At 37.7% G+C, this 144,179-nt stretch overlaps 1 long non-coding RNA gene and 1 pseudogene across 1 annotated transcript; both read right to left on the reverse strand.

The window, feature by feature from the left end:
* Window positions 1-60,445: 60,445 nt before the first annotated feature.
* On the reverse strand, window positions 60,446-111,661 carry LOC131912463 (uncharacterized). Its single transcript, XR_009379639.1, has 3 exons — window positions 111,594-111,661; window positions 92,208-92,282; window positions 60,446-60,730 (listed from the first exon to the last, which is right to left on the reverse strand). It is a non-coding gene; the product is annotated as an uncharacterized LOC131912463 (long non-coding RNA).
* Window positions 88,125-88,450, reverse strand: LOC131912462 (cytochrome c-like; annotated as a pseudogene).
* Window positions 111,662-144,179: the final 32,518 nt, after the last annotated feature.

Here is a 144,179-nt window from a genome sequence, read left to right on the forward strand (position 1 = left end):
TATGATGAGAACATACAGGTCAACTCTAACTGAACCAGACACATGCGTAGCTAGAGTTTTCCTGCCTGGCCCACAGTCAGGACAAATCTCTCTCACTTGCCAGTCCCACAGCCGTCAGACCCAACCAAGTAAACACAGAGACTTATATTGGTTACAAAATGTATGGCTGTGGCAGGCTTCTTGCTAACTGTTCTTACAGCTTAAATTAATCCATTTCTATAAATCTATACCTTGCCACGTAGCTCATGGCTTACCGGCATCTTCACATGCTGTTTCTCATCTTGGCGGCTGGCAGTGGCTCTCTGACTCAGCCTTCTACTTCCCAGCTTTATTCTCCTCCTCGTCCTGCCTACACTTCCTGCCTAGCCAATGGCCAATCAGTGTTTTATTTATTGACTAATCAGCAACACATTTGCCATACAGAACATCCCACAGCACACATGCGTTTCTCTAAAGTCACCCTTGCCTCTCACTATGCAGTATATATCCTTCAGATGAATGCTTAATGCTGCCCGCAGAATATTAAAAGATTGTCCTTGAAGGTAGAGCTTTGAGATAGAATATTGGTAATTTATAAATGTACTAAGACAATTTGTTTTCCTCTCTTTTGATGATGAGCATTCAACCTAGGACCCTCATTGTCTAGTTACATTCTCTATAACATTTTGACATGTAACCTCTCTCCCCTGTGAACTCAATAGCTGTGAAGACCATGAGATCCTAGCAGAGGAGATACTGTCTTGCCTTGGATTGGGCTCTGACAGCTTGATTCACTGATTTTACACCATTGGTGCAAACTATAAATCATGGGGAAAACAGAAAAAAATCTTAGTGTTGTTTCAGATTAGATCTAAAGAGCCTTAAGGACCATACTGTAATAACTCTTTAGTCATTCTGTATAGTAACAGAAAATTCAGGTTGCTCTTATCTGGTGTTGAGAGAGAAGAAATCTTGTTTCTGGAACTCTGCTCTGGGAAGTAAAAATGTCCCCCTGGCAGGCCTAGATTTGTAAGAAGACAAGAATGTTAACTTCAATGCGCTCACGGAAAGTGCATGTGAACCATACTCCACTTATTTTTGATAACTACATTTTCTATCAAAACAAGGTTACAAATGATTCTGACACCTGGATAAGGTCAGTATATAACACTTGAAAAATGACAGAAAATTCTCCTGAAAAAGATGTTTATCATCTGGGATCTTCCATGTGCAATGAATGTGAATTTGTACAGGTTACTTGTCACCAGAGTTCAGTCTCTTAGTAATCACACAACTTGCCCCAGTGGTTGTCAAGGGGATTAAAAACTGTTATATGTAAGAAGGCTAGCATATCATAAGCTCTCATTTGCTATGGATATTGCTTTGTATGCTGTGAATGTGTTGCTCAGATAGGTTAATAAATAAAGTGCTGATTGGCCAGTAGCCAAGCAGGAAGTACAGGCAGGACAAGAGAGTGGAAAATTCTGGGAACAGGAAGGCTGAGTCAGGAGTCACCAGCCAGACACAGAGGAAGCAAGATGTGAAGGCAGAACTAAGAAAAGGTACCAAGCCATGTATCTAAACATAAATAAGAATATGGCTTAGTTTAAATGTAAGAGCTAGTCAGTGGTAGACCTGAGCTAATGGCCGAACAGTTTTAATTAATATAAGCTTCTGAGTGATTATTTTATGAGTGGCTGTGGGATCTGTGGTGCTAGGCAGGACCAGAGAAAACTTTAGCTACAAGTGGCATCCAACTTTCAGCTACACTCATTATTAGTGGTTACTGGTCTCATCTTCACCATGATGATTTAGTTTGCTTGGAATTTGCTTGGCCAATGGTGTGATTTTAGCTGGCATGGTAGCTGCATAAGGAAAGGCTAATGAAGTATTTGAAGAAGCTGATGTATTATTTACTCAAGTTGAACATGGATATTTAAAAGAGAATGATAGGAAGTAAAAACAGAAGACTTTAATCAACTTTGAAAGTTGGCACCATTGAGAAGAGTGATGAATTCATACTTTTTTGAGTCAAAAAAGTCTGGAGAGTCAACACTGCCATTTTTTAATTGTATTTGGCACCTACTTAAGTTTGTTTTATTAGGGGAACTTTGATATTTGTTTACAATTATTGTTTACAGTTAATTGGATGCAAGAGTTTGATATAAGGTTCTTTTGTGTTATTACACCAACATTGTTTTTTGATCACTTAGACAATGTGTTAGATTGTATAAAAGTGGAATAGACTTTTGGTCATGATGGTGTATGACCATAATGAGAACCCTTAGGAGGCAGAGTCAGGAAGATCTTTGTTTTTAGGCTACCCTGGGCTACCTATCAAAAAAGCCTGTCTTGGAAAAAAAATAGAATCATAATTTGCTTTTTCTTCTGTGTAATTGTAAAATTGTAGTTACTAACTCCTAGTCTCTTATCTGAGCCCTGATAACCAAGTAAGCAAAGTGTAAAATTGCAAATGCATTACTAGGAAGACACCATAAAAATTACAATAAAATGTAGCCATTTACTTATATGTAATCACTCTTACTGGGTGAAAAATAACAAGAAAAGTAAAATAATAGTACCCATCCAGTTGACAATAACAATTCCACATCCCTCCCTTCCTAAACCATGCCTCTCATGTAGGGACAGTAGAAAGGATCAGGGACTCTTCCATTTTTTTCTAACCATAAGACATCCCACAACATAATTCTGTCTCCTAATTTGTTTATCTTCAGCAGTCATATTCAATTATAATTTGTAGGCCATCAATATAAGTCAGTATTGGAATATTTGCATACAAGACCCTGAGGTCAATCCCTAGAACTGGAAAAATGGAGCATGTGGATCTATAAGAGTGATGGTTTGGATGAGAATGGCTCCCCACAGGATCATGTGTTTGAATACTTAGTCCACAGTTAGTGGAACTGTTTGGGAAGGATTAGAAAGTGTGGCTTCTTGGAGGTGATGTGTTACTGGGGATAAGCCTTGAGATTTCAAAAGACTTTTGCCCCATTCCCAGTGTTCTCTCTGCCCCTTACTTGAGCTCAAAATAGGAGTTCTCAGCTGCCACTCAGTTACTTGCCAACTATTACATTCATTCCACCATCATACTCTCACCCTCTGAAACCAAAATCCCTAAATAAACTTTCATTTATATGAGTTGCATTGATCATGGTATTTTATCACAGCAGTAGAAGAGTAACTAAGATAATAAGTGTGTATGACAGAAAACAGTCTTTTTTTTTTCTGTTAAAATACAGTGGTGGGAAAAATACCTTCCTTGTGATTATATGACCAAGTTTTCTTTACTAGTTTGCAGCAAGAATACTTCCCAAGAGGCCCTATGTGTGGCAGAACAAAGCTGTTTGAAGAATGTGTTTGATGAAAGCAAAGACTGAGGGATAACAAGGAGAAACAGGTGGGTTGTCAACAGCAAAGTTTGGCATCTGCAGGTTGCTCTGTAGATCCAGAATCAGATTGACTCACTCCTGTAGAAACCTCATGGGATGCAACGTTGCCTAAACCCACATGCTCACTTGAAATGTTCCAAAGAGCTTAAATTTAGGTAGCAGAAGGAAAAATACACCAGGTCATACAAAACTTAAGGAAGGACTTAACTCCCTTCAAATATATGTGTTTACAGTCTTTACCATAATGTACATATTAACATTTGCTTTAACATAATATTAAAATATGGAGTACTGCATATTGAATAATAACAATAATGATAATAGTAATAATAATAATAATAATAATAATAATAATAATGTCATCAAAGTTGCCAAATGTGCTTGGACCATCTATTGCCTTTTAATGCTCATAAATAAACATTTTTCTTAGCTATAGACCACTCTGCCCCTGTGGCATATTTTCCCTAAAAGTACACAAAAATATAATGAATTTAAAGAGACAGAATGCTTAATCTGCAGCTGCTTTCATAGCTCACCAGGATGGCATGGTGAGATATGCTTCTCTGGCTGTAGCTCTCCAGGTTATTTGCAGGGCAATTGCTTCTGCAATGCTTTCCTTCATCTCTTGTGGTGAGTAATTCCTCCCCCTAGCATCTAGTTACACAATCTCTCCATCATCTATATTGAGTCTTTTCTGGACAGCTGGCACTCCTTAGTCCTGGATGCAAGAACCACTCTGGTAAATAAATACCTACAAAGGAACGGGAGTTGTGCTGTTAAATCATGTCTACAATTTCATCCAAAGTATCTAAAACAGAAGAAAAAGCCACTGCGAAATCTTTGCTTTCGATGTTTTAAGAATCAACTCTTAAAGAATCATTTACTGGAAAGTTGGGGAGAATACTTTGGCAAAATGGATTCAAGAGTGGAACCAAAAGACAAAGCAGTAAGTATGAATGCAAACTGTTCTTTCCATAATCAAAATAGGCAGCTGAAAGTTGCACTAGCTTTCCCTTCTGAGTTGTAATTTGTGGAGTTGCAGCACATTTAGTGGCCTTATTGGCTCTCTATATAAAAATTTGGCTGAAAGAGACCTACCAAATGACTAGGATGAGTTCATACACCTTCTAATGACCGTGATTGTTTAATTGTGCCTGCCATAGCTGAGAATAACCACATTAAATCTCAAAGCACATCCAAAATTGAATGGGCCGATTGCTTATTTACCCATACTCTATGCAAGATCCAAGCCAGTTCTTCTACACACAGAATCTATGTCTCCTAGGATTTCATCTGAGTCTCCATTTGGAGTTTAAAAATAGTGATTCTCGAATTTTTAATAAAATGAAACAAAATTTCACAATACAGAGTGTGTCAGTGTGTTCTTTTCAGCACCTTACTTAAAGGCAGATGAAAACCACTTGGCTAGTTTTGGCCACTGGGCTATTGGGTGCCACCACTGTGGTTACTCTAAAGAGCTGTATGTTGAGGTTGTACACTCAGTGAAGCCAGCTACCCAGCACATATCAGACTTCAGTGGGGAGAAACCAGCCTTATGTGAAAGATCTGAGCATTTGTTTTTGTGGAGCAAAAATCAAGAATTTGAATTAAAATGTGAGGTAACCAGAGATTTTTAATTAAAACTTTTAATCTCATTGTTACTTATTTAATTTGGAATTTATAATACATTCCTGAGGTTCTTGCATACTTGAACCCTGACTGTCTGCTTCCTCTCCCTGGGGATTGCCTCTACTCATACAGCTTCAGGGCCATACTATTTGTTTAGAAAAAAAACAAACCAAACCAACAACAACAACCAAAACTTCTGTATTATTTAAATACAAATGGAAACATATTGTACCTCACTTTTTGCCTTTTGATTTAGGGGAGCCCATTTCATATTAGAATGATTTATCTTCTGTCAGTGATGGGTGTCACTTATCATTTTTTTCATTCTGTTATTTATATTTATCTTTTTGTTCTTGGTTGTAAGGGTCCAGGTAGGGTGTCTCCAGGTTCTCAGCCTCTTACTCAAAGAACTGAAATAAAATCCCACACAGATTTGCAACTGGAGCAAAGAAACTTATTTGATAGTCTTTATGTGGAAGAGATATCTTGTGGGCTTGCATGTAGCCTAACTGAGATAAGTATTCAAGCTTGATATGTGTGTTGCTCAGAGTTGGAAGTATGTGCATAACATCTGCAGGTAAAGAAACCAGACTGTTCAGTGCATTGTTAGAAAAATTGAGGTGTGTTTAACTAAAACCAAGTATAATTCCAGGTTACCAATCTATCTCCTATGCGTGTTTGTCTCATTTTGCCATGTACTTTTCTAATGGGAGGGTATTTATTTTATTTCAATTCACTTATCAAACTCTGAAGAACTCTCTGGGATGCTATTTCAAAATTCTCGCCTGGTTTTTTTCCTTTACTATTTCCTGTCATTTCATTTAAAATATTGGTATGCTTGAAGGAAGGTTTAAAGTATAGGTCAGCTGTAGTCAGTTCCAGACAATGATTTAGTTGTTTCAATTCTATTAAATACTTTTATCTTTGATTTGAAATGCAACTGCTACCATGCATACTTTTCCATATGTTCTTGGATCCGTTTCTAGACTCAATATTCTGTTATACTGATCTGCCTTCCTGTTAGTGTGCCAGCATTTTCCTCTTCAGTTCACATCAATAGGTCTTTGCTCTTCATCACTTTGAGCTTTGAGGAAATTTCCCTTGTCTGCACTTGTCTGTGATTATGGACACTGGTTCTAATTCATATTTAATTCACTGTGAGTGTTATGGCCATGTCTGGAGGGTGAAGAAAAGTGGATGGTAGGCAGAGGGATGGAAAAGGAAAGCCTCTTGGAGTCTCAACATTCTATAAAAACAAGCCATGACTGTGGTCTGAGTTAGTCATTTCTTCGCTTGTACCAGTATGGAAACTAGGCTTTCAAGGTCAGTGAGCACAACTCTACTTTTGCCCCTTCCTTGTATCTATTTTAAATAATCTGTTAGTTAATCTGAGAGTTACCTGCTGATATCTTTTAACTCTCTTAAGTTTAGAGTCAGAGATATTCAATTTTTTTCACAGAATGACTAATTTTTATTTGAAGTAATACTTATTTGGGAATATTTCAGACAGATCAGACAAATGTATATACTTTAATTTTCCAAAGTTCTTGGAGTCAAAAGAGGCAAAGTGAAAATATAGACTTATACGTCCATAAGTTTGGTGTTTCACAGTTATCCATCATTGGTTTGGATATATAAATAGTGAGACTCTTTGAGAGGACTAGATAAATCTGGATAAGATCATAAACAAGTTAAACAATATTTTCAGAATAAAACATAATATCTACAAAGTAAGCTCTATTTGTAAACACTATTGTTTCTTTATAGTTTTCCATAAGAATTTAACAGTTGTTTTAGGAAATTGCATTCAAAGGCTTGAGTGCTGTATTTTATGCTTATAAAGGTAAAATTATTTTCTGGGCTGGAGTGATGGCTCAGTCAGAAAGTGCTTGTTCAGCAAGGAAAACGACCTGATTCAGATCCTCGGTACCCATGTTGGGTATGAAAATGCATATCTGAGGGTGGGTAAAAAATGCATGTCTGAGAATCCAAGGCTGCGGACACAGAGACAGGCAGGCAGGTTCTTTGAGTGCTCTGGTAGTGTTGTCTAGCCAAATTGATAAGCTACAGCTTCAGCAAGACACCTTGTCTCAAAAAAAAAAAAAAAAGTGGAGAAATACTGAAGAAGATACCAAACACTGACATCTGGGTTTCCACATGTATGTTTATATAACCCCATAAAATACACATTCACACTTCCACAATGTAATTATTTTGAATCATCTATGAGGGCAAACACTAATCCAATCATCCATCTCTTATCCTGAGATTCATGCTCAGTTTTTATTTGTTACATATTTTGGTATAACTGAAATACAGCAGAAAAGTTTTCTAGTGGATAAGTGGTTAGCATTTTTTCTTTGCTCAAGTTACAAATGGCAGTATTCATCAATCGTCCTGTGCTTCTCTTGTTAAATAGCATATTAGGTGCCTCCTTCCATGAGAGTGCCTTACAAAATATCAGCTCTAATATGAGGAATTTAATGTAAGGACTTACCTCACCACAATTGGTCAGAGATTTTGGTTGGCGTCAGGTATTCTTCTGACCTTCTTAGTGGTCTATGTATAGTCATGAGGCAGACTAGCTGTCAGCTAGAACAATACAGGTACCAAGACCAAGTATCCCCATCACTTTGCATAGTTTTATACACTATTAAAAAAAGAATGAGAACAAGGACAGTTAGGACATGACTCTGCTTGCACCTCACTGTGCAAAGCTTCAGCATTGCAAATCAATCACGTCTGAACCTCTGTTATCGTGGGGGTGAGATAGTAAGTTGTATAACAGAGATCATACTTGTAGACAGAATCAAAGAACTGTGGATCAGCAAGATGACTCTCTGTGTAAAATCACTTGCTTCTTAACCTATGTTTGATCACCATGACCCATATGGAGAAGAGAATAAACTCCTGCAAATTGTCCTCTGGCTTCATTATGCATAGCACACACATATTCACACACATTTAATAAACACATGTAATGAAAAACATAGAAAGTAAATTAAGAACTACAATCAATCATGAAGAATGACAATTATAAGGTGCTTATTAATGGTTAATCAAAATTAATAAATGAAGAAATCCTATAGGAGTAGGAGAGAAATAAAACCTTATGGACTAGAAATGGCAGATTGTTTTTTCCTTTGGTGTTAGGAAGGAGCGCAGATGAGAAAGAAACCTGTAAGGAAAGTGAGATGAAAACAAAGACCACTTTAATGGGTGTTTCTAAAGACTTTTTTATTTGCAGAGACTTTAATGTCATCCAAGAGGTCATAGGATGAAATTCCTCTTTAATCACTTTTGGCTCTGGAGTTGTGATTTGTGTGGGTCACAGTTCCATGACTAAACTGCCTTGATCTCTAAATTCATACAGTTTACTCCAGACGCTAGCTTCCATGCCCACAGCCATATCCCCTTGGCACTTTTTAAACAGAGATATTGTTTAGGACTTTACTGCCAGGTCATTGAGAAAGCTGAGAGCTTGTTACCTAATAGTAACAGTTATTGAAAATGCCATCAAGCTCCAAACTTGTTTGTCTATACTTTGCATTGTGATGTTGAGCTGGCATTCTGAGATCTAGTTTTCTCACCATCTGATTTCATTGGTTTCTAACAACAGGGAGTATAAACAGTCTTGGGTCTTGGGTAAGAAGAAAGGACTTTTTTTTTTTCTACACTAATGCAAGAACAAGATTTACCATGCTGATGCAAATGCATCAACAATAATTGGTGGAATGTGTCTTTACAACAGTACCAGCTCTATTCAACCTTGCTTCTGTGAGCTCTTGCGGCACTATGCACATCAGTAAAGTTTTGAGTTGGGTCTTAACTAATACGACATCAAAAACACTGTATTTTATCTCTTGTCATTAAGTACAAAGAGTCCATGATTGTATCACTTCTAGTTAGTATTATTAGGTCACTTTCTCTAGGCAAGGTACCTACCTCCTCCATACACCAAGGTACCTACCTCCTCCATACACGCAACTTGCTGAAAAGTGAAACAACATGATGTGTTCTATTTTATGATCATTTCTTTACATATATTCCTCCACATGACTGGTATATTAGGCTTCTTGCATCCCCAAAATTATCAGGTTACTAATAAGAGGAATTCTTTGATAGAAGTTAGACATAAAAAATGGGATGACCAATAAATGGGGAACAAAGAACATTTGTCTGTGGTGGAGAGATCTTTTTGGTGTGAGTGTATGTAGGATATCAAAGAGAATAGTTGTCTAGAAAGCAAATTTTGATGAACACAGAAGTCATTCCTTAAAATGGCGAATAAGTCCTTTCTGTTTCTGTCTCAGGAGGCTTCCAAGAGTTTCATTTTAACTCTGGAACATTTTTTTTTTTTTTTTTTTTTTTTTTTTTTTTTTTTTTTTTTTAGAATTGAATTTCCCTGGTTAACTGTAAACCTCTTTTTATTGATTGTTTTCCTTCTGTATAAGCCCTCTGAGAAAACCTGGACTTAGAATTGCTAGTATTTACAGTAATGTATCTCGGTGGTATATGATCCTGAGGAAAGTTGCTACTGCTGAATTTGGTATTTAAAAAAAACCATGAATTGTTTCCCTGTGCTCATTGGTAGTCTCTTTCCCCAGCAATTAACATAAATTTCTGGCAAAGAAAAGATCTTATGGAAGTGGGATAAGAAAAATGCACTTTTGCTGGCCTTTCCGCAGTGGCATGGGGGATGTCGAGTGGAAGGAATGCAGCTTTGCTTTTTCTCTGACTTAGGAATCATTCTGCGCTGTCTGTGCGTCTGGAGACTTTAATAGCTGACACATTTTCATAAGGCAAATAGCACGGTTTTTATGACATTGCTGCTGTGAATCTCATAGCCTATCCGCTCTGTTTTCATTAGGGAATTGCCATAGAAATTTCATTTAAAAAAAAAAAAACAGAGAGAGTTTGCCACATTAGTTTGAAAATACTGAAAAGCAAACAATATATTCTCACGTCACATTTTTAAGATTAGAAAAAGTTGATGGGTTAGTAGCCTAGTGTTTTGTTTTGTTTTGTTTTTCCTTTGTGGTTCATGAACACCATTTTTGAAAGAATGCAAGGAATGTCAAGAAAAGTTATAATTAAGATTCTAGAATTTTCTATGGCTTGCTTTGTGAGTCCTGTGAAATTTATTTGAAATGTTCTGAGTGTAGAAAATTAATTTGAATGATTTTCACTCTCATAGTTAATAGTTCTTAACTTTAGAAGATAGAATGAAATGTCACTGATAGACTTGCATTCAGCAAATGCAAAAAATTCTTTAAATGTTAGTAAAATACTATTGATAAATTCTCTTTTTCTCAGAAAATAGATGGCTCTTCTATTCTTCTGCAGTTAACAACTCCACAGATTACTCAATATCTTTGCCTTCATGGACCTTAGAGCTATCTGTACTGCTTCAATTATTACCAAGCTCAGGTTGCACATTTTGGCAAGGATACCAAAGTGACTTCCTATGTCTTAATGAGTTGCTATCTTCATTAAATAGCAGGAAATTTGTTTTTCTTAATTAATCCGTTATTTAGCATACTAGCATTTTGACAATTTGGTTAAACTTGTTTCTCCTCAGAAAATTTGGTAACCTTCACTCATAATTAATACACACACACACACACACACACACACACACACACACACACACATGCACAGTGTAGAACTGCGGGAAGACTAGTAAGGCTTAATGCCTTCATCAACTTTTCCCTCACTGGTTTCAATGCACATCAATATTACTCATCAAAACAAAATCTATTGTGATTATTGCTCACTGGAATTATTATGTTTTAGCCCATATGATCATAATAAGAATAACAGCTTAAATTTATGCACAAAGAAAAGAATATAGTAAGAAAACTTAGAATAGGAAAAAATATTAAAACTTGACTGTGTTCAAAGAAAGCAATGGAAAACATGTATTAGAGAATACAAGACAGACAGAGAAAGAAGCAGGAGAGGAGGGGAAGGGAAGGGGAGGGGTAGAAAGGAGAGGGTGTGAGGAAGGGAGTGGAGTGGAGGGGAGGGAGGGAAAGGAAGGGAAACCTGCCTTTGGTTTTAGCATGCGACATTGTCTCTGTCTTCCAAAGCTGCTTGCTGCACAAACATCCTCAACAGCACAGTGAATTGTGGATGAGCTAAGTGCCTCACTTCCACTCTCAAAATGAGAGGAAACACGAGTGACTCCTGGAGACTCCCCCTCGAATGGGAACTATACACAACCATGTGAAAAGAACCAGAGGGAATTCTCCAGCCAAAGAAGAAGGAATCCAGGAGTCAGAACAAAAATACAGAGGTATTCCTCAAGTTTCTTAGGACTCAAACTCTACTCTTCTAAATCAAATGCAAGTCAAAGAGAAAGTGACAGAAGCAGATTAAAAAATAGTCACAACTGGTGGATACAGCTGCAGAAATACTTAGAGGAAAATGACAGCGTGCAGAGCATGTATTAATACAGAAGTATTGAAACCAGCCACCTAAACTTCATTCTTAAGGTCCAGCAAAACCACAGCAAGTTAGAGCAAAAATCCCGAGGAAAGAGGTCATAAGGACAGAACCAACTAAAAATACTCCCACTACTAATAGTAAAAGCTAACCCAACAAACCAAAGCCTTGTTGAAGAGATAAATAATATTGATGTACATACAGAAAGCAAATGAATTAGCAATATAAGCAATAGAGCGTGACATCACTAGATAAATAATATTGATGTACATACAGAAAGCAAATGAATTAGCAATATAAGCAATAGAGCGTGACATCACTATAGACCAGAGGTTGAAAGAAGGTAAGTAAATGCCACGAATTTCACATTAAACCTGTCTTAGGAAATGCAGCCTTTGGAAGCAGACAGAAGACAAAACAAAAGAAACATCTCAGTCCTCTGTCATGCACTAAATAAATTGAATCCATGATTAAGACAGCTCACATAATGCCACATGATTTCCTTCATAAAATAATATGAATAACTCTTACAGGCACAAAGAGAAGCCAAATACACATCATTGAAATATAAACAGCCCCTAATAAACTAAATTAAATTTAGCTTGTGTATGGAGCAAACAGCAACTTAACTTCAGAATATGTTATGGTTTTGTTATAAACAACTGGGTCTCAACCTACCAAGCTTCATCTAATCAGAGGGTACCAGTTGATCAGACCAAGCCTAGATAAGATAAATGCTGAGCTGCAACCAATCAAGATACCTTCTTCCAACATTTCCATCTCTTTCTATCTATAAATATTGTTTGCCTATTGTGGGAGCTGGGAAGATTTATTCATTCATGGTAATCTCCAATTTATGAGTTAAAATTTGTTTCAATGTTATTTTTAATTTGTCTTGAGTTTTCTTGTAGTATGCTATTGATGTCAATTCCAAAACAGGACACACTAGTCCAGGCTCTTAGTGTGTAGTCACTTCTGTGAATGCTGTGATGTCAGATGGAAACAAGGAAGCATGAAGAGGAGTCAGCCATATTCTCTATCATGGTCTCTATTGCAGGACAATATGGATAATCTTGTTAAGATTCTTCATATTATATCTCTATAATATATATCTTTCCTAACTATAAGCTACTTTTCAATAAATAGTAAAGTCAGATGACAAGTACAGAAGCTTCTGGAGTCAAAGTGATGCTTTCTTTTTAATTCCATGTCTGAAATTGCCTGAGCATTATTGTGCCTTCCCCTTTCTTCCTTCACATCGGTACTTCATTTGTCTTCTGAATTATAAAATAGATATTCATTGTGAAAGCCTGTGTTACATTGCATTGCATCAGCAAGGAATTATAGAGGAAGCTGCATTTAGTATGTAGGCCTCTAAATTCACTAGCTGACTTCAAGGAGGCCAAAGTGAGAGTTTATCACGACACAGAGTAGGGTATTGTGAGCTGGAAAAGGGGCAGACCTAATTAAAAGATTCAGTACTGTGGGAAACAAGCCATATTAGGGCTTGCACAGCCTAACATGAGAACACACTCAAGAAATGTTACAGTTTTACCCATAAGAATCTGTCTATAGTCTAGGGATTTGTGATAAAAATAGATATGTTGGCTCCTCATCTGCGAGATTTCTAATAAAATTCCCTAAAGATCATTATATTAGGGAAAAACAGTTTATCCATTTTTTTTCCTTAAACCTTAATTTTTTTTTAAACATGATCTCACTCTATAGCTCAAACTGCCCTGTAATCCTCGGTAATCCTCCTGCCTCGGTCTCCTCATTTAAGTGATTACAAGCATGTGCCATGGTTTTTAGGTAATCGCGTATCTGACTATGTGGGACAAGACACTATGTCCTTTCCCTCCTGCTGTGTCCCCTAATGGTTGGGCCACTGTATGTACTTGAAGGTCTAGAACTCACGTGCATGCCAAATGAAGAGACTGAGGCATGTGAGCGGCTGATCTCTGCTGAGCCTTACAGCCATTTATCTCATTTTTCTAAATGATCCATTGTGCACGAGAAGTTACATTTGAACTAAAGATTACTTCAGAATTACGCATTTTTGAAAGGAAATACAATTGGCACATAAACCCCAGAGTCCAGTACTAACCAGAGGAGAGCTGGTTGAGTTTAGATTGGAGGTTTATTTCTATTAATTTACTGTGTTATCAACAACTTTAATCTCTCTATGGAAGGTTTAGAAACAGTGATTCACGAGTTAGTGTTTGTAGATCTCAAAAGACATCAAACAAAACAATCCCGAAAGGCTACACAAGGCAGAGCTACAGAACGGTCTGTAACTGCGTGGATCACTGAGCTCCATTATCAGAAAGTCCCACCTCAATTGTTAATTCTTCCTCCCACTGAGGTTTATTCAAACATTTTTGTTAGTACATATGCTGGGAATTAAAACATGTCACCCTGTTAAGTTTTAATTCATATATCACTGCCTTCTCTAATGTTATTAATCAGGAAAACAAGGTGTAAGTATGTGTGTGTACACATGTGTGCCTGAATGTGCATGTATGTGTGTATTCATGTATGTGTGACTGTACATGCATGTGTGTGAGAATGTGTATATGTGTGTGTGTGTTTGTGAATGTGTCTGTGAGTATGCATGCACTTGTACATGTGTACTTGTACATGTGCGTGTGTGTGTGTGTGTGTGTATGTGTGTGTGTGTGTGTCTGTGTCTATAAGCATGCGAGTGTGGAAGTTTCACTTAGATCATGCTCAGTAAATAGGTTAAGGATCAAAAGAGACGGAAATCAGAGCAAAGGTCAGGGAACAATATAAGATGTTGTGGTATGTGGGAGACAAAAATTGACACTTTTGCAGAACAGGCATCCTCGGTAGAGACACCTTGTGAAGATGTAGACCTTGACAACTTATGCAAGTGAAAGTAACCTTCAATTAGCATTAGCTGGACAAAACATTTATGTTGGGATGGTCACATGTTTTTCACTCATATAATTTTGCATAGATGACCTGTATTTACATTGCAAATAAAAATAAGGCAAAAACTATAAATAGGAACTTAAATACAAACAACTGAGAAGTGAAGTAATTGCTACAGGGTTGTTTTTGAAGTAAAGTAGACGGATCAGGTTTCTAAAACATTTGCTTTGATGAGAGATGTTAATGTTTCCAGTGGAAAGTTGTTTAAATTTTACTGCCCAGGATCATGAGTGCTTTCTGTTGCAGGCATAATAGGACTGAGTGATTAAACAAAAAGAAAAAAAAAATACCGTGGATGGCTGCATTTCTTTTTCTTTGCTTCTAAAAAGGTAATTGTGTACCTCTTGGGGTTTCTCCGTGTTCAATTGAAACTGATATCCACCCTCAAAATAATTTCCCATTGGACTCTTTATGACTTACTTGATTTCAGAATTCAACCTACTAAGTCAAGTCCTATTATCTTAGAGATCCCTGCCCCCTAAAAAGGTATTATAGCATTTTTTATTTAGGTGTTTCTCAAGTTGGTTGTTTGATGCGGAGTAGTGTTTTGAGTCAATTAAAAAGTTCAAAGAGCTAAGGAATCTACAATACCCCAAACATTTCAGATTCAACCTTCAGAAAGTAATTTCCTCGCAGGGAAGTACTTGGAAAAATCCCCCATGTGCTACTGAGTGCTTTTCTTTGGAACTCAGAAGGGCTTTTGTTCTAAGAAGCCAGTGGCTTTTTTGCCAGGTGAGTATTTCAGAGCTTCCACAGACTTGCTGGGAGGCAGTTTATGAGCAGTATTTATATGAGAGACGTTATGAGAAAGTCAGAGAGGGGCTCTCTGAGACATGCATAATGCTAGATTTAATCATACAATCCACTGGAAACAATTGGTTTTTCAGCTGTGAAGTGAGCAGATTTTGAGGAGGGATGATGACAGATGACAAGCTTGCCGATTTAAAAAAAATAAATAAATCTGACTGCCTAGTACTGGAAAAATATTTTTTCATTTCAATGAACACTGTTTACTAGAGGAAAACAGAATTTTAGTAACACTTACACTCTCAGGATTTGAAGAGATCTTCCTTTATCAGCTCACCCCACAACTCTACCTACAACTGCAACCAGATTCACCATCCACTCTTGCTAGATGTCTTCTTTTTTGTGCTTGCTTGCCACCTTCTAAAAATCCCCAGTGATACAGAGTTCATTTGTTATACTCAGTTTGTAATCTTCCACGTGCGGAAAAGTCAGGATTCACTGTCTGATGGGTTCACTAATGTCTAGCATGTGCAGGAGGGTATCCGGCTCACAATGGATGCTCAGATTAGTCTTGTTGAAATCAAAGCACATTGTTAACACTCATTAAGCCATTCCTATGTGCCAGGCACAGCATATCTCCAATGTGTTAGGCATTTTCCCTTGTGTAAAGAAAAACCTGAGACAATCAAGATAGAAAGGGGAAACATTATATTTTGGCTCCTTGTTTCAGAGGTTTTATTTCATGTACTATGCCTTTGGAAAGGTGACAAGACAGCATATTGCCGGGGGAACATGAGGCAGAACAAAGTTTTTCATCTTGAGGCAGCCTACTTGATCCTCCAACTAAGCACCACCACTTGAAGGTCTTCCACCTCTCGGTGGAGCCATTTGCTTGTTATCCAGCCTTCAACACATGGACTTCAAGGAAGAATATGATTTAAACCACAGGAGCTAAGGAAATACTAATGACTTTCTTTAGTTCCATGTTCTCATTCAAACTTACGGATAACCTCGTGAGGCTCAGGGAGGTTGGAGAAATATCAAATGACCATTAGGAGACAGAATCAAGAACTGAACAGAAGCATGCCCAACTTCAGAAAGTATTTCCTTGTATAATACATAGTTTTTCCAAATGCTTGATCTTCCATTTTAAAATTATAATACAATTACACCATTCCCCCCTTCCCTTTCCTTCCTCCAAACCTTCCCATATAGCCACCTTGTGTTTTTTTTTCAAGTTCATGGCCTTTTAATTATTATAATTGGACTTGAAGGACTTCCAAATCTTAAGGAGCTACCTTTACAGTGGTTGACAATTTTGTCTACAGATTATCAGCATTCCATGGAAACTGAATTGTTCTTTGGCTTGTGTTGGCTAGTTTTCTGAACATAGAACTTTGACAATTCTGCTTAGTGAACATACAGCCTAAATGATTTAGTAGACTTGGCTAGTACTAATGTCTCTAAACATACAGCTCCAATAGGGACAAACCCAGAGTTAATACTGTAGCCACTGTCCTTGTCCCACAGTATATACCTGAGTCTCCTTGTGTGGCTCACCTTTCTCTCTGTTAGCCACTGTTAGGCTCAGAATGGAATTTCTTTTTGTAGTGTCATAATAATACTGAAAGGTGTAAAAAGAAAGCCAAGGTTTAAGCAGTCAACTTTGGGATCTAAAGAAAGCTTCTTATAACCATATCTACTTAGTTGTAGGAAGGGTCATCCCTTAGGGCAAACAAAATTTGGAGGAAATAATTCTTAGTTCCAGTGTTTATTTCCCTAGCGAATGTAACTGAGTCCTAATTCCATGAGTCTTCACATTGAATATATTAATTAATTATTAGTTTGCTCAATATCAAGATCATTAATAAAGGAGTTAAGCATTCACAATGCCATTCAAAGGATTTAAGGGGGATTTTGAGTCTTCTTTAGCATGGTCAGGCTTAGATGCTGATCTTGATTAGCTGAAATAACTTAGAGATTCTTTCATTTCTGTTGTCGGCTTTACCTTTTTTATTTTACATTCCAACTTAGTGGATAGTAATTGTGTGTGTGTGTGAGAGAGAGGTGGGGGAGGGAGAAGAAGAGACTGGTTGGATGAAAAGAAATGCTGACTATGTAATTGTAAAACAATTATATCTATGCAATTTATATTATAGACTTTAGATGAGAATGCTTTAGTAATTTCAGAAGAAACCTCACACACATTTACTATGATACCAGTGTAATAACTTAAACAGGCTGGTGGCTGGTGACAGTTTCTGTACTTTGAGTTCCTAATGAAACAGACTTTAGAAGTATAGCAGCTTACCTTTAAGTGCAAACAAAACAAAACCTAATTCAGTAGATATTTCTCATCACGAGCTTCTGGGTTTAACTAATCAAAAACAACTGTGCTTCAGCCAGTCCCTGGCAGCCAGTGCATTAGACTGTTCTCAAACAAGGCAAATGTTTTGCCATGCATATTCAAATAAAGTAAGCTGCCTAGCTGTAACCATTACAATGAGATGATTCCTCCATGTAACTTCTCTATCCCACCTATTAAAATCTGCCACTCATACTGCTGGTGGAACCTTCTGAACTGCTTCTGCTCCAGAGTGCTGTCAATCTACGCATTGCTCCTTGCTCATATGGACTCTGTCACATTTAATTTTCCTGAGACTTTTCCCATAACAAAAACTATTCTTCAAGAAAGTATTTTTGGAGAGACCACAACGTTATTAGGGATGACTAATAACTCCTTTCAAATGATCAGGGATTTAAAACATCCCTTAACATCACAGCTAGTGTCTAAGACAAAATTCTCTCCTGTATGAGAAAGATTCATTGTATTTATAATGAAGAAAGGCAATAATGGGTAATATATCTAAATTATTTTAGAATAAAACATTTGAATATGTTTTAGCAGGGAAGGGATATTCATGCAGATCTTATTTTCTTAGTTTATAGTACTGACATTTTATCTTTCACTTCTAGATTTGTGTGTGTGTGTGTGTGTGTGTGTGTGTGTGTGTGTGTGTGCTATATATATTTAATTTTGAAAAACCTCTTAAATAACACTGTGAGCTAGCTGGAAATATTTTTTATCTCATTATAATTGAAGAGGAATGAGTTGAGGCTTCTCAGAAGAATGTCCAGTAGTACCTACAATGATTGTAGTGCAAATTTTGACACTACATGCCGACAATTAAGTGTAAGTTGCAGAAGTATATGTATATTCGCATTGAATAGCAATACTAGATATTTAAATATATGTGAAAACCAATTCTTTATGTTTTAAACTAAACCAAAATTTCTTTCAAATGCAGTGTGAATAATGTGAAGTGATGAAAAACTAAATTTTATGAAAACTAGATTTTATGAAACAAAGTGTTGTTTCCTGAATATTCACAAAGGTTAAACATTCAGTTGATTCATATTGTCCACTCTATGAAATGGAATCATGTGTACATGTGTGCATAGATGCATTAGCCATTCACAGACTCACATGTATATTTATTTGCCTGATGACTGCTATTTGGTGTAATTTACAAAGACTTGTGACTATTCATTAAATCCATAAAATAGCATCACTCCCCATAATAAGTGAGAGAACATGTGATCTGCACTCTATATAACATTTTCGCCTGCCACCTAAGAAATATCCATAAACTGCTCTTTAAGAATTTGCAGACAGCTTGACATCTTTTCTTAGAAAGATTACAAGGTTTCTTTAAAGCTATGTGAAGACGTCCTGGCAGTAGCTGTGGTTTCCCACACCCAATTTTATCCTTTATCATTTGAGGATATGTCCTAGTTGACTCTTAAAAGGTTACAATCAGTTGCTAAAGGACATTCTGCTTTTTCATATACCATGCACATGGCCAAATATTTTTATGGATAATCTGGGAGGAACAGTACCACAGCATTCCTCCTGGCACATTGACAGTGATGTAGGAAATGAATTTTTATAGAACTGTGAAGCTGCATCCAGAGCTTTGAAGTCACATGACATCAAGATCCAGTCTTAATTCAAACTTACTCAAGGAGCAAAGTCTGAAGTTTTGCGTGATCTGAAGTGATTTTCCAACAGATTCAAAGGAGAAATGTGTGAGATAATTTGATTTTTGTTCCTGCCAGTATCAACTCTCTTTCTGTCTCTCTCTGTCTGTCTCTCTCTCTCTCTCTCTGTCTCTCTCTCTCTCTCTCTCTCTCTCTCTCGTTCTCTCTGTCTCTCTCTCTTTGTGTATGTGTGTATAGGAAGGGGGAACAGGGAAAGAAAGATGGGTTAAGAGATGTATATTTGAACGCAACTGTTAGTATACCAGAAAGATTGGTTTTCAAGAAAAATGAAAAAAGTTGCCAGCATGTGAAATTTTTAGAGTACTAAAAATTATTAGCAATCTGTTAATTCAGTTAAGAAATACAAGTATCTAACCTTCTGAAATGTTTCAGATACTCAGACTATGTCATTTTATACTAAGTATCTAATTCGACATTCCAATTCTGTGCAATGGCAGCATATCCTTTTCTAAGGTTCTAGACTTGAACTGTCTTGTTTACTCACATGCCCCATCCACATGGTCAATGTATAAATTTATTGATGTAGTTGTGCTATGAAAAGAGGGCATGAATTTGAATGAGAGCAGAGAGGGGTGTAGGACAGATTGGGAGGGAGAATTATTATAATTAAATTCCAATCTCAAAAATAAACAAACAACCACAACAATAACAATAAAAATACCTTACCCAAGATTCTAATCTATTCAGTAATAGATTTAGGGTCATGTAGGAAAAAACTAAGATATGTTTACTTGATGTCAATATTCTTTTGTCCTTTTTTTTCTTTTATTGGAAATAGATTTTCTTTTCATTTAATATATCATGATTATGATATCTCCATCATCAACTACTCCCAATTCCTTCCCACCTCCCCTCCCATCCATATCTACCCCTTTCTGTCTCTTATTAGAAAACAAACAGGCTTTTAAGAGATAATAATAAAATATGATAAGATAAAACTAACACATTGGAATAGCACACACGGAAAAAAAAAAGAAAAAAAAAAAAGAAAGAAAAAGTGCCTAAGAAAATTTCAAGAAACAGATATAGACACAGAGATCCACTTTTCATAAACTTAGGAACTCCATTAAAAACACAAAACTGGAAGCCATAATATATACACAAAGTACTTGTAGAGTTAAAAAACATAGAAAAATTAAAACAATAATATTAAAAAAAAAGAAAAAGACTCAACATGTTATTATGAGACAAGGAATCTCCAAAGATGCCATCATGTCCGTTTTCTTTTGGACATCTGCAGCTGGGCATCCAGCCTGACCTTAAGAATAGTTTATTTCCCCAGTGAGACAGGCTCCCTCAGAGGAACTAAATTTTCATTTGCAAGTGGTTATCAATTGGAGATAGCTTCTGGGTTAGACACAGGGGCATGTGTCCATTTGTCCTTTCAGCTCTAGGACCCCACTTGGTGCAGAGCAATGCAGGCCCTACGTATGCTGCCTCAGTATCTGTGAGTTCATATGTGTGTCAGTCCCGTTCTGTTTAGGTCTTGTATTCTTGGTATCCTCCAACCCCTCTGACTCTTATGTTCTTTCCATCTCCTCTTCCACAGGGTTTCCTGAGCCCTGAGTGATGAGATTTGATGCAGACATCCCATTCATGACTGAGTGTTCCAAGGTTTCTCATTCTCTGCATTTTATTGTGCTGTGGGTCTCTGTATCTTTTCACATATTCTGCAGGAGGAAGCTTCTCTAATGATGGCTGAGCAGGGCACTGATCTATGAGTATAGTGAAATGTCATGAGCAGTCATTTCATGGCTGTGCTCCTCTAGTAGAACAATAGTATTTGATTTTACCCTAGATCCCTGGGCTATCTAGTCTCAGGTTCTGTTAAGATTCCTTGACAGGAATTTATTGTCTTTAGAGACTCAAAGAGGCTGTGGGAGTGGCTTTATGTAATGTAACTCTAACTTTTTTCTAAACACTGTAAGTAATGAAAAGCTGTTTTTCAGGGGTTTCAGTGGAGGCTGAGTAGTTCTGAGGAAAAATATGTGCCCCCTAATGTTGCTGTTGTTGTTTATTGACTTATTTGAATGGTGACAAGGGTCTCCATTTACTAAGAATGATTTTGCTTGTAACGATTTTTCAAGAGCTTTTGGGTTACTACTAGATGTAACTACTGACCACAGCTCAGACTGGAAGTTTGTGCATGTATAATTCTTTGCTGTTTCACTTCTCAATGCTTATTAATATAGATATTTTAACACAAAATAGCTAGAAAAATGCTGGCTCAGCTGCAAATGGTATTAACAATTGGAAAGCTGGAAAAGTCAAAAGAGTTGGGTATTTTGGAACATAAATCATTGTTAGAGATTGTATTTCTGGAGGTCATCAAACTGGAGACACTTAAAAAAACTAGGATTGAATCGGGAGGCTCTCATTGGACAGGGTCACAAGAAGGACAAGAAATGCAAAGAGTATGAGATAAATGCCAGAGTAGTTTCTAGAATTCTTTTGTCATTCTTTTTTACCACACTAACACATGCATGCATGCCCCCCCCACACACGTGCACACACACATACACACACTCATATATGTAACACACATACACACACACATATATATAGTCTATAATATACATATATATATATTCTATAATACAGTGTTATAATGCAGTTTCTATGGTGTCATTACCCAAAGGCACCTGTCTCGAAAATATGAGGTGCTTATTAAAAACAAGCTGCTTGTCATTTCTAACCACTGTTCCTGGAAGTTGATATTGGAAATCTGCTTTTATCAGACTTCTGATGCCATTGTGAGGATGAGAAGTGTATCGAAGCTCTGTGGAGATAAAGTTATGAAGTATAGTCAAAATTTATTGTGTCTTGAATCAAAGTGCAGCTGGTCCTTCAAAATCATGGTTCAGTCACTTCTTCACTATGTCCTGTAGAAATGGCCCTAGATTTCCTCTCTCACAGGGACAACTAACTCCCAAAAGAACCCTCAGGATATTATGTATTTCACTTCTCAGAACGCTTCTTAGCCCTATCTTCTCACAGGAAATGTTGCTACAGATACAGCTCAGCCTGCTCCATACCATAATAGCCAAGGTTATATAGAGACAAAGGATCTAAGAAAATAAATTTTCCTGACTGGTTCTCAAGTAGTCCTTTCAGAAGACAAACATGATGCACCTCAGTGAAGAACACGTCACTGAGATTAATGGTTTTTGCATCCAGTATCTCAGAGTTATACTGTGGACCAAAAAGAAATGCAGCATTTGATTCTCTATCAGTTGATGAGACATTGGTAACAGGACATCTTCACTGAAGTGATGGCACATTGAATTAATGAATGCCTGTGATTCAGCCTCAAATTGTCTGTAGAAAATACATAGCTTTCTCTGGGATAAGGGCTGGCGTTGAGGGCAATGCAACTGCATGCTAATGAATTAAAAATCAGGAGCAAAGAAATTCCATCAGAAGTCCTACCAATGTGTTGCCGACTGTGTGTGTTGTGGGCTGGGGAAGAGAATAAAGATCAGGGGCAGAACTTTCAGAGCAATGTCTGTGGAAAGAATGCATGTTGGGGGGAAATGATCTTAACTTATGAGGTATATTCCTTCCAAAGTTTCTCTAGAACTTAAATCTCTGTTTTGGAAAAACATTTATACTTGAGGATCCACTGCAATTAATCTGGCTATGGTTTGACTTCATTATTATTACACTGTATGGTCTGTAGCTACTCTACTAGTTGCTGATTCCATTCTTGGCTATAATTCGTTTGGGGTCTGCTTTTAAATATGTCAGTCTGAGGGGGGGTGCTTGCCAGATGTTTAATAATGGTGAACAAAGTCATTTACATTAGATTATTACTATAGCAAACTAGGAAATGGAAAGTCAGTGGAACAAAAATAACTATAAGGAGTGCCAAACTTAAATGAGAGGATTTTCAGACAAGAAAAATAGCATATGATAAAACATTATTATATGGGATGTAATGTCTATAAGGCAGTTGACACAAAATGTATTAATGAGAACTGTCTCCACTAAATCGTGCATATAACTGAATCTGCCTCTGAAGTTCATTGCATTTAGAAAAGCAGCTCTACTTCTTCCTTCTTTCCTTTCTTTGTGTCCAAGATCTCCTGTATAGGACTCTGCTATACAATTTAGGTGACATCAAATACTATTCCAGAAATTGGGGGACCTAATGTTACCTGGAAAAATGTATCTAGATGGCTGTAGTGTCATAATTCAATCCCTTCACTTTGGGGTTGATCTATTCTTGACTACAGGAAGATTTCAATCATTCCGTTTCACGAAAGTAAACAAGAACTTGCTGAGTTTTTGCAAATCTGGAGATACAGACTTGCTTCTGGGAAGTGTCTGCTCCTGGGCAGCTGTAAACCTGACAATAAATGTCACTCATGTGGTTTTTGGAGATGCATCTTTTGGAAATGATTCAATGGATACAAGCATTTTTATATCATATCCATAGAAAACAGGTCATCTTTCTGAAATTGCTAGGTGACAGATGTCAGTATGGCATATCTTTAGGTTTGGGGGGTGTGAACTAGTATCCCTGCTAACTCCCTTTGCCTATTACTGGAAAAATATAGAACTCAGCCTCTTTCACAGGATAGAGGGACCAAGGATAATCTGGCTATTTAAGGCTGGATTTTGGCTCTGACAAGTACTTTGTGAATCAAATGGACAGGCATTTCGAATTCAGAGTTGTCTCTAAAATGAGAAGAAAACTCTTCTGATACATAGAGTTCTACTATATGCTATTATAGGTGTGATCATTTAGACAGATACACTTAAGATAGAGCACAGTATATTATAAAATCAATATGAAACATATTACTTGATGTAAGTATTAAAAGTCACTTGTGTGACCTGAGGCCTGAGTGTTTGGTGAGAGTTTACTATGCCACAATAATATAAAACATTGGCTGTTAATCACCATTGCTTGAAAAGAGCATATCTGTTTCTCTGTTGTCAGTATTTTTTATTAAAATGCTTGTGATTGAAATAAAATTATGACACTTTCCCCTTTCCCTTTCCTCCCTCCAGCCATTCCCAGGTAACATACATTCCTCAAATCCCTCCCATACCCTATAACTTAAGTTGATAGCATTTTGTCTGTGATTATTATTGTTAAGTGTGTGTGTGTGTGTGTGTGTGTGTGTGTGTGTGTGTGTGTGTGAGAGAGAGAGAGAGAGAGAGAGAGAGAGAGAGAGAGAGAGAGAGATATTGATTGATTGATTGAACAAGATTCTGAGCCTATTTTTGTTGTTTGTGTGTATATGGTTTCAAGGCAGACCATTCTGTGCTGGGCAACCAATAAAAGGGTATAAAAGGCAAAAAGTTCTTGCACATACAGATAAGCATTGGAGAAACCAGGAAAGTTAAACACACAGGCACTCTTCAAAGAAAAGATGTTTAACCTGTCTTAATCCCTGAATGCTGAGTATGGATATAATTCACAACCCAGAGAGCTTTTGCAGTCCCATGAGCCAAGGCTCCACCCATATCTCCCAGAATTTTATGTTTGTTTGTCCTAGACTCCCCACCCCAAAACCTTGATTACTTGCAGGCCATAAAACTCATCCTTTTGAGTGATGTTACCTGTGCTTTCCAACAGCCTAAGTGACTTCTGTGTTATCTTAGGGCCAGGCCAATCCTGACACCCACAGGCATCATGCTTACCTCAGTCATTCTCCCTCATGGGGCAGAAAATACTGGCAGCTACTGATAATTATATAAATTATATAAATTTAAAAAATCTATAGTTTTACCATGATAATTAAACTGCTTCATTTGTGATATTTTAGACTTGTGACGGGAAGTGGAAGTTGCCCTTGTATTACAAAATGACTAGCATGTGGCTATATGTTAGAATATTTTTGCCTTGATAGCAAGAAAGCAACACTGTCTTACTGTGCTGATATTATTTTCCTGGAATAAGTGAATTCCAAAGTCGATAGAGAAAACCCTTTAGGAAATGAATCTTAGATATCTTAAATGGAGAGTGTGCTTTTATCTCTGTACATATATTTTCCTTCAGCACAATTTTAGAAACTGCTCTTCCTTTGCATTTTGCATTAAATATGTAGTCAAAGCACCTTTTTGATGCTTTAAGAAAATATTCTCCTTTCCTGGCCATGAGTTTCTTTTCCTGGCTGTCTCTAATAAGCAACTCAAGCAATTTCATTTTGGCTAATGGCTTCTCACGTGAGTGATGACAGCATCGCCTCTGCTTGGGGACCAGAATGTCAAGCCTTGACGGGAAATCACGGGCTGTCCACTGTCATTCCCAATATGAAATGGAAAGTTCATTCTCAAAAAATACACATGGTGAAAGAAAACATTCTTTTATTTTTAACATGAGAATAAATCACAAAAGGAATGTATCGCTACAAGTGGGAAGTCTGCTGAAATCGGTGAATAAGCAAAAAAATAAATATGCAAATTTGCATATGAAACAAGTACATGTTGCTAGAAGAAAGTGTGCTGAGAAAAGCCAAGTCGATTGCCTTGTTGTAAAATGCTACCTTAGTTCCATTATTGCAGCTTGAGTCATTTCTGCAAGAAAAGCAACAAATGCACTTTGACTTGTATTTCTTATGATCTAGCTGAGAAGTGTTAGAAAGACTAAGGTGTATTTGTCTTGTTAGAAAGACTAAGATGTGTATTTGTTGTCTTGAATCCGTGGGAACTCGTCTAGTACAACTGCTGCTGGCAGTAGGAAGCTATCCTTGGAGGAGACTATATTCAGAGGGTTAGATTGGGATACAGGGACTGTGATCTAGTACTTACAAGAAAACTGAGCCTTTGTTCCATGTGCCTCAACTTGAGTCTGTGAAGCACCTGATTTTCTTTCTAATGTATCAGGATGATAAAATGTTAACGACTGCCCACAGACACAGGATTAGAATATATTGGGTGAGTAATTAGCCCACTGTGAGGTGGGGCTTTCAGTTGGGAAATTCATAATCTGGTAAAAAACATCTGTCTAAGGTTGTTTGGATAGAAATGACCTCTGAGACCTCCTCACCCACTGGCTCATAAATTTGAATGCTTAGTCATTAAAGAGTGGTACTACTTGACAGGGATTAGGAGGTGTGGCCTTATTGGAGGAAATGTGTCACTGGGAGTGTCCTTTGGGGTTTCAAATGCTCAAGCCAGGTCCAGATACAGAACTCTCAGCTTCTTCTCTAGCACCATTGTTTGCCTGCACTGCCTTGCTTCAAACTATGACTAAAATGAACTAAACCTCTGAACCTGTAAGCCAGACCCAATTAAATGTTTTCCTTTATAAGAGTTTTCATGTTAATCAACTGTCCCACTTATCCAGAGGGCCTGGTCCAGTTCCATGGGGGCTCCTTAGCCACTGGCTCACAGTTCATGCGCTTCCACTAGTTTGGCTATTTGTCCCTGTGTTTTTTCCAATCGTGGTCTCAATATCTCTCGCTCATACAGTCCCTCCCCTCTCTCGCCAATTGGGCTCCCAGAGCTCCACCTGGGGCTCAGCCATTGATCTCTGCATCTGCTTCCATCAGACACTGGATGACTGTTTGGGAGGTCCCCAGGCAGTGGAGCCAGGACCTGTCCTTGGTGCATGGGCTGGCTTTTTGGAGGCTGGGGCCTATGCTGGGACACTATGCTCAGCCTTGGTGTAGGGAGGAGGGGACTGGACCTGCCTTGGCTGAGTCTACCAGGCTGGGCTGACTCCCCAGGGTAGACCTTACCTTGGAGGAGGTGGGAATGGGGGTGGATTGGGGGAGGGCTGGCAGGTGGGAGGAGGGAGGATGGGGGAATCTGTGGCTGATATGTGAAATCAAGTTAATTATAATATATATATATATATGAGTTTTCATGGTCACAGTGTCTCTTCAGAACAATAGAACAGTGACTAAGACACTGTCCATGTATTTTAGTGCACAGTTCTTGGGGTGTGCTTTAAGCCTGGCAGAAAGAGATCACTGAGATAAAAAAAAAATAATAGGTGTAAGGAACAGTGTTTAGTGGAGAAGGGTTTGAATTAAACACTTGGAAGTTAAGGAAAATCTGTCAATGAATGTGAATGTCATGTAAAAGCTATTCATTATTTTATATACACTTAAGTGGAGGGAAATCAGACAGTATGAAGAAATATAAAACACTATGTGAATGCCTCATAAACTGTTCTGATCCTTAGGAGTAATACTTTCATATTCTTCTTCTTATTTAACAAAAGCATAAAAATAGTTGCTAAATCTGCTGTTTAATGTAGAGGCATTGAAGCATTGTGCATAAAGGTTAAAAAATAACAATGAGAAGAAAAATCAGAAAGCCATGCTGATATAAAGAAGAGGAGCAGGCTGTGGGAAGAAAGGTCCTGATTGCTGCTGTTCACATCAATGGGTCAGGGAATAAAAACTGATGTTCAGGCTTAGATATAGAGGAAAAATCTATTACATGCCTTCATGGTTGTCAAAACTCAAAGCTGCTAAATAAAAGTACTTACAGACAGCTAAAGGAAAGTTTAGAGTGTAGAAGGCATCGAGACAAGGAAGATGAAGCCTGCAACAGGGACTTAGTTTCAATTCAATTCCAACAATCCAAGATGAAAACAAATAGTTCCTGGCCTATCCAGACAGCTGATTCAAGGCTGGATTATCTAATGGAGAAATCCTGGAAGTATAATTTTAGTGAATGTTTTAACTGGAAGAATAACTAAAAACATTGCAGTGCCCATCCATACAAATGATCATAGGGACCCAAGAGTTTAAAAATATGGAATAGAAAATAACCAAACTTTGTACTCATTCCAAAAACATTAAAAAGTGGTGTGTGTGTGGTGTGTGTGTGTGTGTGTGTGTGTGTGTGTGTGTGTGTGTAGTGATCAGTAGTCAAAGAACTCCTGAGCAATGGAGAGTGATGACAAGTTCCAAGTTAGCCTCATAATGCTAAGCCATAACTGGGTACTAAAGAAAATGTAGATATTTTCCTCTCATGCCTATGATGGAAGACAGTCATGGATGTTGAAACTTCCACTGAAAAGCTGTGGCAAAGGGACTTCCCTTGGGCAACATAGAGACACGAAGTAGGTGTTATGGCTCATAGGGTTTCTTCAAATTCTAGTTTGGGAGTAGTAATTAGGACAAGATTTAGAAATAGGTCCAGACACATCATTGGGTAATAGGGCTAAATCTGGCCATGAAAGGGAACACAGGACAAAAGCAGCATGTGCAATGGGCCCTGGATTAGATGAAGTTGCACCTCAAGATTCCACATAGAGACCTGGAACTATGCCTAGTATGAGGCTCTGAAGTTAGCATACCTCTTTATATACCGCTACCCTGTGTATTAATTCAGTAAGAGATTTGGCAAAGACTCAGGAGGAAATGGAGCAAGAGTATATGCTGTAGTCAAAGGTAAGTGTGGTTTTACTGTGTGTGTGTCTCCTCTGTCTGTCTCTGTCTCTGTCTCTGTCTCTGTCTCTCTCTCTCTCTCTTTCTCTCTCTCCCTCCTGTGTGTGTGTGTGTGTGTGTCTGTCTGTCTGTCTGTCTCTCTCTCTCTCTCTCTGTGTGTGTGTGTGTGTGTGTGTGTGTGTGTGTGTGTGTGTGTGTGTGTGCCCTGTCTGTTTTTGTCTCAAAATACATTATTAAACTGTATTCACCTTAGTGGCAAAACAATGTTGTTGGTTGACTGTGGTTATCTTTAGAACAAAACTGTGAGTTGTGGAAAACAGAGTCTACTATAAATTAAGGAAAAAGATAATTTATCTGCCAACCAAGTATAGTCCTAGTTAATCTTTTGTTTATAAAAAGCCTGTTTACACACTTAATATTACTTTTAAGTTACTCCCCTCTCTGTGTGTGTGCCTGCATGTGTGTGTTTGTGTCTGACACATGTGTGCAGGTTCCCCTGGGGGCCAGAAGAGAACACTGGATCACATAAAGGTAGAGTTACAGGCAGTTGTGAGAGCGTGCTGGAAACTAAACTCAGATCTTCTGCTACAGAAGCTGGCACTATAAGCACTGAGCCATGTCACCAGTTCCCATATTTAATATTATTGATAAACTAGTGTGTTCCATCTTTTCTGCATTGAAATCCCATTCCCATGACTCCTTATCAATTCCCTGACCTCTATGTATATTCCAAAAAACACACATAATTGAAGATTCAACTCTAACATCTGTGGATGAGAGAAAACATGTGATATTTGTTCTTCAGCATCTGGGTTACCTTACTCAGAATGATTGTTTCCGGCTCTATCCATTTGCACATGAATTTTGTTTTTCTTAGTAACTGAGTAATATTCTACTCTGTAAATATACCACATTTTTAATATCCATTCATCAGTTGCTGGACATCTAAGCTATTTTTATTCATGTATATTGTGAGTAGAGCAGCAGTGAATGTCCTATTCTTAGAATAGAATGTGGAGCCCATTGGGAATCTGTCCCCACTGCTTTTCATAGTGACTGTACTACTTTACATTCTTGCTATCAGTGAAGAAAGGTTACCCTTCCTCCATATCCACACCAAGAAGGGAAAATAGAAGATGAAGAAACAAACTAGGGTGGTGGAACAGAGGGTAGAGGAGAGGAGAGAGGATTGGGAGTGAAGAATAACATTAAAGACTTTTGGAAAAGAAATGTAAAAATCTGCTAAAGTAGAAACTTCCTAAAATATACACACATATAAAAACATTTACCTAGTAGACACTAGAAACTAACTAGTAAAAAGTCAAGTGCCAGAAATGAATTGTTTTTTTAGGAATCATTGGCCTATGAGGTCCCATAGACCCCTAAACAGTACAAGATATTGCAGTGCTTTGCAAGCTCTTAGGGGAGAAAAGTAATCATCAATCATACCCAGCTATGAACCCTGTGAGATACAACAATGAAGAGCCTGGCTAGACCCACTGATGCAATAATGGCACCAACTTCATGTGAGTAACCAGTCATTTTATGATTGAATTAAAGTCCTAATCCATGAGATGAAACAAATACATAGCACCATTATCAGGCTAAGAACCTATGGTTAGACAAGTCAGAGGCCTGGGCCGAAGAGATGGTTCAGCCATTAAAGACTAGACTCAGGATGAAAAATACAAGTCATAGGCCCTAGGAGAAACCTACTAATATTTTGTTAAATGGACATAGTATTAACCTAACTCTTAATGACTTATTATTAAGCCCATAGAGAAATGCATCTCCCAACCCTCATTAGAAAACCTTCTATTTACAGTACATGGTGATTAACACAGAGACTCACAACTGGACAAGGTGCAGAAAATAAGAGTCTGTGGGATGATCAGCCCTAAATGGAACATACACACTGTATTTACTCCTTTTAAAGTACAGGGATCTCTGGGGAAGATAAGGTAGAGCTAGTGGAGGTGGATAACTACATTGTCTTCTGAACATGCCAGGACATCTGACCATATGAATTCACAACAGTTGGAACGGCATGCATAAAACCTGTGCAAGCTCAAGCTGGACCAAATCCCAAGGGGTAGGGTATACAATACCATCCCTAACGGATGAGCTATTGGCAAGTGTTGGCTGCGGGACAGAGAAAGACAGTTTTCTCTAAGAGTGTAGCTGTGGTAAGTTGAGTATTCTTGAGTGAAAAATCACACATCCAAGAATATATGGGAAACAAAAATTGGTCATGAAGGATTAAAAAAAATGGGGGGAACATAAAGTTGAGTGGGTATGGAAGGAAAGGTGGATCTGAAAAGAATTTGGGGAGGGGGTATGACAAAAAAGTTAAAAATATTTTTAATCTAGTTATTCCTTAAAATATTTTTGATTTAGTTATTATTATTAATCATTTAGTTACTGTTGACTATAAAATTCATAATACCTTTAAACTGCAGAGATATTGGGACAGAAGGAAAAATACGTTCAGAACAGGTCGACAAACATATATTACTAGGTGCCCTTAACCCACTTTTCTTCAAAATTCTATAGATTAACAAATAAAAAGTTACTTAAGAGAGTTTCATTGAGTTTGGCAACATTTTCTTTCCTCAATGGGATTCTAATCTTTCCAGGTCTGAAGTTTATTGCTTCAGCCCCATTTGATTTATAAAAGCAAGAAGAAAAATCTTAACGGTATTTTTTATAACTGGAGAAACATATTTATTCCATTTTCACATAACTCACAAATAGCTAGACAGATTTTGCTTAAGCCTTCAGAAGAAATTCCATTTTAGACTAGACACTAATGTGGAAAACTTGAGGCCAAATGACTTAACTTTTTTAAAGTCTTATATCTAGGAAGGAGAAGAAAGAGGAGGAGAAAGGAGATAGAGAGAAGGAAAAAGAGAAGGGGAGAAAAGGGAGGAGAGGGAAAGAGTAAAAAGCAGAGGTTAGTGGCAGACAGAAAGAAGTAAATTAATTTATGAACAAATTGGCATATTTTTCAAAATCATTACAAACATACATACACACAACACACACACACACGCACAGCACACACACACACACACACACATACACACACACACACACACACACACAAAACCACTTTCACATTTTACTCTCTACTTGCATACTGGAAGTTAATGTGCAAACTCCATGCTTTAATTTTAGTTGAATTGTTGCTGTGTCCAGAGAAGCATGCAGGCTAATATTTGGTCTAAATTATACTATTAAAACCAATCTCTCTGTGACAACGTGAGGAAACGCAGAAGCGGAAGCACAAGTATGTATTAGTTCAACTCCTCCACTTAGGAAATGTGGGAGCAAAGCAGAAGGCAAAGATCCGAGTGACCAGACACCCCTGCCCTGCAGGAGAACTCCCATGGACTTCAAAGGCTTTCCTACACAAAACCCAGACTTGAGATACAGAGGAAGGAATGAAAACCTGCCAGCAATTGCCAGTCGCAGGGTTGCAGCCAATTTTTACGAACTTGGAGGTTGTCTTTTCTGATTTTTATCAGAGAAAACTGTCTGGAATGACTGGAGTCACTTCTGAAGTTCTCATTTCTTTAGGACAGACTCGCGTAAGTCGGAAAATTTTTGGTTTTCATTAAGGTATCCCAATTATAGTACCTAAAGTGTTAATACCAATAATTTCTTCAGGGGCAAGTAAAAGTTCACTTTTATTTCTACATATTTATGAGAACTGTAGTATTTGAGGTGTGGGCAGACTGCCAAATAAAGTAGGGAGCTAGAGTTTCAGCAAGTGCCATCCAGTGTGATTCTGCAGTTTCCAGTCTTGTCTGTCTTCTGCTTTGGGTATGACACACTTCCCAATGCTAGTCTGCTTTTCATGGGTGAAATGGGGTCATCTCCCCACATCTTCCAACTCCTTCCTTTGATTTGTTATTTATTTGATCAAATTATGAAAAGAAAGGGGAAATAGTCCTTGAGGAACAAAGGATCTCAGTAGAAACTGCCAGCAAAGAACTACAGGTTGAATAGGTCAGTGTACTCTTTTGCTCTTTGGGATATAAATGCATATAAAATACATTGCAAATATGAGACAGAGTCAAACATTTCCCTGTAGACAGCAACAGTAAAAGCCACCATTTCACATCATTGTCTGGCCATTTACTGTTAAGTTTGCTAATGAAACTTGCTGAAGCAAAGTTTCGGTTTTCAGAGGATTCTGGCAGCAGAGCAGCCAAGTGTAATGGTGTCCCATTGTTTCCTGTGGAGAAGCGATGCAGCATGTGTGCCCTAGCACGCACAAGTGTTCTAGTATACCATCTAGAATAATTTAACACTATGCTGGTGCAGGTGGCTTTGGCAGAGACTCCTCATCCTTGTGTACCTTAATCTGAAATACAGCATCAGGAAAGCCATTGAGTAGATGTGAGAAGATGCATTCCTTTATTTTTAAAATGGAAAGGCAGTAGCTCTTCATCTACACAGTCCACACGTTTCAGTAAAGACAGTCTGCTTCATCCTTAGGATTTCTCTTTTAAACTTGTGTTCATTTCTTACACACACGGCTTTGGGAGACCCCTTCTGTTAAAGTCTGACAGGTTCAGTCAGTGCACTCTGCCACAAGGATGTCAATCAGTACACATTCGTCTGTCAAAACTACCGGTGTAAATGAATCATCTTGAGTATCCAGGGCTCACTTGGCTGCTAATAAGTGATCAGGGCTCAAACTACACAAGAGCTGAGTGCATCAATTTGGAACCTTCTTAATACTCTGCGTTTCTGTCTTCATGGCTTTCTGAGGCTCAGCAACCGTCTGCAAAACGAAACACGCAATCTATTAACTAATTATCCGATTATGTGACTAGGAATGCTGAAACTTTTCTACTGTGTCATCTTTGTATCAACAAAAAAAAATTATTAGAAAGATTGTGCATGGTCCCTACTTGAAATATAATACAAATTAAATTTAAAATAAGTATAAAAGTTGGCAATATATTATATGCAATACACAGAATAATACAGTACATGAAATACAAAAATAATAATTTATATTGAGTTTATCATTATATTCTATTTATATATAGTGGTTCTATGTATATAATTGCTATAGTATTATTTGTAAATATCTCCTTTCTTCCCCCTCTCCCTCCCTCTCTCTATTTCTCTTTAGAAAACACACAAGCAAATGAAAAAACCAAACGGAGCAGGATTTTTAAAAAGAAAGAGAAAGCACAAGAAACACACGCATGCACATGCACATGCACACACACACACAGCATATACAAAACCCATACAAACACAAAATTGGAAGCCATAATATACAAGCAAAAAACAGCAAGGTAAATAATGCTTAAACAAAGCATTTGAGACAAAACAAACAAACAAACAACAAACAAAAAACAAAACAACTTCCCAAATACCATTCAGTTAATTTGGTGTTGGCTTTCTACAACTGGGCATGGGGCCTGCCCTAGTGTAGTTTAGATACCCAGTGAGACTTCATTGAAGAAAATTGTTTTTTCCTTCCCAGGCAGTTGTCAGTGAAAGACAGCTTTTTGGTTAAGGATGGGAGATGATGTCCGCTTCTATCTCACATTGTTAGTAGTACCCCACTGGGATTGATCCTGTGCAGGCGCTGCACATGCTGGCACAGTCTCTGGGTTTTTATATGTGTGTCATTTCTGTTGTGTCTACAGGACACTGCTGTCTTGTTGCCATCTATTCCCTCTAGCTCTTACAATTTTTCCACCTCCTCTTCCCCACAGTTCCTTTAGTCCTGAGGTCAGGAATTTGATGAAGACCTCCCATTTAGGACTGAGTGTTCCAAGTTCTCTCACTCTTGGCACATTGTCCAGTTGTGGGTTTCTGTATCAGTGTCCACCTTCTGCAGGAGAAAGCTGCTCTGATGAGACCTGAGCAAGACATTGAAGTATGGGTATAGCAGAATGTTGTTAGGAGTAATTTTATTGTTATTTTCCCTTAGTAAAATAGTATTTGCTTTTCACAAAGGTCTATGACCTATCTACAAAAAAAAATAGTTCTTTTGAGTAATGTGAAAATGTTTGACTGTTTCATATGACAATTAAACATGTTAAAACACACATGCACACCTGTGATTTATAAGTAGATTTTGGTCAATCTCATTAGACTGACCACAGGAGGAATTTTATAGGGAAGGAAATGGTTATTTATGTAGAAGAAATACAAAAGTGAAAGGAATGAGGGATAGGGGAGAAGATAGTGGAGGTAATTCTACAATTTGGCTAGCATAATATTTCCACTGTTCACTGTTCTTTGTCTACTATCATCCTAAGCAACCATTAGCTTACAATAAAGTTACTATGAGTAGAAATTCCCCGCAGTATATTCTTTGTTGTAGTTCCATCATCATTTATGCAACCTACATTTGACTCATGTGCAGAGAGGACAGAAATTTACTGCAGGAAGATGCCAGGCTTGGCTTGTACAAATTTTAAAGAATGGAGCATTTAAGTCTACATAAAAGTAATATTTGTGGGCTTTCACTTAGAAATATACACAGAAATACACGCCAGAACTGTTCAAAGTTGCCTTGTGTTTCTTCTATATGCCTTTATTTCCTTTATCTTACTCCAATTGCTTGGCTAACCTGGTGACCTTTAGGCGGTTGATGTCTGACCTACTGCAGCGGCCCTCTGATTGGTTTTCGACCTCAATTCCCCACCAGACTACAATCAACAGGTGTGATCAGAAAACAAGAATCAGCAAGTATTATTTTCTTATAGCTTCAAATCCTGTTAAACTTTGATCTCATCCACAGGCTCTTTTTAACCACGGAGTCCAAAGTTGCACATAATCTCCTTTTCCAGCCTTCTCTAAATCTTCTTTGTTTTGCTGCACAACTGTTAACATAATTATTTTTAGAAGATGCATCATTTCAATTTGATATTATAAAAAAATACCTTCATATAGCAGATGATGAAAGAGATAAAGGACTGTTGTGAGGAATAAAATACTAGCATTTTAATTTTTATGTTATAGAGAAAAACATTATGGATTTTTAATTATTTATGAGAAAAAAATTTCCGAAAGCAGTTCAGAAGCAAAGAACTTTGAGGTGTGAGGTCACAATACCCTGACTGGAGGTAAGCAGTCTGACTGAAGACAAGATTTCTGAAAAGGCAAACTCATATCCCACTTCAGAAAAGATACTTTATCTGCAGTCACATTTATATGCATGCTGAGGAACCTTTGGGGTCTTGTTATACTGATCTAAGAATTGTCAGACAAGTTAGCCATGACATCATCCGGAGTCCAATGGCAGTTAGGAGATTTGGTATGTGTGTGTAATGATTTGCCACATATGCATGGAATTAAATGTCCCAGGCATCTCTGATGTTCCATGTAAGATCTGTCCTTTTGATTAGTACAAGATTGTAAAAAATTTCTGAGTTAAGGTATTTTTCAGAACATCTAAAAACAAACTTAATGACTTCTAGTAGATGAAAAGAAAACATATACTTATGAAGCCATTGATAAATATGTAAACGAGCACCAGACTAAGCATCAGAAAAACTGGATTTACTTCTGAATGACATGTATACTTTTCTCCCCTGCTGGGAGCCTAAGATGTCGCATTTTAAAAATGAAAAAAAAAAAAAGTCTTATGTTGTGGAATAGAATATTTGTTTAACTATGTAAAGATGTGCTGCCTTTGTCTATTCTGTATTTGTTTAACTATGTAAAGATGTCTTGCTGGTTCACCTTGACTGCCTAAGGCACCTAATTGGTCTAATAAAAAACTGAATGGTCAATAGCTAGGCAGAAGAGGGATAGGCAGGGCTGGCAAGTGGAGAAAAAGGGGGAGCCAGCCAGTGAGCCAAGAGCCAGCCAGCCAGTCACAGAGGAAACAGGTAAGCAGTATGAGCAGCATGTAGATGAGGTAAATGAGCCTTGGGGTAGCACATAGATTCATTGAAATGGATTATTATAAGTTAAAAAGAGCTAGCTAGAAACAAGCCTAAGCTAAGAATTAATAATTAATAATTAATGTCTCCATGTCATTATTTGGGAACTGGTTGGTAGCCCAAAGAAATGCCAACTCTAGTCTTATTGAAGTGAAAGATGTTTTAAAAATTAAAAATATACAAAATAAAACAATTAGGGAGTTCAAACTTTTTAATGTGGATAAAATGAGTGTTCATTACAGATACTAAAGAAGTAGAGTTAAGGAAATACCAAAATCCAAAGTCAGGCAAAGTTAAATAATAAAATTACCGTTCTACAAAATTATATGTGCCGAAAGCATTTTGATCATGAATTACAAGTTGAATCAAGCTGCAACACAAGGCTGGCTAGTTCAACATAATTCAAGCTAGTCCAGAGCAGTGATTTCACAATTTTATTTTATTCCTTTTTTCTCTTTCTCTTCTTTTCCTTTTATTGAAAACAGATTTCCCTCCTCACATAACACATCTGACTACAGTTTCCTGTCCCTCTACTGTCCTAGTTCCTTTCCACTTGACCTCCCAAAGAGCTCCACCCCTTGCCTCTCATTACAAAATGAACAGACTTCTAAGGGATAATAGTGAAAGATAATAAAATAACATGTAAGATAAAAGAAACCTAACACGTAAGAATAGACCAAAAGAAACAAGTAGAATGAAAAAACCCAAGAAAAGACAGAATAAACAGATAAAGATACAGAGACTCACTTATTCCCATACTCAGCAATCCCTTAAAAACACTAAATTGGAACCCATAATATATACACAAAGGATCTGTCTGATAAAGAGAGAGAGAATATATACATACACACATGCTCCCTATATACATATATATTATATTTATATATTTTAAATTATCACATATGTGTTATAAATTACATATGTGTAATATACCAGATATATGTGATATATAAATTATATATTTGTGATATATAATGTATATACATATTGTATATATATATCACATTGTGTATATACCACATATTGTATGTATCACTTATATATGGTAATTTTTATGTATCTGATATATCACATATTATATATATATGTCTTATATCACAAATATTATTTTTTTAAAGGAAAGATTCTGACACAATATTGTGAGACTAGATTTTACCATCATCATTTGCTGAAGAGGCTGTCTTTTTTTCCAGTGTGTATTTCCAGTTTCTTTAAAAAAAAAATCCGGCTCTTCAATTTGATTCCACTGACCCAGGTATCTCCTTTTGTACCAATACTGTGATGTTAATACTACTATATCTCTGTAGTACAACTTGAGATCAGGTATGGCGATGCCTTCAGAAGATCTTTTATTATTTGGATTGTTTTAGCTCTCCTGTATGTCTCAGTCACTGTTCTATTGTTGTGAAGAGACAGACCTTTGTACCAGGAGTTGGGTATTTGCAATGACAGGTGTGACCAAGTTGTTTGTTGGAAGAATATGGAAGACTTTAAGATTTTGGATTAGAAAAGTAGGTGGACACTTTGAGTGATGCTTAATGGGCCATTCTTGTAGAAGCATGGAACACAGTGCTGAGGATGATTTGAACTGTGGGTGCCCAGCTCAAGAAGTTTCAGAGGGTAAAAATATTAGTAAGTGGCCTAGAGACCACACTTGGTATATTTTGTCAAAGAATGTGTTTTGTTTTTTTTTTGACCTTAGACTAAAAATTCTGCCTGTAGCAAAGTTTAAGTATCTGGCAAAAACCCCATCAATCCAATTACTTTGGAATAATGGCATTTGCCAAGGACATTTTTTTTTTACCTTTTTAGAGCTTTATTGGGAGAGAGAGAGAGGGAGTGAGGGAGAGAGGGAGGAAGGGAGAGAGGGAGGGAGGGAGGGAGAGAGAGAGAGAGAGAGAGAGAGAGAGAGAGAGAGAGAGAGAGAGAGGGAAAGTGAGAAGAAACAGAGAAACATGCCAAGGACATTTTAAGACAGCCTAGCATTCATTGTGTCATGTGGTTATTAGCAATCACTCTTATGCAGACCTGCAAAGAAAAGGAGCAGGTGACTAAGCAGTTTTTATTACTATTGCTCCGTAGTACAGTAGAACAAATCTAAGTCAGGCATGGTAAGACCCCAGCAGTTCTTTTATTGTTTAGGATTGTTTTAGCTATTCTTGGATTTCTAAAATATGTCCTTACTATTCTCTGGATTTCTTCAGTGACTCTTGTTATGTTCCCTTTTTCCTCTCTAATTTTGATGATTTGGTTATTCTCTTTCTGCCTTTCAGTTAATTTGGATGAGGGTTTGTTAATCTTATTTATTTTCTAAAAGAACTAACTGTTTGTTTCATTGACTCTTTGTCCTTTGTCCCCCCATTTTTTTTAACTGATTTCAGCCCCAGGTTTGATTATTTCTTGCCTTCTACTCTTTTTTGGTGTGATATACTCTTTTCTTCTAGACATTTCAGGTTTGTTTTTATTAGTATGAAATCTCTCCAGGTTTTTTGTTTGTTTGTTTTGTCTTGTTTACATAGGCACTTAGTGCTTTGAACTTCATTCTTATGAACTTGCCTTCTTATGTCCCATAAGTTTGGGTTTCATTCAATTCCACAAAGTCTTTAATATCTTTCTTAATTTCTGTCTTGACCTATTTTTCATTCAGTAAAGAGTTACTTAGTTCCCATAAATTTGTAAGCTTTCTGTTGTTGTTGATATCCAGATTTAATCTGTGATGGTCAGATGTGACTTACAGTATTATTATAATGTTCTTTAATCTGTTGAGTATTGTGTCCCAGCATTGCAATGTCCTCTTGCTGGATTTTTTCTTTTAGGAGTATATAGTGTCCATCCCTTTCTCTTCTGATTAGTCATGGATTGATTGGGGGGGGGGGTGCCAAATACTAAAATGGCTATAGCAGCTTGTTTCTTAGATTCATTTGCTTGGAGTATCTTTTTCCATCCTTTTATTACAAGATGATGTTATACTCGATGTGAAGGTGACTCTCTTAGATGCAGTAGAAGGATGGGTTCTGTTTTCTCATCCAGTCTCTTACTCTGTGTCTTTTTATTGGGGGAATTAAGATCATTACTACTGAGTTATCAGTGAGCAGTGTTTGTTGAATCTTGTTATCTTGTTGTGGTCCCCCCTCCCTTTTGTTGATTTTCAGCTCTAGGATTATTTATTCCTTGTGTTTTCTTGAGTGCGGTTAACCTCTTTAGGTGGGAGTCTTCCTTCTATTACCTTCTGTAGGGCTGGATTTTTACATAGATATTGTTTAAATTAGTTTTATCATGGAAGTATTTTTATCCCTATCTACTCTTATTGAAAGTTTTTCTGAGCATAGTAGTCTGTTCGGGCATATGTTACCTCTTAATAGTCTTTAGGACATCTATCCAGGCCCTTTTAGCTTTTGGAGCCTCCATACAGAAGCCAGGTGTTATTTTAATATATCTGCCTTTATATGCTAATTGGTCTTTTTTCCTTGCCACTTTTAATGTTCTTCTTTGTTCTGTATGTTTAATGTTTTGATTATTATGTACCTAGGAGACTTTCTTCTCTGTTCCACTCTATTTGGTATTCTGTATGCTTCTTGTACTTTAGTAGGCATTTCCTTCATTAAGTTAGGGAAATTTTCTTCTGTGAATTTGTTGAAAATACTTTCTGTGCCTTTAACTTGAGATTCTTCTCCTTCCACCATTCCTATTATTTTTAGATTAGGTCTTTTCAAAGTGTCACAAGTTTCCTTGATGTTTTGTGCCTAGATTTTTTTTTTTTAAGATTTAACATTTTCTTTGACCAAATGATCCATTTCTTCTTTCATGTCTTCAATGCCTGAGAGCTGCTCTTCCACCTCTTGTATTTTGATTGGTGAGTCTTGCCTCTGAAATTCCTGTTTGAGTTTCTAAGTTTTTTATTTCCAGATTTCCTTCCATTTGTGTTTTCTTTTTTGATTATATATCCACTTTCAGATCAGAATGAACTGTTGTATTCCATTCCTTCCACTGTTTGTTTGTTTGCATAGTTTTCTTTAAGGGATTTATACATTTCCTCTTGAAAGATCTGTATTATATTTATAAAGGTTATTTTAAGGGTTTTTTTTTTTTTTTGCTTCAGGTATGTTGCAGTTCTTAGGGTCTACTGTGCTATGATTTCTAGTGGAGACACATTGTCCTGGTTGTTATTGACTTTTTTTATGCTGGTATCTAGGAATCTGCATTTGGAAAAATTGTAATTCTGGGTGCTGGTATCTGGTCTTGTTTTTGTTGGGTGAGTGTTTTATTCATTGGTTTCTGTTGCCCTTTTTGGTTCTTAGGAGGGTGTGAGGGTGGTATGTTGCCTGGTAGGGAATACTTTGGAGATACTGCTAGGTGTGTCCACTGGAAGTTCTGGACACAATGTGTTTCTATGTATTGAGAGTTGTCACTTAGGAATTGGCTGGGCTAGCATGGGGGAGTGCTGAAGAAATCCACAAGCAACAGAAAAGCATTTTGTTCCACTAGGATGTGCTTACTTCTGTTGGCAGAGTTTTCCTGTCCTGCCAGCAGCTCTCAAATAAATACACTGAGACTTAATATTAATTATAAATGCTTGGCCAGTAGCTCAGGCTTGTTACTAGCTAACTCTTACATTTAAATTAACCTATATTTCTTTCTTTTTTTTTTTTTTGGTTTTTCAAGTCAGGGTTTCTCTGTGTAGCTTTGCACCTTTCCTGGATCTCGCTCTGTAGACCAGGCTGGCCTTGAACTCACAGAGATCCACCTGGCTCTGCCTCCCGAGTGCTGGGATTAAAGGTGTGCACCACCACCACCCGGCTAACCCATATTTCTTATCTATGCTTTGCCACATGGCTTGGTAGCTTTTCTCCAGACAGCATGCCCATCTTGCTTCTTTCTCTATATCTGCTGGTGACTCCAGACTCAGTCCTTCTTCCTCCCAGTGTTCTCAGTTTGGCTCTCCTGCCAAATCTCATTCTGTTCAGCTACTGACCAGTCAGCTTCTTTATTAATCAACGAGAACAATACATATTCACAGTGTACAGAAGGACTATTCCACAGAATGCTACAGAGCTGGGCATGAGATTAGCGCACTGGATATGGAGTAAAAGAGGGAAAGTAAAGATATGAAGCTTGCCTACATGCTTTGCTGGCATACTTGCTTCTTTGGCACGTTTGGCTATTGGATTACCAGGGAGTGCCTGCTGGAGTTGGGGCTGGCATAATAGGATGTGTGAGGAGGAAGGTTGGAGGAGAATCTCTGCATGATCTGCTGGAGATGGAGGCAGAGAGGACATGGAGGCCACATGACCTGGTCTGATACACAGCTGAGTGTAAGATTGGAGACTGGTTTTTAGAGGAGATGAGGAAAAGGATGAAAATTTGTAGGTAGGTTATCTGCCTCCCTGGCTGAAGTGGCCTTCAGGTTCTCAGAGAATGTCTACTGGATTTAGAGATTAGGATAAAGTGATAAATGGATGTTGAGAAGTTTGGAAATAAAGATCTGTGTGATCCACCTAAAATGGCTGCAGGGAAGGATGGGAGGTCCCAGGAGGTAGTCTGCTACAGAGCTTGGGATGAGATTGGGGAGTTGGATTTGGAGGAGAGAAAGAAGAGTGAAAATCTGGAGTTAGCCTACCTGCTTCCATAGCCATAGTGGACTCTGGGTTCCCAGGGAATGCCTGCTGGAGTTGTGGGCTTATGTAAAGTGACCAGTGGTAGAGGAAGAAGTTTGAAGGAGAAGATATGTTTTATCCACTGGAAGTAGAGGTAGAGAAAGGAGGCAAGCCACAGCTGGTGGTCTGCTATAGAGTTTGGAATGAAACTTGAGGACTGGATTTGGAGGAAAGGAAGGAGGAGTGAAGATCTGCCATTAGCCTACCTGCTTCCCTAGCTAGAGAGGTTTCACAATTTTAAAAGAAACACCCTGTACTGTATAGATGAGGGGTGGGATCTCAGCATTAGTACCCCAAAGATCAGTCTTTGAATGTGTTTTTGTATGCAAATTCTCTGTTGGAAGAGTTCTCTGAAGAATAGGAAAGGAAAAGTGATGCAAAAGACAAAAGGAAGAGGCCAAGCCAAGGCATTATCCTGTCAAGACCCACACTTCTGCGTAAATTAACTATCAAGACAATCCCCCAGATGTTGTCCAGTCCCATTGAGAGCTTGAGGTCTTGTAGGCAACATCTAAAATAGGAGGAAAATGACAGAAGAGCTCAAGGTTACCTGTGTGCAACAAGCCATCCCAGAGAATGGTGATCTACAGATCTGATTGACATGTTGAATTCAGACCTTACTATACCATGGATGAGAGACAAATGAACACTTTTGTATATTCATTCATGCAGTTATCTGCATATCCTCTTGATCTAGTTTGATTTCTGTTGATGTGATAACGCACTATGAATAAAAGCAATTTAGAGAGAAAAGGGTTTATTTCAGCTTACAGGTCACAGTGTATCACTGAAGGAAGTTAAGGCAGGAAGTCAAGCTGGAACTTGAAACAGAAACCATAAGAAACACTACTTGCTGGCTAACTTGCAAGCAACACAAGCTTGTGCTTAGAAAACTTTCTTACATATCCCAGGACTTCCTGTCTGGGAAATAACACCCCTACAGTGAGTTGGACACCTCTGCATAAATTAACAATCAAGACTCCCCCACAGACATGCTTACAGGTTAATCTCATTTGGACAACTCTCAACTGGGACTACTTTGTCAGTTGAATTTCTACTCTGTCAAGTTGACAAAGCTAACTAGGCACCAATGGAATATATAGATAGTACTCTGTGCAGCCTTCTAAGTGAGGCTTGAATAAGCACCCTGAAAGAGATTAGCATATGGTGGGGAAGGAAGACTCAGAGGCTGAATGCTGTGGTTCCCACAGGACCTTACTCAGTTTCTGCCCCAGAAAAGGCAAGAGAACAGAAGTCACCTTGACATTTTCTCAGGTTCTAGTTCCATGATCATTATTATCATTTTGTGGCCCTGATGAAATGATTTGGCTCCGTGTGTCACCATTCTTGCCTGTGATATAGAGATAATAATTCTCCTCATAAGTTTGCTTTCTGAAGATTAAATGAAGCAGTCAATTAAGAGATTAAAGCCCTTGAGAAGACTATTAGGAATTGTACGTCTGTTGAAGGTTTAATTCACATCAGTAGTCTCCATTTTTCAAATTCTTTTCAAGTATCAATAAGAAGAAGAAGAATAGTTTTGGGTACAATATCCATCAGTGGAGGGAAATACTGACAGATGTCCATGGCTGTCTTGATATTTTGTCACTTCCATTTTACCCTGAAATATTAACTTCACCTTTATAGATTGATAGAAAAATAACAGTCCTGTGTAGCAGTGGGACAAATACTGGTTGTTAGAATCTCAACTTCTCATTGAATACTTAGTATGTTTGAGTATTGGGGATTTTCAGCACATCCAGAGGCTTGTTGGAAAATGAAAGGTGGTAGAACTTTAAGAGAAGAAATAAAATCATTGAGGATTTGTTCTTGAAAGGGATACTAGGACTCTGTTCCTTTCTAATTTGTCTTTTTGCTTCCTGATTAGAAAGAAGCCATGAAGTAGGTAGCTCCCCAGTCACACATTCCTGCTGCACTCTCCCTAGCCACAAGCACAGAGGAATGGGGTAACAATGTCATAGCCTGAACTTCTGTGTCGGACAAAGTAAGCCTGATGGCCTCAGGTATTTTGCTGTGGTTTACAATAACTAGTAAAATACTTTTTGTCTGAAGGCTCTTCCCTTTCTGGAAGTAGTATACATGTAGATTGAGCATTTTTTTTAAATTTTTATTCCATTTTATTTATTTATTGGTATTTCAAGATATGGTTTCTCTGTGTAGTTTTGGTGCCTGTCCTGGATCTCACTCTGTAGACCAGGCTGGCCTTGAACTCATAGAGATCTGCCTGGCTCTGCCTCCCAAATGCTGGGATTAAAGGTGTGCATCACTACCAACCGGCCTGAATATTTAGAAATTAGTGGAGAGTTCTAATTTGGTTAAAACACCCAGCAAACATTAAACTCCTTAAGGCAAATTACTGGGAAGGACGGCCCTTTACCTGCTTTCCATATTCCTGTCTGAGTTTTGTGGCTAATGAGCAAACAGCAGTTGATCCTAGAGAGCTGACAACAATAGCAGTTATCTAACCACATGTGCTAAGGGCGCAGGAAGAGCACAGCACACCATGCATGGGATGAGGGGCTGAGCAGAGTGAGCACCCAGATGTGCAGAAAGCAGGCCTCATGATAACAGCGGTTTAGGGTACTTCCTCCTGTGGACGGATGCGATTAGCTTTTTTGAATAATTCCACTGACAGGGAATTGGAGTAACAGGACCTGTGGCTTATATCAGACCTACATAAATTGGGTATGATTCAATCCAACTGTTTCAAGGATGCAGTCAGGAAATGGGGCCCAGACAAAGCAAAGAGATATCTAGGACATCCGTGGCAGCCCGCTCCTTAGAGTCTAGCTCAGAATAACATTTTCTATACATTAGACTCCTAGCTAGAGAGTTCAGAAAGGATCTTACTTGGAAGTCTTATGTTAGCAACAGCATATAACCCCTTCTGTGTGTGTGTATGTTTTGTGTGTGTTATGTGAAAGCTTGGCTAGTTACTGTGTGTGCTTCTCACCTATTTTTCCCCAACATAATAAATAACTATTTGAGAATTTCAGTGATCACACTTGCTTCCCATTCATCCCTGGTCCACCCCACCTTCCTTGTGCCCCCCTCCAAGACAAACAAACACCAACTCCAATTTGTGTTGCCCATATACTCATTAATTTTCTCATTCAACTTAGAGAGTATTTTTAAAATGGAGTTCATATGTTCTTATTCTTACATGATTACATTCCAAAATGACCCATGGTGACATCAATGTAAGCCTCAAGAAGAAAGGAAATAAATATATTTGGAGATAGATTATTTGGTGGATTTTAGAGTACAAAGTTTGAAATCCAAAGGGCTAATGCTGTTGGAAACTGGATATTTTTTAGAGTGTACATTTTTAGGATGCTATGATGAAAGGTAAGTGGCCACACACTGAAACAAATTAGTTTCTTTACCTTACTAAAATTTGGGTTTTGTTGTTTCTAGGTAGCAACAGTCAAAACTTACACAGGTTATCTTCCTCTTCTTAACAATGTTTGGCAGTATGTTTGTAACGGAAAGCAAAAATGAAATGTAACTATAATTTTTCATATGAGAGAGCAACACACACACACACACACACACACACACACACACACACACACACACACACACAGTGCTCCCCATGTAAATAACTTCTTGTATTTGAATGGCCCAAAGTCATTTGTAGTGAGTGTTCATTCAAATGGTTGATATGACCATAAAACATGGGCTTCTGCCCTAGTCAGGAGGATTCTTGAGTCTTCAACCTTGGGGTCTGCATATTTCTATCTGAGGTCACCAGAAGACTGTGTCACAGCCACCACATCCCTCTGTGTTTCCTTTTCTTTTCCATTCCTGTTCTTTTCTCTTCCTTCTCTCCCTTCTGCTCTCTCTTTCAGTGATGGCTTAAAGGAAACTCCCCTAAATCCTTGCATACTGAAACAGTTCAGGAGTAGTTGCCATTGAATTCAGGCAGCCCTAGGAATGACTGAGATTTCTGCATCTGGTTCAAGGTATGCCCAAATAAGCAAGAGGTGGGCACTACTATCTGATTTCCTGGTGTGTTACATAGCAATGACTGCAGTTTCTTTACACCCATGGATGGAATATTTTATTACACTAATTATTCTATGAAGAAGCTTCAGAGGAATTTTAATCATGCATCTTGTGGAATAAAACAATTTTTTTGTCATTTTATTGCCTTCAAAATGATTTAAGTAACTCCAGTTTAAAAGTTTCAATCATATATGCATTATTAATCCATCACCCACTAATCATGTTAATTTAAATTTCTTAAATGTACATTTTAATTTTGTGATGGTCATATTTAGGTTTCCTTTGAGAAACTTATACACACTTTCCTTCTTCTAACAGCCTTTTCCTGCTCATTTGATTTATTTATTTTGGCTAAATATATTTGTTAATTTTAATTGTTTGATTTAAGATTTTGTTAAAGTGTTAAAACTGCCAGCTGAAGACATTTCAAATACACATTTACTACTAGTATGAAGTTTTCTAAGGATCTCAAAATAGAAAGCAAGTAATTTGAATTTTTTCTGTTATTCTCTACACTTATAGCAAAGAGGGTAATGAAGAGTGAGAAAATGAAGGGGGAAAACCAGAAGCACTTGTCTGCACAGTGAAGAAAAGGACTTTTAATAATTCTTATGTCTGCAGCTAGAACACAACTTACGATTTAACAAAGTCATATGCTTATGAAGAAAAACACTGCTTTCAAATCAGTTACACAATTACCTTGCAAGCACTAAAAAAAAGCCAAAATATTAAACTATGGTTTCATTTGGTAGAATACACAAGCACATGCACACACATCTGTCACACAGGTGTGCACGTACTTGCACACACAAGTGAATGTGTGCATAAACACGTGGGGAGAGAGAGAGGGAGAGCAGCTAAATGCAGCTAAATAACAAAGGCCGAGTGAGTAGCTTTGGATTTCATTGTTCTCTGGAACAGTAGCTCCCTCTAAACAAAGAACCACAGGAGAATTATCGAAAGTTATTTCCATCCCCGAGACCAGACATCTGGAGGGCAGCCATAGTGAGTATAAAACGTGAAGCCAAGTGTTTTATTTCTTACTGAATTCTGGACTATTTCTGACTTTCATCATTGAGTGAGCCATGACATGGGGGTGTTCACATCTGCAGCACTAGATTGTGTGAGGCATTTGTCCAGGCAGCCCCTCAGCTTTCTTTCAAATACCAGGGAACATTCTTCTAGTCTCAGGCACAGCTGAGGCAGTGATGAAGCAGCCCAGGCTGAGGGTCTCTGGCTTTATTCCACATATCCAAGGGTATAAATTAGTTCCAGGTCAGAAACACAACTAAGAGAAGCCTGAATTTGGTGCCTTGGATTCGCCCAGCAGAACTGTGTACTGTCTGTCATTCCCGGAAGTTCCATGAGAAGCAAAGTGCATAGCACAGACTGGGTCTCAGCAACTGAAGGGCTCAGTCTCCTCTTACTAGGATGTTGGGAAAGGCATTTAAATTCTTCAGTGCAGTTTTCTTTTGGCAAGGGAGAGATAGAACATAAATCTTTGTTGCCAGGTTGGTGGACATTTCAAGGACAGCTGGACCTTATATGAAATCATGCAATTTAATTATTGTGTTAAAATTTAATTTTTAATTGTATAGGATTAAAAAAAACACAGGCATTGGATGAGATTCTAAAGAAAATGCCAAGAACTATTTCATATTTCCTCCCCTGGCCTTCACTGTTAAAATTCTCAATAAGTCTTTTCTGCTTTCAATCTTTCCCCCTCTTCTTTTCATCCCTTACTTACGTCGTTTATGCCAGTCAGGCTCTGTCTCGCCCCAAACAGACTCATACAACATTCTCTCAGGACCCCATATCACCAAGACTGACTTTCCTATATTGTACCCAGCTTCAAAGGATCATATGAAAATCTGAAGTAAGTATTTTTTTTTTCCTTAGGGGAGAGACACTTTTCATTAGAGGTCACTGAGGGTGGAAATCAAACACATTCTTGTGAGGGACTATCAGCTACTATGTGCTATCCCAACTAGTTTGTAAACTTCAAAAGAAATAATACTGTATTACTTCTTCATCATTACCTTCCAGGTGCCTAGTGTGGCTTCAGTTCAAAAAATTCAGGATATATAGCTTGAGGAAATTGGCAATTTTGAATATTTTGTTTTGGCACATCAGTATCTTATATTTAGAAATTGTCACCTTTCCTTTGTCTGTGGGAGATATGGAACATTTTGTGATGTATACTGAGATAACCTATCCTCTCTCCTCCCAGATCCTGGAATGTTGAATCCTTAAAGGCTAGTGTGCTCCTTACAGGAGATTCAATACCTTGATTGATGTCTATTTAATCAAATTGTCTTTAGAGGAGCTGGAGAAGTATGCATTTATTTTTCCTGAGGCAATGACCTTTAAGATAGTCACAATTGCTGTGTCTGCCACAAATATCACTCGTTGGGGAAAAGATCATGGAAGGGTGGGGACATTGTTTCCATCATCTGTGTTTCATAAGATTCTTGGATACCTCAGCTTCAATCTTCCTTAACTTTCATCTCTTTCCTCTGTGTCCCTTCATAGTTCGTTTCCAAATGATTTTCACTCTCCTTTTCACTTACTTATTGTGATGAAAGCTTTCATCTACATACCTCTGAGAAACTTACAAGCTCATGAAACTCCATTGTTCTCACGCTTTCTTCTCTGAGCTGACATGTGAGGGAGTTTCCAGACTGGGTTAACCGAGGTGTGGGCAGTACCATTCCATAGGCTAGCATCACACACTGAGTAAAATGAACTGCTCTGCAGTATTCACACTTCTCTTTCCTGACTAAGGATGCCATGTAGCTAGCTGCCCCCGGCTTCATCCACCATGTCTTCCTTTGATGTGCTGTGCACTCAAACTTAAGAGTTACCATTGTCAAGCATTTTGTCAGAGCAATGAGACTGGTAACTAATTAACACATGGCCTTTTGTTTAAGTTCAAGTGAAGGAAACACAAAATGTAACTAAGGTCCACTGTATTAGTAAGTGATGGTGTCCCAAAAGAGATGATATATGAAATGCTTTCTCAACTGATGATATTCTCACTTTATAATGAATGCATCTGGCTATAACACAATTGTAAGTCAAGGTTTAGACATGCTTATATAAACCTAAAATGTGCCAGCTTGTGTCACAAAAAAAGTTAGAGGAGCAGGAGCCTCCTATATTAATGGCCTCAGAACACCCACATTCTGGGCTATGTTGTGAAAGCTCTAGCAGTAATCTCCATGCCTCAGAGGAGGTAAGGAGAATTTGGATGCTCCTGCATTAGTGAAGGATGACAATAAAGCTATTTCTAGGGAAGCAGTGTCTCAGGGGAATTTACAGCCTTGATTTGCAGAGGCGATTTACAAGAATTCCAAGAACAGCAAAAAGCTTACAAATTTGCTGCTAATGAGTTTAATGTGACTTTCCCACAGGAAGTCACCATTCCTCCTACCTAATGAGGAAGGCATTGCTGCCTTGCGTGGCTATGACTATCCTAGAGTGGTCACCTTGGATTCTGCTATATCCTGTTGCATCTAGATGGACAACCAGAACCAGTGTTTGTAAAATAAACAGCATGAGGACAAGAGTTGCCTGTCTTTGTTGATTTCTATATATAGGAACATGGATTTGGTGTGTCAGAATACAGTCTGTGAATACTAGAATTAGATTGACTTGACTTATATACATGCTCATGCCCCTTGCTAGAAGGTATGCTAACTGTTTGCATGATTTGATGATTACAATATGGACACAGTGAGAACCAATGCTAAATCAATCTAATGTGAACAAAATGCCTTGTCTATTCTAGACTAGAGGTTATTAAATTATATCCTTGGCCTCTAACTATGGTTAGTGGCCTATTCTTTTCTTCCTTTTGCTTTTTATAGGTCATGAGTGAATTTTTTTTAAATGACATAAATTTAAATGGTTATATAAAGATGCACATTATAACTTTTATTTTGGCTCTTGGCTTAAAAAATTTACTCCATTGTCCTATAATAAAATGTTTGCTGGAGCTGGAGAGATTGTTCAGTGGTTAAGAGCCCTTGCTGATTTCACAGATTTGGCTCCCAGCATACATATGTTGGCTCACAATTGTACGTAACTCCAGTCATAACAGATCAAGCATCCTCTTCTGACCTACACCAGAACCAACCAACTGCACATGTGATGCTCTTATATGCAAACACTCAGACAAGCAAACTAAAAATAAACATTTTTTTTAAAAAAGAAATTGTTTGCTGATCATTGATCCAGTCTCAGAAGGAAGAGACCACAAATTCAAGAGATAGGAATGAAAAGTTGGCCTTTATCTCTTGAATAAATCCCTGTGGAATCTTGTTTTCAAAATTCAAGAATAAATTTCTTCAGAAAAAAAATAGAACTGAGAGTATTTTTTTAAAAATATCAATTCTTGTAAAAATATTCACAGCGTGCATCTGTAATTTTGTTTATTGCTTTGTGTTTCACCACTGAGTTCTGTTGGACAATGTTTTATGAGAAGATGGAGCTTTCCCAGGGTATGGCTGGTAATAGCTGCTCCATCAGCTATGACTGAATGGGGCATGCAAATCATTGCTGTGTTTCTTTCTGAGAATGTACTGATATCTTAGAAACATTTCCCTGAAGGGCTGAAGAACTGTTACATTTCTGAAGAGCTATCACAGAGAAAGACTATAGTATTCAAGTATGATCTTTAGGATATCTCCCATGGTACTGGTCCAGATTCAAAGCAGTAACTAAACACAAGAACTAGAGACGGACACTACAGTGTTCCCAGTCTTCTGACCAGCATGATCTTGCCTCTACATAATTTTAAGAAAGTCAACCATAAAAGTCAGCCCTGGATGGAAGACACTAATAAGGATTTTAATAGTAACTATGTTTTATGTGTAAACTGGGTTTTTCAAGAAAGATTTTTCTTGTTCATGATTTAAGAATCTCATATATTTATGCAGATTATCTACCCGGAATTCTCCTCTTCAACTCACTTTGGATTCCTCCCTGAGGTCCACTTTCCAACTTCTTGTCCTCTTCTTCCAAAGTGAATTTTTCTCAACCCCAAAGGTGAGACACACTCAGAAGTCACAGCATTATTTAGGGACTTTTCCATTTTTCTAGAGTGACTCAAATGGCCTACCCTACTTTCCTCCGAATCTGAGCCAAATTAGTTAGCTGTAGTAGGGGGAAGGTCTTCCTTGCCCTCTCCTTTGTAGTGGGATAATGGAAAAATGTGAGGTCGGTCTCACCAGAGCTCCTGGCAGCTGCTGTGCTGGCAATAATTAGGGAAGATTTTGAGCTAAAAGTCTGGCTGCTGAAAGATTTTGGATTTGAGGTTTGATGTTATCAAAAAATTTCATCTGGTCCGATGCAGAAACATATTGCTTAATCTAGAAAGAATGTGAGCAGGTTGTCCCTCGGTGCACATGTTGGAGCACTCTGTCTTCTTTTGTGGTAAAGTCCACAGCAGTTGCTCTGGGTAATAGGAGCCAAGTCTGTCTGGGCACAGCGGAATCCACCACATTTCAGTTTAGTCTGTTTCAACCCTTAGGCTGACTCTAACAAAATGTCTCAAATGAATACAACAGTGGTTGAATCCCTTAGTTCCTTCTGCGAAGTTTGATTTGTTGTGGCAATCTTAAATTAATTCTCTCTCCTAATCAGATTTTGAATTCATAGTCCAGGAATCATTTTCAAACACGCACAGAAAAATGATATTAATATGCAGATCTATTTATTTGACTCAGGCAAAGTACTTTTATTGCTTGAAAAAATATTATTTCTAATAATAAACTATGTTTGAACCAAATTAACCAATTTCCTTATGTCTGTTCTACTATTTAATTATACCCTCTTAATTGTTGGTAAACATACCAGACTGAGGTCATCTTTCACTGCTTCATCTTTATAGGTTTAACATAGGATTATATTAAGTGAGGTGGTCAAATATCTCTTCTAAACCATGTAAGCAAAACAGCTTATTTTTATAATCCTAGTCAGAGAGAGAAATGATGCTAACTCTATCTGTAGGGGAATGTCTTCCCTAGATTAAATGTTGTCCTAGTCCATTCATGAGGCTGTCTATGAGTGGCTTGAATCACAAATAAAAGTTGAAGAGTCTGGGAAGTCCCAGGTCAAGGCTATGGCATATTTGGTATCTGGTCAAGGATTACTTTCTGGCTTGGTGTGTACTCACACAGTGGAAAGGATGACCAAGCTCCATGGCTGTCTCTTGTACAAGAAAGAGCACTAGTCCCAGTCATGAGGGCATCACCAAGTGAGTCCACCTCTTACGTCCAGCTGAGGGCTGGAGTTGCAGCTATCTGCAACTGCCAAGGGTCACATAAAGTACTGCTAACGCTAGTCACTAGTCTGGGAAGCTACCAACTTTCCATAGGACTTACCTACAAATACTATGCATGTGGAGTGAGGATTTTTAACTGCTGAATCTGTGAACTCTTTAAACTCATAAAAGACAACTCTGAACATGAGTTAGGAGTAGTATACTCACAAGACAGCTGACACTGGACTGAAATAATGTCTATACAAGACAAATAAGTTATTCCTTGATTGTTTGAATGGAGACTGTGCATCTACCTCATTGTTACCTAAATTATTCTATTTATTGTTTATATAGTAATGTCACCAGGATGCTTGTTTCCTTCTAATTCATGAGCATCTGATTCTGTTGAGTAGCACTAGCCTTCAGGAGTTTAAGTCTGTTTATTTTTGGTATTTAGGATACAGGACAGATAATATCTTTAAAGCTCATGAGGTAATTTAATTCTGGATCCTGAACTTTATTAATCTAATTTTTAAAAAAATTCTTTGTGAAAGCTTTTCCATCTTAGGTTTACCTATGCTACATTTTTTTTTCTGGATACTTGTATAATAAGGTAGTGGTTGATAAATTTAGGTGATTTATTCATGAAATGATCAGAGTTGGTATGTCCCTTGTGGGACTGTCTATGTTAGTTCATACTACTTAAACAGTGAGATCACAACCACTTGACAGTTCTTTGGTAAGTTAAATAATTTTCATATGATCAAAGATGTTTTAGATTTATTATTGCTGGGTCTTTACATCAACAGACAAATGAACATTTCAGGATGACCTGAGGATCCAATGGGGCTGTGTCTAAAACTTCTGCTTCCTACATAACACAGAGTTTAAAATTTGAGTAAAATTAATCATATCTAAGTCCTTGGCCTCCCTTGTGTGCTGGTACTGTGCCAAGACTACGTACACAAGTGAGTGATTGTTCCAAGTCTTTAGAACAATCTAGTGTCTGGAAACTTTCCAGAAATTGAAAGCCTGAAATGGGAGGCTCTAAGTCTTTTTATATACAGATGCGGCTCAACTTCTAATGAAGTTCCAGCTACACTAACAAAAAATGAAATTGCACCAATCTTCAGAGCATCTTCATTTAGCAATAGATTAAACCACCATTTTGTATCAGCTGTTTCCCCTGGAGCTAATGGCTGACAGGGAGCTGCAGCTAGCTACAACTGCCTAGGATCACATAAAGTGCTCCTAATAGTATCCTGGGAAAAACATAAAGGTTTGAACTTTGATGTAGGTGTCTACTGAATCTGTTTTGCTTTTGCACCATGATAAAATAAAAAGTCACGAAAGTCAAAGCCACCAGCAGTTGGAGACTAACTAGTACTGTCCTGAAAAAGGAAGTCTGCACATGGAAAACTAATTTTATGGCTCCATGATGTGGTGAGCTTATACAAATGAGAGTGAGACCTGAGACTTCCCACTGAATGTGGTCCTTTCGCTGCTGTCCTTCAGAGCCTTGGTGCTTCAGACAGGAGCAACTCTTAAATTTTATTCCAACCTTTAACTCTAACTACTTTTGCTAGGCACTTTCCTGGACCTACAATTAAATTCCTTCAAATTTTACATTTTAAGAGGTCTTTGGCACATGACCCATTTATAACCTGCTCCCCTAATCATTAAAATTGGTGTTTACACATATGTGTGATAAAAGTTTAATTTCCGTATAAGATTTCAGGTCTTAGAATTTCTGTACCTTTTAATCTAGCTCCCAACTATAGTGCTTAGTATAACACTTTAAGTGCTATGGATATGAAAATACCTAATTACTGTTTCACAATGCCCATCTGTTAAAAACAAAATTTCATGAATTACAATTGATTCATCTAGTTAACTCTACATTTTACTCTTCTTCAACTTTGATGATTTGCTACAATTAGTAAATCCCTTGGCCATTCCTGATGGTCCACACTTTTAACTGTGCTTGAAACTTTGCACACGAGAAGTGCAAAGTACTGGCACACCTAGTCTTCACCTAGGAAACACCTAGGAATGGTGGTTAGGAACAGGATTTCTGGCATCAAGTCACCAAAACTTAGTCTCTGCCTAGTTGCCAACATTTATATCCTTCCCTCTTGTTATAAGAGGAAAGTGATGTTCTCCACATTATAAATGTAGGTATATATTACAGTGCCAGCTTACACAATCAATGCATACATGGTAACGCTTCCTCTTCCTGCTTCTTCTCTTCTTGCATTTTCTTTATCTTAATAGGAAAGAAGGTTATGATCTGAACATGAGCTGTATCCTAGAGCTCATGTGTCCACTGTTTGGTGCCCACCTCATGGCACATTGAGGTCAGGGGTAGAAAGCTTAGGAGGTGAGGCAGTGGTGGTGTGAAAGAAAATGGTCCTCAAAAGGAATGACACTATTAGGAAGTGTGGCTTTGATGGAGTGGGTGAGGCCTTGTTGGAGGAAGTGTGTCACTGTGGAGGCAGACTTTGAGGTCTCATATATTCTCAAGATACTGCCCAGTATCCCAGACAACTTCCTGGGGCCTGTGAGTCAAGACGTAACAACTCTCAGCTCCTTTTCTAGCACCATATCCTCCGGCATGCTGCCTTGCTTCCTGCCATGATGATAATGGACTAAACCTTTGAACTGTAAAAGAGCCACCACAATTGAATGTTTTCTTTTATAAGAGTTGCTGTGGTCATGGTGTCTCTTCACTGCAATAGAAACCCTAACTTAGACAAAGGCCAAGCTGAAAATATATCTCTGAGGAAGTGGTTTTACTACCGCATCTGTTCCCCAGTCACTTCCTGTTCTACTGTGATGTGAGCAGCCTGCTCCTTTTCCAAGGACTCTCTCAGCATAGCATTGTTCTCACTGTGAACACATATATCTTGTAATCAGGGACTATGGAGTGGAAACAATGAAAATCAAATGACCCCTCTTCTGTTGTTTCTGTCAGGGATTTCAGTTACAGCAACACAAAAATAAACCAGATGGTTTCAAAACTGTGCATTAGCACCATGTCCTTAATAGTATTTTATCAGTTGGTCCACAGACAAAGACTGCCCCATCCTCAATTTCCAGTTTTAAGGCTTTATACTCAGTAAAAGTCACTCATGCCACTTGTTAAGGATGAGTGTTATACTTAGCTTCAGCTGTAAACTTGAAACAAATCTAGAGTCACCAGAGAAGAAGGAACATCCATTGGATTAGCCTGGGGAACACTTTCTTTGTTGATAATGAATGTAGGAGAGCCCAGTCCACTCTTGGTGGTATCACTGTAGTCTGGGTGTCCCTAAAAAGTATAAGAAAGGTATTTAAACATAGTCCTGGCAGCAAGCCAATAAGCTAAATTTCTCCATGTCTTCTGCTTCAGGTCCTGCCTCCTGGCTCCTGCCTTGAGTTTTTGGCTTTGCTTCATTCCATGGTGGACTGCACCCTGTAAGCCAAATAAACCTTCTCCTCTTTGAGTTGCTTTTGTTCGTGGTGTTTATCACAGCAACAGAAAAGCAACCTAGAACTACGAGCTTTAACAGAGAGATGTTTGTAGTTAGTGTGTGTGTGTGTGTGTGTGTGTGTGTGTGTGTGTGTGTGTGTGTGTGAGAGAGAGAGAGAGAGAGAGAGAGAGAGAGAGAGAGAGAGAGAGAGAGAGAAATATTGGAAATTGAGAGTTTCTATTTTCTATGTGCTGTAGAAGACTGAGGAAGTCTGAGAAGATGCTGAAGTGTCAGAGCTCATTTTTTTTTATAGTAGCAATGAGGCAAGATAGGTAATGTGAACTGGGCTAGCTCTGAAAAGGGGAACATGGTATAAGTAGAATCTGCAAGGCCCATGTTGCCACCACAGAGGAGTTGGAGATGGCAGTACCAGTCCATATATGGAATTCAAAGTAATAGAATAAAAGCAAAATAGGAATACATGTAAAACGTGGGTAATACATAACAACAGACTGCTGAAAGCTGTATTCTTTCTCCAGCTTTAGGAAAAAGTCCTGGAGGCTGACTACTAACGCCAATAGATCTATTGAAATGTCAGACAAAGAAGGAGTGTCGTTCACCATATTTGGTTTGAATCACCACTAGTTTCTCGACATTATACATAATTACAGTATGCATGCCACTGTCATGTGTGGTTGTGTTGATGTGGGACACTAGAGGAAAGGAATCTTCTTACAGTGCAAGGGTAGAAGGAAGGCATCCTGGAAGGCTTGGGCTCAGAGCCAGGTGTTAACATATGGCTCCAGTGACCCAGAAAGATGAAACCTTCAGCTTTGACAATGTGATGCGTAGGCACAGCTGTCATAGGAGGACCTTCAATAGAGCAGAGCTGGTTGTAAGCAGAGGAGACCACATGATGCCAGGAGTAAACTAGGCACTAAAGCTTTTTTTCTTCTTCATGATCCCTAATAAAAGAGGAGCTTAGACTTTTTGAGGTGGAAAAGTCTCAGGGTCACCAAGGAAATGAGTCATCTAAGGATATTCACATGGTTATTGATGTGATGTACCTCCTTTTAGCAAGATAGTCAGCTGAAAGTGTTTGTGGCTCCTTGACCAGTAACCATGGCCTTCCTCTGCTATCTGCTAAGTGATGAAGTTCATGAAGCAGTTTAGCACATGGTGGTGTGACTCATCAGAGCATGCAAGGGGGGATGGAGAGTAAAGAAGATGGTCCATGTTACTGAGTTTTATAACTAATCTCAAATGGAAATGCTCATAACCATGATGTGCTCAGATTCCTGAAGACAAATCAGCAGGCCTACTATAAACACACCAGGGGAAGACTCCCGGGATTTGAGGATCACCAGGTACCATTTAGAATCATCTTACCCCAGATATATTCCATAAATGCATCTACTAACAATTAGTTTGTGGAGTTCATGTTTATATAGTTGTTATTTATATCATTAGTCATTTTGTCTTGGATTGTGACAGTCAAGACAGATGGAATAGCTGTGAGTTGATTTTGTTCAGCTTTCTGAAGAACATTGTCATTTTTCCTAAGGAAGGAAAGTGAATTTTTTTTTTAATCAACAATAAAGGCATGTGGTGGCACATGCCTTTAATCCCAGCACTTGTGAGGCAGAGGCAGGTGAATCTCTGTGATTCAAGGCCAGCCTGGTCTACAGAGGGAGTTCCAGGATAGCTAGGGCTGTTACACAGAGAAATCCTGTCTTGAAAAACCAAAGAGAGAGAGAGAGAGAGAGAGAGAGAGAGAGAGAGAGAGAGAGAGAGAGAGAACATAGCTCAGAAAGACAGGTGCTTATCTACCAAATCATAACAAAGCAAGACCCAGCTAGGGGGAATAAAAGTTTTGGGGTGGGTAGTACATTTGTGACTATGCTTAGTTCCCAACAACAGGCTCCATTCTAAACAGAAAAAAAAAAATGGTTTCATTAGAGGCTGTTGCCAAGATGACCAGAGTTAGACTGCAAAGATATACAGACAGATTCAAAGACCAACTACAGCATAAAATATTCTCTTGTGAAAATACTACTGCTGTCGTGCACAAAAATTCCATCTAGATTGCTGAATATATCCCCATGGCCCGTAGGGAGGGTGACATCTCTATAAACATTAGTTGGAAGAACAGTTTCCCTTTGAATTGTTTTATTCTTGACTCAATCTGTCATTTTGGTAAATCTGCTCAGTAGGCCACAGGTCCTGAGTGACAAAGAAACCTGGGCATGCAAAGTTTCTGTTGATTCTTTGGCGAGGAGACACTGAAAGTTATACTTCATAGATGCTGTGTAGACTCCTATGAATATAATTCTTATCAACCTAAATAGTATGAGGTAAGAGTGCTTCACATTCACCTCTGTGGGCTATACCCATGTAAGTAAAAATGCTGTCTCCCTGGTGTCCTGTCATCTTCAAGAGGGCTGCCCACCCTCATTACTCATGCTAAACCTGCCTTGGCTAAAGTGAACGTCTCAACATGTACACTTTTCTCTATTCTCTACAAGGAGCTGCCATTCTCTGGAAGTTCCTGTCTGAAGCCTGATGAGTTTCCTTTTGGGAAGCAGCTCTGCTGAAATTAGATAAAAGCACCAGAGATGCCCTCACTCTCCATGCCAACACAGAAATGACATTTTGAATAAGGCAATACATTCCTAGAAAGGAAAATATGTAGTGTTATAGAATATTTCTACTCTAGCTGTGAGAAAGCATCAATACAATTCAAAACTTTATTGTACTGTCTTAGACTTAGAACTAAGTTCTTAAAGCTTGGGGAGATTTAGCCAGGTACCACTGTTGACAGAGGCATCAACGTTCAAAGTTCAGCTGCTAATAGAAAGTCAAGCCATCCCTTGGCAGGACTTTTCAGCCTTTTACACATACCAAATTCAAGATCTCTCTGTCCTGTTTTCTTTTCTTTATCCTTTACATGGGGAACAAGGCCTTTCAATAGTCACCAAGTGTCTTGAGTTACATAGCTTTTCCACGTGGACGTTAAATTCTTGGTTCAAGTACTTTTTGTTTTTTCACTGTTTCCCCTGTTCATTCTCATAGGGAGCCAGGAGGAAACCTGCTAATCATCTCTCACAGCCCCTAAATTTTCCAAAATAGCACTACAAATATATCATGTTCTAAGCAGACATTTTTTTCTAAGAAAGGAATGATTAAATCATAGAATAATTGTATTACATGAAAGATTTTACTATGTTCCTAATATAAGAAAAATGGTTCTCCCATGACTACAGAGTCCAAATATGGATAGGAATGCAGGGAAGAAGAGTCGTAATTCACTGAGATAGCACATTATCAGGTGTTCTCTTTGCAGTGGGATTTTCCAAGGTGGACTTTAGCTGACTCTGCAGTGACTCATAAAGGAGCAATAGAAGCAATTACATTGGAGGGCAAGCAGTTTAGGTTTAGATATTGAAGAGCGAGGAGATAAACTGTATGAGAATGTTAGAAATAATTTGTCATTGCAGACAAACTCTGCCCTAAGAGATAAAGCTTTGGTCAGTTGGCAACACATCCCACTCTTCCTCTGCACCCTTCAGCTCCATTTGGGATTTAAGTTCCCACCATAACTGATCTCTCAGAGTTCAGGGTTGCACTTAGGAGAAAAATAGACATGCTCTGTTTCTGTTTGACTCCATTTAAATGTTCTGAAATTGAGGAGGAGAAGCTGGTTCAGAAGTGGGAATCTTCATCAAGGAAAAAGTTGGTTCAGAAGTGGTGGTATTGCAATAATGTAATACATGGGCTATCAGTTATCTTTATTTTAGCTATTGGACAGACTATATGTGTATTCAATTACCTTTAAAATGTTTCCCAGAATGTACAAAGAGAATAGAAGCTACTTGCCTCTATACCTTACAATTTTAATTTTATTAACATTTGATGAGTTAAAAGTATTTGTTATGAAATTTATGAGTATAATTCTCCAAGGAATTTTGACTGAAAGTTCAAACAAAATGGGCTGTAGAAATTATTAGTCACATAAAGTGGCATGTAAAGAAACCTAAGCATTTTGATTTTTTATGCTAATAACCTTTTTTACTGATCCTGACTCTGTTCTATTATTTTAGTTTTGTGTTGACATTCTATTGTGAATAGTCAAAAGAAAAAGAGCTTTTTTATTTACCCAGCTTGCCATTGCCTCCTAATGCTCTTAATTGAACTGATTGCTTGCTTCATTTCCCAGGATGATTCTCAGACTATCTACTATTACAGTTGAGCAGAGAAACTTCAAAAGTTGGTGTAATTGTTAATGTTGGGAGAAGCTCCATAAACATTTTGCTTCACATGTGATATTCATTTTCAATTTGGATTATGTATTAAATATAACACTAATAACTCAAAAAATTCTATTCTCTTTAGTAATAAAATTTTCATTTAAAACTGTAATGTAAATTGTCTGATGTAAAAAAAATTACTTTGCTCTTATCTCAAGCTTAGAGATTCTCTAGTTAAATTCCCTTTGGAGCACTAGAACTGGGGGTATTTAAGCAAAGGCTTCATTCCTACTGAAAACCAGCTTTATTCAGACTCCTGAGTAGAATCAGAGAGTGACAGAAAAGCCCAGGAAAGCACAAATTGCTACTCTACACAAGGACTGACCCTTGGAAGGTGCCTTGTACATTTGAGGACATTCCAGACACTCTGCAATCAGAAAACCAACATCAGCCCAGACAGGATGCATGAGTCAAGGCTATCTGAAAGAGATGGAACACGTGGCATCCAGGCACTTGCAGCTTTTCTACTGCCAGGCTCTGCTTGCGGTCCATCCTGCTGGTTGGAGTATCCTGGAAAGGAAATGTAAACAGTTTAAATTGGGCAGCAGAGCTAACAACTGTCATGCGACTTTCAGAAAGGATGAATGAACTGCTCAGAGCCACCAGAATCCTGTCTGTTATAGCAGTGGACCAAAAAATAAATCTTTACCATTCTGAACATAGAGTATAGATGGACCAGAAAACATGCAAAATCCTGTGATCTTAAAAAGCATCCTACTCAGACAGCTGTGTGGAATTCCACCAAAGGCCAAAGTTATACCTTAAGCCAGTTTATCTGGTTTGGCTTTGAAGTGGCAATAAAAACGAGGAAGTCTCCTGACCTAGGTCATTTCTAAAAGCAGTTGCTTTTTTTTAGCTTTAATTATTTTAAAAACAGTTATATTTACAGGTATGTATGGGTAAGGGAGAGAAGAACCACATTTCTTACCACAGAAAATATGAAAGACATTCAGACTCCTTTATGATGTATTATAGATGTGGGCTTTGCACTCACAGAATAAACAACAGGCAAAATGGTAAAAAGCGACCACTAAACAGCCAGATACATGCACCAATGTCTTCAAGGACCTTGTCACATACAAATGATATCTGTGATTGGAAGTTCGATCCACATGGAAAGGAACTTAATCAGTGTTCTTGCTTTTTGAGGAGAGGGCTTACATTTTGAATGACAGCTTTCCTCTTTAGTTGAATTTTACCCCGGCTAATCCTTCTGGGGGTATTTAAAGGGCTGTGTTCATTTTCTGTTGAAGACTCAATGAATCCTGTTGTCTTTGAGGTGGTCTGAAGTTGGCTTTGAAAAGAGTTATTCAACAGTAGTAATGGAGCCACTAGTTGTTTTTGTGAGGATCTATGTTCCACTTCATATAGTTCATGAATTTTTTTTTTCTTTAGCTCATTTTATTTCTGCTGAAACTATCTTGGCCAGTCCAGTACTCATTATTGACTGTTAGTAAATGAACAAATGATATTAAAATGAAGGTAGTTTCAAGGTTTATTAGTTTTTTTAATAATCACAATGAAAATGATTAATGAATTCATCTTTGTATTTAATTAAGAAATTTGATGTTCAAGGATTCCCAGTGTTGGTCTCTACATGCTCTTGGTTGAGAGATTCTGTGTGGTTGCAGACCATTTCTTTGGGACTTCTTTAAACAACAATTGACAAATTATGCTATGCTTATCATTTTTGGTCAAATTTTCTTTTGAAATGTGAGCCTAGCTATCTGAGCACTTTCAATAATCTGCCACTTGAATGGAGCATATTTTATTCATTAGCTGAGCTCTGCACTGGGCCTTAACTCACTAGGCAGAGTTGATCCTATTCAGTAAATGAGAGTCCATTTTTCTTGGTTCCCTATTTTGCTGCTGTCATTGGACAAAGCTAATCCTATTCCTAGTCAGTAAAAGAGAGTCCATTGTTATTTATTCCTTCTGTTGTTGATGTCACTGCACACAGTTGATCCTATCCTGTACAGGAGAGCTCATTGTTATTGGCTCCTGTTGCTGGTGTCACAGGACACAGTTGATCCTGTCCTGTACAGGAGAGCCCATTGTTATTGGCTCCTTGTGGTGTTGGTGTCACTGTACACAGTTGATCCTGTCCTGTACAGGAGAGCCCATTGTTATTGGCTCCTTGTGGTGTTGGTGTCACTGTACACAGTTGATCCTGTCCTGTACAGGAGAGCCCACTGTTATTGGCGCCCTGTGTTATTGGCACCCTGTGTTGCTGGTGTCACAGGACACAGTTGATTCTATTCTGTAAAGAAGAGCCCATTGTGTTGGTTCCATGTCATGCTGGTGTGATGCTTTCCATCTTGTATCCTCACCTTATCAGCAATTGTTAATCATTCCATCTTCTACCTTCTTCCCAATCCTTATGTTAATTACAGAAAATGACAGAAGCATTTTCTTTTTGTGTTCTTAAGACAGAATATCCCTCAGTATCCCAGGATAAACTGTCACTCACTGTATACAATCCAAATTGGCCTCACTTTTGCAAGAATCCTCCTAATTCAGGCTGCCAACTCTGGGATTGCAGATATGAACTATCCTGTCTAGCTAAACTTTTGGGTTTTTTTTGTTGTTGTTGTTTGTTTTTGCATTTTCTTTCTGTGTAGACCTGGCTGTGCTGGAAGTTACTCTGTATACAAAGCTGGCCTCAAACTCACATAGACCTGCTTGCCTCTGCCTCCCAAGTGCTGGGATTAAAGGCATGTGCCACCATCACTCGGCCCTAAGCATTTCCTTATAAATATATTTTGGTATTTCCTCTAATATGCTTATTTGCCATAACATTTCATTTAAAAAGGATATTATAATAATCAGAACAATATACTAAGCTTATTTGAGTTTTTTACCTCAATAGGTTGGCTCTAATTTCTTCACAGTTTCTAGAAAAGAGTAATATACCATATCATGGCTTTGTGCAGATATGTTTAATGACAAACATATGATGGGACCTTGGATGTTCACCTTCTGTGTGTGTGTGTGTGTGTGTGTGTGTGTGTGTGTGTGTGTTTAGAGAATCTTGGCCAGCCTAGAGAAATAGTAGCTGCTACACATACAATTGAACCAACTCTTACATTCAATAGAGAATTTCCTTTTTTAAAAAAAAAGAAATTTGTAGTCAGAAGTTATTTACTCCTATAAAAATCAAAAGAACAGTAATTATTTTTTATAATCTAAGCTACCATTTCTTGCTCACCATTATATACTTCTCTTAATGTCATTATCAGAATGAAGTTTTCTTCCATGTAAGTACTGGACTTATTTTTGAAGCAAATTAGAATTCCTCATAGAAGGGAGCACTGTGGGAGTTTGGAGTATGATGTTTTGGCAAAGAGTGTATGAGAAACTTTCTCCATGGGTATTTCTGTTCCCACTGGAGAGAAATACCAGGAATGTCGTGCCTCAATCTGTTCTCAAAAGGCTTGAACTTGAAGTTCACACACCCACAGGGTTTAGATAAGAATCTACCAAAAGCCCTGCTCTGAGGATGCTTCTCACTGCCCTAAGCAGGAGATTTCTACCTTTTGATAGAGCTCCCTCTCAATCTATCTACTAATCAAGAGAAGAAAACAAGAATGTAAGAGGAAGTCACATCAAGCACAACCTGCTTTTTACTTTTTCAAAATGAACTCAAGTTTAAAAAAAAAAATCAATGTGTCCCTTAGATCTGTAATGTTTCCCTAAGGCCCCAGAGTCACCAGCATGCAGTGCTGTTGGGATATGCTGGAATCTATATGTTTGGCCTGGGGGCGGGGGGTCATCTTCCAATTACTAGAACAACTCCTAGAAGAGGATTATGGGACCTTCATCGATCCTTGTTGATGTCTTGCTTCCTGGCCTGAGGTGAGTACACGTTCTGCCACACACTCCCAACAGTTGCCCCAGCCAACTGAGAATTCCAAAGGCATAAATCAAAACAGGCTTTTTTTGCTTTTGCAAGATGGAAATCTCAGGTATCTGTTGTAGTAGCAACAATTACTAGCAAACTCAGCAGAAAACAGTCTTCTTTTCTCTTTCTCTAGACTAAATATAATTCTTTTTTTTTTTTTGGTGGAGAGAAGTATGGAGGTGGATTTAAGTCTCTATTTTTTCTTGATTGTCTTTTAGTTATCCTCTCTCTTTTCTTTTGCTTCACTGATTAAAGAAAAAGCCTCTATGATCTCTGTCTATTGCTGAGTGCTTCAAACAACAAAACCAACCAACCAACCAACCAACCAACCAACCAATCAACCAACCATCCAACCAACCAATCAAACAAAAGGAAACACTAACCATACTCTCACATTGTCTAGATGCTCTTATTAAGCTCCAAGGTATAAGAAGAGGCTTTTCAACAAAAATCTATTCAATTTTGAATTTTACTCAGAAATATTGAGTTCAGACAATTGGACAGGTTCCATGGTTAGAACTAATTCTTTAGAGAATCAATCATGTTAGATTGACAGATGTAAACACGAGGGAGATACATGTGTTGAACAAGAGTTATACATTCAACCCAATGCTAGCCACCAATAATATGAGAAGAATGGACATTTGTGCTATGATTGAGAAGATTAGCTCATGTTCTATGCTCAGTGATACTCACTACAAATGAGATGAAAGATGGGTGTCATTTTTTTTTTTTTTGAGTAGGAACATGGAAAAAATTTTCCCATGTCACACAGCTATAAGTGGCAGGGCTGGGATATAAATCTAGCACTGTAGCCAGGCGGTGATGGCACACGCCTTTAATCCCAGCAGTCAAGAGGCAGAACCAGGCGGATCTCTATGAGTTCGAGGCCAGCCTGGTCTACAGATCAAGATCAGGACAGGCACCAAAACTACACAGAAAAACCCTGTCTCAAACAAACAAACAAACAAAAATCTAGCACTCTAACTCGAAGAAATATGGCATATGTATATATGTGTGTTATATTTACAAGCCATTATCTGAGAAAGGATATCTATTTCTGTCCCTAAGATATTTTCTACTATTAAACATATTAGTTATCCTCTTGTTAAAATAAAAACACATGTTGAATATGACCAGAATTAAAAAGCATTTATCATCTAACATTATCTTTGAGCTGACAATACAAACATAGCTTCCCTATATTTCTGCCTTAGTTCTTCATTATTTTCAGTAAGAGCTGTGGCAGAGGCTGCTTATCTGAAAGTACAACCAAGGGCAGAATGCCTGAGCTCAATCCATGGTCTCTGGCAGCCTGGGGTTCTTACAACATTCTTGAAGACAATAGATATTTGCTGGATGTTCTCAGAAGTCACTTCCTTCTAATGTTTCATATGTGGACCTCCACAGAGGCACCTCAGGGCAGGTTTTCTGACATAGGATAAGCTTTATGGTGCCACAACCAAAGACATGTGGAACAATGAGACTATAGTGCTAAAACACGCTTAAAAATTATTTTGTGGACTTTACTGCTTTGAACAGAACTTGTGTGCTTTAAAGGCCCATGAAGTCAACAATGTAAGAGAATGAAGATATTAAAAGGTGGTATTTAATGACAACATGTGTTGAGAATGTCTTTTATTAGTCTTTGAATAGTGGAGACCATGCAACACATAAACAACCCTTGTTAACTAACTGAACTTCTCAGTCCAAACTGAGACCTAATATATTTCATAGAATAAGCAGATAATTCTCTAGGGATGAAGTGCATTTCTTTATTTGTTTGCATAAGCATGTAGGGTAAAAACATAGTGAAAATTCTTAGTTATGTCTGACTCTCTCAAACTCTGACGCTCTTTAACCTTTTTCTCATTGTACTCCAGGAGTCCCTTTATTTCTTTTTAATGAATGGATGGGTATGTCTTGTGTATGTATTAGAACAGTAAGGTCATTTATAAAATATTTTTCAGGGAGCATGGAACAAGTATTATGTAATGTGTAAAATAAATATATCCTGAGGAAAATGTTGTCCTTTTCATCTATTGATAATTCTCAAGGATTAGGATTTTGACTCGTCACTATGGAATAGTCAAAAGTGAATTCTATCTCTGAGAAAAAGCTACAACTTCGGGACAATGGAGTACTTTAATTTCTCTGGACTTCAGTTTTCTTATCCACACAATAAAATAATTTGAATACTTATTCAAAGGCTCATAGAAGACAAATGTTCTATAATATACGTGATTTTTTAAAGATGTGCAGTGCTGGCGTTCAAGTTAAGCAAGAGTAATAGCATTGAGCTCCACCCTCAGCCCTGTGTGATATTTCACGACCATGACTTTGACAAATCCATCCATTAACCTTTCGTCCTCACAGCCTGCTGTACTTGCCACCGTGCATTTAACGGGGAAGAGGAAGACTGATAAGTGAAGGAAAAGGCAGAGAATGGCAAAGGCCAGGCAAGGAATTGAAATAGGGTTTTAGAAAATGGCACACAATATTTGGGATTACTTAAAGGTAACAAAAATATTAGAACTTTGGCTCCCAAAATAGACTCTTGAAAAAATATAAAATGTTTATGTGAAGATAAAATTAAGACTATAATAATGGGAATAACTAAGAATATATTAAGGCTTTTAAAGTTGATTTTATTTTTTAAGGATAAAATTTCTATCCTGTGCAGAGTCTTCACATCATTAAATATCCTGGTCCTGCCTAGGCTGACTGAATAAAAAATTTAGTCTCCTAAATAATGCAAAAGGATTGAGGGTATTTATTAATGAAGTGATAAAAAATTATTAGCGAACACACAAAAAAAGCAAATATAATATTGCATTTACATAAAACTTTTGGTTTGAGAAAAAATATTTCTAAACCATACATCTGATAAGAAGCTAGTACCAAAAATACACGAGGAACCCAAACAACTCAATAGCAAAGAAAAATATCCCCAATTAAAAACAGACAAAGGACATAATCTACTTAAGCACACCTCACAAGAAGACAAGCAGGTAACCACAGATACATGAACAAAACCTCTTAACACTGTTCATCATAAGATATAACCCCAAAATAATATCATCTCATAGCTATGACAGATCAGTGCTGATGAGGATACAGAGCAAGAAGACTTTGCTCAACTGTTGCTGGCCATATAAGTGAGTGCAGCCATTATGGAAACCAGTGAATTAACCATATGATCAATAATCCCACTTTTGGGTATATATCTTTGTGAATTGAAGGGACTATCAACAGATGAATACATACTCATGTTCTTTATATTATTGTTCACAGTAGTCGGGACATAGAAGTAATCCCAGTATTTATGGACAGAACAAAGAGGAAAAGTGTGATCTGTGTACAGAATGAAATACCAACCAACTAGATCTGGGAGGCTAATCATACTATTTGCAGCAACATGCATGATCCTCAGAATACCTAAGTAAGTGCTAAGAAAGATGAGCCAGGCACAGAAGGGCAAATATTGCATGATTTTGTTAAAGGAAAAACCTTCAAAAAGTTGAAATCATGAAAGTGATGTGGATGGTCACCAGAATCTCAATGGGGATGTGCACGAGAAAGGGTCAATGGGAAAACATAGGATATTGATTGAAAGGTAGAAGAAAAATAAACTTCCATGACCTTTTCACAGAATGATGACAGTAATTAACAATAACACCTTGTATTTTTAGGTATATTTACCTTTGAGTTACAAATCACAATATAAATACAAATCACCATCTTATGCCATATCATAATGAATATAAACACAAGAAATAGGTTTTTGAACCTATGTCCTGCCTTACTACCTAGTCCAAGCTGATCTCAGATGTAAGATCCTCAAAAGCCCTGTCTCAGACATCCCACCCTTGGGAGTACAGGCATGTCCCACCGTGCCTAACTTGATATAAATTATTTGAATTCTAGCTTAAAGCCATGCCCAGCAATAAATTTCAGAGAATTTCAAAATCTTAGTTACAGTGTGAGAGACCTGAAAGATAATCTTTGAAGTGGGTGTTGAGGATTTCCTACATCAAATCCTCTACTCTGTTGCTATCACATCCTTGGGATGAAATAAGATAGTTGTCATAGAAATTTACAAAGCTGTACTTTTAGTTCATGAGTTCTCCCTATATGTTGATGGTGACATGATAAACAGGATGTGTGTTGATGCTGAGACATTGTCAACAGTGAGCTGCAACTTAAAGTTTAGAGTCATTTACGTCTAGGGACCTGAAACTTTTAAAGCAAGGTCTGTACTTAAGTGATGATAAGGGCAAGGATAACGACAAAAATAATCAATTTCACACATTCTGTATATTCTAGGCACTTTTTCAATAGCTTCATGTGTGATTTATAACTGAAATTTATCTCTAAGAACTAGCTAGTATCATCTTCACTTATTTTACATAGGAGGACACTAAACCACTGTAAGTTTTCACATTTGTGTTTACACTATACCTTTGATGAGCAGCATTCCAGACAGCCTTCTTCTGTGGTTAGAACATTTGATCTGCAAGAAATTCATGACCCAAGCACAGTTTCTCTGAGAAGGGCCCCAGATATTAGGTTATATGAGGAACAGATCTATTAAAAATTTTACGGATTTGAAGTCACCTTGCTCATGTGTCTTCTGTTGCTAAATAATCCTACGAATGAGCATAGTCTACAGTAACAAAAGAGAAAAATACTGTTTCAGTTTACCAACTAGTGTAATCATGCAGTAAAAAACTGTAATTTGTTTCCACCTAATATTGTATCTCTTCCCTCCATAAAACAGGAGATCAATTCATAGCAGAATCAGGCTGTCCTAGAAATGAGGCACTAGATTCTCCATTCTGGGGAGACTTAGATGATGTTGTAATTCATTTCTTTCCTATGAACCAGCCCACGTATTGCTCATGACTTCATAATATACAGCAATGGTTGCTGCCATGATCCTACCTAGTATAGCTCTAAGGAAAACACTGCTTACGGGTTTTCCTGATTATACTGTTGCACCACCTACTCTGGGCTTAATCTTTCCTGATAAAGGGCTAAGGCCCTAATCACTTACTTTACTCTATACTTTTGTTTATCTTTGTTCAAAATTTTTTACTTGAGACATTAAAATTAAAGTTGAAAATAACTGTATCACTAATTTTATTGGGATGAAATTCAATGCCAAAACAAGCCAACTGTAGTCTGTCTACACATATACACATGTGAGGCCCTCACATACCCATAGTCGAAAGCAAAAGGATAGAAAATTAATCCTATAAAAACATTAACAAAAAGACGAATACTACATTTATAGTAATATCAGACTCGTGAGAAATTAATGTTACAAGTATTTATAGACACGAAGGGTCACTTAAAACATCAAATGAGCAGTTCAAAAGGAAGCTGCCAGGGACTGGATATGATGAGCTAAGTTCAGATCACAGAATCCACACAACAACAAAATCCTGGCATGGCCAAGTGCACCTGTAACCCAAGAACTGTAGAGGTTGGACACAGAAGATTTCCTGGATTTGCTGGCTGCCAGCCTAGGTATAATTCCAGTAAGAGCTTTTGTTTCCAATAAGACATAGAGTTGCAGGTCAGGACACCTAATATCCTCCTCTGGCCTCCTTGCATAGATGTATGCAGCACAACTCACTTATACATATACCTCATTCTCATACACCACACAGATGTAAATTATAAACATACAAGCATGCACACATAGATACACGTAGAAAAAGTGAGCTACCAGCATTTTAAATTTGTGTGTATCAAGTAAAGTAGTTCAAAGGGAAAAAGAAAAAGACTGTTATTCAAAAGAACATGACTATGTAGAGAAAATCTAAACCTATATAAACTATTAGAATAAACAAATGGTCCCAGCACAGTCAATGGATATACTGCCGACATAAAAGAATTAACTGTACATGTATATGCAAATTAATAAAAATTTTAAAAAGAAACTGTCAAAATCTATCAGACATTCAGAAAGCATATATAACTTCTTCATAAAAAGCAATGAAATGTTACTAAGAAAACTAAGGAAGACCGTTAAAATGGAGCTATATAAATCTATTCATGGGTTAAAAACCAAAATGCTTAAATCTGTCAGTTCTTCCAAACCTGATCTATGGCCTCAATGCTATCCTGATGCACACATTTTATATTTGTGTTTGTCTGTCTGTCTACCTTTCTCACACTCTTGTGTGTGTGTGTGAGTGTGTGTGTGTGTGCATGTAAGCATCCATGAAAACTAATAGCTGATTGTGAAGTTTGTATGAAAAGATGAGCTTAAAGATCAAACCTCAGAGCATACACCAACACATTTTCCGTACTTTTCCTCTGCTTTATTGAAGTAAGGTTGACATAAAATTATACACATTAAGATGAGAAATTTGTCTGATATGCTTTTATATGATGGAAATTATCACCACAATAAAAAAAGTCTACTACAGCATCCATCACCCACACATTCAGCTTTCTTTGCAGATGTGGTGGGAACACTTGGGATCGATTCTCAGCAAATTTGTTGTATGTAAGTGAATATTAATCTGAAGTGGTGCTGTATAGTTACCCTTAGAACTTATTCATCCCATAGCTGAGAGCTTGTGTCTTTGTCCAATATCTCATTCCCTCTTCTTCCATCCACCAACGTGCACTCCCTGGAAGTCACCATTTGATTTCATTCTTCTAAATTTTCTTTCTTCCTTCCTTTCTTTCTTTCTTTCTTTCTTTCTTTCTTTCTTTCTTTCTTTCTTTCTCTCTCTCTTTCTATTCTACAGTTAAGTGAGAACTTACAATATTTTTGTAGAAATCAAGATTATCAAAATTGGAAAAATTTCAGCTTCAGGCATAAGTACAAGAAGATGATTTGGGAGTCATTTGACCAATGGGAGTCCATGTGATGTTAGGTGTCTTTGGTAAAAACACATAGCTAAACATTCTTGACTCACTAATAGTAGGAAGGAGTTGAAAACCAGAGTGGTAGACTCAACTCCTCCATCCACAACAATAGACAGTGTACTTTAATACGTTTTTCTCCTTTCGCCTTGGTTCATGGCTTTTTATCTGCCTAAGGGAGGAAAATTGAACAAATGTGAAGAGCACTGAACGATCCTTCAGAGATTTTAAAACAAAAGTGCAATTTACAGATGAACCTGATCACACTAACCGGCCTTAAATATCCTGTTGATCTCAAGCTTTCATACAATGGGGCTTTCATAGCTGCCGAGAGGTATGTGGAAATCGTCAGGAGTTATGCTGGCCGGTCACACAGGAATGTTTTTTCTTAGATAGATAAAGATCAGGTTAGTTTTCACGGTGCCAGAAATAAGATAAAATTTCACTTCAAAACTCGAGCTGTGTTGATCTTCCTCCCCTCGTTTCGTGTAGCCATTTATAGCAGTCAGGGTCAGCAAAATGATCTGCTCCAATTACCTCTTTGCTGTCCTGAGCACATGACTGTCCTGCAGCACCTTCAGATGAACTGGTCACGCAGACCAGGTCTAGCATAAATGTACCTATGTAGCATACTGTGTATTTTTAAAAGAAAATAAGGCCATTATGTGAGTTCTTTCACAAAGTCAGGCATTTTCAATAAATGGTATCTGACCTAAGGTGAGATTCCTGATTTGAAATATGGAACTGTTGTGTTTTTCCCTTTGACCTACCTCTATTTATTTTCTTGTAGAGTTCATGGCAAAACGTTGCATTTCAAACAGCAAAATCACACTCTCCTTCTGACCTCCAGCTTTTCTCTATGTTACTATAATAACAATGTCTCTGAGTTTTGAAAAGGACCATGTTTAGTCCTTGGCCTGCACTGACATTTGAAAAATTAAAATGAAAGCCACTCAGTTTGTGCATACACATAAACCTTAAGCCCCATTTTGTCAAACCTTGTGACAAGAAGATAGTTTTCTTAAGGAAAAAACTAATCATACCAGTACCCCTCAAATGACAAATTCAGCTTCTCCAAACCAGACAGCACAGAGCTTTTGGAAAAAGCTGTGCTGGCAAGTCCCCTCATGTCATTGTGATAAGAGAGGTCTTGCATTGCATGCTACTCTACAGTCTCACTAAACAGCCTTGAAACCTGAAGCCTGGGGCAGGTATGAACTTCTGGAAGACTTTGGCAAAGAGAGACCACACCTGTTCTACCTTTTAGAAAAATAAATCACTTGAAGACAGAACTGACCGTTAACAGAAAGAAAATATTCCTGAGGGCATTTTCTATCACTCAACATATGCATCAAGACACAGTTCCTATTTTTGTATCTTCACTCAAATTCAAGTTTGTTTTAGTTTTTCCCTCTGTTTTCCTGAAAGTTATTTTAAAAGTCTGACACATGATTAAATTCACTTACATGCCTTACTCTCTTAGAAGTACTAATATGTGCCTATAATATTCAGTATTTAGATGTCCCAAGAGAGAAGTGCTGTGTAAACCACCATGTGGGGCTCACGCTTTGCCAATCCAAACCTCTCACTCAAGTGTTCAAAATTCATTATGGCGAAAGTGAAGGGACAAAATGACAGAGTGATAAATAAATGAGCCCTTTTTTTTTATACTTCACTACTGCCACCTATTATTTTTGACAGTGATCAGTGGTGGGTTATGCAGCATGTTTCCCTCTGACATTTCTCTGTGAGCAGTACTAGTGGAAGACAGAAATAATTCACAAGTCACAGAACAGTTAATTTTACTTGAACCATTCTTAAGCTATGATGTTAAACATAATCATTCTCAAAATAAGTCATTTCTTTCTATTCAAGGGGCAAGCTAATGAAGGAAAAAGAAAGAAGGAAGAAAGGAAGGAAGGAAGGAAGGAAGGAAGGAAGGAAGGAAGGAAGGAAGGAAGAAAGAAAGAAAGAAAGAAAGAAGGAAAGAAGCTGAGGATGCAGTGTGAGCCTGCCCATAGTCTCAGGACTCAGCCTCAGGAGGAGGATCACTGCAAGTCTGAAGCAGCCTGGTTTGTACCTTGAGTTCCAGCTCAGTCAGGGCTACAGAGCTGGACCAGGCTGGAAGAAGATAAGGGAACAGAGTGGGAAGTAGGGATAGAGAAGAGAAAGGAAAAAGAAAAGAGGGAAGGGAAGGAAAAAGGAGGAAATTGGAGGTGAGGGCAGGGCAAGGGGAAAAGCAGGGGGGTGGAAAAGGAAAGGAGGAAGGGGGAAGAAGGAGGGTCATTTTGTTGGCCTAAACTAATTTGTCTCAGGAATGATTCAGGAGCGTTGCCTGAAACACATCCAAGTTAAAGGTATCTTACAAAAAAAGACCTTAAAAAGTTCATAGCCACTGTCTTGTTAGGGTTTTCATTGTTGTGAAGAGACATCATGACTACAGCAACTCTTGTAAAGTAAAACATTTCATTGAGGGGGCTCACTTACAGTTTCAGAGGTTCAGTTCATTATCATCATGGCAGGGACCATGATGGCATGTAGGTAAACATGATGCTGAAGTAGTAGATGAGAGAAGGCTACTGACTCACTGGGTGGTATCCTGAGCACAGGAAACCTCACAGCCCATCCCCACAGTGACATACTTTCTCCAACAAGGCCATACTCAATCCAACAAGCCACAGCTCCTAATAGAGCCACTCCCAATGAGATTAAGGAGGCCATTTATATTCAAACTACCACAGCCCCATGAATACATCCATGATTGAGCATTTATGTCTTTATCATAAAAATCATTCTTCTTATTATCATATATATATATAATATATATTTTATATATATATATATATTCTCCTTATCATGTATACTTAGGTATTAAATCACACAATATGGATGTCAACTGCTAAGGTTGTGAATAATAAAAACTAGAAAGTGAATGTGGTCAATTTATTGAGTCACAGCACCTGCAGTCATTAATAACTATACATGTAAGAGGACATACTATGATGTGGCAGATGTTTTAGGAGCTCCTCATCATGTAATTTATTTTCCCTTCTCTGACTCTCACTCTGTTTGTAATGTGTCCTATGTCAGTCAAAGGCCAGTGATAACACTTGGCCATTCTTTATCTCTTTGTAATAACCCATTGCACATATTACCACAGCCATTCTATTGGAGTTATGCAGCAGTATCATTGGTTATGAAAGAAATTCCATTGCAAAGGCAATACTCTTCACCCATCAGTGTATGTCTTGTACACCATACTGAGCTGTTCAATCAGGAGAACTTGGGTGCTGACATAAACTTTCTTTAGTCCACCTGGCTCAGACCAAAGACTACAGCTTTTTATATGATGTTTTCAGAAGGCTGAATCAAAGTCAGAGGGTTAATACACCTCTCATCAAAAGACCAGGTGTCTATAGTGTTTTCAGTTGCATGTTTGTTTTTTTTTTTTTAAATAAGGAAAATTTAGTGTGGATTTTGCTTGTTTAAAATTTATTTTACACGATTCAGTCATGGACAAAATTAACTATGTAAAATATAAAATCCTCAAAGCCCCAGTCAAGAAGAAAATAATAGACTCAACCCAAGTTTTCTCTATTCATTAACCCAGGCTCTGGCATCATTTAAATCCACATCTCTCATTCTTCCTGCTTACCTATTTGTTTAGGACAGAGAAGGAATCTAAAAACAAACAGAGAGAAAGCCAGGCAGTCTCAGGACCATGGAAACTCTTATAAAGTAAAACATTTAATTGGAGTGGCTCACTTACAGTTTCAGAGGTTCAATCCATTATCATCATGGCGGGGAGCATGGCAGGGGCCATGGCAGCATGCAGGCAGATATGGTGCTAGAGTAGTAGCTGAGAGTTCTACTACATCTTGAAGGCTACAAGAAGTCAACTGAGACACTGGGTGGTGTCTTTATCATAGAAAAGCCCACCTCCAAAGTGACACACTTTCTCCAACAAGGCCATACCCACTCCAACAAGGCTACACCCTGTAATAGTGCCACTTCCTATGAGATTACGGGATTCTATTACATTCAACTACCACATTCCATTCCCTGGCCCCCATAAGCAATATCATAATGCAAAATTTATTTAGTCCAACTTCAAAAGTCCCTATAGTCTATCACATCTCAACAATGTTTTAAAGTCCAAAGTTCAAATCTCTTCTGAGATTCATGCAATCTCTTAACTGTAATCACCTATAAAAATCAAAATCAGAAAGCAAATAACATATTTCCAACATATACTGATCTAGGATATACATTTCCATTCCAAAATGCAGAAAAGGAAGCACAGCAAGGAAATACTGGACCAAAGTAAAACCTAAAACCAGCTGGGCAAACTCCAAACTCTGAACCTCCATGTCTGATGTCAAAATGCTCTTCCAGCTCTTTTCAGCTTTGTTGTCTACAACAAACACACTTCTTTCTCTTGGTCGGTTTCCATGCCCTGTTAGCAGCTTTCCTTGGCAGGTATCCCACAACACTGGCATCTTTAACATCTTGGATTATCCAAGGCAATCCATTATAATCCTTTTCTTCTATTCTTAACTCTAAAGCCAGAACCACATGACTGAAGCTGCCAAGTTCTGCTGCTTACTGAGGCTGGAACATGGCCCCCTTGTTCAATTACGTCTTCACCAGCTTCCTGTCTTTTACTGCCTAAACTTGGCTGTCTTGAAACTTGCTCTGTAAACAAGGCTGGCATCAACCTCAGAGATCCACCAGCTTCTTTCTTCCCAGTGCTGGGATTAAAGATGTGCCCCACCACACCCTGCTCTAAGCTTTTCTTCAATTCCTTTTCACAGGTTGAAAATTTAGTTTGGTGGGATCTTGCCATGAGGTCACCACTCCCTTTATTCCATTTCTTAATCTGTTTATTTCCTTGAACACAGGACTTATCTCCATTCCACTTCCTGGTATTCTTTTTCTTCTCAGAATTTACATTTCCTCCAACAAGTCTATACCCACTCCAACAAAGCCACATCTCCTAATAGTGCCACTCCCTATGAGATTATGGAGGCCAATTACATTCAAACTACCACAATTACCTATAATTCCAGATATTAAACACTAATAATTTTTTTTTTAGATTAAAAAATACAAAGCTATAATATTCTAACTAGGAGTCCATGATCTCTGCTTGAATGATATTGGAGGACTGAGTTCAGGGAAACAATGCTTGAGGTGGAGAATGAGGACTAAGCTGACGATGCAGCAGTGAGTAGTGACACTGAATACTGGAAGGGTGACAGAAGGTTGGAGAAGAAGGCAAAACGAACAGGAAAAGAGATGCTGTTTCTGGAAAGTAACTCACGGAGAAGTCCTAGATTTGCTTTTCTACCGCCCTGATCCCACTGCTTCTGAGCACATGGGTCAAAACATATACTTTGTGAAGGGCTATGCTTCAATCACTGTAGCATAGTCAACTGGAAATGATTTCAAAGCTAGTATCTGTGTGCCATTTCAGTGTGTTGACAGATAAGCACCAACCCAGCTACAAACCCTTCAACCTACAATGGTGACCTGTCTGCATGATGCACTGGTGCCATCGTAGCATAAATTTGTGGGAGTAATCAACAAATATCTAATTGGATATAAAGCCTACTCCATGAGATGGAACCTATGCCTGATGTCTAAGGTAGCAAGAATCGGAGACTAGATAGGACATGGACCTGGGGGCGGGGGGAACAATACTGTTTTTCTGTTAAAGGGACATAGCAATAAAATGACTCTTAACAACACTCTGCTCTATTTATGGATCAATATCTCATTCAACCAGCATCAGAGTACCTTCCTCCTGCAGGAGATGGCAACTAACACAAAGACCCACAACGGAACAATGTGCTGAGTGAGAGACCTTGGAACACACATTTCTAAACAAGATGTCCTCATGAAAGCCCTCCCCTTAGGGAATTACGTGAAAACAGAGAGAGAAATAATTTTAACAACCAGTGTGATGGAAGACAACAAAAAGACAGCTTCCAGACACAAGAGAATTGATGTACATATGATCTCATAGAGCTGTCATAGCATGCACAGAGACTGCACAGTTCCAAGCCAGATGGGGGCCCAGCACTGAGAGGGGAAGTTAATATGAACCCCCATCCCTGAAAAGTTAACTCCAATTGAAGACCCTTACAACAGAAAAAAAAATAGTTTTCTCCAAGGGAGTCTCATCTGATATGTAAACAAACTTAAGAAAGGACCTTAAGAAAGCAGTAGATGACTAACACAAAACAATCTCAAAAATATCTTTATTTTTGGAGATGTTTTGTCTCATAATGTTTTGTTTGGGCATTTTTTTTTAACTTGATTGTCTTTTTCTTACCTATTATGGTTTCCAATTTTGTGTTTTTGTGGTTTTTGTGTGTGTGCATGCATGTGTCCAAGTGTGTGTGTATGTGTGTGTGTGTGTGTGTGTGTGTGTGTGTGTGGTGTGTCTGTATGTCTATGTGTCTGTATTTCACCTGACTTTCCCCCTCTGTGCTCTTTTTTGAGTTCTGGTTTTCTTGTATTTCTACTGACCTGCTTGTTTGAGAGAGAGAGAGAGAGAGAGAGAGAGAGAGAGAGAGAGAGAGAGAGAAACCTTGAAGTTGATTGGGTGAGGAGGAGGTGGGGAGGATCTAGGAGGAAGTGAGTGAGTGGAAACTGTGATCAGAGTATACTGTATGGAAAAATGCTTATTTTTTTAATAGAATAAAAGAGAAACACTTTGGACATTGTATAAAATGCTGAATTTTAAAAAAGCATTCAAGGTGTATATGGCAAACATAGAATGAAAAGGCTATTGCTCTAAATTGAACTTGGAAGGAACATCTATATATAGCCAGAGTAAACAAAAGCATGTTGGGAAACTGTAGATGTAATTCTAAACAGTCTTATTAAACAAGAAACACAGAGCCAAATAAAGAGTTAAAAGCCCAGAGATCAAGCAGTAGCTAAGAGCTAAGACCACCTTATCTTACCACTCACTGCTGTCCTTCCCCTGACAGAGAGACCTTCTTCCTGGGTCCTGTCTTTTTATTGCCTTTCTGTTCTACCTTCTCATTGGTTTGAAACCTAATCACATGACTTCCTCGGCACTGCCTATCTATACAGATCTCCAGGTCTCTATGGTTCGTACTGAGATTAAAGGTTCGTATCACTGCTTGGCTGTATCCTTGAACACACAGAGATTCTGCCTGCCATGTGATCAGATTAAGGGCATGTGCTACCAGTACCAGACTTCTGCTTAATGGCTTGCTCTTAGCTCTGATCTCCAGGTGTCCCGGCCAGCAGGGTCCTCAATGGGGACCTAAAGGGAAGGCCATCGAATGAGAGGGACAAGAGACACAAAGAACGAGAGCAAGACAGGATGTCTGATCAAGCTCCAAAATTTTATTTTCCTCTTAAGGCATATATATGCAGGGGCAAAGCGGGGTGCAAGCAGGGAGGGGACTTTAATCATGGGTTGTTCAGCTAGCAGGGAATGTTGCTCTGGAGGTTATCTATCTACTCTTGCCTAACTGCCTAATTGCCTAACTTCAGCTCGGTCACCTGATTTCTGAGAAGAGGTTTTGGTATTTGTGAGAAGAGGTTCTGGTGCTATGGAGACTTAAGCAAGGCCCAGATCTAAGAAAAGAGGAGAGAAGCCCAAATATGACGACATGTATGTCATAGGTCACTTAGATTTACGGCTCCTGTCATCCAGGCAACTTTATTAATATACAAATAAAATCACATTTCAGCACAAATAAAATATCACCATAGAAAGCCACTAGCCATCCTATGTCTTCCTGTCAATTAGTTGTTTTGCTCAAGGGTCATGAGGGTTATCTCACATGTAAGCTATTCACCTTCCAATTCTAGAGAACTTGGGAAGATTTCTCTCATATAATCTTTTGCTTTGTCATTTTGAGACAGTGCCTGTCTCGTGTTGCATAGGCTCCCCTTGAACTTGTAGCCCAGACTGTCCTTGAAATTCTGATACTCCTGTCTCTGCTTCAACAGTTGAAACTTCAGCTATGAGCAATGATAGCTGGCTAATGAGCCCTTTCAATAAGCAAGTGTATACATGATGAGACAAAATTTGGTGTCGTCCATGATTGCTGTTATTATTTAGGAATCTAAGTTCTGATGCAGAATTTCATATAAGGCAATGATATCACTTGAGTAAATACCTCTAAAGACAAGTGCTTTAAAGGCCTTACCACCAGATTTCAGTGCTATTGAGAGACTGTGGAAAGTTTGATAGTCAGAGCCTTGTGTCATATAACAGATAACAGTTTCCTCTGAGATTGAAACAACTCACACTACAGGAAGCTCCTTCAGCAGGAAGGTAAACAACTCAAAATAGCTTCAGGAAATCCCTGAAACTGACTAGATTCACCAGGCCCCTCCCTGCCAGAAAAAGTAATAAAAGCTGAGAATCCCTCTCAGATGGAAGGAAGCTAAGACACAAAGAAGACTTGGACAAGCAAGGCTGCAAAGAGGGCTCTGAGACGAGACCAGCTGCTTGGAAGAAGCAGAAAGCAGGTGAGCTGTCTGAGAGAGGTTTGCATCAGCTGAGGCACCTGGTGAGGACACTCTCCCACCTGTTGAGCTGCCTGCAGGCTGTGCAGTGTGCTCCAGGTTTCCAGCTTTTTCCACTGTCGCCCATGCTGAGATGGCCTTGAGGAATGCAACTGTCTTTGAGTCATTTCTGCTCCCATAAGTAACTTTCACCCATATTTGTATAAGTAACCCCAATAAAACTTACTGGTTCACCCATTTGGACTTTGGTGATATCCATACTTCAGTCTGTCATGTGTTCCCTATTTAGAGTGAGTAGATGTGTATGTTGTGGCTCCCCCCCAAAAAAAGTTGTTACCCAAGATATTCAGAATGTTAGTATGATGATTAGAATGTGACCAAGAAGAAAATACTGGGACTCTAGACCTCTATCCCTTTCAGTAACTTCTTGCCATCCTAAGATGACTAATTTTGTCTTTCATGTGTTCCTCTGGGGTGGAACTAATCCCAAAGCAAAAGTTTGACTATCTATGGCTGAACCCTTCGAAACTGTGAGCCCATATAAGACTTGCCTCCTTTTAGGTTGATTCACCTTGGATAATTTTGTAAAGCTGACTCACACAGGAAGAATTCCTCTCCTAACCATCCACAGATAAGAATCATTAATGAAAAATAAATACCAATGAGATTTATTGTACTCTGTTTGTCAAGTCCTGCTAAACTCTGTGTATCACAATTTAAAGTACATGATCATTTAGATATGTTCAAGTGCCTTTTTCTTCATGAAGGGTATTTCATTTTTATTGCCCTTTCTTTGGATTGAACTTTCTTAGATAATCTCAACCACAAAATACAGGCAAATTTTGAAAATACAGTGAGGTATGAACTAGAATAGAAGTGGACTCTCCTTGACATTTATGAGCCTTACAGAAACAGGCCTCAACAATAAACTCCGTTTGCCCATATTTGTACTGCCCACTTGCCTGCCAGTCCAAACCGAATCAGCAAAGCCTGCATACACTGGCCTGGGTTTCTGAGGAAGCTTTAAGGAGCTTAGTCACACTTGAAAGTGCTCAGCTGCTCAGCGCAGCAGCTCACCTTCCCTAGATTTTCTTTGGAGAACAACTTGATTGTTTTGGAATTAGTCATGAACTATTTAGTTGCAAATTCTCACAACTCATGCCCTTGGTAGATCTTTTGAAAACTCATGGCTGTCTATAAAGAATTCAGCTCAATTCTTAGCTCAGAGGGTTATAGCTGAACACTCTAAAGCAATTTTCTCAAGTTGGCCTCTCAGCCTAGTATGGCTGGGATTAAAGACGTCACAGTGAAAGCAAGGACTTCTACTTCTTTGTTTTTAGAATGAGTTTGAATAATTCCATCATCACTCACCCTGGAAGATACACAAGGTAATACATTTACATTCTTTGTTCCTCCATGTTATAGTTTCATACATGGCTGTGGAGACTAATATACCAATACATTAATTACTAAACATAGATTGTCAAGTTGTATGCAAATGATCTAGGCTGCAGAAAGGGTAGGAAAGCTGGTGGGAGCTGGAGAGGGGCCTCTGTTTACAGAAAACTCCCTTCAGGAAAGAGCCTCTGGTGGCTGGGAGAGGGCCTGTTGATAACACAGTTCCAGAGGAATAAAATTGTAAGAACATGAAGAGATACAGAGATAAAAGGTGTTAAAATAGGGCATGGTATCAGACACTGCCAGTTGTCCAGACAGCAGAGTAAGCCAAACTCTGGCTTTAACTGCTTTACAGGGTTTTTTTGTTTTTTTTGTTTTGTTTTGTTTTGTTTTGTTTGAGAGTCTAGGTCATGCCCCATGCCTCCAAATTCAGCGATACACTTTTCCCCTTTGTCTCTTCAGATCAAGCCAATGCTTTATTTGTTTCTTCCAATTTTCAAAATGCACAAGCAGCCTGAGAGTTTTGGGACACCCAGCTGAGCTTCCAAACCACTCTTCTCTTCACTACTGCTTCTGACTCACTACCAAGTTTAGAACAGCACCTGCTGAGCCCAGAGTTTCTTTCTCAGGACTCGCCTGGCTCGGCTTCTGTACAGTGTACAATTCTACTCACTGCCATCTTCTGAAGTCCTCCTTCTCCCTTGGATTTGGAGTTAGTGTAATGGGTTAGTCACTTGTTTTTTATCCACTTTGCAGTTTCTTCTAATTTATGGAACAAAGATTTTTAAATATTTGGTTTATCTTCTCATGTTTAACTAAAATTTATTTTTGTCCACACAAAAAATGAAGATTGAGAAATTTTTGGATGACATAATTCAATACATATGTATATTAATATTTAAATCGGAAATTATTTCTTGAAAAATACTTATATTTGTTTCTACAAAGAATGTTTAAAACCCTTTTGTTTACCTTTTGAGACATACTGCACACAATCATCCTCTTGTGTGTGCTCTAGCACACCTGAACTCTCGTCTAACTATAAATTGATGCTCATTGACCGATCCTATACCTCGCTCTACCCATTGTCCTAGCCTCAAGGAACCTCCATTTTACTCTTCTGTGGAACCAATGATTTGAATGACCTAGGTGAGTGAGATCCTGGAGTGCTTGTTTTTCTGTGAATAGCTCATTTCACTTAACATGATGCTCTCCATTTATGTCATAAATGACACGGTTTCAGTTTTTTGTGATCAACTTATATTCTATTGTGTGTACAGACTACTTTCTCATTTTCTATTCATTAGATTATAGACACCAAATTGATTTCTTTTATAGTCTGTTGAATATGGGCTAAAATAAACATGGAAGTGTAGATGTCTTTTTAACCATATGGTTTTATTTTCCTTTAATATGTAACAGTAATAATATATGTCATATTATGTCTATTTTTAATTTTTTTAGAGTGGTTGTTCTTTTCTTCCTGTCTTCTTTTCATAGTTTCCACCATTATGCCTGGCTTCACTTCAGGACCACTTTCTGTGTTAATGAATTATGTTGTACTGAATAAATGTCCCTCACCAACTTCAGAGCTGAGGTAGATCATTGAATCTACTCTAAAAAGAAAAGGGGGAAGATATAAAAATGACAAAAGATATATTATTGAATCTATTATGAAAAGAAAAAAGAGAGAATACGGATATGATAAGATTAAAAAGGTCAATTATTGAATCTACTTTTAAAAAGGAACTACTTGTTTTACATAGGATAAGTAATGAAATTTTTTGGACTGGATATTGTTATATATTAATGGAGTTTTTCTTCTGAATCTGTCAAATGTTAATGGACTAGACATCGTTAATGTAATTCTTGACTGTATGTATTGTGTATACTTATTGGATATAGTTTTTCTTGTATTAGTTATAAGCTTTTTTCTAAATTTTAGACAAAAAAGGGGAAATGTGGTGATATTGTGTTCCCCAAAATATGGTGTACCCTAATAAACTTATCTGGGGTCAGAGAACAGAATAGCCACTAGATATAGAGGCTAGAAAATGGTGGCACACACACCTTTAATCCTAGCATTCCAGAGGCAGAGATCCGCCTGGATCTCTGTGAGTTCAAGGCTACACTGGAAACAGCCAGGCATGGTAACAAGAGCCTTTAATTCCAGGAAGTGATGGGAGAGAGCAGAAAGGTATATAAGGCATGAAAACCAGGAACTAGGCTGGTTAAGCTTTTAGGCTTTTGAGCAGCAGTTCAGCTGAGATTCATTCTGGATGAGGACACAGAAGTTTACAGTCTAAGGAAACAGGATCAGCTGAGGAACTGGGGAGGTGAGGTGGCTGTGGCTTGTTCTGCTTCTCTGATCTTCCAGCATTCACCCCAATACCTGGCTCCAGGTTTATTTTTATTAATAAGACCATTTAAGATTCATGGTACACAGAGCTTTATGATATATCCCCAGCTTGAGGTTCTCAGCTGCTTCTTTTTGCTCTTCTTTCTGCTTCACTCCCTGGACTAGATTATGCTGCTTTATAATCCTCAACAATTCTAAGATGACAAGGTTTCTCTTCACCTCTGCTACCCTCTATTATATTCCCTCTTACCTAAACAGTCCTTTTCTTGTCTCTCTTGGTTAATCCATATGTTCAAGGAAACTTCACTGTCATTTCTTTACTGTTAAATCAGCTAATATCTTTGTCTTCTCAGATTCTATATATACTTTTTTTATTTTGAAGTCGTTAAAGGCCTCATTTTAGTAAACTTTAGACAATTCTCATCTCGTTACTAATATAAAATTAATATTTTGTGATAATTATTTCAGTATATCTTCCCAATTTGAAGCTTTAATACTATGATGGTGAACACTAAATCCCAATGAACTTCCCATGCCTAGAGACTGAAATAAAACTTCACATCTCATCACGTGGTTACTGAATCATCTCATATCATAAAAGGAGAGTACAGTAGAGTATCATTCCATTTATGCCCCGTGTGTGTGTATGTGTGTGTGTGTGTATGTGTGTGTAGAAAGAGGTATGAAATGATACTTACTGTCCTATGTATGTGTGTATGCATGTACATACATGCATATAGAGACGGAGAGAGAGAATGCACATGGATTTTATTACTGTATATCATTATAATTTTTTATTAGTAATACTATTTACTTCTTGTTGAACTTAACTTATAAATTAAACTTCATCATAGGTGTGCATATATGGGGTCAAAGAACATATATAATGTTCAGAAGTATCATGTGTACAGCACCTGTGGAAGGTTCTTGTAATATATATCTTGCATCTAAGATATATAATATATATACTATATATTATATATACTACATTATATTGTATGTACTTGCATATATATGATATATATACTTTTTTTATTTTGAAGTCGTTAAAGGCCTCATTTTAGTAAACTTTAGACAATTCTCATCTTATGTTTTATTATTATCTTCATATAATGAAGGTTAAACTTATCTTTCATTACAATGCAATAAACAATGTTTTAATGTCAGACTTCATTATGCATATATGTATGTATGTATCCATCCATCCACCCATCCATCTTTCTAAATATCACTTGTCTAATATTCTAGATTTTTGCCCCACTAAATCATTCTTTCAATGAGGTTTATACTCTCATTACTGAAATTTCTGAAATCCTTCTTTTAGTTAAGTAACCACATACACAAGAATATATCTCTTACATGCATGGCCTGATGGGTTGTCCTAAAACAAAGCCCCATATTTCTATACTTGGGCTAAGATCTGGAACATTACTGACACCATAGATGCTGCCCTCTCAGCCCTTCCTAACCACTAGCATTTTTCTGTTTTCCAAAGATAACCACCATCATGGCATCTCATACCATAAGGTGGTTTTGAAATTTATGTGATTTCAACTTTATGGACTGAAAGTCATGAAGATGTACTGCATAAATACCCCTTCCAGAAAGGCCTCCACTGACCACAGGAATGTTGCTAGCTGCCAGCCTCCAGCTGTGACCTCTTCCTGGCCTATTTCAACCTTTCAGGCAAAGTCACCCTATTTTTGGAAATCCTTAGTCAATGACTAAGTCAAGTGGCAGCACCTTAAGGGCATGCTCTTCCTGGTGTGTTTTCTAAGCAGTTACAAAAGCACAGGTGGTAGAGGGCCGTGAGGTGTTTGTCCTCAAAGCCATGTTGCACTATTACACTATTATTTGCTCCAGAGTTCCCATTTATTTGGCAGGAAATTGGTCAGAGGACATATTTACACCACACTCCAGTGACTTTCCTTCCTTATTCCTGTTTCCTGTTTCCTTTTTTTTTCCAGGTATTACCTTCCCTGATAAACTATTGCTATGTAGAGCCCAGTTTTGTTATTTTCACTTTGTTCAACACAGTATTAGTGATATCTGTGTACCTGATAGTGGACATCTGGTTGTTTCCACTTTGGAGGGTTATGAGTAAAGACACTATGAACACATATGTATGTGATTTTTGAGAGACTCTTGTTGTATTATTACAGACAAAATCTTCCTATGTTCCTTAGATGAACTGTGGGAGGTCCCCAAACAGCTTGACCACACAGCTGCCATGACAGGCTTAGAGGCTCAGACACAGCTTCTGGCAGGCAACACCTGGACCCAGGAAAAGCCATAAGCTGACTACACCCAGGGATGGACCACCATCTAAGGGGAAGTAGCTGACATCCCAAACATTCCAACCCTTAGATAAGGTTAGATAAGATGGCCAGATGATCCTGAGCCTAGCACACACCTATTTCCCTTCTACAGATACCCATAGACAAATGTCAGCCAATCAGGGTCCTGAACCCTGGAAATCCCCTCACCCAAGCCTCTGCTATGATAAAAAACAAAACAAAACAAAACAAACAAACAAACAAACAAAAAACCCCACCCTGCCTGGGCTCTGGGCTCTCTGCTCTTTCTACTGCATTGGACATATAGAGAGATCAAGCTTGGAGATTGAAAAATAAAAGGCTCTTTGCTTTTACACACAGGATGGTGGTCCTTTGGGGGTCCCCACAATCAGGGCATAACAGAACCACTGTACACAAGTCATCCTATTGCCTTAGGTTCACAAGGTTCATTGTCCATGGCTCTAAAAGGATTCTGTTGTCAGATGTTTTCAGTTCTTTGCACAATGGTGTTGGGTCACTTAGATTTCCAAAATTATCCAGGTTTTAGGGGATCCAGCCTCTCAAAAGCTCTTTCCCAGGGCCTGGGAACAATCTAGAACCAGCTGATAATCTAATCTTTGTTTATATAAAATAAATCCATGCACATGAAACTCTTTAGTCCATTCACTTTATTTTCCTTAGCCAAGATTCTATCTACTCGGCTTCAATTCTCTTCTCATACTTAGCTCCCCTCTGTCCCTTCTCCTCCTGTCCTATCCTAGTTCTATGCTCTTTTTGCCTCATCCTCATCCTCATCTTTATTTCTCTCCATCTTGGTTCCTACCTGTTCCTCTCCCTGGAACTGGTCCCTGACCTGCCAGCCACCTGACTCTTCCAATACAATACGAAAACTTCCAAGGTCCCTACAGGAGCCTTGGTAGCCAGCTTCATTTGCAACCCAGAAGGGGAGAGAATAGAGGAGGTGGGGTCAGATAAGGCCTGGAATAAGTCAGAAAGGGAATTTATGTGCTCAAAATATATTCCTATAAATAGTTAGGTGGAACATCATGGGTGTATCATAAATGTGCTCAAACTACAACCTTACAGGTGGTTAGGTAAAGCAGCCTATAAGTCACTAAAATAAAACTGCCTCTATTTTCCTATGCCGCCATAATATTGTCAGGGCAGGGTAACTCTGCTAGGAGCTAAGAGGCCTGCCTCAATACTTCATTGCACCTGGTATGCAAAAAAGGCCTTTTGTTCTGAGTCAGTTGCTGTGGACTGACATTTGGGCTGTGAGAGAAAGTAGGATCTGAGCTTCATTTGCACAAGAAATAAACCTATGCCTAGGAGACAGGTGGTGTCTCCCTAAGGGTGTTTACCTTAATTCAGGAGACAGCATTTGGCCTGTTTGCTGTTTGGGCTTAGGATGCATGAAAAGTATATCAAATAAATACACTGGTAGGAGTTCTTTGAAGCATACAAGAAAATCATTGCAGGAGCCGGCTAATATATATACAAAAGCTAAAATATCACCAAGACTTCTTAAGCCATGGCTTGACCTTTAGAAAAGTCCTTGACCTTTCTAAGTAATAGCTTTTGTGATAGTAGCTGAATTCTACTACATTTTTCCATGGCTTGCAGCACAAAATGGAATGCTTCTTATTCTGATTAACATTTTATATTGTTAGTCTTCAAAATTTGATTTTTAGTGATATGAAAAGATATACCAAGATGTACTTAATTTTAGTTTTCTAGTTTTAGATAAAAGACATAAATAGTTTCAACTGGAACTATTGTTACAAACACATTTCTTTTAATGCCATTTAAGGGATCAAGAAATTCTCTTTATTCCCACAGTGACAAAAGAAATATCATGAACTATAATGTTTTGTTAAAGGCCTTTCCTGCATTTTGTGAGATAATCATATAATCCTCCCAGTACTTTTACTGTGGTTTTTTTTTTTATTTGTTTTGGGTTTTCTTTCTTTTTTAAGTGTTAAATACTCTTTATTTGATATCATACATAAACCGCAATGAATGCCATTCAGTGGTAAAAAGCAGCATCCTTTGACAGGGAATTCTAATTACATCAGCATCATGAAGAATAGATAGTTGCTTCCTGACCTTAAACTACTGCATATAACAGACCAGCAAACACAAACTGAAACACAGACTTGATTCTGAGACAGTGAGAGTAGTTTCCCAGTGTTTAAACATATTCATCTTCCCAGTGTATAAAGCCATTCAATAGGCTCTGAGGTGACACTCCCATCTTTGTGAAAAGTAGAACATTTCTAATTAGGTCTCATAAAGTCCAATTATCTTATCTTGAGAGAGGGAGAGCAGTGACAGTATTTAGGCAACTGGAATTGTTTTTTGTTTTGTTTTGTTTTGATTTGTTTTAAAGATCATATCCACTTTGTTACAAGTAAATTTTACTTAAAATAGGACTGTGACAAAACCACTCTTAGCCATTCATGATCTGAATTCTGGTGTATAAATTAAATTGGAGTACACACTAAAAGCTGTGTGATATTTGTTTTGTAATGAATAAGGCTGGTATTACTCTTTAGTAGCCTTTTCTTGGTAAACTTTTAGGTCTGTGCTTTCTTCTTTCTTCTTAATTCCAGTGAAGATCATTTTTTTTTTTTTGTCTCAGAAATGTACTTTTTGGGATTCTCCAAATATTCCATCAGTGTATCCTATCTTTAGGTGATTCTTTTGTTCTTGTTAATATCTGTGTAAGAGAATCCAGCGACCTGACATGTTTTCCACACAAACAGACCATGGTGATTTGGTCCAGTCTTATACTTATTTCCTTATTCCACAGTGTGGCACTGGACACACTTCCCAACAAAAATAATCTTGTCTTTCTCGACATCACCCATTCTGCAACATGAAGATAGATGTCCCGGTTTCTGAGTTTTATTTATTTTTACAATATATTTTGATCATATTCAACATTTTCCCCAACTCCTCCCATAACCACTCTCTACTCCCTCCCACCCATTCACACACTCCTCTTCATCCTTCTCTTCTTCCTCTTCTTCTGCTTTCTCCTCCTCCTCCTCTTCTTGCCCCCATAGTGTTATGTCACCCAGCTAGTTGACCTACACAAACTCATGTATTTGAATTCCAGTAGTGATTCTGTTTAAAAGGATTCTGAGCGCGCTGTAGGAGGTGGGGCCTGGCTGGAAGAAGTAAGATTCTAGGGTGGAACTTGCAATGTTATAACTGGCCCGTATCTATTTACTCTCTGCTTCCTGAGAGTGAATGCAAAGTATATGGTGCCTCCCACTTCTGTCAACATATTTTCCCTGCTGTTGTGGACTTTACCATTGAAAGGTCCAAAATAAACCCTTCCTGCCTTACGGACTCTGTGTCAGGTGTTTGGCCATAGCAATTAGAAAGGCAACTAGTGCACTCTATAACAAACTTTGAGAATAAATAAATATTATCCTGTTCTGCCAAAGAATCTGGGATTCACCAAGCTACAGTAACACATTTAAGATTGTTAACTAAATATTTCAGATCCAGCTTGAAGCTAGTGCCTTTGCTCAGTAAATGAAATACTTTTTCTTCTCTTCTTTGTTCTGACTCTTTTTTTTTTTTTTTTGAGTCCAAAGAACTATTCTTGAGAGATTCTTTTGTCAGCCTTTTTACTTTGTTCATCCATACTGTCTGGTTCTTGGTCATAAATTCTATGAACATGGCTCAGAAATTTCTAAGATGAACTATAAAACTCTCTTTTAACATGAAACATTAATATAAAATCCATTATGAACTCACTTACGAATTACATCAATGAAATAACATAATTACGTACCCAAAACTCGATGACTTAGTGAAGAAGTATTTATTTTTCTGGCTTTTTAAGGTGAACTGACATCTGTCCCTGATGTTAGGTAGGCTGCACATGTCTCAATCCAGGAGCTATGTATGCTAAAACTGCCTCCTCCTGTGGTGGTCACAGGTGTTCTTGATTGTGCTCAGATGTCATGTGATACCCACAAGGGCATCCTCTGAGAACTTTCAAATCCTTTTGCCCACATTCTATGATCTAAAGCAAATCACAAACTACAGTGAATTTCACAGACTGAGGTATGTCTCTGCCCTTAAAGGGAGGTTTTGAGAGGCTAGAGAGATGGCTCAGAGGTTAAAAAGCTTCTTTCTCTTGCAGAGGACCGGGGATCTGTTTTTAGTACCCAACCAGGCAGCTCACAATTCTCTGTAACTTCATTTTCAGGGGATCTAATGCCATATGGTCCATCATGGTACTTTTGTATGTACATGGTGAGGATAAACTCATGCAGGTACACACATATTAATAGAGTCTTTAAAAAGAGGAAAGTTTTAAAAGCTGGAAAGATTAATCAGGGGTTAAGAGTACAAGCAACTCTTCCAGAGGACTAAAGCTGTAATTCTAAACCCCTAAAGTGTTATTTTAGGGTACCCAGGTGATGTCTTTTGCATGGGGCATGGAACTCTAGTTTTTGTTATATTTCTTATTACTTTTAAGGAATTTTATTCACTTTTTGACCAGAAATAATGTATCCATTTCATAAGAGATTGTTCCATGATTTACATAAACTATATATTGAATAAACTAAAGTTATGTAAGATGCAGAAGTTTCACATAAAATAAAAATTATTCCTCAATCTAAGAAAGCCATACTATTGAGCTAAAAAGTGCAGGGCATATTTATCAGTTCAATTCTTATTAATACTGATATGCCCTAGAGAACAAAACACACACAGAAATATACTTTAATGCACTCATATATACAAACACCAAAAAAATTGTCAACTGAGTATGAGGCAGCACATAGACTAAATGAGGAATGAGTTCAATTCTGAAAGCCAGATGCTGCAAAGAAAGAAAGGAATGGGGTGTAATGACTACAGCAGTTCAATCAGAGCATCAAATAAGCAGAATAGAAATGTAGGAGAAAAAGCAAAGAAAGTATCACATTTAAACATATACCAGTGAATTTCACAGAGCTTATTTATTCCTAAGCAAAAAATAGAACATTAAGACTCTAAGTAAATAAACATACTTAAGTTAGGGCTCAGAGATGTACAACTTCAACAAAGGGAAGACATGTATTATTGTTGTTATTATTATTATTATTATTATTATTTATTAACTGATTTAAAAATCAGATTCCATTTACTTAAGAGTTTCCTTGTTGGCAATACCCAAATGTTCACAGAAAGGCCATTTGTTTAGGTTTAGATTAGCGCATTAAGGAAAGTCTCGAGGTCCATCCTCTCACCTTTCCACTCAAGAATTCGTCTTTAGAGATCAAAGAAGGAATAACACACTTCTCGCCCCGGTGCAAAGCTCTGCTCTCTTATCACATAGACAAAGAACAATTGGTCAAGCTGATCTGGACCCAGTCCCTCTGGACAGCTGCCATTTCAGACCTGATGCACTTCAGCTTTGATGATGAAAATGAGGAGGAAACAGACAGAGGGAGCAAGGAGTCTATCAAAACTGCTGTGATGGATTGTCACCATGAAAGTGTTTTCACGCATTTAGAGCTGCTGTTTAAATAGACCAATGAAAATATAACAAGCATAAGCAAACTTAGTTTTGTTATCTTGTAGATATTAAATGAAGATATTAAATCTGTTAAAGAACTATTACATGCCATTTTTCCTTCAAAGTAGAAAAAGAAGACATTCACAGCATGGTCTGCTATGTACAAATTCACCTTGTCTTTTTGCACCTTTCATATATGGTCACTATATCAGTGATTTTTTTCCATGGCATATTGTCCATCACTGAACAGTAAGGACACCATGTAGCAATAAAGCAATGTAAGTATTGGGGTCTCTGACTTTAACAAATTTTGGATGAGCTTCTTTAACTGAGCTGAGGAAAAAAATAAAAGCTGTTGAAGAAGTTGTTCATGGAAACTTTTAAGCAATTTTTTCTCTTATTTCAGCTTTTAATTTTTCTTAAACAGAGGACATTTAACAGTGTAGTTCTTACTAATATTTATATGTCTGAGATTCAGAGGCCAAGGAGGAAGTATAAATTGAAACATTGGGGATAGAACAATACTTTTGTCTGCTACACATTTTTTCTCAGATGTGAAATCAGCCTACTTTGTAATTTTCTGTATGTGGAAAGTTATTTTTTTGATCACCTTGTTTGGCTCCTTCATGCATGGATAACACACTTCAAAATAACTCATTTTTATAATTTAAGAATATCGATTCATAGTCTGAGAAGAAAAAAGACTCAGTGCAAAGATGTGGGGGTGGGGGCACAAGGAATTAGCCGGACAAGTAGATGGAGTGTAATAATTAGAGTAAGCTGCTAATTAAAGGCTTCTGGGGACTAAGAGGAAGAGAAAGGCAGGCTGGTAATGGGTGTGGAGCCTCTCTGCAGTCACATGATATAGTAAAGAAAGGAAGGGCTGAAATTAGAGCTGACAGAGAGGTGCTGTTCCTAAGGAGCCATTCAAGCAAACAGTTCTGGGTCCTGACCCTTTGCAAGTTGTGGTTGCAAAAGTAAAGTGCCTGATAAAATAAAGCTTATGTTACATATCACAGAAAAGGTTTTGATATCACACGTTTATACTGACAAATGTATTTTTAAAAACATATTCTCTTACTTGTTTTGATGACCCGTACCTGTAATCTCAGTTCTTGGAAAACCAAAGCAAGTAGATTTGAGTTTGAAGCCAGCTGAGGTTACATACTGAGACACTGTCAAAACATTAATTAAAAAAAATAAACTCTCTACATCTTTTGGGGTTGTTTATAACACTGATGGGAGAATCCTGGGCTTCCACGTGCTTAATACTTAACTCTACTGTTGAGTGACACCCTGGCCCCACCCATCTATAATATAGATTCTACATCATTCCTAATACTGTAATGCATGATTCCCAAGTATTTCATTATTTCAGAAAACATTCAGCAAATACAGAATGCTACCCTCGAAGTTTATCCAGACATTAAAACCTGCAGGAAGCATGAAACCCAGAATGAGGAGCAGAAATAGCTGAAGATTAAAATGAGTGAGTAATGAAGTCCAGTAAAAAGGGAAGCAGAGATTGAGGTGTCTGGCTCAGTGACACAACAGAAGCTGAGCATGAATGAGGCTTTGTATTCCAACCTTAGCACCTATAGCAAACATTACATGAACAAAATAGAAGCAGTTGTGTCTGAGAAATTAAGTATAGTATTTTAAATGATTCGATTAAAAACAAAACAGGAAAAAAAGGAACAAAATTTGGCTGTCAACAAAGGTGGTGATCTTACAGATCTGCTAGTTACACAATTCATAATTGTATAATAGATGTGATTAAGATATAGAAGGATTGTGGGCTACAGAAGACTGAGGAATCTGAAGTTTGACCTCTAGTGCTAGACAATTATAACCTCGCTCAACTATAGAAAAACTAGCATGTGAAAGATTACTTTTTTCATAGATTTTGGTGGTAATGGTTAGTGTCTGTGTGTCTAATCTGAATTAGAGATACACATAAAGTTACCAACTATGTAACAGTCCAGGGCATTAGCCACGTCCCTTGCCATACAGTTCTTATAATGCACAAAGTGCATCTATATTCCCACAATGTCAGTCAGTGTAAAGTGTAGCTCCTACAATGTCAGAAAGCTAACACACTGAGACAGTGAGTATGAAAGAGACTGGCAGACCATTAGTCCTGGTCCACTCAGAACATGTACATACACAAAAATACACAATTAAATACATGTGAATCCTATGTTCTGACAAGGTCAGTAAAGGCAATGATAAGTATCGTGAATGAGAATAGCCAGAAATTTTCTTAGGATGTGAATACAGTACTAAAATCAGAGACCTGGCAGGAGCCAGCCAGGGTAGTCTGGGGGATGTTCAGCAACTGTAAGACCCTCACAGTCTGGGGAATAGGAGAGAGGATGCAGAGGTCCATTTGAATTGTACATATGAGCCTGGCTGCAGTATGCTCAGTGAGGGGATCACCAACGTAGAAGTTTCATAGATAGGTTAGGCTAGAAGCAATCAAATCACTTTCAGCAGCATAATAGGAACCAGTTTATGGTTTGCTATAATGGGAAAATATTAGCTCTTGGAATAAGATTCTATGCAGGAAGAGTACTGTGTAAGTGAGTAGAAAGCACACTACATCTTAGTAGAACGTTATAATGAAATTGCAATTCATTTATAAGTAAACATTGTTAAAATTAGATAATGTCTAAAACAGCCCACTTCCAAACAATTATTTTTGTGGGTTGTAAAACACAAAAAGCAAAGTTATCTATCCAATTTTGGAAATTTTAGATAGTGTCTAAATTGATAAAAAATTCATAAGTAAAAGAAACTATTTGGTATATTCTAGAAAATTATTTTCTAAAAATTTCTCATGTTCAAATTAAATATTTAAGCACTGAGTTGGTGACAAATTGATGTTCAATGAGTAAAATGGTTGGTTTTCTTAGGAAAGAACCCACTCAAGTGTGAAACTTGATAATGAAAGTATTTGATACTTCCAGTGCTGGAACTAGAGGTCAAAGTTCCAGGGCTTGCCTCTGTGATTTGTGGGTTCTGCTATCAACCACCTTTAGTAGAGTCTCTGTCTTTGGCTGAAAATCTCTGAACACTGGGAGAAGCTAGCGTTTGTTGAGGGACATAGGGAAGCTTGTGAGCAGACCTCAAAATGATTTCAACTTTCTTATTATTTAGGTGTTATATTTGACAATATTAAGCAAAATAAGGCTTCTAGGAGTAGTCTCTTTATTTTTTCCATGGGCATCACTCAATAGAATTTTTAAATTATGTGTTTCCTTACACATTTTTAAGTTGAACTTTCAATGTTTTGAAACTAAGATTTTAGGTGTGTTACTAATGTTGAGATTTAATGTGAAACTCTTTTGAAGCTCCTTACAAGTGCATCCAACGGAATTGAGCACTATAATTATTTGCCATTCACCAATGTTCTCTTTTATAAAATTACATAGTTTCTTTTAATTTGAAATAGAATTTTATCACCTTCCCCCTCCTCCTCCTCCCGCTCAGCTTCTTCCCTGTAGCCTTCTTCAGGCCCCCTCCTCCATGCTTCCCCTATTCTCTTTTTCTTTATCCCTGTCACATATAGATATGTTTATGTATATATGTATATACATATTAAAACCTACTGAGTCTATTTTTGTTGTTTACGTCTATAGGATTTCAAGTTTGACCACTCAGCACTGAATAGCCGATAACGGGTCTCATCCTAGGAAGATACTAATTCTCCTTCCCCCAGCAGTTCCTTCACTGCCTGTTCAGTTTTTCATGGTTTAACATGACTACATAGTTTTTGCACGCAATACTAGAAATACGTGTTTTATCAGATAATCTGAAAAGTCACATAAAGTTGCCTATAATTAGCGAGAATGAGGAGGGTTTATATGAGCGAGAATTGTTGAGACCAAGGTCGGATAAAGCACAGAGACAAATAGCCAAACAAACGGAAACACATGAAATATGAACCAATGGCTGAGGGGTCACCAACTGGATCAGGCCCTCTGAGTGGGTGAGACAGTTGATTGGCCTGATCTGTTTGGGAGGCATCCAGGCAGTGGCACCGGGTCCTGTGCTCATTGCATGAATTGGCTGTTTGAAACCTGGGGCCTATGCAGGGTCCCTTGGCTCGGCATGGGAGGAGGGGACTGGACCTACCTGGACTGAGTCCACCAGGTTGATCTCAGTCTGTGGGGAAGGCTTTGCCCTGGAGGAGATTGGAATGGGGGGCGGGCTGGGGGGAAGGTGAGGGGGGCGGGAGGGGGGAGAACAAGGGAATCTGTGGCTGATATGTAGAACTGAATTGTATTGCAAAATAAAAATTAAAAAAAAAAATTGGAAAAAAAAATTATCTTTCTATTTTCTATGTTCAGCATTCAGATTTTTTGAGGCAGGGCCTCAAAATAAAACTGAGTGAGGCAGCTCAGAGAGTGAAGGGGCTTGCCTCGTACGCCTGGTAATCTGAGTTTGATCCCTGGAACCCACATGAAGTTGGAAGGAGAGAATCAATGCCACAGAGTTTTCCTCTGACCTCCAAATGCATGCTGTGGCATGTACTCTTTTGCTTGCATCTCTAATACACAAAACCCTGTGCACACAAATACACACAATAATAAATCGTTTTTAATTGTGGAGCAGCAATGGTTCTTATTCTTGGTCCTCCTTACACTATTTTGTTCTCCATCGTCTTTGCACTCCTGTTATCTCCCCTTAATTCCTTGGGTCTGTTTCCCAATGCTGCAAGGACAGTAACAATGGTCACTCACCTTGCAGAAATGCCACCCGGTATCACTGATTCTACAAGTTCATAAAACAATTTAAGTGGAAAGAGATCACATTTAAATACAGTCATTTATTTTACCTTTTTTGAAAGGTGGTATTATTATGATACTGTTCTTAACTCTGCACAGATTTCCTGTATGTTTATGAAAATGTTTTTAAAAATTGTGTACTGACTGTTGTTTATAAGGGAAATATATAGAGGGCTCCATGGCTTTTAGACACATGAAGGCATAGAAACAGCTACTGGCATTTAAATCACTGCATTTTAGAAAAAGATAGAAACTCTAAATTCAAAATGTTTTAGTTAATAGCGACTTTAAGTCATTTATCACTTTGTGTATGGTTTTTGCATTATTCTAAACTAAACATCCATTAACAAACAAACAGCAAAATATGTCAAACCTTCTTACTTGTAAATCAGTCTTAATTTTCTCTAGGTTATTTCTTTGATGGAATAGAATAGAACATATTTATTCTATCAAATGCAATTTGACTTTCTTTTTTTTAAAAAAAAATACTTTTATTTTACAACCCAGCTGCAGTTTCCCCTACCTCCTCTCTTCCCAGTCCCTCCCCCCACCTCCCCTCTGTCCCCACCCCCTCCACTCTTCCTCCATTTCTTTTCAGGAAATAGTAGGTCTCCCATGCATATCAAGAAAACATTGTTGTGGGATATTTGTACACTGTGTGAAGATGTTTCATGGTGATTGGTTTAATAAAGAGCTGAATGGCCAGTAGCTAGGCAGGAAGAGGCTAGGTGGGACTTCCAGGGACAGAGAGGACTCTAGGAAAAAGATAGACAGTTACCAGGAGATACAGAGAGGAAACAGAAGGTGCAAGATGGAAGAGAGGTAACACCACATGATAGAATGTAGATTAATATAAATGGGTTGATTTTAAGTTATAAGAACTATTTAGGAACAAGTCTAAGCTATAGGCTGAACTTTCAATATTAATAAGAAGTCTCCATGTCATCATTTGGAAGCTGCCTGGCAGGACAGAGAAATACTTGTTATATATAGTGTCTTACATGAACCTTGAATATCCACACAGGGACTGAAAAAGCAATCTCTTGGGTAGGTTCAGTGTACAGAGACATAACTCTTTTCAGAGGCCCTACTATGCAGCTCAGCACTTAGGCAGCAGGCACCAGATACAAATGCCTGCCACAGGAGCAAACAACAACGTACCAGGGCTGGGGCAGCTAAATGTGGTTCCTGGGCTGGAGCTAAATAGCATGGGGCTAGGCTCTCACAGAACTGAGGAGAATGGAGTTAGCCACCAGAGGAGCACAGTGGTAGCCTAGCCATTTAAGATTTGACTCACATGGTCAGAAAGTGCTGCAAACACACAATAAGTCAGGTCCAGACTGGGAAAACCTCTGAACAGCTATAGTATGCTTAAAAAGTATGTGTAGGTGCTGAAGAAAGAAAAGGAGTATAGACTTATAAAAAAATAAAACAATAGTTTAAAAATAATAAAATGAAATCTTTAAAGAGAATAAAAGGAATATGAAAGGAAAAAAAACATATAAAGATGGGAAATATACAGGGTGTCTAGATCCTGTATGGTGTTTTGTTGACTTTGAATTTTTAAAATGCTAATGAACCAAAAAACAACAGCTGCTGAGAGATAATGGACTGTGAAAAAAAAAACTGCTAAATTAAACCAGCTTATATGTTTTAAAGATACCTTAACTTCAGAATGGAAGCCAGGATACGTGTTATGTTGGAGTTTTTCTTTTGTTTCCGCAGGAGAAGAAAAGCATGGCCATCAACAAAATTGATAAAGATTAGATTCAAACAATAGAGACTTCTTGATTAGGAGAGGCAATAGTTCATCAAACAGCATGGCAGTTCAATCTAAACTAACTTGTAAGACTAATAAATGTCTTTCATTTGATTAGATATAACCTGCCAAAAGCAAAACTCTCCAAAGTTAGGGTTGGGGCCAGGTTTTATTTTTGTCTTTCCAGGAGAATAAAAGCATCCAACTAAAGAATCTGAAGACCATTGGACAAATGAGACATTTAAAGAAGAAGGACAAATTATCCAGAGAAAATGTCCCAAGGAAAAGAATAAATAGACCTAATGATATAGCACCATTTCAACAGAATAAAATTCCGTAAATATTCCCAAATGTTTGTTTCTGCTGTTCTCTATAGATATATAAGGCAAATGGTCTTTTGTAGTCCCAATTCAATTAAAAAATTAAAGCTGGCTTTGAAGTAGGAGCATGGCTCTCTCCTCTAAACCCAAAAATGCTTGTTAAAGGAAAATCCAAAATCTCTATCTCATGTCTGAAGACCCATCTGGTATGGGAGAGAAGCCAAAATTAAGGGAGTATTCTATTGTCACTAATCTCATAATCCTTTGGTTTTATTTTGACTATTTAGAACTTTTCTTAAGGTATAAATATTATTTCAAAATTTATAAGATTGCTATATACACATGTATATATATTTAAATTTTCTGTTGTGATGTTAGTGGTAATATATAGTATTAACTAATTCTAGAAATAGTCTTCATCTATTGAGTCCAAATCAGGTAACTAGAAATTAAGCTTGTGTACCCAAGATGTATTTAACAGACTGTGGTCCTTTAACCTCTCTGAGATCTGCTGCATATGATATTTAAAATGTTTTAAGTTTTCTGCAGTGAACCATGAACATTCCTAACAGTGACCTTTGAAGTCTCCAAAGGATAATGGGGCCCCAGAATGATGATTTCACTTGGATTGAGGTAATGCCACTCAGCTGACAAACACCACCCAAAGATCAGCTATGAACTACAAACTGTTCAGGACAATTTCAAGGAGATTTACCTGTGTGGTCCAACCTCATGGTCTACTCCAGCCAGGACTTCAGATAAGGCCTACACTTCCACATCACACTGAGACTGGACAACAGCTAATTCTCTCAGGACTTGCCCATTTTCTCAATTTTCTCAGGGTCCCCTAAAGATGTTGTTGTCACCAGACAACAGGAAATAATTTTAAGGATACAAACACCCACATTCCCAAGAGGTGGGGTGGATGTTTTTGGTCATTAAATGGACTGTGGATGTTTATCATCATTTAGAGGGATTGGTTGCACATTGTTATTGGTCATAGTCAGGGAGGAAGCTAAGTAAAGGATATTAGATTCAGGGGTCTCATTCTGAAAAGAAAAAAGGCAATATAGGGATGATAGGATAAAAGGGCAGATTATTGGATCTACTTTTAAACTAAAAAAGCAACTACTAATTTTAAATATTTTACATCGATATGGATTTTTGTATATTGATACAAATTTAAGGTTATTTTGTTGTACTGTGTACACGATTCCACTCTTGTTTAAGGTAGTTTTATATATTGATACAAATTTAAGGTTATTTTTGTTTATGTTTATATATTTCTATTTAAGGTATTGTACCCATGCAGCTCATTTAAAAATGTAATATATAACTAAGAAATACAGGTTTGTGGTAAGTCATCTAACAATCAGATTTGTGGCCATGTTAGGTATGTTTTTAAGGTCAGACAGATATATTTTAGATAGACAAATGGTCTTGAAATACTTCGGAGACCTACAAAATAGGGCGTTTAAGATGTTTTAATAACAGAAAGCTTCTCACAACAGTGAGACATGTCTGCTCCTGGTAGCACTAAGTCACTTCAAAGAAAGATGACAGCATCAAAACCTCCATATGGAATCAGTTTTCACTGTTGCAAAGTTCGCCACTGAGCAAGAAACTGCCCTTTCTTCAGCTGCTGACAGAATGCTGTCCAAAGTGGACAAACAACACACAAAGACAACGACTGCCACACTTTGCCAAGACAAGGTAGGACAGTGCTTCAAAATTCCCGCTTTATGGTAAAATCTGCCAGATATTCTAGTCCAGAGGCCACAGATAGATGCCTCAAGCTTCCAGAGGAACCTTGGGTAACTGTCCAGGCAGCCAGCTGTTTCTCTCATTTCTATAGTTTTGGAAGTTGCTTGCTCTGCACTTCCTGTTTACTTAGGCAATACTATATCATTCTTGGGTCTCTGATGGAGTTGAAGATGAGATAGTTATAATTACAATTTTCCTTGTTACCAAGTTCAGAAAAGAATAAAAAAAAAGAGGTATAAGGTATAAAAAGTTTAGGGATATAGAAGCTTAAATTGTTTATCTAAGAAAATGTTTTAAAGCCTGAAAAGATAGTTTTGGGTTGGTAATACAAGTTATAATAGAAAGTGAACTAGCTATAAAACTTTGGACTTATCATGATAAGAAAAATTTTGAAATAATTTCTCCAAATTGTCAAATACAAATGCACTGTACATTGTGAATATAATTCTTACTTGATAATTGTTCTTATTGTATATAATTTTATTGTATTAGAGTTAATACCTTTTCTTTTCATTTGGACATGGGGGGAATGTTGTGGGATATTGGTGCACTGTGTGAATATGTATCACTGTGATGGTTTAATAAAGCACTAAGAGACCAGTAACTAGGCAGGAAGAGGTTAGGCAGAATTTCCAGGAACAGAGAGGACTCTGGGAAAAAGAAAGCCAGACACCACGAGACACAGAGAAGAAACAGGAGGTGTAAAATGGAAGAGAGGTAATGCCACATGATAGAATGTAGGTTAATATAAATAGTTAATTTATGTTATAAGAGATAGTTGGGAACAAGCCTAAGAAATAGGGCGAGCTTTCATAATTAATAAGAAGTCTGCATGTCATTATTTGAGAGCTGGCTGGTAGGACAGAAAAACACTGTTACAAAACATGGTATATAAAGTTTCAGTAAGACTAAGCACCTCCCCATGTAAAGACTAATCATATTTGCAAATTAGCAAGTCTGCACTTTTGTACATGGCAGTACTCCTAAATGTAAAGGTAATGTTTATTTCAGGATATATGTTTGGACTATAGGTTTATGCATAGAAAAGAAATACTCTGAATGCTAGAGCTGGTACAAAGGAATACAACTGTGATGCTGCTAGTTAAGCATTAAGTGTATTATTTTCATTTCTCAAAGTGTCATTCAAATGGAATTCAATATGTGTGGTGCTAATGTCAATAGTTATTTTCTAATAGCTAATTCCCTATAAAAGGGGAGAATTAAATCAATTTCATTAAATTAAAAAGAGAATAAAGAAATAGCCTAGTAATAAGCACCTATTAGGAAAATAGGGGAAACTTCTCTACTGAAAGATTTCTCTTTACTGAAATGATTAGCCAGAGGAATGTGCAGTTGATAAGAGGGAGATAGGGGCAATAACAGATTACAAAGTTTTCATGCTTTGTTAACTAGTCAGCAATGACTGCTTTTCACATTATTATTTTCTATTTGTAATAGGTATGTTATATTTCTGTCTCCACTGAGGAGGATGTTTAAAAATGGGAGGAAGTTTTTTTTAATTATTATTATTTTTTACTTTCTCTGTAGTTTTAACTTAAAAAACCTGAAATAATGAATTGGATATTGTTATATTGGGGTTATAAATGCCTCCCCAAAAGTATATGTGCCAAGATCTGTCCCCAGCTAATGAGAAAAGTGAGAGGTAGTGCAGACACTTGAGACAGAAGGGTCAGTACTTTTTAAACATGTTTTTCAATGTAGAACACTACTGGCACAGAGATGTTCATTAGTGACATTTAAACAAAACTTTATCAGATCATAGATATCATATTCATATTATGAAATAGATGTTGAATCACTAGAGCATTGCTGTTAAGGGGATGTTGAGAGTCCAACACCTTCCTCTCTCTTTCTTTCCTGGCTGCTAGGAGGTAAGCAGCTTTTCCCTGACTCTGAAATTCAGTACTCCAACTCACCATGAATTGAGACCTCTAAAACTATGATCCAAGGTAAACATCCTTTTCAAAAATATTTTTATTGTAAATCCACACACCTATAGAGATCTGACTTTTATAAAGATGTCAGAAGTATACACTGGAAAAAAGACAGCATCTTCAATAAATGGTGCCAGTCAAATTGGATACTGAATGTAGAAGAACAAAAATAGATCCATACTTATCACCCTGCACAAAACCCAAGTCCAAATGGATCAAAAACCTCAATACAAGACTAGATATATTAAACCTGGTAGAAGAGAAAATGGGAAATAACCCTGAATTCCCTGGCACAGCAGAAGACTTTCTGAACAGGACACCATTAGCACAGGCACTAAAATCAACAATTAACAAATGTGAACTCATGAAACTGAAAAGCTCTGTAAGACAAAGGACACTGTCCTTTGAAAAAAGCTGCAAGCTACAGAATGGGAAAATATCTTTTACCAACTACACAAATACACATAGGATAGATGTATTTGCTTATATGAGGACAGTAGGCATTCAATAAATGATAACTAAGCTATAATCAACAGACTCAGAGTGGTTAGGTACAGAGGATGGGACTTGGGATGTATAGATCTTCCTGGGGACGGGAAACAGAATAGATTTTATGGGTGGACTTAGGGCAAGTGGGACAGGAATGGGAGGATCAGCTGGGGAGAGGAGATTGGGTTAAGTGAGAAAAATGCAGGGAGAGACAGCTAGAACTGAGATGCATTTGAGAGGTGGTATGGAAGCCTAGGGTAGTGTAATCCTCCTAAAATATACAAAGGCAATTCTAATGAAGTCTTCCAATAATGTGGGAGACAGAGTCCCAACTAGCTATCTCTTATCACTAAAGGAAGCTTCTAGTAGAGGGACTGTGCTACATCCAGTTAAGTTGTTGGCTGAAGGAATCCCATGGAAATCCCTAAACAACCCAGGCTGTTGATAAGACAATGGTTGCCAGGGGCACAGAGGTCCTTGTGCTCATAGAGAATCACTAAGAGAATCAGGAATGTTAAAAACACAGAGATGTCTCCTCAGTGGAGAAGATACAAACCAAATACCTGCATTCCACCCAGAAAGCTGAGGGTGGAGGTTGTTAATGTTGTGACCTTTTTGCTATCTGAAGGGACAAACTTCACCCTAATTCCCCAGAATGATTATCTCAGACTCTTCCCTCCCTAGACCATCCTTAGAGTAAATGTCACAAATACTTTTGGCCTGCTAATCTCTACGCTATTGCACACTAGATTCTAGGTCTTTTAGCTATAGAAGTAGCTTTGTACAAGAGTCTCTATGTGGTCACCCCTTAAACTTTATTGTGCATTTGGAATTGGACTGACTGGACTGATTATTGTCTAGAAACCTTTTCCCAAACTGTACTATGTTTTAAATATGCTGACAATGAACTGCCTGGCATTAGATGCCCCCAAGTCTGACCTAGGTTGATGAAGTAAGTCTGCATTGAGTTTTCACTCTTATCTCTTTGCATGGTTTGCTTCCCTGTATGACACCTGCAGGGACCACTTCCAATAGGTTACTCCCCACAAACTGAAAGCTGAGGCCTCATTCCTGAAGACAACACCCATACAACTCACTGAACATAGAGAGGTTGAGCTGGTACTTACCTAGAACCTTCACCCTATATTCTTGTGTCTTTGGCATGGGAAACTACTCTGCAGGCTACCAAAAGAGAAACGTAAACACCAATGCAGACACAAACCTTTAGATCTATAATGCTGTCCAGCCTGCAGTACATGCTAGGGTAATGGTGGAACAAAGCTTGTGGGAGTAACCAATTATCATCAGATTTGACTTAAGGCCAACTCCCTGAGATGAAACCCATACCCCTACCCCTGACATTGCTTTGTTTACCAAGAATTTGAGACTAGATAGCTCAGAGAGCTAGGGTAAAACCCAATACTACTGGCCCTTTAAAAAAAAAAAGTAGAGCTAAAATGAATCTCATTGATATGCTGCTATACTTATATATCAGCACCTTATTCAGCAACCCTCAGAGGACCTTCCTCCTGCAGCAAATAGGAACAAATACAGAGACCCACATCCTGACACTGTAAAGAGACAGAGAGAGAGAGAGAGAGAGAGAGAGAGAGAGAGAGAGAGAGAGAGAACCTTGAACAAACAGCCCTAAATGGGATGTCTCCATCAAATCCTTCCTCTCAGAGCACAAGGAGTACCTTGGAAGAGGAGGCAGAAAAAAGCGTGAGAGGATGGAGGGTGCCAGGAGAACAGCATGTCCTAAATCAACCAAGCAAAGCTCAAATAAACTCACAGAGACTAAAGCAGCAAACATAGGCCCTTCATGGATCTGTACGAGGTCCTCTGCATATATATTATAGCTATCAGTTTAGTATTTTTTATGGGACTCTTGAGGGAGTGAATGAGTGGGTCTCCAACTCTTGTGCCTTCTCTTGGGATCTTTTCCTTCTGCTGGTTTATCTTGCCCAACTTTGATGTGATCGCTTTTGTTTTAGCTTAATATTTGATTTTGTTATGTTGTTATCTCTTAGATGCCTGTTCTTTTCTAGTGAAAGGCAGAAAGGAAGTGGATCCAGATGAGATGGGAGATGGGGAGGAACTGAGAGGATTAGAGGAAGGGGAAACTGTAATCTGGATATACTATATGAGAAAAAAATCTGTTTTCAGTAAAAGGGATCAAATAAATATTTATTGTTCTAAAAAAAAGAAAAGAAAAGAAAAATTCTGGTATACAAGAAAGACTTTAAGTTTCCTTTTAACTCCCACCCCACCCCCATAATGGTTTAAAGAAAATGTCCCCCAAAGGAACTGGCACTATTAGGGAGTGTGGCTTTGTTGGAGTAGGTGTGATCATGTTAGAGGAAGTGTGTCACTGTGGAGGTGGGCTTTAAGGTCTTCATATATGCTCAAGATACCAACCACTCAGTGTCTCAGACCAGTTCCTTTTGCCTGTGAGTCAAGATGTAAGAACTATTGGCTCCTTCTCCAACACCATGTCTGCCTGCTTGCTGCCATGACAGTAATAGACTAGACCTCTGAAACTGTAAGTGAGCTACCACAATTATTTTTTTTTTCCATTATAAGAGTTGCCATGGTCATAGCATCTACTCACAGCAATAGAAACCCTAATTAAGATACCCACCTAAAAAAAACAGCAAATAAAAAATTTATTGTGCCGGGCAGTGGTAGCCTTTAGTCCCAGCACTTGGGATGCAGAGCCAGGTGGATCTCTGTGAGTTTGAGGACATCCTGGACTACAGAGTGAGTTCCAGGAGAGGTGCAAAGCTACACAGAGAAACCCTGTCTCAAAAAAAAAAAAAAAAAAAACAAAAGTAAATTTATTGTTTAACATTTTATTTTAATATCATTCCTATTATTTATGTGCATGTATGTTGGGGGGTATAGACACATGTGCATGTCAAAGTCAGAGAAAAACTTGTGGGAGTCAGTTCCCTCCTTCAACCACTTGAACCCTGGGATTGAACTCACGTCCAGCTGGGTGGTAAGAATATTTACCAGCTGAGCCAAGTCCTTCTTCCAAAACTTTCTCTCTTTTAAGTTGATTATATCAGATATTAATATGACAAAAAGCTATCTAAATTACTATCAGAATCTCCCTAATTTCCTGCTCAGAAAAAAAATAGTGTGTAGCTGTAATCACAGACAATACTGAGGTTCCTTTAAGTCTTTAAGGTAGAAATGACCAGATGGTACATATGACCTGTCTGTGATAATCCTGACTTCTCCGGTTTTTCTTGTGTAATCACTCCTCTTTTAATGCATGAAAGGAAGCTAATTTGGAAAATTAGAGATACAATCATTTTGCAATTGGGCCTATCTGGCCCAATAAAATTCAAGATGTTTAGAAATAACCTTTTCATAGATTAAAATTATGCATATTGTTTGAGCAACAAAATACATCCTATCAAAATAATTTGGGTATTCAGTTCTGGTTTATTTATATGGGTACATAAACTATGAGCCACCACAGATTATGTAACAAAGTATTTTTAGTAAAAATTTCTTCATACTAAAGAACAGTCACACTCAAGTCATTTGATTTGTATGTGTGATACCTCTGAACAATATATGCATTTATATTTGTCTTGTAAGAAGTTTCAAGCTCAGAAATAATGAGTATGTTCCACTGTTAAAAGAGATGTTCATAATTTAATCTTTGTTCCACAACTATGGTTAACTTTTCTCTGAGAACAGTGCACATTTTATTGTATTCTAGAGATAGTAGCATCTGTTCTTATTTGGTGTATTTTCAGTAGACTAGTGATGGTATGGAGATGTTACTTAGTGATGTTCAAATCAAACTTCATTGTATCATAGATATCATATTTGTATTGACTCTTGGGAGATGGATACATACATACATACATACATACATACATGGGAAGATAGATCAATACATAAATGTATGGATAGAAAGATAGAAGATAGAAAAAGAAAGAAGGAAAGAAAGAAAGAAAGAAAGAAAGAAAAGAAAGAAAGAAAGAAAGAAAGAAAGAAAGAAAGAAAGAAAGAAAGAAAGAAAGAAAGAAAGAAAGAAAGAGAGAGTAGATAGAGATGATGGATGGATGGATGGATATTTGGATGGATGTTTGAATGGATGTTTGGATGGACTGATGGATAGATGAATGCTTGGACAAAGAGCAAGTAGACTGTAATTCTCAGTGACATTAAACTTTTATTCATCCAACATGTACTTTGAGTAAGCCCACAGGCTCTGGGAAGTATCAGCCTTGTTTAGAGTGTTGGCTTTCTTGCTTCCTTGAGATGTGGCTCTAGTAAATTATCTCTACTAAGCCTCAAGCTTTCTATCTCAAAGACAGAATGATTGGAAGGATTATGTGCTAAATTTTGCTTAAAAGTTAAAAACTGTGTCTGGCACACTGCACATTTTCAGTGGTTTCTGCCTTGTTATAAATCTTTTTTTTTTTTTTTAATGTTCTGCTGTAGTTCTAGTGTGAACATCTCAGATCCTTACTAAGAAAGGGCTGAGTCATTTTTAATGCTTATACTTAATTCCCACAGCAGTCAACTATCAACAGTAGTGTTATAATGGTAAGACACGGCATCTAGCAATAAAAGAAGAGGAAATAACACCAAGATATTTTGAATTTCAGATTAACAGCAATTATGTATTTTAGTGTAATATGCCCTCTGATTTTAACTGGGTGCTCTACTGTAACAGCTGCTCCACTATGTTATGTGATTGTATAGTAGTCTTCTGTGTGAGAACTTACACACAATATAAAAGAGGAGAGCTAAAATTGAGAGCAGGGATTACTTTATAACATAATATTGTTTCATATGTGAATAAATGATGATTTTATTTAGGACACAAATAGAAAATGCTAAATTGATTAAAAAATAGCAAATATATCATGAAGTGCAACATGTTGTGTGATACCATTTACAGAAATTACAAAAACAGAAAAGAGCCATACAGGATTTTTTTATAATATATTAGAAGTTAAAAATTCAAATTATTTCTAGAAACTGCTAAAGAAGCTTTCCCATGTGTATGATCAAGATTTAAAGAAATTTTCAAGAATGAAAATATAAAAATGCTCTAGAATAGAGAGAAAGTGTGATCTCTAGGCAGAGCTCAGAGGGATGCCAACATGAGTCTTTCAAATTGCAGCAAGAAAAATAAAAAGGAAAAGCAACATAAAAGTCTATGAAAAAGAAGAACTCTGGTTAAGGTAAACACACACAGTAAAATCCAGGATGCTCCAATACTAGAGCTGGATCATAATTACTTTTTATAATGGTAGAGAAAGTAAATGATAAAGGTGTAAAATAAATAAAATAGTACAAATAGTGACATCTGTATGTTTTATACTATATGCTAATGGATATACACTATAAAACATATTTTGTGATGTCATCATGAAAATATGAAGTAGAAGTGTTAAAGTGTAGAGTTTTTGGTATCCAACTGAAGTGATTCTCAGCTCAAAATAGCTTGTCATAACAATATGTTTTCTGTCAACACTGTGCACAGCGTGGAGAAAACATCCATAGAACATTCACAAAGGAACTATCTATAGAAGAAAAAAGAATAGTAAGAAAAAAACCGAAGTGTGCCATTATGCAAAAAGCAATAAACACAAAAGAAGACAGCAGGAAGTACAGACAAAATATCTATAGAGCATCGTCAACAAAAGAGCAATAGCAAGTGTACCTTCTTGGTAATTACTTGAAGTATAAATGTATAAATCACTCAAATCAAAGACACAGAGTACCTAAAAACATTATAAAACACAAAATCTGATGCATGCTACCAAATATATCTAGTGGGAAGATAAACATTTGATTTAAGAATGGGCATAGAAAGAATAGAGCTGAGAATGATTGTCCATGCAAATGTTAATCAAAATTGATCACTGGTGGCCAGACGTATGTCAGAAAAATATAGGCCAAGTCACAAACTATAAAAATGGGACAAAAAGGACATTATATGAAGATGGAAGGGAAAACTCATATAAAGATATCAACTTAAAAGTATATATGTACTTAACATCAGACTACCCAAATATGTGAAGCAAGCATCAACAAAACTGATGGAACAAATAGATAGAGCAATAACAGTTGAAGATTTTAATGCTTATTGTGTTGGCCCTTTCTGAGCATATACGATAGGGTATCCATAACAGACCCCTAAAAAATTATTCTACTGAAGTCTAGACGGGTGAAGCACTAAGTTCATTGGGGCTACTTACAAGAGCGTACATGACGCAAAGGCAGCTGCATCTGTGGAAAGCCACTCTGTCATGCGTGACTACTCACTAAATCTGTATCGACGGAACTCCCTGCCAGACTTTCAGGCAGCTCACTGGTCGGGGTTTCTCCTTTCACCAGCAAGTGTTACTGCTTGCATAACTTAGGGGAGGGGCCTTGCGACTCTTGCAAGTTTCTGGATTTTCCTGAGATTTATGGATTTTTGTCTACTTGTATATCTTATAAGTTTTACTTTCTGAGTTTTAAGGAGCCTCCCCTCTATTTTAAAAACAAATTGAAAATTTTATGTATATAGTGTTTTGCTACACGTACATCTACGCATGATGTGCATGCCTAATCCCACAGAAGCCAGAAGAGGGCATCAGATCTCCTGGGACTGGAGTTATAGTTGATTGTGCACCACCATGAATGTGCCGGGTATCGAACTGGAGTCCTCTGGAAGAGCAGTTAGTGCTCTTAACCACTGAGCCATCACTCCATACTTGACCCTCCCTTTTCTATCTAAGAGGAAAAGCTTCAATTCAGAGAAATAGCTGCCCAACAACATCTTAATTTCAGCAATGAATAAAAACTTCCAAGCAGCAATGCAACTGGGGACTTTTATAATACTACAGACCAAATGAACTTAACAGACATATGTAGATAACATTGTGTTAGACAGGAGCAAACAAAATATACATCCTTCTTAACAAACACCGACCATTCTCCAGGAAAGATCACTTGTTAGGTCATAGAATCAGTCTCGATAAACTTATGAATGATTGAAAGCATATATAAATACCTTTTACCACAATAGAATGAACAGGAATTAATACCAAAAGTAAAGTAGAAATTAAATAACACGTTCTTGAGAAACATAAGAGTGAAAGATGAAATGGAAAATGAGTTGGACAATGTCTTAGTAGAAATGAATATGAAGTATGGCAGTGCAAAGCAAGTGGAGAAAAGCAAAAGTGATACTGTGAGTGACATTTCCAGGAATAAATGCTTATATTAAAAATAACAGCCAGGTGGTGGTAGCACACGCCTTTAATCCCAGTACTTGGGAGGCAGAGCCAGGTGGATCTCTGTGAGTTCGAGGCCAACCTGGGCTACAGAGTGAGATCCAGGATAGGCACCAAAATAACATAGAGAAACCTTGTCTCAAAAAAAAAAAAAAAACCAAAACCAAAAACAACAATTCTACAAAATATCCTGATTTTAAGTCTCAAGGAACCAGAAGAATGAAAACAAATGAAATACAAATTAAACATAAAGAGGAAATCAAGGAAGAAATAAAAGAAATAAAAAAAATAAGAGAAATTATTGCTGGAACAGTTATTTTCTTATACAGATAATGACATTCAAAAACATCTAAACAAATAGTTAAAATTGAAAGAAGAGACATTAGAACTCATGTCACAAAATTAAAAGGTATTATGAGACTTTTAGGACAAATTACATGATAACGATTTTAATGACTTAGAAGAAATGGATAAACCTTAGATATACACATTACCACCTCTGATTCATAAAGCAACAGGAAATTTGAACAGAATATGTAGATATTGGATCCCAATAACCTCTTAGACAAAGAAAAGCCCAAGATAAGATAGCATAGAAAACGAGCAATACTAATAGTTTTCAAAATTTTACCAAAAATTGAAAAAGGATACATCCAAATTCATTTTCTGAAGCCACTATTGCCTTGATATTAAAACCAACTGCAATAAAAGAAAACTATAGGGCAGCCTCTGTATTGAACATATGCATGCAAAAATCTTCCATGAAATACTCACAAACTAGATTTTTCCATCATGCTAAGTTAACCATATCCCTTGGGCAAGTGGGATTGTTTTTCCTGGGCCTGTTCTGTCTGTTTCTATTCAACACAGCTTTAGAACTGCTTTGCCTAAGTGACAAAATACACCCCAACTAGGAAAATAACGAATTCGTCATTATTCATAGACAACATGACCTTTTATTAAGAACATCCTAAAGATTCTACCAAATACTTTTAGAACTAAAACTGCACAGTTACTGGCTATAAAATCATCTTCCTTCTGACTGCTTGTGCACGGCAGCTGCAGCATGGGCAGGGGAAGCGCGGCTGGAGAAATGAGGAGTACATCAAATGAAGACACTCGAGACAGAGAAGGCAACAGTAAGCAGAGCTAAAAATAAAAATTAAAAAATTAAAAATTAAAAAGCACCTATAGGATGGAAGTAAACATTTGCAAGCCAGCCATGCATCCGATAAAGTCCTGTTATAACTTAAAAGGCAGGATTGAGAAAGGAGCTGATGCAGGCTACTCTTTGAAAGAGCTTTGTTAGATCAGGTCTAGTAGACAGAATGCAGACCTTCCAGTCCCAAGAGGACCTTCGTGAGGAGAGAGTCCCACAAAGTGGGGAGCACTAGAACAGATTATTTGCTGTGTACAGCATGGTAGATAGATAGGCCTAAAGAAAAGGGCCTTCAAATCTCTAGGACAAGGGTGCTTCTGACTTTTGAAGCTTTTCAGGGGGTTAGAATGAAGTTTCCTACCATGTGTCTGGGCCTGGACTAGTGTTAGCGAATCCTGGCCTGGGAGCAGGTACTGGATAGGACCATCTTGCATCTTGTGTCGCAAGGTGAAGAGACTAGGCTTACTTGCCCCATGAAGGGCCTGTGAGCTCTAAGACGCACCTGTCAGGTTTAGGTCCTAAGAAACAGACAACATATCAGAATGATCTGATTCCAAGGATGAAGGGTGGGACAGGAACGAGAGGGCCTGTGACTTAACAGCAACAACATTTAAAATGCATAAAAAAAAAATCTACAACTCAGTAACCTCTCCTTTCCCCACAAAATGGGCAAAGGAGCTGAAGATATTTCTCGAAAGAAGATATACAATATGACAAGTATCTTTTAAAAACAACTTCACTTATTATTAAATATATTAAAATCAAATTCTCTATGGTGGCAGGGTAGAGACACACTCTGCTCTGCTACTCAAAGCCTGGGGCGTTCATGTCATCTTTTGGGGATTTCCATTCTGTTGAAACCTGCTATAGAAAAGAACTGCAGACCAAGCCATGGAGACGAAGAGGGGGGTTTAGTAAAAGAAATTTTAACATAGACATTAAACATTAGCATTAACAAAAATGAAAGTGCTTGAGGAAAAGTAAAGCTCACCCAAAGAGTGAGTGTGGACTTCTCAAAGGGGAGTCTTAGGTCATGGTCTTAAAAACAGCCAAACATACCATTTGTGGGTTTTGAAGCTATTATCTTCTAAGGGTTGCTATGAAACCTAAATGAAATCATAGGGTGGTTCCCATGATTGGGTAGGATTACAGCTGATAAGGTAAAGCCCTAGGTCATAAGAGCTGTGGGGGAAGTTAAGACGTTTTATTGTAGAAAAAGCTTTCATCTTATTTATGAGATTTCTAAAAATATCTGGAAAAGGCATAATCTCATCCTTGAAAGTCTTATAGGCTTAGGCCTTAATCAAAGTCTATTAGTATTTTAGTGTTTTCTACAAAAATAAATATCACTTCAGTTTCAGAAACTTATCAGACAAACGTGGTTAATTGTGCTGGAATTCTTGACTCTCACCTATCAAGATGCTCCAACCAGACTTCAGAGTGGAGAGGTTCCTTTCTCTCACTGTGGTCATAACATTTCCAATAATTCTGTTTAGCCTCAAATCCCACAGTGATATACTACCTCACAACCATGAGGAAGGACACTAACTAAACAAAACTCTGAAGTCATTTTTTTGACCAGTGTGTGCACTACTGGCAGAAAAGCAAAGAAATAAAGACACTAGGAAAACAGCTCAAAGCTTCCAGAGAACGTCAAAAGTCAAGCCATAACTAGGTCTCACATCTTCATTTCTATTTACTGGAACAGGCTTTCACATGCTACCTGTCTGTTCATGCTCTGAAGACTCATTCACAATAGCCAAGATATAGAAACTAAAAATCCATCAATTAATAAATAGATGAAAAAGCCATAGCAGCTGTTCCCAGTAGAATATAATTCAGATAAAAAATGGAACTTTTGTGATAGTCTCTAACATGGATGAGTTTTGAGATGATTATGCTAATAGGCATTAACAGAAGAATAAATACTGTATGATCCCATTTAAAGATATCAGATGTGTTCAGGGTGGTATGGCGTTAGACCATGACCCTATTTAGATGAGGTATCTAAAATAGGTAGATTCATAGAAGCATAAAGTCTCACTGACAGTAGCTCAGAGGAACTGGAAATAAGATGGCTTCTCATTGACTATCTAGTTGCAGCCATTTCAGAGGAAATGGTTCTAGATCTACAGATGGCCAGTATGTGATTTCACACCCCACTCTGGTGGGACAGGAAGTAAAGAGAGGTGTTCATGTTCCTCCCCTTAGTCATCTGACCAGAAGCTTTGCTTCACTTGTAAAATGAGCTTAATAGGCACATGAACTCCTTACTTCACAAGAATCCTAACTTCAAGCTGACCTCCAAAGGAATGGAACTCAGTGAGGTCTATCTTGACCAAGGTCTGTCTTGACCCCTTAGACAACCAAATTATTAATTTTCTCTCTGTGTGTGGCCAAATATCATCATGACAAGAATTCCTGTGTCAGAAGAGTTCACCTCAAGTAATGCACCTATGTGAGCCAGTGAGAGATCTAAAGTTCCTCTTCAGAAGAAACCCAAACGAAACAGATAAACAACTGATTAGGATGCTTGCAGATATCTCATGTTCTGGGTCACACTCTTTATAGACTGTTCCTTCTTACACTAGATAAATGCACGAGAGGTTATTTCCTTTGTACTGTATCCATAAACAAAGTCTTCTGCCTTTTGGGGTCAAAAATAACCCAAAAATTTTCCTTTTAACCCATCTATTCCCTCCCATGCAAAAAAATGTTTAAAAACAAACAAAGACACAACAACAACAAAAACTCATTGCTTATGACTAGCCAATGAAACTGTTTCCCTTAACTCTCATGTGCCCTTTCTGTCTCAGTGTTCGGTGTACTCTCTTAAGACTGGAGTTAAGAACATCTGGAACCATTGCAAGAATGGGCTTCAAAAAGCCTGTGCTTTGTGAGAATGTAGAAGGTCAGTCTTCTGTCCTCTCCTGATTAGTATCGATTGATCCAGAAAAAGACTAGACAGGACGAAGAGAAAACCCAAGTTGATGTCTACTAATCTTTTTTTTTTTTCTGTCTTTTAAAAAAAATTATTTTATAACTTAATTAAATTTTACATATCAGCCACGGATTCCCCTGTCCTTCCTCCTCCAGCCGCCCTCTCCCCCCCGCTGTCCCCCCCAGACCACCCTCCATTCTCATCTCCTCCATGGCAAGAGAAAGCTCAAACTGATCTACTCTGGTGATCGGATGGCCAAACACCCTAACTGTCGTGCTAGAACTCTCATCCAATGACTGATGGAAGCAGACGCAGAGACCTACTAATCTTTTCATGTGCTATTCCTCATATCATTTCTATATAAAGCCATTGCTCTGTTTTTCTTTTACATAAACAAAAGCCTGTACATGTTAAAGAACTCAATCCTTTCAGATTCTACAAAGAGAAGATTTCATGAAACATGAGAATAAACTTAGCCCCTCACGATACCATTTGGGGGCCAGAGGCACCTTGACTATGATCACATCTTCAGTTAACACATTAACCCAAGCACCATTCTCCTACCAGAAAATGAGTGACCCATGTCACATAGCCCAAGTTGCATGTGCCCAATGTCACATAGCCTAAATTGCACATGCCCCCTCTCTTATCATCATCATATAACACAGATTATGTATTAACTAAACCTTTTTCCTTGTGATTCGAGACCTACTATTTAGAAACTTAAATGTAGGCATATTGCCTTCTCTAGTGAGCAGAAATTCCCCTTTAGATCTCCACTGAATTATCTGCTTTGGCATTAATAAATCTCTTAGCTGTCGATAAACAGACTCAGCAGCTCTTTTTCTCAAGGACATTCTACTCTTCTTCTCCCTCAAAACACAACTATTGGGGGACAACTTTTCCCAGGGAGACAATACACACACATCTACTCACTCCACGTATAGATCTCATGACAGTTCAAAATACGGATACAGCCAAAGTCTAGCTTGGCAAACTGTGAGTTTTACTTAGGTTACTTCTAGGAATACGGGTGAGGAGTTAAATTATAGAGCAGAAATGACTCCAAGACAGCTGCATCACCAAAGCCCACCCAAGCATGGGTCACAGCTCACACAGCTCACAAAACTGGGAATCTAGAGCACACTGCACAGCCTCCAGGCAGCTCAACAGTGGGAGAGTGTCCTTTCCAGATGCTTCAGGTGGTCTAAGCCTCTTCCAGGTAGCCCCACTGATTTCTGCTTCTTGCAGACAGCTAGACTGGATTCAGTCTTCTTTTAGTCGCTTTTGTTCTTACAGGATTCTTTGTAGTTTAGCTTGTCTGAGAGTTGTCTTCATACCCTGGATTGTCTGAGAGTCTTCTTTGCAGCTTTGGATTTTTTAACTCTGGGAGGGAGAGGCCTAAGTGAACCTGGTCAGTTTCAGGGATTTCCTAAAGCTGTTTTGACTTGTTTACCTTCCTGCTTAAGGAGCTTTCCTGCGGATCGAATGTTTCAGTCTCAGAAAAAAACTGCTAAGCAACACCAATCTTAACTTGTCTAAATTTAGGTGTGTTCTAGCCACTGCCTTGCGGCTTTCTATAAAGTGTAGGACAGCTGCTGGTGAGGTGAAGAGGAATTTAGGCTTCTTCCTCTACACCTTGCTTGACATTGCCATAAGGTTGTGCCTTGCCCTAAGTTATTCTATAGGATGTACAGCCACAGTGCTTCAGACTGTGCCTTGCCCTGAAACATTCCATTTTACAAGCAGCTTTCAACTCTGTGTCCATTTGGTACCTTTGCTGGCTTTAATTGACACATGATTAGCACCATCCATCCAGCACCACACACATAGCACAAACTTATGCTTGATTCAGTTCTGGGAGTAGGAAGGATGGAACCTTATAAATTTATCCACATGAATTGAGGCTGTAGACATATATAAGTGTAATAAAATCATACAAGGAAAACCAGGCCCAGGAATGTATCACACACACCAGGCTGAGGAAATGATACAGTTGCCTTACCTGGAGCCCATAAAGAGGTGGGCACTGTGACAGTTGGTGATGGCCCTACTGACTTGTCACCTGAACACTGAATGTATGTGACAAAAGATTTATAAATAGGTAAGTCACAACTGTCCCATAGACTGCAGCTCAACTCAATCCTTGTCACTGAAATAGCCTACTTAAGTTACTGTCTGCCCATCTCCTGGTTCACCCACCCATACCCACCATCCATGAATCTGATTGGTCATTCAACTGGTCTCAGTGTGTCACCTCTTAAGCTGGACTGAACTCTGCTGCTGTGCTCTGTGGCTCTGATCCAGCATCAGCCTGACTCCCAGCAGTAGTGTATGTACACCTCCAGCACAATTCCTTTCCTTTCTCCCAGGAGATTCCATTTGTATTTCTATTTGCTTTCCTGCCTCTTGAGTTTCTTTGATTTTTTTTTAGCTCTTTGTTGTCATTATGTAGCTTACACACATGCACACATGCATACACACATACACACAGACAGAAAGAGAGTTAATACAAATCTGTAGCATGTAATCTGAGAGAGTTAACTTTAGCAATTAAACCTAAATAAAAGAGCCTATGTTTGCATTTGCCATAGATATCAAGAAAAATGGGGTGATCTGGCAACTTGCTGACAATGAAATCATTATATTTGAGAACATATTGCCATTCAATAAATTCTGACATTGTAAAAAGATAAAACATGTTCATTTGTTTCTGACATAGTACGCTTATGACAATTATACAAATTGTTAATATAACCTACTAGGACAATGTATACTATATTTTAAAACATTTGTTAAGATGGTGCATCTCTGCTGTTTGTTTTTTTTGGGGGGGGAGGAGGAGTTGTTTCTTTTTTCTTTGGTTTATATATAAGATTGTATTTTAATTACGTTTCTCCCTTTCATTTCCTTCCTCCAAACCATCCCATATGGGCTTCCCTGCTCTCACTCATATCCATGGCCTCTTTTCTCACAAATTATTATATTATGAGATATTGTGCTCATATCTGTATTTGTATATACATGTGTATTCCTCAGTATAACCTATCAAGTCTATAAAATGTTACTTGTGTATATGTTTTTAGGACTGACCATTTGGCACTGGACAGTCAATTGGTATGTTGTTCCCTGAGGAGGGATACTTCTCTCATTCACAGCTTTACTCAGTTGCCTGTATTTCTTTGTGTAGGGTTGAGGCTTCTTGAATTTTTTTCCTGTTTAGTTTGGCATGTTCATTGGTGTTATTCCTGTTCAGCTCATGTTTAGACATTTGTGTTGTGTTGTTTGTTTGCTTTAACAGAATTTTAAAAAAGACTTGAAGGTAATATATGAAAATCATTAATCTACTTTTGATTCAGCTGCGTTTTAAGTCAAGGGGAAATTTCCTCTATTTGGATTCATATTTCACAGGCAATATGTTCTGACTGATTCTAAATGACCTGTAATGACTGTTTAATGTTGAACAATCAAATGTGTATTACTGTAATAGTTAAGGCCATCTGATTTTTTTCTGTTTGCTATATAAACACATTAGGCACTCCATAAAATTGACATTACTTGGAGGATGGAATTCAAGAGCTACAAAGAATGACAAATCTAAAACATTCCTATTGCTTATAAATAGATGTAAATTAAAGAAATGTTGACCCAAAATATCAGCATGGCTTTTCATAGTTTAGTCACATAATTTGGTAATAGTGGATGTTTTGTTTTCTAGTTTGATCAACTATTGGTAGAACCTGGTTAGTAAAAACTAGAGCAAACAGATGCTTAATATTTAGTCTAGATGGTCTTAATAGAATATTGAAGTATAATTACTTTTTAAAATATGCAGTAACAAAAATTTGGATACCAAATTGTTTCAAATATAATGTTGAAAATGAAAATCCTAATAAAATTGCAATTTTATTGCCTTTTCCAAGTGTATAAAAAATCAGCGTTTCAACAAATTCCCAAGAATAAAAGCAGGGCCCTTTTGCTATTTACAGTGACAATAGCAATAACCTTAGTCTCCAGGAAACAGCCTTTAAGCTTAAAGACCATTGTCTGTATGGCAAACATGAAGCACCTTCAAATGAAGTGAAGGAGTATGAGCACTGGCCTTACAATTTGACTTTAGCACTGAACCTTGGGTTTATTTGAAGCTCATCTTAGCAGTGGTCAAGTGACAGCAGAATAGGCATTCTCAACGTGAAAGGGGATGTAGAAATAGAAGATGATCTTAGTATTGAAAATTGAGAAAGAGGACAACAATTGCTGAGAACAATGGCTATAAGACTAAAAAGTTGTTTCTTGTTTTGTGTTGAATAATGTGTATCAGTGTGTTAACAAAATAACCAATCTAGAGTACTGCAAAATTCTTAATGAATGTGAAAAACAATGGTCGCTAGATGAATTTGTTTATTAGATTGGACTATGCATGAAACACCCACAATAGAGGCACAGTAAATCTCTTCTTCTTCTCCTCCTCCTCCTCCTCCTCCTCCTCCTCCTCCTCCTCCTCCTTCTTCTTCTTCTCCTTCTCCTTCTCCTTCTCCTTCTCCTTCTCCTTCTCCTTCTCCTTCTCCTTCTCCTTCTTCTTCTTCTTCTTCTTCTTCTTCTCCTCCTCTTCTCCTTCTGATGATGACAATGATGTCATAAATATTGTGTTAATTTCCAAACTCAAATGTGAACAAAAGTATTAATTGGCTTCCAAGTTCAAAACCAAGACTCTAAATCCTCAGTTCTTACCTACATATTCTATACCATGTCATGATCTATACCTAACTTGCTCTTTAAAGAGATAAATCCCTGAGATGCATTTTCCTAAACAACAACAAAAAGTGTTTAATGACTACTTATACCACATGCATCTACCTACTTCACATCACAAGATGTAGGAGTTGAGGTTGGACACTATAGAGTCCAGGTATGAAAAGGTTGCAGTAGATCCAACATGGTAAATGGATGTTTCTGTCTAAAGCAATGGTGTGACTGGAGGGTGATAGAGGCATGAGCCATCAAAGCCAAGCCTAAATTATGGAATGAGTAGTAGTCACTGAAATACTTGGAAATTGTATAATGCTAAACCACCCGTGTCTGGATGAAGAATTATGATGCTAATGAAACGTAAGATACATTAACTTGTCTGTAGAAGTACACGTAAACAGCATGTGTGAAAAAGCCTGTGTTAAGCCAATTATCCCCAAAGCCCACACCATGTGAAATAAAACATCATCTTTTGTACATAAGAACTTGTTGAGCTAATACTCTCGTTTCCTCTCCTCCAGACAGCTTTTCCCCCCTGGAAGTGGACCACTTCTAATAAACTCTCTCTTCTGCACTATCCACATATCTCTGTGCAATTCTGTATTCTGGGACACAAGATCTTAGAGCATACTAAAGGAATGATCCCCAAACCTGGATATCCTCTGATATCAACAGGACCAATGTCACACCAAAAAGGGAATTTTTCCTATGCAACAGCAAAGAAGTTGGATTTTTTCCTACAAATGGGGGACAGTGGACAGACCAAGCATGTTTATATGAACTTTTGTGAAGTGATCATATTTATGTTTTAAAGCCTTTTAGTGGCAAAAATCAAGGAATTATCTTTCAACAGGTCATAACTCAGGCAGACCTCTGTCTCTCTAACAGAGATGTCAACAGCAAGGCTTCAAATGTAGACAAGTCAGAGCCTCATGTCACTATAGGAGGAGAGGCAGCTCCAACCCCTGATCAGTCTCTAGTTAAAACAAGGGTATTCCAAGTAGTGCAAACTATCACAGTCCGCAGAAGTCACTGTCTTCCAGCCAACTTCTACAAATATTCTCTTAGTCCTGTATAAGGACCTAAGATTCCAACAGAAGTCTGGGACCCACTACATCTGGACTTCCAGGAAGTTTACAATACTATTGCCATACAGCAGTGACGTTGAGGACTTGTCCTGTTCTGGTTTCTACAAAGCAAGTCAAGGATAAATACTATAGAAGATGCCAGCAATCCTTGTTGACATGCAAAGTTTGCCATGCAGTTTTACTTCTGGCACTCATTGAAAAAGCATAAATCCTCATATCTATGTAGGGCATCGATCTTGGCTGCCAGTTAAGGAAGATGGTATTTTGGCCCACAGCAAAGTATTTTACTCACAAACTCAGACAATCAGATTCTGATGGAAAAGCCCTTTCCTTGCAAAGAAGAGATAGTGACAATTTATTTTGAATGCATCTTTGTAAATATCCTTATCATGTGTGATAAAATGGAGGCTTTTACTGAGTGGATTCTACTATCAAGAGAGTGAAGAGAGTTTTATGTTGGGGCATATAAGTTGAATTCTGGAGGGAAAAGAGATGAGAGGTGGATGATCCTCTCATTGAACCCCTCTTTGAAGTTCTCCTTTGTGTGTTTAATATCTTTCATAATCATTCCTAAATCTGAAAATTTTCTATAAGTCAGCCCCTTCTTTAATCTTGCCAATTCATTCTTCCATTTTCTCAGTCCATAAACCCCTGAGGTCACCTCTGGCTGTACTCTTTCTATCACAGTTCACATCTATTTCATCAGCTTTCTCCCTCTTTCTGTCTCTCTGGGTTTGTCTCTCTGTCTCTGTGTCTCTCTGTCTTTCTACCTGTCTCTCTCTGTGTCTCTGTGTCTCTCTCCTTATTTTGCATTTGGAAGTACATGTAGAGCCTTGCATTAATCACTCTGTTCTAGGTAACCATAGACTTTAGCTAAATGATTGAAACGTTGTCACTCGAATCATTGCTCAAAATGTCTCCTACACTGTGGACAGAAACATTTTACAGCTTACGTCACATTACTTCAACCATTTGCTCAAAATTGTCTATGTATTCAATGTAAAATCCATGTCCTCTTCCACAGCCCCTTCCTCCAACACCTCCTTGGTCTCACCTCTTACTTTGGTTCTTCTGCATCACTTGCCTATAAACCTTAGCTCTCCTTGCTCCTTAGACATGATAAAAATGCACTATTATCAAGTCCCTGGAGTTCCTGCTATTGGAACTGTTTTTCCATATGCACACGTGGCTGGCTCCCTTACCTCCCTCAGGAGTGATACTGCCTAAAGACTTAATGGAAGCAAAAGCTTTCTTTCCTTCTTTTATTTTATTTCCCCTTGCTGTGCTTTGCTTCTTAGTATTTATTATCACTCCAAAATTCATATGCATTTTATTATCTTATCCTAATTTTCTGGAATGTAAATATCACCATTACAGGAACATAACATTGTGTATGGCTATACATCATTCTTTAATAACCACAATAAACCTATATAAAGTAGATATACCTGCTTTTACAGATGAATAAATTATTAGTTAAATCAATACTGTAAGAGGAATTTGATACCTATAATGAAGTTTTAATGGGGTATTTTTCCCCCTCTGTGGTAAGAAACTTATCTAAAGTTATAAAAGGTATGGAAAAGGCAAGAACAATTTGGAGAGATGGCTCAGTGGTTAAGAGCATTTATTCCAGAAGACCCGGGTTAATTCCCAGCACCCACATGGCCCTGTAGCTCCAGTCCCACAGTGTCTGATGTCCTCTTGTGGCCTCTCCAGGCACAGTATGCACATATTGCACAAATATGCACATAGGCAAAACACTCATACACATAAAACAAAAATAAGTACAATCCCAAAATCCAGCAAAGCTAACATGGAAATATTTTAATTTCACCTACTGTGATACATTTGTGTGGAAAGAGCTGTGTAGCTACAGGCATATAGTTACAGTACACTAAAGAGCACACAGACTATGATGATGCACCCCTTAGAGGCAAACAAATGCGTGTAACCATTCAGGGCAGGTGCACACTTGATTATGCGAAGTTACAAGTGGTATTGTTTTTGTTTGAATTGCTTCATAACTGATAAAGGTTGATTAGGAGTCAGATACCTGCAGAGTGCAGTCTACAGGTTATCCAGAAGAAAGGATAAGACTTTGCCTTCAAAGGACCAGTTTGACTAGATGACAAAACACAAATGAAACAATTGAGGAAAATTTGTCAGTATTACAGTGAGATGCTCCAATGAAAAACAAAACCAATAAATTCAAAATTGTTCAATTTGAAAGTTAATGAGCATATCAGTAACCCATCAGTCAAGAAATAGCTGGTAATGCAGTACACGGGAGTAACACAGAAAAAGAAAAAAAAAATGAGCTAAACTGTGGATCAATCAATTAAAGGAACACGTATTGAGTGCTTACTATCCAGCAAGCATGTGCTAGTTAAGCACTGGGGACAATTCTATCACTGATGGATGAGCAAGTATTTCCATAGTTGGATATGGAGTTCTTTGGAAATCTGCTCTGTAGTGGTATAGCTGGAGCATATGAAAGTTGTATTTTTAGCTTTGCAAGGAACCTTCTCACTGATTTTCACAATGGCTACAACAGTTTACATTCTTACCAAAATTGATATAAGATATTTTTAAAGCCATGTGTTAATTTTGAGAAAAATACCTGTAAGGTCATTTAATATAAAGTTTATGTTCATTATGTCTTAAACAATACAAGTTTAAGACTAGTATGTCTAAACTGTCATATTTTAAATTTAATTTCAATGAAAATTCATATATGCTACCTCTTTTGAATATATGGATATGTGTTCATGTATGTATGTGCCTATGGTTGTACGTGTGTGTGTGTGTGTGTGTGTGTGTGTGTGTGTGTGTGCATGTATGTGGAGGCCAGAGATTGTGTTGGGTGTCTTCCTCAATCACTATCAGCCTTATTTATTTATTTATTTTTATTTAGAGCAGTGGTTCTCAACTTTCCTAATACTGAGACCCTTTAATGTAGTTCCTCATGCTGTAGCGACCCTCAACCATAAAATTATTTTCATTGCTACTTCATAACTGTAATTTTGCCACTGTTATGAGTCTTAATGCAAATATCTGTTTTCTTTCTTTTCTTTTTTTTTTTTTTTTTTTGTTTTGTTTTGTTTTTCGAGAAAGTTTTGGTGCCTGTCCTGGATCTCGCTCTGTAGACCAGGCTGGCCTTGAACTCACAGAGATTCTCCTGGTTCTGCAAATATCTGTTTTCTGATGGTCTTAGGAAACTCCTGTGAAAGAACCATAGAACCCCAAATGGGTCGTGACCCACAGATTTAGGTCACCCAAACAAATCTCTCATTGAACCTGGTACTTGCTGGGTCTTCTTGACTGGCTGGCTGGAGAGCCCCAGGTACCCTCTGGTTGGTTTTTACTTTTCCAGTGTTGACTTACACTCAAGCACCACAGGTATTCACGCGGGTGCTGATGACTGAATTCAGCTTCTCATGCTTCTCCAGTAAGCACGGTACCAACTGAACTGACTCCCCATCCTTCACATACACTCTTTTCATACAACAGCTTCTCTTTTTCGAAGCAGGCCAGTATACTGGATAAGCACTTTACAAGCTTTCATAAAACACATTTATTCAATCTTATAACTTAAGAGCTGCATATCCATCAGATTTTTTTGGTACAAATTTATTTATAATCAGCTTCAATTAAAATTAAATTATCCAAAATTATTTTAACAGTACAACCATGTGTAAGCTAAATTGGTTGAAAATTCAAATTTCTTAGCTCTACTTACGAAAAGGCAGGCATGCACACCCGTTTTGACTAGTCTGGTATGCTAGAGTTGTTTGGATCATTTCAAAACAGTTATTATCAAAATTTCATATTTTCATGTTATAGGAAATGATCCATTTTGTTTTGATTTATGTTCACGAGATACCTGTATCTACACTTCACTATTTGATGAATGTTAGCCTGTTTCAAAAATATGTTTAATAAAATGTGGTGACTGACTAACTATAGATAAATATAGCACAGTTAATTTATCTTTCTAAGTAAAATGATTATTCATGCTGGCATGCAATCCCTGTTGTAAATGGCAATTGTCTTGTGGAAACTTGGATTGGGGTCCTCCTCATGGCTTTCATGGTATGGAACACTATCTACATTTCCATTCTTGGTTTTGTTAATATATTTCACCTTTTCTTGTCTTCTTAGTGTGGGTTTCCTTCTTATTTTTCTCCAGTGGCTTTCATAAGACCTGGATCTTTCCTCTATGGTTTCTCATAGTCAATGGATAAGCTTTTTCTTGATGATCACCTTGGTAGTTTTAGCTGATGAATCTACTTATCATAGCTCCATGAAGGCGGTCTAAGAACATGGGAATAAATGTGTTAAAACTGTCATAGGGTTAGACTAGAAAGTCTGGTGACTCCCAGACTCCTTTAACATGCTCTAGGCAGGTCCCAGCTTCTTCCCCTTGAGGCCACAAGCCATTTCTCCCTGGGACTAATGTTCTCCCTTCTCTGTATATCTGTGTCTCACTCTTCCCTTAGAATTATGCCCTGTGCCACTTGGTAAATCCTTTCATAAAACCCTCCACCCTGTTGACCAGGCACCTACACCTAAAGCACAGGAACTGCTGCATTTGCCTTTGAATTCCTAGATTTAAGGTGTGTAAATTGTATCAAGCAATGAAAAAAACACAGGTACTAAGTGAGTGAAATTCCCTCCACTGGGACAGGTCCTAACATCTATAGTTTGACCTTTATTTTCGTCTGTGAGCAAGTACTACTACTCTAACCATTAATTCATTTCAGTTCACTTTTGGTAATCTCAGCATCATCGAATTCAACTTAACCAAGATTTATCATGTTTGCTCACTTGAGGCTTAATCCTCTCTGCATTGTTTTCTGTTACTTAATCCCAGTTGGCTCTGTTTTCAAACATGGTTCTTTCTCCTCTCCTTTTTACTTATCTTTGTCTCTGCTGCAATACCATTCTTGAAATAAGCCAACCTCTGCGTCTGCCTCTTCAACCCACCATCTGCTAATGTTCAGACTCATATTTCTCTGAATACTGACATGATTTCACCCCCAAACAAATCTCTTTAATTTTGTACAGTAACTCCACTTTGTATTTTCCTACATCTGTTGGTCCTTTTTGCCTCTCAGTGTCATATGTCATTGGTATTAATGGTCATTCCATTCTTAAAAGCACTAACCTGTGTCTCTTTTCATTGTCTGACTCACTTCCTCGTGCTTTTACTTAAATGAATATTAACTCATGTTTTAAGATGATAAACTGAGGATTGCCATGGCCCTTGAATCTAAATGTGCAGTGTAACTGTCTATGTCCACGAAACAGGAAATTACCCTGCAATGGACAGTCGACTGAGAAATAGGCTGCTTCAGAAGTATTTGCCTTAATTCTTCTAAGGAATTTTCTGTTACAGGTTACTAAGCAGCAGTCTTCCCCCTTTTTATTTTAAAGGATGATTTAAATAGAAAGAATTCAGTTAAATTGTTAACTAAAAAAAAAAGCTTCCTTTGGATTTCAAGTTGTCTAAGTTTATTAACCCTTATTTTCCTTTATAAATGATTACCATGGAAACCAGCAGTGTTTCAGATGTTGATCTTTTCATAAATACATCTGCTATCATTCTAAAAATAACATTCTCTCTCTTTCTCCCTCTCTCACACTCTCTCTCTGTCTTTCACACACACACACACACACACACACACACACACACACACACACACACAACAATACAGATGGCTTTACTGCTCATTGAAGTCAGAGTTTATATTATGAATAAGATATAATGACTAATAATGGCTGATAGTAGGTGTATAATTGAGAAGGGTGTAGACCTGTTCGGTCCCAGTGCATTTACTGGAGGTAATATAAAAATCTGAAAACTGAACAATTTCTGTTTTACTGTTATATTGTAATATTCAGAATATTTCCTGTTTTTTTTTCTTTTGAAGTATTGGGTGAGCTTACTCATGTCTTTTTGGATTTACTCAAGTAAATAATTGCCTCTTCAAGGAATGCCAGTTCTGTGAAGGGCCTTTGCTCATCTTTGAATGCCTGGTTTAGCCTTTGTTCTATTCACCCACACAATGAGATGACAGAATCCATCCTTTTGCCCCATCCTGTCATATAATTACATTCTTAATCCCTTCATAGAGCCATTGACAGAGGTGTTTATTTTCCTTTCAGACAAAGAGCGTATCATCATCACCAGGTAAGATGCACAAAGATCAAATGTGAAGAGGGCTGGCTAGCAGAGACTGTGCTGAAATATGAGTGTTTGCCATTAAAAGGATCAGTGAGGATTAATACCTGCAGGACTTTTTCTTTACAGTCAGTTATGTGGCCACTGTACAGACTCATATTTTCAACCTGCACCAGCAAATCTGTTATTAAGTCTCCTTCTTTCTACCTTCTGTCTGCCCTGGAGAGAGTCTTAGGAAATATGAGTGTTTGATCCAGGTACCTCCTCCTGTATATTCAGTATCATAAATGCCTTTCCTGACTTCTCTCATACTTGTCTTGTGCTTTTCATGAAAACTCTACCCAGATGTGGATTTGTGTGTGTGTTTGTGTTAGGAATCTATACAGTGTAGGCACCACAACCACATTCAGGAAAGATAAGATTAGAAAAGCAAAGGAAACTTCCTCTTATATTTGTCCAATTTTACTCATAAGACTTTAATTAAAATAAAATAAAAAAGATTGTCCAAGCCCTGGGTACATAAGGGAATTGTGGAGGTCTTTGTAGATTTTTTTTCATATTTATTTATTTATTTATTTATTTATTTATTTATTTATTTATTTATTTATTTATTTATTTTTCTACTATCAGCTTGATACAGTATAAATTCTTATCCTAATAGTGATGTGAAATGTTTCATTGAGGCTTGCCCAGTCATTAAGCAAAACCCAAAACTTATTATAAGTCACAGTCTTTCTAGTGGGATGTTTAAAGACATAAAAAATAAGCTTTCTACAGTCAGCATGGCCTCCAATGCCACCTGAACTGCAGTTTCACTCTGCAACTTCCTTCAGGCACACCGCCAGGTGTGACAGCTCCTCTTCCCCTGTCTAAGCTGTCTTTGTGTTTGTGCTTCAGGGCATGCTTCAAAACTGAGAGTCAGATCAAATTTTCTTCTGACCCTCTTGAAAAATCCGGCCATTTATAATGAATGACTCCATCCCTGAGAAAGAAATTCTTTTTCAAGTATTACTTACGGAAGATTCTGTTCTTCAGTTCTCTATACAGTATATGTTATACAGTTCTGGAACCCTGAATTATTAAATGGTCTGTATGAAATGGGAGGTGGAATTAGCAATTAGCTCACTTATTTACTTAAATTTACATAGTCAATAAAACAGACACACATTGAAGATATTTAAGTATCTGATTTTTGGGAAAAAAGACTTTAAATACTATGATTGAACATCTGTAAATAGATTTCCATCTTTAAATAGATTTCAGAACCTTTGGCAATCTTCTACGGCTTGTGACTTCAGAGAGAAAGAGCACAAAATGCAAAATGCATTAAGTTTTCACTTTTTAAAACGAGAAAGAAGTTTTGTAAGAAAGTATGTGAAGCTAAAACATAAATACATTAAAATATGGAAGAACAAAATGAGCTTTGAAAAAATCCTGGTATTTTATTTGAAATACTTTCAAAAGTAAAATGAAAGAGATGCAAATAAAAATCTTCCTTAAAGGAAGTGAAACATTAATGGAAATCCTTGGGTAATTCATGTAAGAAGGAGGGGAAGTCAAAGACTAAATGTAACTGGGACTTTCAGGGATTCTGGAATATAAGAAAACCAGAATACCTTTGAAATTGTGTGTGTGGGGGGGTGGTTGTCCAAAACAAATGACATTTGTGTCTGATAGACTTAATTTTTTGAAATATATTTTACTTTATTAGCTCTAATTGTGGATCTCAAAGCTTTAGTTTTACACAGAGTCAAGCTCTCAGATGTGGGCTGTTGATCTAATAGATCTTCAACAAGTAGTTCGATAGTATCTTCTTCACTGTTGTCCAAAGTATATTTATTTGGGACCTTCAGAAAATATCCTGAGTATTTGTAGCAATGTTTACAGGATCCAGATGTCAATCATGTTCCAACTACATAGGCAGAACCTCAACATTGCAAAATGAGTTATTTAAAAAAAAAATCAAACTCATCATCTATACATTTCAGCTGTTACCTACTCCATTCCTCATCAGTTATTCATTTTTATCATCATATAAAGTTTCAACCTCTTGTATCTTCCAGAATTTGTGAACTGAAACATGAAACTTCCATTCTAGTCACAAGAAACTTGATTTTGAAAGTAGAGTTAGGGAATACATTTAAAATTAGTTATAAAGTTTTAAAGTCACAAATAAATTTCTCTCTCTAAACAAAACAGACTTTGCTGACAGTGAATTGAATACAAGGTCTATAAAAGAAAATTAACAAAAGCAGAGACAGCACCACTGGCTTTCATCTAGTTTCTTCCTTGGTAATATTAAAAAAGCAACTCTTAGAGACAGAAAACTCGCAGTTTTTTTTTTCTAAAAAGAAAGATCATTTTCTCACATGTAAACTTTTTCTATCATATACAATTTCTACTATACATGTATTCATAGTTTTGGTAGCATCCTCAAATTTATTTTATCCATTAGATTTCAACATTGAATTCTTTAAAGGATCTAAAGCTACTGAGAAAGCTCCCAGTAACACTAAATTTCACACATCACAGTTTCATTTAAATTTTCTAACGTTAAGATCCATATGATGGCACAAGTCGAGTGAATAATATAAAGGATGTGTAAATTCATCAAACGTTTACTGAATAACTACTGTGCGCAAGGTTCTTTGTGGAATTCCCCAGGTGCAAACAGAAAAGCCATCACTCAAGAAGATTATGAAGTGTATAGTTGGAGCATTGTATCTGAAATACAAGCTAGCATACACTAATTGCCCTCATAAAAAGGTTTGAAGATGGTTGAGAGGATTAGAAAAGAGACATCTGAAGGAGATGAAATTTGAACAGGTGGTCTTGGAGGATAAGTACAATCTTGACATGATGTCTGAGAAGGAGAAAAGAGGGCAAGAATTCCTGAGAACACATGAAGCATTAATAATATCAGAAAAGAAGGAGATGATGGGGCTTGTTTGTGGCTCTATATAGCTGGAGTTTCCAGTGTTCCTTTGTATGTGTAGAACAGAAGATGGCTGAGGGGAAAACCCACTTTGTGAAAGACTTCAGTATATAATGGTATAGAATCAAATAGGTAATTGAGTGGTCTTAAAGAGAAACCTGGTAAGTTTAACAGTATGATATGGACATGGGTGTTTACAGTGGGTTTGACCAGAAAGGCTCACAAGCAAGACCATCATGTGTGAGGATAAAGACTATAGTGTACTTATGACTGAAAGAGATTGCAGTCAATGACTACAGGCTTTCCTCTGGTAGGAACATGGCTCCCAGTGCAGAGGCCATGCCTGTTAAAGTTTTGTTTCTAGGGGAATGAGCAGAGAGGCATCACTGAAGGACATAGAGGTTCAAAGATGAAGGCAGCTCTAAGGGCTAATGTGGTCTTCTTGGGTTATGGTAGACTTCTTCTTGATGAGGAGAGGCCAATAGACAGTGCACAAAACTCTATTGGGTGCACAGAATAATCCATTTAGAATAAAGGAATTTTCAGTAGAGTCTGGGATGGAGAGCCAGACAGAATTGCTAAGGATACAAGAGTAGATTCAAAAGCTAAGAAGAGAGAGGGAACTAGAGAAGGAGAGAGGGAGGGAGAGAGGGAAGGAGGGAAAAAGGCAGGGAGGAGTCTAAATAAAGGTAGTCAAAAGAGTCATTGAAGAGTCATACAAACCATAATGTCAAGTCTCTTTGAAAAAAGAATTAATCACAGGTAGGGGGAAAAAAAACCACAGAGTTCAAGGTTGGAAAGAGTTGGAAAATTAGCACTGACCTTGGAGATCATCAGGCCAAGGGTAGGTTTGTAAGAGGAGCTTCAGAACTAGGTAGAGGAGTTAACACACTGGTGATGTCATTCTGAGGTTGGTGAGTACAGGCAGCTTTCAGATGAGGAGGGAGAAGAGACTGACAACTTGAAGGAGCAGAAGAGGTCAAGCATTACGTGCATTTATTTATTAGGCACAAGTGTTAGTCAGTGCAAAATTCCTTAGATAAATAATTCAAAAGTAAAGTTACTTTGGCTCCTGGTTTAAAAACATTGGGTCCAAGGTTGTTTGGTCTTATCACTTTCAGCCTGTGGTGAGGCAGATCATCAAGAACTATCTGGGCTGGCAAGAGCTAATGGTAGAACAGACTTGTTGGACTCAAGGCAAGCAGAGATAGAGAGGAGGAAAGGAGTGCAAGGGCTCATCTTCCATGACTTTTTTCTCCCACTGTGTTCACCCCTAAAGGCTCCACCCCACAACACACACACACACACTTTAACAGAGCCAAAAGCTGGGCACAAGACCTCCTGTGCTGAGAGATACATGATTATGGGGGAAGGCAGTACGTAAGAAAACCATGAGTCAGAAAGAGCAAAAAGTATATGGAAGAACTAGTTACCAGAAACTTGCTTCTTTCTCACAACTATAGTGAGGAGGCAATCATAAAAAGGTGTGTGTGTGTGTGTGTGTGTGTGTGTGTGCGCGCGCGCGCGTGTACTGCTGAATTATACCTCCAGCCTGTAGGAAAAAAGTATCTATTTAGAGCTACCCAGACAATATACATTTGATCTTGACTTTCATCATAGTTATTTTCTACTTCATTAATGGTACAAAATTTTGATTATGCCACAACATAAAAGTAGTTGAATTAATTTTTTTAATAAATTGCATTAGTGAAAAACAAAGATTTGCATATTAATTGGCAAAATTCTTTTTTATTTTTTTCATTTTGGTAGACTTAAACATGTTTTATTGCAGTTTGTTCTGTGTGTCTTTGTGTACATCCACAAACCTTAGAATGAATATTAGTCATATTAAAGCAGTTCTATCTAATATTATGATTATCTACTTAAATATAGCATCAGCACATACACCTGATGCGACATTTAACTGGATAATCATCTCTCAAATCTGTAACAATGCACTACATCATAGTCTTTAATTACATATACTTCATTTTTTCATTCAAAATCATGTAATTAGTAAGACCCAAACTACAATAACCAACTATAAGGCACCTGTAAGGACTTCTTATTGTTTTAATAATATAGTTGTCTGAAATTTTTGTGAGTTCTCTCTCTCTCTCTCTCTCTCTCTCTCTCTCTCTCTCTCTCTCTCTCTCACACACACACACACACACACACATACACACACACACACACACACACACACACACACACACACACACTGTTTAATGAGATTTAATGACAGTTTTCTTTCTTGACCTTTAGTTGCATAGGCTTTGAGACTCCCTCACTTTCCAAAGACAACATGTAAGCATTAAAGATCAGAACAAATGATTGTTTACAAATGCACAGTTGTCTTCAGCTTCTTTAGCGAGAGAATGCTACATTCCACAGTTTTTCTTGCAATAGAACAGCATGCTAGTGTTGAATGGATGTAGTATGGTGGAATGCTCTCACCTACTCCTGTGTTTCTAGGCCTACCCATAAGATAGGGTTACACTCTTCCATGCCTTCTCCATAAATGACTGAGCTAAAAGTAAAACCACAGAGATGGTAAGAATTAAAATATAAAAAGACACTCCTTTTTGATATATCATTTGAAGAAGAGACAGCTGTAGGGGACACAGGGTATTGTAGTCTCTTTGATTTTGTGCTATCAAGAAATAAACACTGACAACTTAAGGGTTTTTCATTCTTACAGATGAAAGTAACTAAAACTGAGTATCAGTTTCACATTGCTTCAGTCCCTATAGTAAAAGAACGAATATATTTGTTATATCAGATTTTATAAGCTGACATCTTCATAACATTCTTCTGTAAAATAAACTCAGGGAAAACATAACTTCTTTTGTTTTTATATATTGGAACCTAATGTCATTGTAAGCCTTCAGTCAGAGTAAGACTCATGAACATTCTAACTTAGAAGCCCTTTATTAACTTCTATGAGGACATATTCCCTAGAAAGGAATTTGCACATAATGTGATAAGGTTTTAGTAAAAAAAAAGTTATCAAATATTATTTTCAAATGGCTGTATATATTTGTTTGTCTTAAATCTTGGAAATACCAAAATTATATTGAGACCATTTGATCATGTCTAACAGTGATCCATAATACTGAAATATATAAAAATTCTTTGAACAAAAATTTATATGTTTTAGACAGACAATAAAACATTAATAGAAAACAGTAATTATAAGACACAAGAAAATCTATTCTGAAAAACAGTGGAGTGGACAGTCAGTGTTGACAACATGAACACAAAGAGTGTGATAATTTTTGTTTTATATAAAAAAAAGAATGTATTTTGAGCACTTTCACTCACAACTACCTCCATCCAGGTCCTATATTGCCTCCATCTAGCCTCATGGACTTACTTTCCTGATGTTTCTGAGAACCCCTTGAGTCTAATTAGTGCTGCTCATGTCATGAGTGTGGGACCATCCACTGGAACATGTGCAACCTACCAGTAGTCACACCCCAAAGGAGAGTGACTCTATTTCTCTCAGTAGCTATCAACTGCCAATACCTCCTCTGCTAGGGCTTAGACCATTCGTATATTCATGTATTCCTTGTGTTATTCAAGGTGATTTGGATGTTGTTTTAAACAATTTTATTTATCAGTGACTGAGTCAAGGAAAATCAGATAAAAGGTAATACAATAATATTTTCTGTCACTAATTCTCTAAATTTCCTGAGCTTTTCTTTGAACTCAAGATTAATATAATGTCTATCCTCAACCCAGTTGTTCTGAACATGTCTTAAATCAGAGAAACAAGGTTCATTCAGCAGCCAAGGAGACAATTCCATGACAGTCATAAGCCATGTGGAATTTCAATGAAAAGAAATGCTCAGAAAAAATGCAAATGTATGTGATGTTCTACTGTTTCCTTACTTTTATCTAAAGTGAGAATAGTTTACTTTGTAAAATCCCTTCAACAGGACAATTTCATGAAAAATACACCTATATAAATTTAAAATATAATCCATGCCCTTTATTTTAAAATAATTCATTTCTTCTTAATACGTTACAGTTTTTAAAAGTTTTTCATTCTCTGTGAAGTTCTTTTCATTCTAGTACAGTTTAGTACATGAGTCTAAGCTCATTCAGAATTTTAAGTGGATTAAAAAAAAAGAAAAGTGTTTCCTATTCTGGAAATTTTTTAATGAGGAGAACAGAGGGAGCTATTAGAGATAAGGGCATAACAGATTAAGGACCCCAAACACAAGCACTGACTTGTACAGACAGCACACCCTCCTGGCAGCCCTTGTGAAGAAGGAGCACACAAATCATCTCATTACAGTACAGAATGTTTCTGGTGCTCAGCAGATGAGCAAGGAGCACTGTTGCAATCTCCTGCATGAGAAGGTCACTACCAAGTCTCCAAACAATCATGAATATCGGTGTCTTCTCTGGGACTCTATAGCAGAATAGATATTTCTTATCTTTTGCCCATTAAACTTAAACTTACACTATTCTTTGAAAATGTCACATCATTTTTCATATACTAACATGGAAAGACAAAGGAAGGCCATGCTGCCTCTTAGCCTGTCACCAATGTTGATGTCAAAATACTTTTCTTTGGCTTCATCAGAAACACATTTGTTTGAAACCTGCCAAAATATTGTGCTTGTAAATGTGTCAAGTGCCAAATAGGTATTAGCAGTAAAATTGTAAACAAATATGAGAAAGCAATTTAATGGCATTCATCCTACAAAATGGAGAGACTTGATGCTTGCTGTTTCACCAGATCAAAAAGTCAGGCAAGTTTTAGGTTAGGTGTAAACTTGGGCTTCAGCCAGTAACTGAATCCTTGTGTAGTGTTTCAATAAGTGACTCCAGAGGCTCATTCAGGATTACACTGGATAACCAACTACAGTGCTGGGGAGTAGCTATATTTCTGTTGTTTAAAATTCTTTTGTTTTATTGTGTAAACTACTTTTCTGTAGCTAGTCTTTCTTTGTCCTGCCTGCCAGTTCCCAAATGAGACTTACCATTCTGAGGAAACAGGATCAGCTGAGGAACTGGCAAGGTGAGGTGGCTGTGGCTTGTTCTGCTTCTCTGATCTTCCAGCATTCACCCCAATAACTGGCATCAGGTTTGTTTTTATTAATAAGACCTTCTAAGATTCGTGCTACAGATCCGGGCATCTATGCTATGGAAACTATTGCTAATCTACTTTATCATCATAAACACTTCATTGCAACTCTGGTATTGGGTATTAGTGCTTTAATTTCTATCATTGGAACTTTAACTGCCTCTGCCTCTACCATGGCCCTTGTACAACAAGTATATACAGCTGATCATATTAATACATTGTCTAAAAATGTTTCCTAGGGCTAATTAATACTCTCAAGTTATCTATATTAAGCTGAAAGTTTTGAAAGCTGATATTCTATACATCATTGAGCCAGCTCTAGTGAAATTTTCTCTATATCATGAAAGGATACGACATGGTAGAACTTTGAGAGACATACCATAGGAACACAGGATGCTAGAACAAGGAGGAAGGGACAGATACAAAACTTCCACCATGCCCCAGCTCTTATAAGTTCCTATTACCTCTTCATATTTTCTCATGGGGGACAGAGGGTCCACAGTCAATGCATAAACCTTGACAGATGCACTCAAACTCTATTCAAACCACAGTGGTCACACTTGTATATGCCAGCCTTGTGTTTGCTCTAAATTTCTTAAGATTTTGAAAATTTCCCATGGGTTTAGTGAATATTATCACTAACATGAACCATTGGGGAATGTAGATGCAATTATTGATGTCAATAATACCATTTCAGTTAATAACATGGCATTTAACTCCCCAACATACTTAATTTGTTAGTAAATCTCACTTCCTGTGACTCTTTCAATTTATTTATGACCCATTAAGTTGTCTAGAGTTTTATAATTTATTTGCATAATGTGGTAACACCATTGTCACTAGTAAAAGTAGATGACAGTTTTAAGTCTTGAATATATATCTAAATAGAAACTCTTGGCCATGTCATCTCCTGTTGTTCATCTTATAAGATGTCAATATTACTACTGTTACCATTTGTGGTCTGGATTATTTTGCCATTATTAAACTTCCTGAAGCCAAGGAAATTTTTTCAATCAGTTCTGTATATTCTGTAGCACAAATATGATAAAAAATACTTTCAATTTTCTTAATTTTTATTAAAGCTTCCTGAGTGCCAGTACATAAAATTCAGTGGTGTTATATAATGTTGATCATCTTTCTGTCACTGTCACAAGATCCTCATGGAAGTCTTTTAAGGCAGAAATGGTTATTTTTAGTTTGCTATTGCAGAGGTATTAACTCATTAACAAATGACAATATTGCTTTGGGTATGAAGTGAAGCAGAATAGAAATGCAGGGACATGTGTGGCAGAGAAGGAGGCTGCTCAAGTTATATACTCAAGATGAAATAGAGAAAAGAATATGTCAGAAGGCAGACAAAGTCTCAAGGACATGCTCCTAGGACCAACCTGTTTTAACTAGGTTTGACCTCCTAAGTTTTTGTCATCTCCCACTGGCCCACCAAATTATGAAACCACTCATGGACTGGTCTATTGGAGGTCAGCAGCCTAATGGTTCAGTGACTTCTCAAAAGACAGTCAGATTGTTAGCATTAACACATGGCCTTTTGTGGGGTGAGGTATTTAGATTCAAATAATAACATAAGGAATGAGTCATATTTTTCCTAACATTTAAATTAAAAACAACATATTTTCATCATAAATACTAGCTAAAAACCCTTCAAAACAACAAAGCGGAATCTCTGTCTTTGTCTATCATGAAGTCACAGACTCTTCTGTCTTACATTATAGCTGTTGCAGATGTCACAAAATTATTTTATACTTACTACTGCTATAAAACTCAAGTTATTAGATATTCTATTTTTAAAATTTAATGCTTAATAATGAAATATATAGATATGTGTATATCATAATTTAAAATGTATTTTACTGGTGAGTGTAATGGCACATGCCTTTAGTCCCAGGACTAGAAAGCAGAGGCAAGAGAATCTCTATGAAATAGAGTCCCATCTGTTCTACATATTGAGTTCCAGTAGGCTCATGGCTACACATAGACTGTCTAAAGAAAACCAACCCCCCCCAAAAAATATATGTATGTTTTACTAACTGTACTAAGTAAACTTGAATTATCTTTTTCAATCCTTTTTATTTTTATATATTATCCTAATAGAAGATGACAGGATTGACTAGAGGTTTATGGCACAGCAAAGGTTAATGATTTTGTTGAATGTTGGTTTTTAATCCTTTGCTTTGCTCTCTTCCCTCCTTGACAGTCTGCTCTTGAACTTCTTAATGTACTTGGGAATGTCAAACTCTGAAAGGCAATACGTTAATTGAAGCTGTGTCTTTCAGCTATTAGTCTATTGCCTGTTCTTTCTTAAGCCTTCATCTCCTTAAAGGGTCCTATTTTTTAATATATCAGTGGCACATTTATCTCACATTCTTGGGAACATTCAGGCATGCAATGTTTGTCTACTATGTACTTAAGTATCTCCCATACTGTTTTCCCCTCGATGACATCTTTGAATTTATGTTGGTCTGGATTCTTCAGAGAAATGAAACCAATTCAAGCAGTTGCACTTCCTCTACTCCTTACATTAGAAATCTAGAAACGCTACTGGTTCCGTCTCAACAAATATGAAGTTATAAACAGGAGATAATTGCTATAACAGGGCAGAGATAAATCACACACAGAGAGTGAGCCCTATCTCAGTGAGTTCTATTCTTGTCTTCAGTAGACGTAGGACAACCCACATAAAGGAAGGTGAGCAATCTTTACTCAATGAGTTGATCCATTGATAATCTCATCCAAAACACCTTCAGAGTTATATCCAACTTAATGTTACCCAAATATTTTGAAAGCCAAGACAACATATAAATGTATTTGTTCCATCCTTAAAAACCATTGTATATTCTTTAGGTGATGTTCACTGTCAGAAACTATTTCTAACTTCTAGTACTCTAGTTGTTTTTCCAAAGAATGTTCCAATTTCTCATTATGTGCTGGGTTTTCTATTTTTGGAAGCCAGATTTTTTCTACTTTCTAGCTCTTTTCTTAAAGTCTATTTACACAACAGCTGTTAAAGCTTCTGTACATCAAAAGACAGATAGATGCAAATTTCTTCCCATTGGGGAACAGGTTGCTTCCTATCCTCCCCTCTTCCTTGGAGGTTCTTCATGTTTGATGGCAATTTTGTCCCAACCAGATTGTAGTCACACACCAACCTCACTACCCCCCATTCACTTAGAATTAATCTCCTAGAATGTGTTCCTGTCTTTTTGCATGATTCCTCCACTTTTTTAAATGACTCAACTGTCTTTGTATTCGACTCATTTTAGTTACAGTTTATTGTGTTTTTAGTGCCCCCAATTTCACTCACCATTAGTATTTTTATTGAATTTTTCCATATTTATTGTGATCATGGTTTCCTCTCCCTTATCTCCCCTCCGATCTTCAGATCCTCGGATCCTCCCACCTATCCAACTCCTCACCTTTCTCTCTCTCTCTCTCTCTCTCTCTCTCTCTCTCTCTCTCTCTCTCTCTCTCTCTCTTTAGAAAGCAAACAGGCAAACAACCAAACAACCAAACCAGAATAAAACACATAATAGCTAGAAATTGGAAACAGCCTGCATGCCCATCAATAGAAGAATAAATAATGAAAATTCAGTATATTTATACAATTAAAAATTACTAAGCAGTTAAAAAACAGAAAGAAATCATGAAATTCTCAGGCAAATGGATGGAACTAGAAAATAAAATCATCCTTAAGGAGATAAACCAGACCTCCCCCACCCCAAGAAAAACAAAATGGTATGTATTCTCTTATATGTGGATGTTAGTTTTTAAGACAATCCAGCTGGCATCTGTGGCCTCTCAGGGCTTCTAAAACATCCATTCATATTTTCAGAGTCTCCATTGAGAAGTTAGGTATTACTCGAATGGATCTGCCTTTATATGCTTCTTGGTCTTTTTGCCTTGTAGCTTTAATAGTCTTTCTTTGCTCTGTACATTTAGCGTTTTGATTATTATGTGTTATGGAGAATTTCTTTCCTGGTCCTGTCAACTGGTGTATTGTACGCTCCTTGTACCTTGATAGACATCTCCTTTTGAATAGGGATTTTTTTCTATAATTTTTTGTACATATTTTCTCTGTCTTTGATCTGGGTTTCTTCTTCTTCCTCTATCCCTTTTATTTGTAGCTTTGGTCTTTTCATAGTATCCCAGATTTCCTGGATGTTTTGTGCCTGGAGTTTTTGAGACTTAACATTTTCTTTGCCTGAGGTATCTGCTTCTGGTTTCTTCTACCTTGTCTTCAATGTCTGATATCTTCTCTTTCATGTTTGTATTCTGTTAGCTAGGTTTCCCTCTGAGGCTTTTGTTTGACTTCCTAAATTTTTCATGTCCAGTTTGATTTCAGTTGGTTTTTTTTAGTGGTTCTATTTCTTTCATAAATTCTATTTTCATTTCTTGAATTGTTTTAATTGTCATTCCACTGTGTTTTCACTGACTTCGTTAAGGGATGTATTAATTCCTCTTTAAGGTCCTTGAACACATTTATAATAGCTATTTCTAAGGCCTTGTCTCATGCTTCAGGTATATTGTATATTTCTTGGGGTCTACTGTAGTAGTAAGGTTATTGGGTTATGTTGGAGGCATATTGTCTTGACTGTTAATATTTGTGCTTTTGTCCTGGTATGAAGGCACCTGGCTTTTGCCTAGTTGAGATGATTCTAGGTGTTGATATCTTGTGTTTGTTGGACTTGTGTTCTGTTCCTTATCTTCTGTTGCCTTCTCTGGATCTTAGGAAAGTGTGGTGACTGTGGATTCCCTGATAGTGAGTGCATGTGCAGGTCAACAGATAATGGAGAATAATGAAGGTGGGCTAGGAGAATTGACTGAGGGGGGCTTCAGGAAAGAGTTAAGGGGATCCTGTTGACACCTATATGTGGTGTCCACAGGAAGTTGTAGGTGTGGTAGGAAGAGGTGATCCTGCAGTTAGGTTGCAATAAAAAAAATAATTATCTGGGATGACAGGGATGAAAGGACTAGGTAGATCCTGGGTCTGAATCTAGATTTGAGGTCTCCAGTGAATGAAGTTGAGGAGGGACTACTGTAAGCAGGTTGTTACTGGGCTGAGGGTAAGAACTACCTTGCCTACCTGAGTCCCATTTCAGTGTGGAAACTGATGGTCTAATAGAAAGAGAGTTTGTGGATGGGAAGAGGGGGAATGGCTGGATCCTCTCAAAGGTTCACTGAAGTCCATAGTGAGGGAGGATAGGTTGGTACAAGAAGTTGGGTACATGGCTATGAATGAAATTGGAGAGATTGTGTAAGACGACAGGAAGGAGAGAATAAATTGCCTACCTGAGTCCAAGTCCAATGAGGCTTTTGTGGATCCTGATAGAATAAAGAGTCAATTAGAAATTGAATAGATTTTTTTAAAGATTCATTTACTCATTTTTATTTTATGTACATTAGTGTTTTGTATGCTGCATGCACGTCTGTGCACCATGTGCTTACTTGAAGAGAGCATTGGATCCTTTGAAACAGTGTTACAAATGTTTGTTAACCCCTAAGCAAGTTCTAAGACCCAAACCTGGGGCCTCTAAGAGCAGCAAGTGCTCTTAACTGCTAAGCAGCCACTCTCTCACCGTGAATATATATTTTGAGAGAATTATTAGTATGTCATATATTACTTTACCTGGCCCACTATAAGTAGAAAGGCCAAGGGTCTGATGGGATTATTTTAATGGCATTACTCCAAGGGTAGTACATGTGACTCCTAAAATATGGGAGCATGACATGCAGAGAGGACCCTTTCTAAACTGCTAGAAAGCTACAGCAAAAGAACCTGCTAAAGGTGATGGATGACAGTGGTGTGGCTGCAATCAAAGCAAGGACAGTAACCGAGATCACAATGGACCTGTGGGTTAAAGACAGTTACAGTTCGTCTGAAAATGAGAGGGAGATGGAGGACATCGCCTGGAGAGGAGGTTCTGCCCCAGTCCAGGAGAGTGTGAAGGATAGTCATGGAACATCTGAGGAGTAACAGGGTGTTTAAAATATGACACAACCACCCATAAAGTCTCACCAACATGACTGCCCTAACCTGAGCTGAACAAGGACAACACAAATGGACATGTCAAGGTGGACAGGGAAAAGCACATGGCTTAGTTAGGGTTTCTATAGCTACAGTGAAACAACATGACCAAGGAGCAAGTTGGGGAGAAAAGGATTTATTCATCTTACACTTCCATATTGCTGTTCATCATCAAAGGAAGTCAGGGCAGGAACTCAAATAGGGCAGGACCGGGAGGCAGGAGCTGATGCAGAGGCCATGGAAGAGTGCTGCTTAATGGTTTACTTCCCATGACTTGCTCAGTCTATTTTCTTATAGAACCCAGGACCACCAGCCAAGGGATCGCACCACTCATAATGAACCAGATCCTCCCCCATGAATCACTAATTAAGAAAATGCTTTGCAGCTGGATTTTGTGGAGAAATTTTCTCAATTGAGGTGCCCTTCTTTTAGATAACTTTAGCATGTGTCAAGTTGACATAAGAATAGCCAGCAGAGCAAATAAGACCTCAACCCTGTGCAAGGAACTATAGGAAATGAGGAAAGATAGTCCATCCTAGGGAAGAAATCAGTAGTTGGTCATTCAGTGCCAAATGGTCAGACTTGATTGCATACATACAAGTAAGATTATATTGATTGAACAAGTTATATGTAGGAATATATATATATATGTATATTCATATATGTGTATATATACATATATATTCATAACAATCTTGCTACTATTGCAGTAGAGGTTCATTTTGCCTTGCAGGTCAATATTGTAGCATGCAGGGCCCATCACCGGATAAAACCACTGACATATTTTTCTGAACAGTAGCCTTAACAGCACTTTCTAGCACAGGAAAGGATCCAGGAGGATGGAAGTGTCTGGGTTGGCTGGAAATTGTACTGCAGCCAATGTATGTGATGTCTTCATGAATGGAGTCTTTCCATCTATTAACAATTATTTATTTATAATTTGGTCAAGGTATGATCTAACATTTATAAGATTAATGGTAGCTCATATTTTGAAATAGATTATAGTAATCTACACCATGATATTAACATATAATTATACTATGATACTATACTGTAATATGTTATTAACATTGAAGAATCACTTACAAGACATTCATGCATTTCCATGTAACCATTCTGGGATGGAACAATTTTCCTTATTGCTCTTAACTCAGCATCACTGAGTATGTGACCACTGAGTATTTAGAAGTTGCCAGGCATTTTGTTGGGCATGGGAAACATATAGGTGAGCACCCACATAATGCTCCTCTGTATGGTGAGGTAGACTGTGATGAGATTCATTATTGAAAAATGTCACAAACTGATGTGAACTCAAGACTCCCACAGATTGCAAAGAATTATTTTCTGCAGCTGAAAATGAAACTTTGACCTAAGCAAGAAGACCATTTGGAGGTAAGTACAAGTGGAGAAACAGTAGTTGCTCTGAGAAACTATAGATGGATTTCCTAGGGAGACAGAGAGAGATCAGTATGTGAAACGCTAGCATGGATGGTAGATGCATGTCTTAGTTACTTTTCTATCACTGTGATAAAACATCCCAACAAAGGGAACTTCCAAAGAAAGAATTTTTTTTTTTTTTTTTTTTTTGGCTTTTCGAGACAGGGTTTCTCTGTGTAGCTTTGTGCCTTTCCTGGAACTCACTTGGTAGCCCAGGCTGGCCTCGAACTCACAGAGATCCGCCTGGCTCTGCCTCCCGAGTGCTGGGATTAAAGGCGTGTGCCACCACCGCCCGGCTCCAAAGAAAGAATTTAATGTGGTTTAAAGTTTTAAATGGTTATTGTCCATGATGGCCAGAAAAATGGAACACATTTTGATTCTCAAGCAGGAGGCAGAGAGAGCTCACAGGATATAAGTCTTTTGAAACTTCAACTCCTTCCCCCACCTCCTCTAACAAGGCCACCCCTCCTAATCCTTCCCAATAGTTCTGCCAACTTGGGACCAAATATTCAAATATATGAGCCTATGGACGCCATTATCATTCAAATAGCAATGCATTTAAAAGAATGGCTCAAGAATGGCTAGAATGGTAGGTCTAAAGAACAATGGTATTGGAGGAGTCAATTTGGATCATATATTACAGGATTTCATTGACTCTGTTAATGAAGATTGTTGTTATTGTTGTTTGAACATGTTATATTTCAGCTATAAGACAAACCAGAGACCTTATGTAGAAAAATATATATCCTGATATAGAGTACACTGAAAAGATGTAACTTAGGCATAAATTCATGAAATGTTCAATTGTCACTTAAAAGTAGATCAGACAATGACAAGGCCTTTAATTTAATTAAAGACCTTTAATTTAAGATCATGGAGAATGAGACCGAAAAGATTACCGATTACTTGGATGGCTCGGGGGAAAACAAGCATCATCATAATACGGCTCAATGGAAGATAGGGTAAACAGTTCTATCAGGAAGGCAGAAGGCCCTCCTGGAGAATGCTGTTAAAAGCATACAATTAGTTAAGCAATACATTTTCTCAGATGTGTTAATCTACATTAATTAAATTTATTTTGCTCTGGTATCATCATGACCAAATGAAGTTTGAAGAAAACGGGGTTTATTTTGGCATAACTTTCCAGAAGGTTGAGTTCATCATGGAACCGGAGACAGCATCAGGAAAAGGAAATAGAGAGATCACATTTCATCCACACACAGGAAAACTAGGGAAACAGAGAGGAAGAGAGAAAGGAAGAGAGAGAGAGAGAGAGAGAGAGAGAGAGAGAACTGACAGAGGGTTGAAGGGTAGCTAAACTCCTGAAACATCATGCCTTCCATGTACTGTCACATGAAGGAAGACACAGCGTCCCTACACTAGTGCTGTGATACAGCTTCCAGGGTACCATATTAGAAGCATCTAAGAATGAGCCCTACTTAGGACTTATGCCTACTGATATCATAGTCTTAAACTACTAGTCTCTGATGTAGACTATGAATTTATAGTCTCTGTAAACTACTAAGTTTTGATACTCTTTTAGAGTAGCATAAATGAATAAAAGGAATTGTATCATGTGACTAAAAATTCAAGAGAAACAAGAAAGTAGTTTGCTCATAACATTCAAACTGAGTTTGACTCTTTATCTTGCTTTTGCCCTTTCTTTAATATTTGGCCCAACATTTTGATTTGATGGCCAGATTGAGAAAATTCACACTTAACAATGTTTAGAATAAGCATACTTATAAGTTGAATGTTAAATGTTCTGAGTTTGAAAATCTGGAATACTTAGAACTTTTTGTAGTAGTTTTTAAATGAATTGAGATAATCAGTGTAGGATGTGAGCGTTAACCCTTCCAAACCTCAGCTTCTGTAATATGAGAGGAATGGTTGAGAGGTGTGGTACTTTGAAAATCTTGATAGCAAGCTCATATAACAAAGTATCCTTCCTTTCCCTTTTGACTTTACAATGATTTGGAAACACAGACATTTCCTTTCTAAACGACCAAGAAATGGAAATGCAGAAATCAATTTCACAGTTGTTGCTCTACTTGTTATGATTTGAGACTAGGGCTATGCTGTGTAGGCTGACCTTGAAAAAACTTTGTAGAAGAGGATGATGTTGACCCCCTGATCCTCCTGCCTCTACCTCCCAAATGTTGGGATGACAGGCATGCATCACGTGGCTGGCCTGTGTTGTTTTGGAATATTTGGCAAAGTTACAGTCCAAACAACAAGAAGACAATTCTGTGAATGTCGGCTTCTATTTTTACCTGATGTTAGAATTACATGGATTTGGGCAGCTGTTCCCTACAGCTTGGCAAGAATCAGATCATCCAGAGCTGCGACACTGAGTCAGAATTCTCCTGAAATAGTGCAGAAAGCACTTGGCTAGAGAAAGGCTGTTTGTCTCCTCAGTAGTTGACCTTTGGAATCCTTGTACAAATTTGGTTCCAACTATTCAGAAATCAAGCATTCATCCCAATAATAATCTTAAGTGAGGGATACACTGCATCCTTGTAGCTTTGAGAGATGAAATGTGTGACTGGGTGTAATAGTGTTTCATAAGCTGGGCTAGTGTGGAAAAATACTGCCTTCATAGGTCATTTACAAATGCACTGAGAAGATTACTTTTTCAACTTTGTGTGTCTAATACATGTGCTATTTGAGGGTGTGTGAAGAAGATCAAAGCGCAGCAGTGCCCTGGAAATCAACCTCATTCATTTAAAGGTTTCAATTTAAATGTTCTGGTTTTATCTTTGCTATTAATATATACAATTTAATATAGTGTTTTAGTGAGAACTTTTTGTTTGTTTGTTTCGACTCTGTTTACTGGTTCTGAGATTCACAGACCGGACTCCTTAAATCTGCAGATTTTCTGAGTGTTCTTAGCTATATTTCTTTTTTTTTTTTTTTTAATTAACTGGGAGAACATCTATTGGTGTAATTATTATGGCCACTCCACTTAGTTAAAAGGAGATTTATTTAATGGCGTAACTTACAAGTTAAGGGATCGGTAGGTCGCAGGGTCTGGGGAAGGTGTATCGCAGTCCAGCGGTGTTCTCTGGAGTTCTGCTTGGCCCACCTTCACCGTCCAAGGTC

The sequence above is a fragment of the Peromyscus eremicus genome, chromosome 6 (assembly GCF_949786415.1).
Source record: "Peromyscus eremicus chromosome 6, PerEre_H2_v1, whole genome shotgun sequence".
Taxonomy (NCBI): domain Eukaryota; kingdom Metazoa; phylum Chordata; class Mammalia; order Rodentia; family Cricetidae; genus Peromyscus; species Peromyscus eremicus.